At 39.8% G+C, this 144,179-nt stretch overlaps 1 protein-coding gene across 3 annotated transcripts; it reads left to right on the top strand.

Moving 5' to 3' along the window:
* Window positions 1-30,221: 30,221 nt before the first annotated feature.
* Window positions 30,222-94,590, top strand: ADTRP (androgen dependent TFPI regulating protein). 3 transcript variants are annotated; one of them, XM_032462500.1, is made up of 6 exons: window positions 30,226-30,507; window positions 46,921-47,055; window positions 48,603-48,704; window positions 71,135-71,250; window positions 82,189-82,340; window positions 93,829-94,590. In XM_032462500.1, the coding sequence occupies exons 1-6, from the start codon at window positions 30,355-30,357 to the stop codon at window positions 93,861-93,863; spliced, it is 693 nt and encodes a 230-aa protein (XP_032318391.1). In that variant the 5' UTR covers window positions 30,226-30,354; the 3' UTR covers window positions 93,864-94,590. The 3 variants fall into 3 exon arrangements, with proteins under 3 accessions (XP_032318392.1, XP_032318393.1, XP_032318391.1); XM_032462501.1 differs by lacking the exons at window positions 82,189-82,340; window positions 93,829-94,590 and adding an exon at window positions 74,215-74,600 and having other exon boundaries at window positions 30,222-30,507; XM_032462502.1 differs by lacking the exon at window positions 46,921-47,055 and having other exon boundaries at window positions 30,223-30,507.
* Window positions 94,591-144,179: the final 49,589 nt, after the last annotated feature.

The following is a 144,179-nucleotide window of genomic DNA, read 5'->3' as shown; positions in this document are numbered from 1 at the left end:
ATTGATATATTCCCAAACATAAGATATAAAAAGGATTATGTGAGAGAAGATTAATCATACTATGTCAACTTATTTTTAGGCAACTTCATAAGACGCTATCACCAATTCCTAACTCAACAGTATTTCTTTTTGTAACCTAGATAACAAGCAATGTTCTGTGATCAATGACAGTTTCCTGTCAGTCTGAAGCTGGTTCCCTCACTTGTGCTAACGAGACTGTTTTTTAATAATAAGATTAACATAGCACCACATTCTTGACCCTAACCGAGATACAGCTAGCTACCTGAGGAATTCTGCATGTCATTCTGCTGTCACACTTTAAAAATAGTTACTGAGAGCCAGAGGGACCTGCAGGAAAGCATTTGAAAGAGTAAAGTGATTGGATGCATTGTTTTAGGAAAACCAATACTACAATTCTTTACTCAGACTACAAAAAGGATAATAACAGATACAAAGTTTATATAATCACAAAGATGAAAACAGAGTGACCACAGAATTAGCTACTAAAAGCTGTAATTTTACCACCTAAAGACATCTGACAAACAGCAGGCTTGGAGAACCCCTCATGTAGTGATCATATGATTAAAAATATAAATAGATCTTAGAAGACTGGAATCAACTAATGGTACATAGAACAACAATATATTATTTAAGGAAATCAGGAACACTTGAGGTTCTTGTGCAAAAGACTAAATAAATTACCATGTCTTCTTGCAAAAATCTTACTTAACAGCCTTCTTAGACACATAATATTGAAGGGATGAGCGGATTATGTTTCCCTATTATATGTTTTAAATTCTTATCCCCAGTTCAAAACTTTTTTCTTTCCTTGGATTCCTACAGAAGTTTATCTGTACCAAGAATATAGTAAATAATCTGTATATTTTCTGCCTTCTAGTATAATATGGATGTTATTTATCTTACTAGGTTTAGAGGTCCTTAATGACAGAAATAATGATAACAATAATGATATAACAAAAGCTAACATTTATTATACTTTTACTTTCTGCTGCGCTTTGGTGGGCTTCATCAATTCAGATTCGTTTAATTGCAATGCACTCATTTTTGTATGTCCATTAGGCCTAACAGCATTGGAATAAGAGTACCTGTGAAATCAACAAATGATAAGTAAGTTCAATGGTTTATTTTCCCTTTGAGTAACCTGGGAACGTGGGCAGATCTTACTGAGATCCAAATACATGACTGGCTTCTCTCTTCCTTTAAAATTTTCAGAAGCCTCTTCTATCAGGCAGGAAAGGTCACATCTTCTGATGTCACATTTTCCTTCCAGTCCCTAGTGCAGTGGTAGCTACCTAATAGGTTCTAGGAAAATGCCCGTTGATTTAAATATTCCACAGCACCAATTATGAAAAGTGACTTAGCATAAGAAATGATGATAGCCTAAGAACATTGCCGTGGGTATATAAAACTATACATAATATAATTCACATGTTTCAAATAAGCCCTGTAATGAGTTTGAGAGGTCCTGTGTGTTTCTAACTAATTTGACTAAATCTTTGAAAGTGGGTGGGCTCTAAAATGCCTGGTTCTGAAACATTTTAATACCATGAAAATAGTAAAAGAGAAACTGTTACTATTAACACTCTAAAAGGCTTAAAAATAAGTCACAAACATCCTAAAGAAACTCCCAGTCTTAGGGAAATTATTAACTTGTGAGTAATGTGAAGACATTCTCAATAGATTCCCAGCTACATATCCCATTGTCTCCACTGTTTACTCTTTAATTTAAGTGAATCCATCCCATATTTCTCATGGACTCCCAAATACATAGAATGGCCCCATTAAAAACAATTCTTCTTCCTACTCTCCTCTCTGTCCTGCCCCTCACCCCTTCTAGCACCAGTGTGGCACTTTCCTGGGGTTACAGTCTCCTAAGGGAACTTGCCCTGGGGAATGGAGGTTGTGAGCAAGGGGGCTGGGTAGTACGAAGCAAGGAAACCATGGCAAGTTTGAGCTCCCTCACTACCCTGAAAAGTTCTGAAATGGCCTATCTTCATAACAATTTATGGAAGTTGCCCCAAAGAGGAAGGTGAAGAGTTTTCTCCTTTTCTGATGAGGGGAATCTTAAATACTGGTCTCAGAGTTTGCCTGGTTTTTTTTTTTTTTTTTTTTTTTTGGTGGTGGGCGTTAAGTCAAGATGGCTGAATTCCCAAACTTTCTGGATTTATGTGAAAGTTCTCAGCCTCTACCCAAGCTTTTTCTCTGCCAAGTGGTGTGATAAAACTTGTGAGAACAGGTTTTCCTTGTGAGGTAGCTGATGCATCTGCACCCATTTCTGGCAGGAAACCAAAGTAAAAAAGGATTTGTAGAAACCTTACAAATATCGTAAGGATCTTGATACGAATTTGCTTTAGGAGTTGAATGATCAAGGGAACGTGATTTTTGTTTGACCTTTATCCAAGCAGTTTCTCCCTATCACAGCACTCACACTTAGCTGTAATTCAGCTTATCCAGCCAGGACCCAGGCAAACCACTTTTATTTAGATGAATTATAAGACTTTTACCAATTCAACATGATCAGCATGTGGCCTAGGAGGTGTTTTTCAACAATGAAATTCCACAATAACAAAGCCTTAGAACTGTGTAAGCATCAGAGATTTCAAAGGCCTTTGATATAAGTTACCACTTTTAATACTAGGAGAGAACTGCTCCAACTGTTTAATAAATTCATTGATCCTAATGTCTCAGTAGAAGAAACATTTTCTATTTTCCATCCTTTCTCTTTAATAAGAAAAAGAATCAAAGGGAAAATACATATTCTTGTCTTTCCTTCACAAATGAATAGAGGACACAGCTAGGTGTTGTACCCTCCAAAGGGCTAAGGTCTCAACTGGCCCTTGGTAGTGTCACCATGATCAGTTTTAACTCTTGCTTAACCCTCCAATCAGACCCATGGGAGCAGCCAGGAGGGCTGTCCGTCACTGAGAAGCTGGGTTCCCCACACCTTCCTCTTCTCGGTTCTGCTGTGAAAAGCCCACAGCTATCCAATATACCCTTGGTGGAGAATCCAAGCAAGCCTCAAGATCACCAACCAATGTAAACTTGTAAAGTGCTTTACTGGTTATCTCACTGAACTCTTAAAACAGTAGTTTTGGGGGAAAATATTATTACTTGCCAGTTTATAGATAAAAAGTCAGAATTTTAGTGAGATTAAAATAATTCACACAAAGTCAGGTAGAACTTGGATTGAACCCATGTCTTTTGGCTCATTGACAATGGAATAAATTCACCTTGCTATTCAAAGCATGGTCTGCGGACCAGGAGCATCCGCATCACCTGAGCGTTTGGTAGAAGCGCAGAGCCTTAGGCACTCCCCAGATCTACTGAATCAGCATTTTATCTAGATCCAAGGTGGTTTGTATGCACACTAATGTGTGACAAGTACTGCTCTACAATATAACTATCTCCAGCCAAGGGTAAGTTCAGCTGTGGCCCCAAATGCAGAGGGACCTAATGAGACGGATGTGTCCCTAGGAGGAATCTTACAGCAAGCTCACTCTAATTTTGTATTCTTCATTTACACTTAACCCCAAAATTGTAATCCCTCCAACTCATCCAAGTCTAGTGAAACAGAATCTCAACCTGTATGGAGCAGATGGACCTCTGTTCAATGCCTCTGCTTTGGGGAGGAGAGCGCTACTTTCATATGAATCTTTTTGCAGGCTCCTAATGAAAAACGGCTCATCATTCCTGTTAATGTTGGGGTCCTAGCTGATGTTGCTTTTGAGAAAACTCATTTAGCTTGAATACTATTGGAGATATTCATAGATAAGCAACATTGATTTTTGCCTGAACAAAAGATAACTGGTAGTTGTTAAGGGATGGGAAAGAGTTGGGGAGGAGAGGGCTGTAAAGACACCCAAGGCTACCTCTGACTTCATTCCCCTGATCACTGAGCATCTCCTACAAGAGAGGGCTGAAAAGGCCACTCAGGGCCTATTTAAGGTGTCATAACCCAAATTAAAGTGTTTCTGGATTCTTTTCACCTTCTACTCTTCCCACGTTCCCATAGAAGCAGTCAGTAAACCAAATGGCATGATTTCAGAGATTGGGAAAGTTCAGTTATCCAAAATGTACCTCATACCCTTACCAACATCTGTCCTCCAATTACAGGAATTTCCATTAGTTAGTGTTTCTGCTCAAGGTTTTTTATTTTTTACAATTGGGACAGTACTCCTTTGCATGATGTAGCCTGGGGTGTTGGGACAGCTAGAAAATTCAAAATGCTAACTGGTGCTGGTGGCTGTCTGGGAGCTCAACTGGGCTACTAGCTGGGAGCTTCAGTTATCCTTCATCTGGGCCTGTCCATGTATCTGCCCTGGCTTCCTAACAGTATGGTGGCTGGATTCCAAGAAGGAGCCTTGCAAAAAGTAAAGGCAAGTAAAAGTTAAGACCTTGCGTTGAAAACACACAGTGTAATTACATAACATTTTATTAGTCAAGAGAGGTCACTGGGCCAGCCTAGATCCAAAGGGGTTAAGAAGGAAATAAGCTCCAACTTCTTATGAGAGATTGGCAAGATCATAGCACAAGAGGGCTGCAGAATGAGAAATACTGTTGTAGACACCTTGAAAACATAACCTACCATAGGGCATAGCCCTCTTGCATGGTATTTGAACTATTTTAAAAAGCAGGAAAAAGATTATGATATCTCCTTAATAAAACAGAGGGTGAGATGCCTGAAATTTTGATAGCTCTCCTATTATAGAGGTACATTTCTACTCAATGGATCCAACACATTCCTCATCAGGGTATAGGGTGGAGAAAGGTCAGGATTTGTTTTCACTACTAGATTGAAATTATCAATTGGTACTGCCAACTAACAGAGCATCCCAGTGATTACCCTATGGCAATACATTTTGTGCATTCCCCATTGCTAGCACTAGACTAGATATGGTGGGTTACACAGGAAGAAAAGAGCTAGTCCTTACCCTCCAGCACTTGCATACTTAGATGTATGTTTGAAATGAGAATCCCATTAGAATTGAGTTTCCAAAAGTCTACCTAGTCACATACATCTGAGAGTTATGGGAAATTTGCTTGAACCTATCAAGAGCTTAACAAACTCTTGAATCACTTAGGGAACAAACTAGGAATCACTTCTGGTCTTGCTACAATGCTTTAAAAGGGAGCAGTTAGTAGAACCTGATCTAGGGTGAGGTACAGACCACTCTTGTAGGAGAATGAGTCATAGGAGCAAAATCAAATTAAAATTGGAGGCTACATGGGGAGTGGGAAAGGTTCAGAGAGAGAAGGTAGAATCCTGAGGATGTTGTCCAGGCATGTGACTTTCAGTTGCCTGGCCTCTTGCTACAATCAAGTGTAGTGTCAGAAGCTTTGTTGGATAATCTGAACCTGGACAAAAAGAATATTTTCAAGTACTTTATTATGATAAACTCTGGCAAGAGAAGAGCTGGCACTCTGTAAAATAATCTGGACATTTTTATCAAAGTGAGAGACAATAATATGATTTGTCTGTTGGCATAATATAAAATCTAGTCATTTTTTAAAATAAAAAAGTACTTAATTATGTAAGTGTCTTTATGGTAAGCATTCTTCCAAGATAGGGAAATGCTCAATGTCTCCAGATTTCTGGATAATCTTATACAGATTTATGACAATGATGAGATTTGACCTTCCCCTTCCCAACATGAAGTGTCTAGTACAAGCTTTCTATGTGGATTGACTGGTCACCCTTGGGTGTCCTAACTTGTGCAGGAGCAGCAAACATATAGTAGGCATTCAGCAATAGCTACTGAATGGATAATTGCATGATTGGAACAGACATGACAGATTAATTGGGTTTTCCAAGCCTCCCCATCTGCTCCCAGCTCCCAACTTACACACACACACACCTACCATTTGAGTTGCCTTCAACGACCCAAGAGATTATAACTGGTTTCAGATCCTGAGGTATTTCAAACCAAAAGCATAGTAAATATCCCTAAATCAAAACCACACAGGCTGCATTCATTCAGTCTACTACTTTGGAAAAGTTGCTTTCCATAGCAAGACACCCAGCAGTTGTAAGGGCTCAAGTGGAAAATATTTGTAAAGGGAACAAAAAGCAAATGGTGTTGTGTTCGCCAATGACATCTTGGAGAACCAGTGGGTATTTAAAAGAGGGAAAACAAAGAGGCCTGATATTATAATATGCCTTTCTTTCAAGCACACACATACACACAACCAAAATGAGGCAAGCCCCTTTCAAGCGGACCACTTCTGGCAGAAATAATTGCTCTATACTTACTGCTGCTGGAGTTGTGGCCCAACAGGGGAATAGAAGGTACAAGGCAATGAAGTAAAGCTGCAAGGGGGACCAATGGGCACTGAACAATTTACAAAAGGCTCAGTTTGTTCTACCTGGAGAGACGGGTGTATATTTTAATATATCACATTTAATTAACACTTGAAGAGAGGAACCTAATGGTGTGAACCTAATCACACCAGTGATTCCAGGCAGCTTTTGTATGAAACAGATGAAGGGGAAAAAACCTGATTAGGCACTGGCCTTAAGCACAGTTTCCTTGGATTTCCTTTTTCTTCTTTACCATATAATAACATGGCTGAAAATTAGTTCTGACAGCTAATCAGAGTGAGTGGCTCTTTCTTTTCCTGGAGTGGTTAACAAGCACTGTGCATTGTGCCAACACACCATACTGCTGAATGAATGTAGGAAGGAAAGAAATGATTAGTTATTTCACTGCAGGCAGTGCTGTACCTCCTTTCGGTTGAATCAGAGGGATTCTGTTATGTGTCTGAGGGCAATCTGAGAATGTCAGAATCCAGCTCTGCTAATATGGTGGCTCCCCCTCCTACCTCCTGGCCCTTATGTACCGCCCCTGCCTCCCTGCACCCATCCCTCTCCAAAGCCTCCCACTCGTAGTCACTTTTGCTTCTGATGGCACATTGGAAATCTGTACTATAAGGATGGAGTGTTGAACTAAATTTAGGTTGTTAAATGATAAAGGAGGAATCAGCTAAAGACAAAAGAACAAAATCAAACCCAACTCTCTAAGAGAAGAGCTTGAGACCCACAAGGTTGGCTAAAAACAGGACAAGTATCTGTGTGTAATGAGCCGATGTGAGTTAAGGCCATCCTAGGTGAGTGGGCAGGAGCTTCCTTCTCCAAAGAGTTTCCTTTACTTGGCTGAAGGGAGTTTGTGTGCCTTACCAAGAATTCTGTTTTTATAGTTTGGAATGCAAAAGAATGATTATTGCTAAAAGGACTGTGAAGGAATGGAATGGAGGTAAAGAGCTTTCAGATTCTCCACATAAAAGCTGTGAAAAGGGGTACAATGATTGCCCCAGCAATTAAAAATAACAGCAACAGCAAAAATGACCAAAAGGGAGGTATCTGGGCCAAACACAGCCCCCGGGATTTCAAAACCTGCCTTGAGCTGGGTCTCATTTGAAATCCCAAGGAATATCCCTGAGACTACAGTTCCTGGCATGCCCCCTTCCTAGGGAAGGACCCAGGGGAAAAGGCTCTGAGCTTATTAGGGCAACATACAAACCAAGACCTGAACTGTGGCAGCTCCCATTAAGCCGAGAGTAGCCATGTCCCAGAGAACAAGCTGGGGTGTTTGCTCATGTCCCAATTAGGCTCTTGGTTAGGCTCCTGGAAAGTTTCCCTTTTAAACTGTCCTTTGAGGGAGGAATGGGCACTCATATTCTCCAGTCCAGTTCTCGTTGGCCTTCTGGAGGGGGTTAAGCCCCTGAAACAAGAATGAACCTTTTTGAGCACAGATGTCCTGGCATTTTAGGGCTGTGCTTTACTATATCTATGCAAGAAGTTCAAAGAAAAAAAGAAAACCAAGTCTTCAAAATCAGTTTTAAAATGCACAGGCTGTATTTTGGCTGGATAACATTTGTTCTATCCTTTTTAAAAAAATTATTGTTATTTTGTGGTAAAATACACATAATAGAAAACTTGTATTTTAATCATTTAGAAGGGTCCAATCCAGTGGCATCAAGTAGATTCATAATGCTGCTCAACCGTCACCACTATCTAGTTCTAGAACTTTTTCACCACCGCAATAGGAATCTTGTACCCACTGGTAGTCACTCCGTCATTTCCACCTCCCCCAGCACCTGGCATTCACTAATTTGATTTCTGTCTCTATAGACTTGCCTCTTCCTATATTTCATATAAATAGAATCATACAACATTTAGCCTTTTGTATCTGATTTCTTTCACTTTGTACAACGTTTTCAAGGTTCATCCTTGTTTCGGAATGGATCAGTACTTCATTCCTTCTATGGATGAATAATATTCCATTCTATGGATATATCCCATTTGGTTTATCCACCCATCGGCTGATGGACATTTGGGTAGTTTCCACCTTCTGCATATTGTGAATAGTGCTGCTATGAACATTTGTGTACAAGTTTTTGTTTGAACACTTGTTTTCATTTCCTTTAAGTATATACCTTTGAGTGGAATTGATAGGTCCATAGGACAATTCCATATTTAACTTTTTAAGGGATTACTAATAACTATTTTCCATCAGGGCTATAGTATTTTACATTCCCACCAACAATGTATGAAATTTCCAATTTCTCAACATTCTCATCAACACTCGTTATTTTTCTGTGAATATGAAGTGGTATCTAATTGTGGTTTTGATTTCCGTTTCCTTAATGACTAAGGAGGTTGAGCATGTTTTCAAGTGCTTCTTGGCCATTGGTATCTCTTCTTTGGAGAAACAATCATTCAAATAACTCTTGCTTATTTCAAAATTGGGTTCTTTTGCCTTTTTGTTGTTGATCTGTTTGTTGAAAATATTTAAATATTTTCTCCCACTTAGTAGGCTGTCTACTTACTCTTCATTGTCCTGTTTTTAAAGAGAAGATACCAAACAAAGCATCCACATGCTTTTAAGAGAGGAGTGCCAAATAGGACAGTAATAGCCGTAAGAGTTCTGAGCTAAGGGAAGTCTCCTTGCTGTCACTTTTTTCTTTCCTGGCCTCTAGCAGGTAGTCCACATCCCAGTGTCTCCCTGAAATAGTACAGCAACAGTAAATTGTGTAAAGACTCCACGTGCCAGACGGGGTGCCAAGTGCTTTAACTGCATTTTCTCCTCCCTGCAGCTACCCTGCAACCTAAGTGTTATTACTCCTATTTTATGGATAAGGAAGCTGAGGTGCAGAGGTATTAATGAATAACCAAATGTCTCAATGCTCCAAAGTAGCAGAGTCAGAATCCAAATTCAGGTCTGCCAGACCTCTTCCTACTCACAGGTTTGTTAACTTTTGTTCTGGGGAGCTTTAGGGCCTTCATGTAGGTGTCTCTCGGGCCTTCCTGGACATAGGAGGATCAGTGGAGAGTTTAGGTCTCTAGGACCAGCACCCACTCCAACCAGAGCAGCTCTGCTTTGATCTCTTTTGTAATCTGGGGCTCAGGTGTAGGAATCTGAAAAAAAAAAAAGCAGCTTCCGGTGCTTTAAAAAAAAGTTTGAAAACCACTGCTAAATCATGCTGCTTCATGGGAGGTAAATCTAAAGCTCTTGTAACTTCTTGTGAAATAGAAGTTTAGTTAAAGGAAAATCAGTTCTAAATGGGAGTTGTTGTTTAATGGATATAAAGTTTCAGTCACGCTAAATTAATGAGTTCTATGCTATACAACATATGCCTACTGTTAACAGTACAGTGTTGTGTACTTAACATTTTGTTAAGACAGTAGATCTCATGTTAAGTGTTCTTACCACAAAAAAGCAATTTTTTTGTGTGTGTCTATTCATGGCTTGATAGCTCATTTCTTTTTTTCCCCCAACATTTTTTATTGAGTTATAGTCATTTTACAATGTTGTGTCCAATTCCAGTGTAGAGCACAATTTTTCAGTTATACATGAACATATGTATATTCACTGTCACATTGTTTTTTGCTGTGAGCTACCACAAGATCTTGTATATATTTCCCTGGGCTATACAGTATAATCTTGTTTATCTATTCTACATATGCCTGTCAGTATCTACAAATTTTGAACTCCCAGTCTATCCCTTCCCACCCTCCGCCCCCTTGGCAACCACAAGTTTGTATTCTATGTCTATGAGTCTGTTTCTGTTTTGTATTTATGTTCTTTTTTTTTTTTTTAAGATTCCACATATGAGCGATCTCATATGGTATTTTTCTTTCTCTTTCTGGCTTACTTCACTTAGAATGACATTCTCCTGGGACATCCATGTTGCTGCAAATGGCGTTATGTTGTCATTTTTATGGCTGAATAGTATTCCATTGTATAAATAGACCACATCTTCCTTATCCAGTCATCTGTTGATGGACATTCAGACTGTTTCCATGTCTTGTCTATTATAAATAGTGTTGCTATGAATATTGGGGTGCAGGTGTCTTTTTGAAGTAGGACTTCTTCGGGATATAAGCCCAGGAGCGGGATTCCTGGGTCATATGGTAAGTCTATTCCTAGTCTTTTGAGGAATCTCCATACTGTTTTCCACGGTGGCTGTACCAAACTGCAATCCCACCAGCAGTGTAGGAGGGTTCCCTTTTCTCCACAGCCTCTCCAGCATTTCTGACTGATGTAAGGTGATACCTCATTGTAATTTTGATTTGCATTTGTAAAAAAAACAATTTTTAGAAAGCCTAACGGACACAAGGAAAAGTTGGAAGGTGTTGGAAATGTCTATCATCTTGATTGTAGTGATGGTACCACAGGTGTTTGCATGTGTCTGAATTCATCAAATTGCACACATTAGTTATGTCGCAGTTGTATATTGATTATAATGCAATAAAGCTTTTTTTTTTTAAAAAAGGAAAACCAGTTCTTAGCTTCATTGATAGCTGTTGTGTTGTGTTCACACCCCCCCCCAAAGACGTACACATTCTCCCTCCATTCCCTATTCCTATACATTTCTACTTCAAGTGGATGATGCCAGCTCTAGAAGGAGTTGTCTCTGAACTCCCACACACACACACACACAAAAGTGGCTCTTGCCAGAGACTGCCCATACTTCCTGGCAGCCATGACTGTCACCATTCATCCATCAGGTATGCTGCCTGCTCACTTTGACAGCATTCTCTCAGCCAACCGGCCTCAGAGACCCTCCAAACCAGACCCTTTTTTCTTTTTTTCTTTTGCAGCCAGCAAAATGAGTTACCACCAACCTGCAAGGGAGACTTAGCACAATGACCGATGACGGTACTTAGGAAGAGAGCCATTCTGTAAAAATCACACAAGGTGAGGCCAAATCTTAAGAAAAACAGCTTGCAGGTGAGCATCCTCCTTGGAGAGGGCTGCATGGCCAGGTGAGGGCCGAAGGGCCTGCCCATTCCCAAGCAGCATTTCTGCTCTTTGGGGCAGAGCGGTCCCAGCAGGGTGGAGCTCTGGGCCGGAAATCCCCTGTACACAGGAAGTTGGGCTTGGTCTTGAGCTCCCTCCCTTTCCCCTTTAGGAAACCCCAGCAGCCTGAGGTGAGTTCCACAGACAGTTAAGAGTTGGCATCTGAGCTTCACTGCTGTGTGAAAATGAACAGTTGCTGAGAGGGTGAGGGGCCTTGCAGTGAGTAGGCAGGGACGTGGATTTGTGCTGCTTGCTTCTCAGAACTGCAACTTGGGTTTCTGAACATTTATTCTCTGTGCCAAGGAAGTGCTGCCAGATGTCTGCTCAATTACAGTTTCAGTGTGAAATCACACAGAGAGGTTTAATGTCATTTACTGCTTTGGTCAGAGATGACAAAGAGCTGATGGAGACCCTTCCTGGCCTCTAGATAAATTGAGATCTAAGAGCAGAATACCTTTTCATTCTCCACTTTTAGTTTCCTCAAACTTAAAACACTATGTAGGGCATCTTGTTTCCTTATGTTCTCAAAAGTTACCTAACTGATGGTGGGTATTTAATATCAAACTCCTATAAGGTAAATGAAGCCTCCTGCCCCCTTAGGTCCTGACCATGACAGTTTGGGCCCAAACAAGCTGCAGACAGAAACTGCAGAGCAGTTGTCAGTAGGATGTCAGCATGATGTGTTTTCCAAAGCACTGAAAGACTTTCCTCACCTCTAAACCTTCCCCAGTGGCTTGCTCAAGCACCACTCCCCCTTCTGTAATCTAGCAAAATCTTTCTTAAAGTTCAAACCACTGAAGTCACTAGTAGGTTAGCCCACCAATATGGGACTGTTGCTGCCAGAGGGCCCCTGGTAAAGCACACACAGCACTGCAGACTCAGCTGCCGAGCGACCCCTCCCCAGAAGACCTAGGCCACATGAACTCCGTGGATTTGATTTAGAATGATCCCCAGTGTACTGTTCTCTCAGGACTGACAAGATTTCAATGAGCAGCAAATGAAAGATTATGCTTAAGAACATGCCTTATGTGAAGTCAGGAAACAAGAAACCCTCCTTTCTCACACCATAAGGGTCTCCCTAAAGCCCTCCTGCAACTCTGAACCTTCAAAACATAAACTGCAGGCAGCAGTTCAAAGCGATCACAGGGCACAATTGTATACAGTGGGTTAGATACACAAAATATGGGTAGTGCAAACATACTTGCTGAATTAACCATGGCTTGCCAAATTAATTTCTATAAGCAAAGAAAAGAAAGAAATTTTCTGACTAATTATGCTTATTGATTCTTCAAGGTCATGCCTCAAAACAAAGAAAAAAATGGTAGTTTGAAAACTGTAATAAGACTTTATGAAGAGCCTGTATTTGAAATGATGTTTTATTTCTATTCCAAAAATCACTACCATTCTCTTTATCAGTTAGCATATTTAGGATCCTACCTTCAGAACAACACCCTGTGTTCATGCTGGATACAGACAGGTTTGGATATGCTTAGGGTACGGAGAGCAGGTTCACCTAATTAGGGTCTATTTGCTGGGGCTGAAAAGGCTTCTAGGAAATAAAGCATTCATCTTCCTCTGCCTTCCCAATTTCATAACTCATGTGCAGCAAATAGCAAAATGTATAGTTGGATGTCATATGCTGTTTGCGTTCTTTTGGTTTCCCAGTAATAAGCTTATCTCAGGACCAAGATTCACACCTGACCTAAATCTCATTATTAACTATGAATCAAGATGTCCAATTTAAACAATTGTCTTTTTGAGGGGGAGAAATGGCACAGTTGTTAATGAGATATGAATTTACAAATAATTCTTTGGAGGTATAAGATTAAAAAGGTATGATTTCTAAAGGATTTAATTTATCAAAGATGGATACATTCAAAACAAGTTTCCTCTTTGAGAGAAAGAAAACCAGTTCTAAGTGTTTAGCCTCATAGACAGAAACCTGGTGCTGCATCTGCTCACATCTACACACACATTCACACACTCCCTCCCTCCATTTCTCCATTCCTAGCAACTCTGTGACAAAGATCATGCTTCTGAGCAGTTGTCACCATGTAATAAAGTCGAGATTTTTTTACTCACTACTGAGGGTGCATTGGTGATCACCCATTCCCACTGTCTCCTCCAATATTTCTGGAGATATGAATACAGTCCGATTGTAGACTGCCTGCATGGGGTATGAGTCTTATTACAAATGCTGATTCTTCCCAAACCTATTGAAACAGAATCTCCTGGGGTGGAATCAGGAATTTGGTAACAAGATTCCCAACTAATTCTTATGCACAATGAAGTTTGGTAACCACTGACAGCAAGACTGCAAATAAACTGGTTCATAAAGGAACCAGACCTAAGGCCTTGATTTCATTCTAATATTTATCTCAGCAACTGTAGCTTTAGTCTTCACCATCATCCTCCAATGACCCAATGACAAGAAAAAGAAATGCCCAAGAGTGGATTAAATAAAAATCTAAGTAATAAATGCTGAGACAGGGTAATTTTTAACTCTCCTTAATGACACAAAGACACCCAAGATATCATTACTTTTAAGGCCACTGTGATTCAGGTAACCAGTATGACTGACATTAAAAATACATTTTAATACGGATGCCAATTTAGGTCAAATGAACTAGAGATATGAGAAAAGCAAAGCAAAATAAAACAAAATAAAAAGTGGACTTCTTCAAAACATAAAAACATGTTTTATCAAAATGTATGGAAACAGTAATTACCAATAAATATACATATGCTGGGGACACAGCTCAACATTTTTGCTGATACAGATACACAATCAAAAGTGTCTGGAGACCACTGCTTTATTTCATTCCTTCAGCATCTTGATAGTTGAGATCAATCAGGAAAACTTAAAAATTATAATATGATGCTAATATATGGTCCTATGTGACCTCTCTTAGAATTATCTGTATTTTAATAAAGGATAGTGTTTACCCTAGAGGAATTCAATTCACTGGTGAGTTTCAGGCACTCTGGTTGGCAGGTAGATAAGATGTTGGGGTAGAGAAGCCTTTCCCAGGAGAAGCAGATCCAAGAAAAAACTTCTAAGGGTTCTTAACTGCACTCTTACCTGGAAGAGGAAGTCAAGGCAGTTGTGATTTTTCGTGAACTCACCAGTTATCTTCCACTTTCCCACGTGAGTGGGATTCAAAATATTGTCATCAGGTTACTGGTATTTTCCTACAGTAGTTTGAGGATGAGTGTCTTGTTGGTGTGTTCTATATTTATATTTTTATTGCAGTTTTAAATTGACTACTTCAGTTTTAAGAATTAACTCTGTTATCTCATCAATTCATTCATTTGAAACAATATTTTACTTGAATTTTGCTTGGGAAGGAAAAAATCTCAGTTCTTTATATTGCCTCTCCATTTCTCTCCCTTTGACTCTACACTATGACTAGCACATGTATAATTCTCACTTCCAAAAATGCCAAACATATTTTACATACAAAAGGATCTATTTTAGGGTGACTAGCTGTCCTAGTTTGCCTGGGATTGTCTTGTTTTAACAATGAAAGTCCTGCATCCCAGGAAGCCCCTCAGTCCTGAGCAAACCAGGACAGTTGTTCACCCAGAGCTGCACTACCCAATATGGTGGCCACTAGCCACGTGAGGCTAGTCAAATCTCAATTAAGTTAAAATAAATAAAACAATTCCTCAGTTGCACTACCCATATTTCAAGGGCTTAATAACTACATGTGGCTTGTGGCTATCTTACTGGACAGCAGAGATATAAAAACCTCCATCACTGCAGAAGTTTTGTTGGATAGTGCTGAGCTAGAGGGTATTTCCAGCAATTACCTAGAACTAACATCTTTTAAAACAGTACCCTAGTCAATCACCAGTTGGTTGAGCAAACTCACGTGATGGGGCCTGCCATCTCAGTGAATACACAGAGTATGCTGGCTCAGCAAAGCCTCAGTGAAAACTTGTTTTTCAGAGTTCGCATTTCCTGATGCATCAGGCTTCTGGAACTATGCCCGCAATCTTCCTAACTCCCAGGAATTTAAAAACAGTTGTTGGCATTTAGTGAAAATGGGGACATGGCATAAGAAACATTTAACATGCCAGCAAGAAAAGACAATTTGACCCCTTTTAAATTGTGTCCATAAAGCATGCAGGTCACACTAATTTTGTTCTCATTTGTAGATTTTCCCTTGATGTGCAGCACAGCAGAGAGGATAGCTGAGTTAGAGCTGAAGGATGATATATGCATGAGGAAAACTATGTTTGGAATGGGTCGCATCCGTACCCCCAGCACCAGTTGGATGGAGCAACAGGACTTCTCTTACAAAGTGGGCAAGAGTCATGGAGAGCACAGCACTTTGGCAACATTTCTTTCCCCCCAAGGCAAAGGCGAATTCGAAACAGAAACAGAAACAAATTCCCTGTCAGTTTGAAGATTCACTGCGGAAAGATCTAATTGTGAGCACAGGGATTTGTTTTATAAAATGTTACTGAGCACCTAATGTGGTCGCTACCCTTGAGCCATTCATGGTCTAGTAGGGGAGATGAATATGCTCACTGATGTTTAAAAAGTAATGTAACAATGATCATTTGTGAAGATAGTGATAGTGATGATGATGATGATGATGATGATGATGACGATGACGACTAATATTTACTGGGAGCTTTCCAGGTGGCAAGCTCTGAGTGCTTTACATGAAGAAGTACAAGAAAAATACTTTGGGAATATAGATGATGGAATGATCCCCAGGTGAAAATATAACACATTATTTTTCAAAATTTCTGGGAAATTTAGCATACAAACAAAGCAAAACTCTCATACATTATTTGAAATAGTAGCACAGTAGAGCAATTTTGATAATGGGTTTTTTTTAAATAATCTTTTTATTTTAGAATGATTTTAGATTCAAGGAATAGTTGCAAGGCAAGTACACAGAGTCCCCATATGATAATGGGTTTCTGAGTTAGACAGAAATGGCTTCAAGTCCCCAGTTTGTTATTTATTATTGTGTCCTTGGATAATTATTTAACCACTCATACCCTCAGGTGTGGCTTCCTGAATTGTAAAATGGCACAACAGTACTTGCTTTAGAGGGTTGTAGGGAAGAAAAAATTGAGAGAATATGTGCAAAGTGCTTTGGTCATGCATGGGCCATTTATGTGCTTAATACACATTGGCACATCATTGTTTATGTGCATGATATATCTGTTTTAACAAATTAATGAAAATCATGTTATAGTAATTTTAAATGGCCAATGTCTAATAATTACAGTTTTAGTTCTTCAGAGGGTAAGTTCCATTTCCTTCCTTATCTTGTTCCTTTTCTTAGGCAGCTGAAGGTGCTCTCAGTTCTAATCCTCACCCAGGCTCAGTGCATACCAGGCCAAATGGATCTACCATCATTTGGTCTCACATGGTCAACATGTCTCTTCCCACTTAAAGAAGTGGAGGGAAGATGGAGTGTGTATACCCACTGTCTTAGACAGCTTAGGCTTTTATAACAGAAATACCATAGACTGGGTGGAGAAATTTGTTTTGGAGGCTGGAAGTCCAAGATTGAGGTGTCAACAGATCCAGTGTCCAGTAAGAACCCACTTCCTGGCTTGCAGATAGCTGTCTTCTCATTGTATCCTTACAAGGCAGAGAGAGAGAGAGAGAGGAAGCCAACTCTCTCCTGTCTCTTCTTATAAGAGCAGTAATTCCATCGTGAGGGCTCTATCCTCATGACCTATTTACACCCCAAAAGCCCCCATCTCCAAATACCATCAAACTGGGGACGTGAATTTTGTGAGGACACAAACATTCAGTCCATAGCATCCATCCAGGATGGGGAGCTGAAACGTTCTGCTCTGACTATTTAATGCAAGCTCACTGAGGGCTCCCAGAGCACCTCCTCAGAAGCTATAGGCCTGAGTACAGGGACTCCCTCTTCTGTAGAGTTTGTGAATGAGCTGTAACTCAGCGTCCCTTTGTCTCCCTGCTGAGATGGGGATGGGAGTGGAAGGGCAGAGAAAATGGGAGACGAAAGGACTTCTTCCCCTTTCTTTCTGTTTTATGATCTCAGAGGTACTGAGGGTTGTTCCCCTACTTCCCAAACACAGAGAACTCCTAGGATATTTGGGCCTCTGTGTGGTCCATTAGAGTCATGCACACTTACCTCCATCACTGATTAACAATCACTCTGGTATCTGATTTCTTAAGAAGAAAATATTTCTAATTAGACAGTATTTGCTTTATGCATTCAAATTAGTTTTCTGAGGCTTCAAAATTTGGTAACCAGTTGAACACACTTTAATTTTTCCATATTTCTCTCTGTTACCAGAAGACACTTTTAATGATCACTCAGCATCCCCCTGGATCAAAACAAAGATACCAGCCAACTCCACAATGAGTGTTTGCTCTTCTTCCTACCCACCCTTGCTTACATAAACCTGCCCCCATACATACACACACACGCACACAAAGACACACAGACACAGACACACACACACAAAGAGGTGATGATAATCCACAAACCTTGGACTTTAGGTCTATTTCAGTTGGTCTTTTCAATTCCTAAGAAACTTAGCAGGGGGCAGTGGGGAATTCTGAGTTGTTACAGTCTTAGTGGAAATCCCCAGGTCAAGAGAAATAACTTTTCTTTTCAGTTTAAAGCTAACTTTGGCCTTAAGAGAACTCTGAAATATGTTTCAAAATTGTTCCCATCAAATGTTTTCTGGAAAGAATTCAAGCTGCTTACAATGAAGAGTCTACTGATATATTTAGCACCCAAACCATGCCATTCTCCAGGGACACTGCAAAAGTTGTTCCTATAACCATACTTCCCAGTTGATTAGGTACTTGTTGAGAGTCAGGCAAGCATTCTGATCAGGTGGTGGCTGTGAGGAGTGACAGGCTGTGAGTACTCCCTATCATAAAACCTAAGGCTTATTGAGAACGTATGACCTTAAAGATCTATCCTCAGCACTTCACATGTCCTGTCTCATTCTATCTGCATCACCATGCTATGAGTTCGGCACTATTATTATCACCATTTTACAGTTGAAGAAACCAAGCACAGAGTTTCATTAACTTGCCCATGGTCACACAGGTGTGGAGAAGTGAAACTAGGATTTGAAGCAGGGTACACGACTTTGGAGCCCACACTCTTGGCCACTTTGCCTCTTTTCACTTTGGAGTCCATGCTTCTTTAGAAGCCAACATTTAATTGCAAACCAGATACCTCACCAAACAGGAAGCAATCTGAGGGCCACTCAAATCATCCACAATCCAAACATTTCCTCAGTCATCTTCTCTCTCATAGTATCCCCATAAAGATGCCACTGATGGTAGAAAAATGGCATAGCCAGGACTGAGGGCTGGGTTTTCCTACTTGGCACTTTGCCCAGTGGCTTCTAGGCCAAGTGTGTTCTGTCTTAGCTCCTGAGCCAGTGCTCACTTTGAAAGCTACAGCCAGATTGATGGAAACAGGGATGCTCACACTGACTCCACTAAAAAGCCAAAAACGATGTGAAAACTGTTTTATGTTATTACCACAATAGGGAGGGAATCATTAGGCTTACAGTGAAACATTCACTGTTTCCAAGAACACAAAAAAAGTCAGTTCCCCAGAATTTCAAGTAAGTTCACTGGCAAGGAAGTCTCACGATTTGAGGATAATCTTGAGGACAAGTGGCCAGGCTTCAGTTACTCCCTATGTAGGCCTTTTCCAAATCATTTTAACATTATTTCCTCTGAATCTTGGAAGGTGGGCAGAGAAGGGGAAAAGGCAGAATAACATGGGAAAAAAATTTGACGTCTTTAAAAACAAATATATAAAGGGTTGGTACTGGATCAGATGGTCAGGAAGAGACATTCCCTCTAACCAGCTGAGAAGCAGCTGTACTTCTGTCTCCAGGAGCTCACAATCTATAAAACATTCTTATCCTGAGCAGGCCAGGTTTCAAAGAAATCTACTGTTGTTGAAGGTAAGAGAGAGATGCTGAAGTTACTCTGTATTGGCATGTGATTTATTAGGTACCAATAAAAACTGGAGTCACATTGAGTAGCCCAAAATGCTATGAATGGTCTAGAGGAGAACAGTGGAAAATGCACCTCAACCAACCAGATAATGTGAAGCAATTCTAGATGAATAATTAATATGTAATGATTCAGACTTGCTTGGCAGGCAGAAAATGCCAAGGAGGCCAACATATTTGACCTTAAACTTTAGTCATTTTGCAAACAAATGTTCTGTGAAGTTTCATTTCATTTTCATGCAGGTTGAGGATGGCATTTCTATTCAGAGGGCAGTCAAGTAAATGATTAACCAAAACAACTCCTTTTGGCCAAATAAGTCAACTCTGCAATAAACAATCTGGCAGTTCATATAGTTTTTTTTTGTTTGTTTGTTTTGTTTTTTGGGTTTTTTTTAGGAGTTTTTTTTTTGTTGTTGTTTTGTTTTGTTTTTGTTTGTTTGCTTGTTTTTTTTTTTTTTCAGAGCACAGCAATCTTCTTGCTTTTATGAAACACTGTCCTATGTTTCCAGGCAGAAAAGCAAAAACTTTCAAAAGGTCATGTGATGTCATTTCAGCAATGCAGAAATAAGAAGAAAACCAACTAACAGGAAAAAAGATGTATCTGATAACAATCTTTGGCAGATGTCTTAAAGCAGAATATATAAACATGCATACTATATATGCAATGCTAAGAGGATTTCACATTGAAACTTGATAGCTGCAATTCTTTAATAAAGACCACTTGTTTGTCAAGGGCTAGATTAACCTCTGAGCTGAGTTATACTGGAAATCAAATTCTGTTTCACTGTTAGAGCCATTATCAATATCCTCCCTGAATACAGGTTTGGGATGTAGTAAGAGGTAAATAAGGCTTTTCTTCATCTCAACCCAAATGAATTAGTGCATGTATACACAGACTGGGATCCTAAAGTGCTTCCATAAGGCTTTAGGGAAGAATATATTCCCCAATCCCCACAGGTCTATGGCCTATTCTACACGGAAGACATCAAATTCTGGTTTCTATAGATTAATGGTCCTTACCTGGGGGTGATCTTATTCCTAGGGATTTTGGGTAGTGTCTGGAGATATTTTTGGTCATCATATTGAAAGTCTCAGTGGCACTGAATAAACAAAGCAATCAAGGTAGATCACAAGGTTTAGGAAATTAAATTGTCATTGGAACCATAGCATACAAAAGTCATGCCAGGACCTGTAGGCTAACCTTAAACAGGGTAACTGATTGCTAAAATAAAAAGTCTCTGAGTCCTATTTATCTCTTTAAGAGAATAATCAAAATGTCTAGGATACAACTGTAGATCCTGGCCATACCAAGAACAATAAAAAGCACAGCTTGAATAAAAAAAGATAACTGCCACCAACACAAAAATGAATCAGATATTGGAATTATCTGACATAGATTTTAAGGAAGTTATTATAAAAATGCTTTAATGAACAATTGCAAATTCTCTTGAAACAAATGAAAAATAGAAAATATCAACAAAGAAACAGAAGCTATAAAAAGAACCAAATTGAAATTATAGAACTGAAAGATACAGTAACAGAAATAAAACCTTACTGGATGAGCTCAATAGTAGAGTGGAGATAACAGAAGATAGAATCAACAAATTTCATGAGCAATTTGCTCAAGTTGAAAACCAGAGAGAAAACAGACTGAAAAAAACATTAACAGAGCCTCAGGGAACTGTGGGACAACAACTAAAGGTCCAAAATTCGTATCATTAGAATCCCAGAAGGAGAGCAGAAAAAGAGTTAGATTGGAAGAGTACTCAAAAAACTGGCTGAAAATTTCTCAAATTTCGTGAAAGATGTAAATCTACAGATTTAAGAAACTGCACAATCTTCAAATATGATAAACCAAAGAAATTCAAGCCAGAACACAGCATAAATAAACTTCTGAAAACTAAAAACAGCCTTTAAAGCAACAAGAGAGAAATGACACATTAACCATAAGGGAACACAAATTCAAATAAAAGCACATTTCTTATCTGAAACCATGGAGGCCAGAAGGAAATTACACAGTATTTTTCAAGTGCTGAGAGAAAAGAACTGTCAACAGTGAATTCTCTATCTCACAAAACTATTCTTCAGGAATGAAAGGGAAATAAAGACATTCTCAGATGAAGGAAAACTTAAAGAATTTTGTTACTAGCAGACTTGCCCTTAAAAAATGGCTAAAGGAGATACAGTCAGCCCTCTATATCTATGGGCTCCACATCTGCAGATTCAACTGCAAATCGAAAGTATTTGAAAAAAAATTCCAGAAAGTTCCAAAAACCAAAACTTGAATTTGCCACACAGCAATTATTTACATAACATTTACATTGTATTTACAACTATTTACAGGCATATCTCATTTTATTGCACTTTGCTTCATTGCACTTTGCACATTTTTTACAAATTGAAGATTTATGGCAACCCTGCATCAAGCAAGTCTGTCAGTGCCGTTTTCCCAAGAGCACTTGCTCACTTGGTGTATCTGTGTCACATCTTGATAATTCTCACAATATTTCTCATTATTGTTATATTTGTTTGGTGATCTGTGATCAGTAATTTTTGAGTTTCTACTGCAATTCACTGAAGGCTCTAATGATGGTTAGTATTTTTAGCAATAAAGTATTTTTTATTTATGGTATGTACATTCTTTCAGAAATAATGCTATTGCACACTAAATAAACTATAGTATAGTACAAACATAACTTTTACATGCACTGGGAAAACAAAAAAAAACAGCATGTGATTCACTGTATTATGATATTTCCGTTATTGTGGTGGTCTGAAACTGAACACACAATATGTCCAAGGTGTGCCTGTACATAGCATTTATATTGTTTTAGGTGTTATGAGTAATCCAGAGAAGATTTAAAGTCTACAAAATGATGTACATAGGTTATATGCAAATACTACACCATTTTATATAAGAAACTTGAGTATCCTTGGATTTTGGTATCTGTAGGAGTCTTGGAACCAATGCCCCAAAGATCCTGAGGGATGATTGTAATTCAGACTGAAAGACAATGATAACAGATTGAAACTTGAAGCATTGGAAGGGATAAAAGGATAATGTAAAGAGCAGAAGTATGGTACATACAATAGACTAACTCTTCTCATGAGTTTTATAAATCATATTTAATGAGTAGAACAAAAATTATAACACCATCTGATTCTCAAGATTATGATATTTAAAAGTAGGAAAAGTAAAAGACTAAAATGGAAGTAAGGAGTCCACACTTCAATTGAAGTGGTAAATTGTTAATGCCAGTAGGCTTAATAAGTCACATGTATATTGTCATACCCAGAGCAATCACTAAGAAAACTATACAAAGAGGTACACTCAAAAATACTATAACTAAACCAAAGTGGAATCCTAAGAAGTGTTAATTACTTTTACAATTAATTAATTAGTTAATTAATTACAATTAATATACAGTAGACAAGAAAAGAGAACAGAAGTACAAAAAAACAAAACAAAACCAGAAGAAACAAAGAGAAAACAAATAATGAAATGAAATATTTAAGTCCTAATATATTAAACAACTACCGTAAGTGTAAATATCTAAATACAACAATTAAAAGGCAGAGACTGGGACAGTGGCTTAATAAAACCTCACAAGTCATCCAAGCTCTTTGTAAGAAACTCACCTTAATTTCAACAAAATATGTAGACTGACAGTAAAATGATTAAAAAAAATGTACCATGTAAACATTAATTTAAAAAATAAGGAAAAATAATATTAATATTAGATAAGGTAGACTCTATCTGAGCAAATAAACTTACTAGAGACAAAGAGAAGTGTTGCATAATGTGTTAAGAGGATTAATCACCAGGAAGACACAATAATCCTAAATACATAAAGTACCAAATAACAGTCTCAAATATGTAAATTAAAAACTGATAGAGCTGAAAGGAGAGACAGTCTAATCCATAATTATTGTTAGGGACTTCAATGCTGCCCTTTCAGCAAATTATAATTATTAGAAAGTCAGAAAATCAGAGTATAGTTTACGAATATAGATGACTCATAAATGGTACTATACAGGCTGCTAAAACAAGGTAACCCCCTGGTCTTCTTGCAGTGAATTTCCCAGGGAAACAGGCATTTATATGAGAGTTTCAGAAGACTGAAAATGGAATGTGCTGATTGAATCTGTACTGAAGACATTTTTTAACCTTGCTGATCAATTCAACATATAAAATCTATCTGAAATATCTGAGTTATGACAAAACTTATGCATTTCTGATTAACACAGCATTTTCAAAATGTGAAATCTGATGTAGAATCTAAAAAAGGCTTTCTTAGGTAGACAGTTTCTCTCTAATAACTTCATCAGATCTTACACAATCAAATATGCACAAACTAATTCAAGCAAGATATATTCATCTGAAAATTCTGGAACTTGGTATAAAACAAAGCAATTCAAGAAACAGTGAAAGCTCACTGGCTTGCCTGTTAAGAGACTTGTTTTCTGGTCATTGCTCTCCTGCAAACATCTGTGTGATTTGGGGCAAGTCCCTTAACCTCTATGAGCTTTAATTTTTCTCATTTGAAAGATGAAGAGGTTGAATTAACTGGCCTGAAAGGGTTCTTTCCTGCTTTAAACTTTTAAAACAATGTGAGTCAGTTTCATGCTTGTAAACAGGAAAAGTTCTTTGGCCTCCCAACTGAAAATGCACCATCAAAACTACCAACGGAGAACTCTGCTCCTCTGAGTGAGTACGAGAAGATCAACACAGAACATCGCATTCCACTGTGAAAGCAGAGCTAAAGATCCAAGAAAAGGCAGATCTGAATCAGGTTTCTCAATGCAACAAGCAAAGTGATGGGCCAGGAAAGTTCTCATTGATTAAATTAAAAAAAAAAAAAAAAAAAAAAAAAAAAAGGTTTGAATGCCTTTCCGAGTTGGCTTGGTTTGGTGGCTGTTCTCACCAAACAGACTTCAGATCAGAACCTTTAATAAATGTTCTAGTTTTTCAAAAGCAGGGCAGCCACAGTGACCTCTGAGAAAAACAAGTGCTCTTAGATGTTGTATAAACAATCCAATGAGTGAAACACTTCATTCTGTATGTACAACAATGGACAAGGGCTCCTAGGGATGCAAAGTCCACTGGAATGCAGTCTCCCTGATTCTTGGCTTCAACTGGGAATCACACACATTTAATTATTTCCAGAATCACCTACCTTTTATTGGGGAGAGAGCCTTTAGAAGACAGTGGGGATGATATTGACTTAGAAGCAGCAGGGCTTCTACGGAAATATGTACAGCACTGGGCAATGAGAGTGGTAACCCGGTGTCAGGAAACCCAAGGGTTAGAGAACCCCCACCCCAGGTAGATATTCGGAATACAATACCAGAACTGATCTATGCAAACAAATCTTTATTAGCATCTGGAATTTACCTGCTACCATAAATAGTGCTGAGGGTCCAGAGGTGTATCAGATAGATCCTGGAGGAGCTCACAGTCTGACTGGCTCCATCAGTTAGAGTTCCAGCAGGAAAAGGTAGCCCCACTCAGCTGGGAATTTAATAATGGGACAATTTACCAAAGGGAGGGTAAATCTAAGGGAGTCTACAAGGGCTGTAAATGGTACATATCAGCTCTAAAGGGAATGAGCCATCTCAAAATAGTTCTATTTAGATTAAGAGGGTAAGTGGAGTACTGATAAGTCCCATCAACATGTCTTGTATTGAAGTTTAAAATGAATAGGCCTTACTGGCTAGTTTGTTTAGCACCATTAGCTGGAGGAGGCCTCTACTTTGTTCCAGAATGAAACAATCCTCCCTCAACCTTTTCACTATACCCTCAAGAATTCTGAGCTCCACCATCCTCAATTCTTTCTCACCACTGTGCTACCTGCAGCCATCACTGTGGAGAGGGTCTTCCAACACCTTCCACTACGGTTGGCTTCAGGATATGTGTGGGAGTGGCTGTTTATCTCTGTGGGCTTGGGACTTCCTTCTAGGCTCTACAGAGGCCAGTCCTCATCAATTACTCCTTTAGTCCAGAAGATGTCCTGGCTTTAGGATGTGAGACAAATGCCACTCCAGATTTCCCAAGCCCTATTTCACACTTAAGGGAACTAACACTCCAGTGAGGCTGGTATCTGACCAGCTCAAGGTCATGGAATAGACTCAAGCCCAGGTTTGAGCCCCTGCTCTTTGTACCTCATCATTCTGTGACTGGCCTAGGAATGGGTTACAGTCTCTATCAGGTAAAACTGTTACCTGTGCTGGTGGCCATGACAACTTTACTCAGTGAGATTACATTAATTCTTATATTCTCCTACATGACATCTAGAGTCTCCCATGATTTACTCATTGCATTCATTTTTAACCCCATCTTCTGCATATTTAGAATGACAGAGTAATTTGCAGGATAATTTAGGCTCCATTAGTACGTTATGCATACCTCTATTATAGTACTTATCATGTCGTGCCATAATTTTTTGTTTACATATCTGTCTCTGTCACTTGACTATGAATTCCTACAGGAATTAACCTATGTCTTACTCATCTTAGAATTCTTTCTCCTCCCCAGAACCCAGCAGCTGAACATTTTGAACATAGTAGGTTTTTAATGAATGAGCTGGCTTTATAGCAAGGCTCAGTAGTCAAGTACACCCAATTTGCACATACTCATTTATGCAACAGATATTTATTAAGTTCTCACTGTGTGCCTAGCACTATGCTAACCTCTAGGAATTCAAACACACCACCTGTGAACCCAGGGAGATAATGGCACACAAAAAAATTAATTCCTAGTTGTTGTAGACTGTTTCTCCAAAATTCATGAATTGAAACCTTAACCCCCAAAGTGATAGTATTAAGAGGTGGGAACTTATGAAGATGATTAGGTCATGAGACTGGAGCACTCATGATGGGATTAGGGCCTTTACAGAAGAGGCCCCAGAGAGATCTTTGGCCCTTTCTCACATGTGAGGACAACACAAGAAGATGACTGCCTACGAAGGAGGCTCTCTCCAGAAAGAATCTACTGGCAGGATAATCTGCAGGATAATTTAGGCTCCATTAGTGCGTTTGTTGTTTATGAGCTACTCAGTATATAGTATTTTTGTTACAGAACCCTTAATGGACCAAGGCACTTATCATCATGTAATTTGCAGAGATGCATGGGGTGTTAACGAAGACTAGAAGTGACTGTTTAATATAGCCTTGTTGAGGAGAGAGTCAGGGAAGGGTTCCTAGAGAAGGAAACTGCTGAGGTGCATTTCAGAGTATGGTTATGAGATAACCAGTCAAAGACATGTTGAGAGGAGGCCACCAGGGAGAAGAAACAGTAGGAGTAAAGGCACTAGGACGTGACATAGCCAGGTATGGTTAGAAAACTACCAATCTGATGTTATAGGAGGAACATCAAGTAGGAGACAAGAGTGAGACTGGAAAGAGTACCAAAGCTAGATGGGAGTGGGCTCTTTCTCAAAAGTTATGGAACTTGGATGTTACTCTGTGACATTGATGCAGTAAAGGGACTTAAACTGGGGAGAGATGTGGTAAGACTGGTATTTTGGGTAGAATCACTCCCCGACCTGGTGAAGAACAGAGTTACAGAGTTGGAGGATAAGACTAGAATTAGGAAAACCAATCAGAAGACAGTTACTATAGTACTGGAAAGATATGGAGAAGATGTGACCTAGGGAAGTTGTGGAAGGGATGGAAAGAAGAGGACTGACTTGAGCTTGATTTGGGAGATGAACTTGGCAGGATTTGGTGGTTAGTTGGATTTGGAGAGTAAAGGAGAGAGAGGAAACAAGGAAGATTCCCAGGTGGAAGATGGGGCCATCCTCACAGACAGAGAACAGAGATGAATAGTCAGGTTTGGGGCAAGTTAGTGAGTTCATTTTAGACATCCCGAGTTTGAGGTGCATCTAACTAATTCAGGAAATGTCAAACAAGTAGTCAAAAATATGTCTGAAGCTTGATGAGGACAGGGAGAGGGCTGGGACAAGAGATATGAAAATTGTGATCATAAACTAGAAAGCAGTGGTAGAAACCATGTCACCAAAATCACTACAGTGAGTATGTCGTGTGCGATGGACAAAAGGTTGGACCAGTTCCCTGGGAAATACCAGCACATGAGGATCTGGCCAAGGAAAAGAACCTCACAAAAGAGACTGAGAAGGACAGTCAGAGCATGCTGGGAGTGTGGGGATTACCAGCCTTGCTCACACGTGGCTTCCTCAGGGCCAGCTTCCCTGACCTCCTGACCACCCCAGGTCTGGTACTGGTACCCAGTAAGTCCCTCGTGTTTGTCCTTCACAGAAGCTATGGTACATGTAAATTAATACCTGATAGTGTTATTATTTAATGTCTGCCCACCCGCACCCCTCGCTAGAATAATAAACTCTATGAGAGCAGGAATTAGATCTCTCTTAATACCTAGGAAATCCTAGAGACTAGCAAGTGCTTGGCAATTAGTAGTTGACTGATAGATACTTGTGAAATTAAAGAATGGTATTTCATACTCGAGAAGGTAGAGATTTTCAAAGAATGTCACTTTTAATAATCAAGTTATCTAGATACTGTTCAATGCCAAATGTAAAATGTGCTTGTTTTATATTTGTACTATTTCCCATGTAGCAAAATTAAATTTTTGTCAGTTTTTTCTTTAAGGTAATGAACATTTTTCTCCCATTTCTCCTGGAGATAATAGGAGGTCTCCAAATACTTGGGAGAATGGAGAAAGGTGGGATAATGGTAGAGTTGTATTAGTTTGTAATATTGTGACACTGTCATTGTTCCCCAAAGCTACACCTGGTCTCAGAGTAGAAGACAGATGGCCAAAATGCTTCATAGAAATTTATCTGGTTATTCACCAGGGACAGAAATTATGATGTGAATATGGTCACAATTCAGAATTTCCTTTATGCAGTACTTTTGTGGAAAATTTTATAAGAAAATATATTGAATTAAGATATAACCTATTTTCTATTACAAATCCATATATATATAATATATACACATAAATGTATGTATATAACATACGTTATTACTTATTAAAGTGCTAACAGTTGGATTCCAGTGTCAAACAACTCTCTTACAAACACATTTAAATAATTGTATCAATATTTATGAGAGGCTTCATCTATAGGTATTAAGACCAATGCTCCCCCCCAAAAAATCCAAGTGTCAAAAGGCCAATATCTAGTTTTAGACACATAGATTTCAGAGATATAGGTCTTTGTCTCTTTCTTTTCCCATTTTTCCTCAAATCCTTACCCATCTGAAGAACTATGCTTGAGATTTTGTATAAAGGGATTAAAACCCCCTAAATTCTTAATGATGTTTACCATGAAAACACCCTGAAAGACATAGCACAATAACTCATATGTGCACCAAGTTTCAAAACATATCTGATCCTTTCCTGAGAGTTTTCTGATGGGAGAGATAAAGGAATAAAAGGGGCTCAGCAGAGAGTGGAGAAATACTGCAAAAGGAGTCTGAGGGTTATGCAGGGCAAATGTTGTTTCATTGTGGTCAGGCACACTGGTTAGAGTGCAGACTGCAGCTCTGCCTGCCTCTTACTAGTTTTTGAATGCATCTATTTAGCAGCTTGGGCTTCAATCTCCTCATTTGAAAATGAGGGTCATAATAGCACTTACTTCATAGTGATGTTTAGAGTATTAAATGAGTCAATATGTGCAAAGCACTCAGAACAATGCTTGCCGTATAGTAAGTACTGTAACAGTATTAGCTCCTATTGTTATTTACCATTTTAACTTAGGCCATGGAGTTGTGTACAGGGTTTTATGCTTCCCATTTCCCAGATCACCCTCTCATTTGGGAATGGTTACAATTCAGACTCCACATTACTGGCTCAGGCTTGATCTACCCCCATTTATAATTCCTGATGTTTGGGATCCAATGACTCTGAGGAAATAGGTTTGTTTTTGTTTTATACCCCATGTATAGCCTGCAGTTCTTTCTTCCAGTACTTATAAGCCCTGGTTAAAAATCACTGAACAGCACCAACTGCCGACTTATGTAACTGCATCAGGAGCATTTTCCTTAGGGGTTTGCTCAGAACCCTCTGAGTCAGTTACCCAGGGAAACGAGCTGGTGACGTCACAAGGTATCACATTTCCAGCTCTCTCAGGTCCCTTCTGTAGAGTGTGAGGCAGAGCCTCAGTTCTGAAAGCTTTGCCCAGCCTAAGCAAATTCTTGCCTTCTCCAAGGCAATGTAGAGACCCTCATTCTCTCCCAGCAATGTCTAAACCCAGGTATGTTGGGGAAGTGACCACACATCTTTTTCTGATTCTCTGACCACAGATCTCTTGCTTTGCTTCTTTCCTTCCAGGGAATAGAGATGCCTATGCAAGTGGAGTGTCCAGGACAGCTCTCCATAACTCTTGGTTCTCTAGGATATAGATAAAAAAATTGAAAAAAGAAAAAAAAAAACCCCAAAAACCTAAACCCTGGGGCTGCTCCTTGGAGAATCAAGGGTTGTTTCAGGTTTTACAAGGCCTTGGAGGCCAAAGGAATAAGTTACAACACGCTTTTTCCTTCTATTTACTTCCCTCCATGAGCTAAACATGCCCACAAACTCTCCCTTCTGGTTTGTCAACCTGCTTTTCACTCTCTCAAGATACATTATGGCAACTTCTTTGTTCCGCCCAAATGAAAAGAAAATATGGCCATGATGGTATTTCATTAGAGTTTACTGGTGTTTAATGATAAGGTCATTTAGTCTTGTCTCCAACCCAGTCAAACAGTGCAAAGTACATTTCTTGCATTGCTCCCTGCCCTTTTCAAAGCCTATCATACTGATACTTATGCAAATCTGTGGATTACCTACTATTATCTAAATGAAGGCATCTGATAATCAGCAACAATCCTGTCTCCCAAGTTTATGAGGAAAGGAGCCTATGAGAGAAGCAAAATTCAGTCATGTTGAAACTCTCAGTCCCAGAAGGGTGTGTTTTACAGCTCTCTTCTGCTTTAGGACTTCAGCTGTGACCTGCAGAGGTATGCCAGAGAGAAGCTACTTGAGACATTTACAGTTCCCTGGTCAGAGCTAGCCATGACGCGGACTTCTACGTGCATATACCACTTTCTTGTTTTTAGCTGGTATGTCTTCCTCAATTTTCATATCTCACAACAAGTAGGGGATCCACGGAAATCCAAACTCTTTATAAATGGTGGACAATGGAAGTACCTGACATTCCTGAATCTGGTAAGTTCATATGGCTGTATTGGGAAGCAATCTATTTGTCTATAATATCAGTGCCTCTACACATAGCAGCTTTTGATTTTATTAAATACAAAATTCCTTGTCTTTCTTCTTTGTCTGTGAGCTTTGGCTTTCTCTTTTATTTCACAACTTGCTCTGAAGAACCCAATTCAGGAGTTACTCATACCTACCTTTTGTACTGGCTAACTATTAAATGCTCTTTTGGAAAGAATCTTATCTTGAAGTTCTTCTCAAATGAGCCCAAATTGGGGACTAAATTAATGGTTTCACCATGGGATTGACTACAAAGGCAGAAAGGATTTTGAACTTTGCTTGGGGAAGTCTGGGGGGGGTGGGGAGCAGAGTGGTGTATGTTGCGTAGGAAGTGCAATTTCCAATGGAGGAATAATGCCATTTTACAGCACACACACAGTGACAGATTTACCTAAGAAATGCAAATACATTTTTCCATGTTCAGATCCCGCATCAAGTTTTTGTAGGCTCAGGTTTCATCTTAAGGACAAATCACCCGACCAAATGGCAAGTACACATTTTCAACTATTTACAAACCAATCACATCACTTGATCCCTTCTTGTTTTCCTAGCCCAGCTGACCACAATCTGATGAATGAAGTGATAAAGTGTGAATGAATGGGAGAAAAACAGATTTTTTAAAAATGTTTTGAGAATATTTTAAATTATTTTTAGAGTTAAAAGTTAAAAATGGTGCATCTTTGGGGATGCTAATTAATGTTTGAGACTTTTTTAACTTAAATGTAAGGTATCATATAAACATCTGATTTCAGAAACTGGACAAAATATTCCAATCCTATAGAATCATAATGCTAGGCAGAGGTAATGCCTAGGATTATGATTGATTGATTGATTGATTGATTGATTGATTTTTTAACATTTTTTATTGATTTATAATCATTTTACAATGTTGTGTCAAATTCCAGTGTTCAGCACAATTTTTCAGTTATTCATGGACATATACACACTCATTGTCACATTTTTTTCTCTGTGAGTTATCATAACATTTTGTGTATATTTCCCTGTACTATACAGTGTAATCTTGTTTATCTATTCTACAATTTTGAAATCCCAGGCTATCCCTTCCCACCCTCCACCCCCCTGGTAACCACAAGTCTGTATTCTCTGTCTGTGAGTCTATTTCTGTCCTGTATTTACGCTTTGTTTTTGTTTTTGTTTTTTAGATTCCACATATGAGCGATCTCATATGGTATTTTTCTTTCTCTTTCTGGCTTACTTCACTTAGAATGACATTCTCCAGGAGCATCCATGTTGCTGCAAATGGCATTATGTTGTCGGTTTTTATGGCTGAGTAGTATTCCATTGTATAAATATACCACCTCTTCTTTATCCAGTCACCTGTTGATGGACATTTAGGCTGTTTCCATGTTTTGGCTATTGTAAATAGTGCTGCTATGAACATTGGGGTGCAGGTGTCATCCTGAAGTAGATTTCCTTCTGGATACAAGCCCAGGAGTGGGATTCCTGGGTCATATGGTAAGTCTATTCCTAGTCTTTTGAGGAATCTCCACACTGTTTTCCATAGTGGCTGCACCAAACTGCATTCCCACCAGCAGTGTAGGAGGGTTCCCCTTTCTCCACAGCCTCTCCAGCATTTGTCATTTGTGGATTTTTGAATGATGGCCATTCTGACTGGTGTGAGTTGATACCTCATTGTAGTTTTGATTTGCATTTCTCTGATAATTAGTGATATGGAGCATTTTTTCATGTGCTTTTTGATCATTTGTATGTCTTCCTTGGAGAATTGCTTGTTTAGGTCTTCTGCCCATTTTTGGATTGGGTTGTTTATTTTTTTCTTATTGAGTCGTATGAGCTGCTTATATATTCTGGAGATCAAGCCTTTGTCGGTTTCACTTGCAAAAATTTTCTCCCATTCCGTAGGTTTTCTTCTTGTTTTATTTCTGGTTTCCTTTGCTGTGCAGAAGCTTGTAAGTTTCATTAGGTCCCATTTGTTTATTCTTGCTTTTATTTCTTCTAGGAGAAAATTTTTAAAATCTGTGTCAGGTAATGTTTTGCCTATGTTTCCCTCTAGGAGGTTTATTGTATCTTGTCTTATGTTTAAGTCTTTAATCCATTTTGAGTTGATTTTTGTATATGGTGTAAGGGAGTGTTCTAGCTTCATTGTTTTACATGCTGCTGTCCAGTTTTCCCAACACCATTTGCTGAAGAGACTGTCTTTATTCCAATGTATATTCTTGCCTCCTTTGTCAAAGATGAGTTGACCAAAAGTTTGTGGGTTCATTTCTGGGCTCTCTATTCTGTTCCATTGGTCTATATGTCTGTTTTTGTACCAATACCATGCTGTCTTGATGACTGTAGCTCTATAGTATTGTCTGAAGTCTGGGAGAGTTATTCCTCCAGCCTCTTTCTTTCTCTTCAGTAATGCTTTGGCAATTCTAGGTCTTTGATGGTTCCATATGAATTTTATTATGATTTTTTCTAGTTCTGTGAAATATGTCCTGGGTAATTGGATAGGGATTGCATTAAATCTGTAGATTGCCTTGGGCAGTGTGACCATTTTAACAATATTGATTCTTCCAATCCAAGAGCATGGAATATCTTTCCATTTTTTAAAGTCTTCTTTAATTTCCTTCATCAATGGTTTATAGTTTTCTGTGTATAATTCTTTCACCTCCTTGGTTAGATTTATTCCCAGATATTTTATTACTTTGGGTGCTATTTTAAAGGGGATTGTTTCCTTACTTTCTTCTTCTGTTGATTTATCGTTAGTGTAAAGAAATGCAACTGATTTTTGAACGTTAATTTTGTAACCTGCTACCTTGCTGAATTCTTCAATCAGCTCTAGTAGCTTTTGTGTGGACCTTTTAGGGTTTTCTATATATAGTAACATGTCATCAGCATATAATGACACTTTTACCTTCTTCTTTTCCAGTTTGGATCCCTTTTATTTCTTTCTCTTGCCTGACTGCTGTGGCTAGGACTTCCAGGACTATGTTGAATAGGAGTGGTGATAGTGGGCATCCTTGTCTTGTCCCAGATTTTAGTGGGAAGCTTTTGAGTTTTTCACCGTTGAGTACTATGCTGGCTGTAGGTTTGTCATATATAGCTTTTATTATGTTGAGATATGTTCCCTCTATACCCACTTTGGCGAGAGTTTTTATCATAAATGGGTGTTGAATTTTATCAAATGCTTTTTCTGCATCGATGGAGATGATCATGTGGTTTTTGTCCTTTCTCTTGTTGATGTGATGTATTACACTGATTGATTTGCGTATGTTGAACCAGCCTTGTGTCCCTGGGATGAACCCCACTTGGTCATGATGTATAATCTTTTTTATGTGTTGTTGGGTTCTATTTGCTAAAATTTTGGTGAGGATTTTGGCGTCTATGTTCATCAGTGATATTGGCCTATAATTCTCTTTTTTTGTAGTGTCTTTGCCTGGTTTTGGTATCAGGGTGATGGTGGCTTCATAGAATGAGTTTGGGAGTATTCCCTCCTTTTCAATCGTCTGGAAGAGTTTGAGAAGGACTGGTATGAGTTCTTCTTTGTATGTTTGGTAGAATTCCCCGGTGAAGCCGTCCGGTCCTGGACTTTTATTTGTAGGGAGGTTTTTAATTGCTACTTCTATTTCCTTTCTAGTGATCGGATTGTTCAAGTGTTCAGATTCTTCTTGATTCAGTTTTGGTGGACAGTATGTCTCCAGAAACTTGTCCATCTCCTCTAGGTTATCCAGTTTGGTTCCATATAGTTTTTCATAATGTTCTCATATGATATTCTGTATTTCTATTTTGTTTGTTGTAATTTCTCCATTTTCCTTTCTTATTTTGCTAATTTGTGCTCTCTCTCTTTTCTTCTTTGTGAGTTTGGCCAGAGGTTTGTTGATTTTATTTACTTTTTCAAAAAACCAGCTTTTGGTTTGGTTGATTTTTTCTATGGTCTTGTTAATCTCTATTGTATTTAATTCCTCTCTGATCTTTATTATTTCCTTCCTTCTGCTGCTTTTTGGGGCTTTTTGTTCTTCTTTTTCTAATTCATTCAGGTGGTGGGTTAAACTGTTTATTTGAGATTGTTCTTCTTTTTTGAAGAAGGCCTGTAACGCTATAAACTTCCCTCTTAGCACTGCCTTTGCTGTGTCCCACAGGTTTTGAGTGGTTGTGCTTTCATTATCATTTGTCTCAAGGTATTTTTTAATTTCAGCTTTGATTTCCTCATTGATCCATTGTTTTTTCAATAACATATTGTTTAATCTCCATGCTTTCCTTTTTTTCTCCTTTGTTTCTCTGTTGTTGATTTCCAGTTTCATGGCATTGTGGTCAGTAAAGATGCTTGAGATAATTTCTATCTTCTTAAAATTGTTGAGGTTTCTTTTGTGCCAAAGTACATGATCAATCCTGGAAAATGTTCCATGTGCACTTGAAAAGAATGTATATCCTATTTTTGGGGGGTGTAATGCTCTGAAAATATCCACCAAATCTAGTTTTTCTATTGTAGTATTTAATTTCTCTGTTGCCTTGTTTATTTTCTGTCTGGAAGATCTGTCTAGTGATGTTAATGCAGTGTGAAAATCTCCAACTATGGTTGTATTCCCATCAATATCCCCCTTTATCTCTGTTAGTAATTCTTGTATGTACTTAGGTGCTCCTATATTGGGTGCATATATATTAACGAGTGTGATATCCTCATCTTGTATCACTCCTTTAAATCATTATAAAATGTCCTTCTTTATCTTTCTTTACGGCCTTTGTTTTAAAGTCTATTTTGTCTGAAATCAGTACTGCAACACCTGCTTTTTTGGCTTTTCCATTTGCATGGAATATCCTTTTCCATCCTTTCACTCTCAATCTATATGTGTCCTTCTCCCTAAAGTGGGTCTCTTGTATGCAGCATATTGAAGGTTCTTGCTTTATTATCCAGTCTGCCACTCTGTGTCTTTTGACTGGAGCATATAGTCCATTAACATTTACAGTAATTAATGATAGATGTGTGTTTATTGCCATTTTGAACTTATCTTTGCAGTTGAATTGGTATATCCTCTTTGTTCCTTTCTTCTTCCTTTTGTGGTTTGGTAATTTTCCTTTGTATTATCATGGACTTTATTTAATTTTTGTGACTCCTTTGTAAATTTTTGGCTTGTGGTTACCCTTTTTTGTAAATCTATCAACCCATTACTATAACTGTTTTTATTAAACTGATAGTAACATGATCTCAAACCCATCCTACCGTTAAAAAAAAATTAAAAAAAAAATATTCTATATTTCCCTGCCTCCCTCTCCCACTCTCAGTGATTTGTATGTCTTCTTTTATAATTTCATGTTTACTTTATTTGTAATTCATGAGTTATCACCTTTCCAGTTGTGTGTTTCTCATTTCTGTAGCATCCTGCTGCTTTTCTATTTAGAATAGCCCTTTCAATATTTCTTTTAGCATGGGTTTAGTATTGCTAAACTCCTGCAGCTTTTTTTTGTCTGTGAAACTCTTTATTTCTCCTTCTATCCTCAAGGATAGCCTTGCTGGATAAAGGATCCTAGGCTGCATCTTTTTTTCATTCAGGGCTTTGAATATATCTTGCCACTCCCTTCTGGCCTGTAGTGTTTGTGTAGAGAAATCAGCTGAGAGCCTTATGGGGGTTCCCTTGTAACTTACTCTTTGCTTTTCTCTTGCTGCCTTTAGAATCATTTCTTTATCCTTGACTCTGGCCATCTTGATTATGATATGTCTTGGTGTGGGTCTATTTGGGTTCTTCCTGTTTGGGACCCTCTGAGCTTCCTGTACTTGGATATCTGATTCCTTCTTTAAGTTTGGGAAGTTTTCAGTCATGATTTCTTCAAAAACCTTTTCAATCCCCTTTGATCTTTCTTCTCCTTCTGGGACCCCTATTATGCGAAGATTGGGACGCTTTATATTATCCCATAGGTCCCTTATGCTATTTTCATTATTTTTTATTTGCTTCTCTTGTAGTTCTTCTGAATGGGTGCTTTCTATTGCCCTGTCTTCTAGATCACTAATTCGTTCTTCTGCATTATCTAGTCGGCTTTGCACAGCTATTAGATCATTCCTCATCTCTGTCAATGAGTTTACCCATTCTACTTGGCTCTTCTTTATAGCTTCAATTTCATTTTTGACATATTTTATATCTCTAAACACTATCTCTTTTAATTCCTTCAGCAATTCGATCACTCCTTTTTTGAAATCTTGATCTAGTAGGCTATCGATGTCTATTTCGTTGATCTTTCTTTCAGGGGATTTCTCTTGTTCTTTTAATTGGGAAAGGTTTTTCTGCTTCTTCATCTTGCTCATACCTCTTTGGCACTGTGGTTTATGGAGTATCAGTTGTTTATTTTGGTCCTTAAGGATTTTATCTACCTGATGCCTATTTAGGAATAGAACTTAGGAAAAAAAGAAAAATAAATAAGAGAGAGAGAAAGAATTTTAAAAGAAGGGAGAAAGAGGGTTTGAAAACAGTGTATAATGAATAATAGAAGAGTGAGTTGAAGCAGAGTATTAATCGGGTTGAGACGTCCTTTTAAAACCTTTACAAAAAAAGGGGGGGGGAGATGAATAGATGTATTTGAAACCTGTGTCTAATCAATAGCAGGACATCAAAACTCAAGAGAAATGGAAATGAATTAAGAAGTAAAGATTAAGAGAGTAATAGAAAATAGAACAGGTAAAAACAGATTTAAAAAAAAAAGGGGGGGGGGGTTTGTCGGTGTTCTCCTGGAGTCTGTGTGCTTTTAATGTGAAGTCTTTCTGTCTTCGTCCTGTTTTAGAAGCTCAGCTTGCTGTTTTCAGAGGCCCTCCATTGGCGCCCTCTTCTGTGCTGCTCCCAGCACCTGTCGGCAAGCAGATCGCGCCTCCTCCTAACACTGGGTCAGGTGCAGCTCTCTGCTGTGGGCGGGCGGGTCGCTGCCCCTCCGGATGCCGCAGTCAGATGTTGCAGACTGGCCAGGTAGGAGGGCGGGTCGTGCCCCCTCCCAGCACCTCAGTCAGGGGCTGTGTTCCTGCCCCAAAGGCGGGGGGGCCGCTCTCCCTCTACCTGCACCGCCGGTAGTTCCGCTCTCTGTGCGGCTGCGCGCTCTGCCCTGGTCGGCACTCCGCGGGTGGGCTCGGGGAAGACCGAGGGACAGCCCTGTCCCTGCTCCGAGCCAAAACCCAGCTCCTTGTTTGTCTTTGTGGAGCAAGTTCTCTGAGGGACCAGGATGGAAGGATCCTATCTGCCCCGGGCTGCAGGCCCGTCTCAGTCTGGCCTTTGAGGCTGCTAAGCCCTTCAGTGCGGATGCAGGTTTCGCCCCCACCCCCGCCTGAGTGCTCAGCGCGGAGGATATGGCGGCTGTGCCTGAGCCCCGCCTCTCTTCCCCCGAAAACTTTCCGCGGGTTTTCAGAGATGGGGGTGTGCACCCTTCCCCCGAGAGCACATCAACCTTGCTGTTTTATGGAGGGCCCAGGTTGTTCTGCCCTGTGCACCCACAGCCACGGCGCGCAGCCCCTTGCGTTCCCCCCGGGGCTGCCTCCGTGCAGCCACTTCCGTCCTCCGGCCGGCTTGTGCAGCCTGGCCCTGCCCGCCGCTGCCGGCCCGCGTCTCAGGCTGGGTGTCGGGGGGACGCTCTGTGCCCGTTTAACTTAGTTCTGTTAGTCAAGGGCTGCTCTGTACAGATCCGAGCCTTGGAGGCTCCCCCTCCGTCCCTCTGGCCTCTCAGTTGGAGAGGGGAGACCCAGCGAGCGAGCGCCAGTCCTCCTTTGCCGCTCCCTCCCCGCGGGACCCGTCCCGCGCTGCTTTGCCTTTTGTTCTTTCTTTTTTCCTTTTCTCCTACCAGATTTTTGGCGTCTTTATCTTTTGAAGAGGGCGATGTTCTGTCGGAGATCCACAGGTGTTCTGGTTGGCTGAGTGGGTCTGTAGATGTGGGTCTTGGTGTATTTGTGGGAGAGGGTGACCTGCGAGCGTCCTTCTACTCCGCCATCTTCTCCGTCTCCTGATTTATTTATTATAAGAAAAAAATGACGCTCTGAAATGCTAAGGAGAGGAAATTCAGAAAGTTCAAATCAAAGAGGCCTGGAGGTTCTGCTTGCTCCTCTCTGGTACTTTGCTGGTCTTTGATTTTGGCCTGAAAGATCTGAGCCCTGAACCTAGCTCTACTGTGCTTGAAAAATATCAAGATGACTGCTTGTTTAAATCATAGAATTTAATGAAAACACACACTAAAAATAGAAATAGTAACAAAAATTTTTTGTAGAATTAGAATAATACTGTAAAAATCTCAGCTTTATGTACCTATTAGCTTCATGTTCAGAAGAGTCAACTTAAAGTCATCAGTGTCTGTAGCCAGGATTGATGGTCTAATCAAACCCAGATTCTAGTATGGATGTCCCACCTCACTCACACTAAGCATGGGTAAGACAGATTCATCACCTACCCCAACAAACCAGCGCTCTTGACTTCTTAATTCTAGCTCAGTTACAGTCTCAGAGACACTCATCTGTCAAAGACATTGTTATTTCCTAGTGATAATCCCCTTTTTGTTCCCTGATTAATCAGCCACCAAATCCTATGTTTTTCCTTTTGCTAGGTTCATCCCTTTTCCCCCAATCCTACTTCCCCCTCGTTGCAGGCTCTTATTAACTTGTACCTAGATGATCAGATCATCTCTTCATTTTCCTCTCATTATCAATCCATCCAACTACCACTCAGATTTCAGATTAATCTTCCCAAAGCACTGTTTTTGGTTTTTTGTTTTAAACATCATGAGCCTGCTTGAGAAGTGTGATCTGCTACTCAAGAAACTGCAGTGGCTCCCTTCTACCTTATGAGACCAATTCCAGACTTTTGATTTAAGAGCTTACCTGCCTACCTAGCCTTCTGGCACTCCTCTCCCCAGGAAGGCTTCTCTGTTCTCCAGGAAGGCTTGTGTCTTCTCCAGTGTTGGTCCCTAGGCTTTTTCTGTCACTGCTCTATGCATATTACACTTTCCTTGAACGAAGGGCCTACCTGCTTCTCCAGTTTTCTGCTTTCATAGACCACTTGAAATCACATATTCTTAAACATCTCTGATTACCAACTCTAGCCCAAATTGGTTTTTCCTTTCTCTGAGGTTTTATAGCATCTCTCAGTCACTGTTTATGTGTAGTATTGTCTTCTTATTTCTACTCACACATGAATCTTAACATTGTAACCAAATTGTAAATGACTCCAAAACAGGAGTTTTCATCTCCTGGGTCCTTGCCAACCCTAGCATTCTACAATTTTTACATTGTATTTGATACAGTGGCTGGCAAAGATTACCCTCATAATAAAAACTGAGTGACCTGGTATGTTGACTGGACTTGACCTCAGATTCTTCTGCATTCCTGAGCAGTATAGTCTCTTCTGCCATCTTCTGGCCCCTGAAATGGGCAGAGAGGGCTTACCTGGGGCTGTTTCCTTTCTGCTCTCTGTTAGGTGCCATTTTGAAAGTGTGACTTAATGCAACATTTTCCAATTAGTGAATTTGGGATGAATGTGTTTTAGAGAATCAATTTAAGGACAGACTTCAAATAAGTTACTTTATGTGAAATATTGGGCCTTAAAATTTCTAACTCTTGAGGTCTTCTGGGCTGACTAATAGTTGTGTTTCTTAATGATTAATTAGTGTAATTAATTATTAACTAGTTAATGGTTGCATTTATAAAATCATAGAGATTTCAAAACTTGCTGTAACACTCAACTTTATATAAGCTTATTGAAATCAGAATCCCATCCTGATTTCCAGGAAATTTACACCCCTCTTCTTTTAACAGCTTTAATTTCTAGTTGGCTGAATATCAGTTACAGCCCCTAAAAACAAAATCCACCTCAATGCAAGTCAGCATTCTAAATGTGCCCATTTCCTCCTGAAGCTACTCCAGGAGATTCAAAGGATTGATGCTTGGGGGTGGGATGAGCTGGTGTGATGGGGTGCCACTGAAAACTGGTCATGGTGACCAAGTCCTGCATAGTGCCTAAGGAGAATAAAGGAAGGAGAGGGGAGATGTGAGTCTCTGCCTAATGAGGGAGTAAACTGACCCCAGGGAAGAGGCAGCTAGTTCTCTGTTGGAAGGGGAAGACAATGTAACCTAGCAGTTATAAGCATGAGCTCTAGGATCATCAGCTCTCTGGGATGGTACCTCAGCTCCACCTGTACTGACACTGAGACAGGTATTTCTTTGTATCTTCTATTTCCAAATCTGTCAAATGGAAAAAAAAACAGTGAATAGCCACAGAGTGACCATAAGGGATTAATGACCTGACATGAGGGAAGCATTCAGAATGGTGTAAGCAGTGGACGATGGAAAGAGAAGATGGGAGAGTGCTGGTGAGCTTCTAATCATCTCATCTTTGAGTAGAGCAGAGGCAGTGCAGAAGGGAAGGTGATTTTTGGGGACATCAGCTTCTCACTGAGCTCCATGGTTACTGGGTCATGGATCCAGGCAAGGATCACCCACCTGCTTCATTGCTTAAGTATCTCCCTCTGCAGGCTTCATGCTCCAACTTCCCAGCTAGAGGAGGATTGCTATGCAGCCATTGTTTTCCCTGTATAATAGCTGCCCAGGTGGATGCCCTCAGGCACTGGAGAAGTCCCAGAGGCAGACTGCAGGCTCAGGCAGAGGGCAGTGAATCCTCTGAATGAGGCAGCTCCCAGAAGCTGGTATGGAGACAAGGCAGTGCTGTGGACACCCTCAGGGTGCTCGTGCTGGCTCAGACTCCCAGTGCCTGTGTCTTCCACAAATGTTGTGGTCCCTCTTTTCTAACCACTCCACTTCTGTCCAGGGACAGTCCCTGACTCTGGGGAATGCAAGCTACTGGGGAGGAGATGGAGGGAATTTTCAGCTGCAATTTAAACTGGCCTGCAGAATTCATACAGTTTGCAGGGTTTTTCTCTTTTTAAAAATAAATTTCCCTCTGAGACATGGTTAGAGGTGGTGCTTCATAACTGGGATCTCCAGGGGAGATGCTGGGTGGGCCCCTCCCTGTTTCCCTCACCCCACTTCACCAACATAGGCACAACCTTTCCTTTCCCTCTTTACAAAGGTGCCCAAGCCTCAGGCAGCTCTGACCTCATTTTCTTCAAGTTCTCAGGATGACAACAGCAACCTCATTACATAGGTCCTCAGGGATGGCAAGCAGGGCCAGGGGTAGAGAGATCCTTGAGGATGTTCCATTGTCCAAACTCCAAGGTAGCCCATGAACGTGAGAAGGCAGGGATCCATTTACAGTATTCAACACCCACTTCAGTATTTGGGGCTAACCTTTCATTTCCATCATTGGGTTAATATATTACTTTGTGGAACTCTTCAGCTCAGCAGAGTCAGAAATACACTTAACTGTCTATTCCACAAAAATGCTTCAGACCACTGTTTTTAGCTCTCAGATAGCTGAAAGAATGAGGGCTGACAGAAAAGAAGAGTCACTACCAGCACCCAAAATAAAATAGCTGTAATTTATTGAGCAACCATGATATAGCATTTTGGTAGGTTCTTTGCACACAGTATAGAGATAAGTGATTGAAGACCTAGCTTCTGAAGCCAGACTGCCTGGGTGCCACTTACCTACCGCGTGATCTTGAGTGAGTTACCTAACTTCTCTGTGCCTCAGTTTCCCCATATGTAGTGGGTACCGTCGTGTGGCACACAGATGCCCTCATCTCCCCAGTATGGAGTTACTCATTCCTTAGTTCCTGGAGAAGGAGTGTTGGCCACTGATGACCCACAGTTGAGCTCTTGTCCCAGAATTGTCCTCAGCAAAAGGTAGCTACCCAGACCAAGGCTTAGAGCCCTCCCTGGGGTTGCTACAACCAATGACTGGCTGATCTGGGGTACAAAGGCCAGGCTCCAGGACAATTCTGAAGGGGCAGCTCAGCTCCAGAGCTCCTTTGGGGATTAGCTAATCTCATGCAACTACACTGCCTTTCTGGATTTCCTGCTGCTCAGTCCTTCTCTCTGCCTCCCTCCTTTCTTCCCACAGATGTTCTGAGAGCATTTCTCAATGAACACTCTGCAGGCAGATCTCAGAATCTCAGATTCTGTTTGCCAAGGAACTTGACCTACATAATGTAAAATAGTAAATGTACAGAAAATGTTCCTCCTCCGCCTCTTTCTTCTTCCTAATAAAAACATATTAACATAGAGCCTGCTCTGGCCTGTACTGTGTCTAATTTCTCGCACCTAATAGGCATTCTGTGAATGCTGGCTGCATAAATAAACGATCAGAACATGATTCTAACTGGTAAGAGCCAATTTCTAGAAAACCCCACCCCACATGTCATGTAGACATGTAAGACAGTCTACCCCATGGCCATTCTACTGCTACCTTGAAGCCTGCTGTCATCAGCTACACAACACTGGCCAAGCATTCTTACAAATCTTCCTCCCAGCCCATCCCTCAATGTTCTTACTTTCTTCTCTTTTTTTCTTCATCATTCCAGCTTGTTCTTCATATCATTTCTTCACCTATGTTCTTTATTTCATTCTTTTATCTCTTTCATAAGCTAAGTGCAATGAATGATGGCTGAAATAGTATATGACATATAATACAGAATTATTTGGCAAGTCTTCCTCTACCTGCACCAAATACCACCACCCTTACCACCACAGTCCCCTTGTACAGAATACTCATCACAATTAGTCCCCATGTGCTGTTTTATTCTGGATTAGTCTCCATGGCAAGTATTGCATCATTTCAAAGACAAGACCTGAGAAAGTCCCAGCCTGTCTGAGTCAGGCATGGAGAGCTGAGCTAGGCGCTGGATGACTTGACTCATCCAGTAAGAGTTGTAATATCTTGCTCAGGAAACTTGTGGAATCTCCCTCTCTGGAATTATTTTTTAAATGAAGAAATTCTCATTTCCTGGGATAGTTTAAGAGGGTTGTAGCTTAAAGCAAGGAAAATAAACTTGACAACTTAGAAAGGTTAAGCTTCTGTGATTTCAAGATTTTTGTGAGGACAGAAATGTAAAAACTAAATATTCTTTAGCTGTGGTTTCTTAAATTGCACTAATTTTAAAAAAATTTAAATTCAGCTCTCCCAGGTGGTGAGTTTGTCAGCTAGTAACAAAAATGGAAGACAGCTAACAAACTTAGTTCAGCAGTATTTCAGAACAAGGCATAAAAGAACAAACAGAATGAGGGAAGAACTGGTAGAAAAGACAAATCGGAGAACAACAACTCTGAAGTAACCCTTGCCCAGAAGATACCATTAGCTCTTCTTTTTTGAGCAGCCAAATTAGTTGAGAAATGTGAACACCTGTAATTTTATTGTAAGAGTCATAAAAGATGACCAGTTGTTACTGTCTTATTTTAATGTTGCTGCGTCAGTTTGCTGGGGCTGCCATGCCACAGACTGGGCGGCTTAAACAACAGAATTAATTTCCTCACAGTTCTGGAGGCCAGAAGTCCAAGATCAAGATGCTAGCAGGACTGATTTCTACGAGCCTCTCTCCTTGGCTTGTAGACACTACCTTCTCCTTGTGTCTGTGTGGGTCTGTGTCCCAATCTCCTCTTATAAGGACACCAGTCCTATAGGATTAGGGCCCATCCTACTGTCCTCATTTTAACTTAATCACCTCTCTAAAGATCCTATCACCTATACAACCACTTTCTGAAGTACTGAGGGTCATAACTTCAACATATGAATTTTGGGGGGGATATAATTCAGTCCCTAACAGCTGCCATTTTCCCCCTTGGCTGTTCTTTCTGTGCATGTCTTATAAACACTCCAGTGTATTGTCCTTAGAGAATGAGCAGACCACTGTACAGTTTGATGAGCTGATCCAAATCTGTAGTTGAGACCCTCCAGGAAGCCTCCCCATTGAGTGAGTCAACGCTGGCTCCCTCTCCTTGCTCCCCAGATCTGCTGTGGTTTCAATGGGCCCCAGTTCTTGCCTATTTATTTTCTTCGCAACACCCTAGCCCCTCCTTCCTGAGCTCCAATGGGGGCGGGGGCTCCATAAATATTCCTTGTTGATACAGATGATGGCATGTCAGTATGGATTAAGATCAATGGAGACAAGGCTGCTTCATTCACACAGCTGGCATCTTTCCAATGTGGCATATGCCTGTGAAATAGTGTGTGAGCTGAGGGTGGAGGGGGAGATGTGATTGGCAAGTCTGTGGTGTGGAGCAAATTTCTATCGGTGAAGGAGAAGCCACGGAGGCTCTGAGTAATGTGTTCTTTTCCCCAGTCCAATTTCCACATTCTGCGACTGGGAAAGGCAAGAGAAAGTCAGGACAAGCTTGACTCATGTTGATGCTAGGAAGCTCTCATGAAGGAAAGTGGTCACACAGACTTCACATGCTGGGTGGAGGCAGCCTCTCCTCAAGGATGGAAAACCCAGCAGATGCTCAGTGCTCAGTGCGTGATTAATTGCTGTGTTGATACGACAGTGCAGGCCTCTTCATCCTAGGCCCAGGCCCCTTGCCTGTCCTTCCTAACTACAGCTGCTGCCTGTGGTGGCCTCAGGGGTGAGGTGAGAGCTTCTGGGGGAGAAGGGAGGAGGCAACTTCTTCTACCATCCATGTGCAAAGATTGCACTCCAAATTCTACAGCCCTTAGGGGCTGAGTGGCAAAAGTAAATGACAAGTATTGGGGTGGCAGCCTCTTTATGCATTGAAAGCTGTTGCCCCCTCCCTGGGACACCCCTTTCTGGCTTAAAGCCTCCTCCTCCCTCAGGGGCCATGGGGTTCTTGAACACTTCTAGTTTTCCACCATCTGATCATTCTTTGCTATATTGCTTATTGCTGCCCGCTTAGCCCCTCTATCCCCTAGATGAGGGTATTTTCCCAGCATTTGCTTCTCATTTCTCTCCTCTCTGTCCTCTCTTCATTAATCTCATCCCACCACGGGGTTCACTCCCTGGATCTGCACGCCCCACCTCCTAGGTCTGCATTTCCAAATGGAAGTTCCTCTAGGCAAGTGGTTCTCAACCTTGGCTGCCCTGATTAGAATCACCTGAGAGAATTTTTAAAACTCCTGATGTCTAGGCTACACCTCCAGACCCATTAAATTAGAATCAAGGAGTCTGAGAATCAGGCATCAGTATTTTTTAAAATAATATTAAATTCTCCCACTTGGAGATAATGGTCTCTCTTCTGACCTGTGCTTTGTCTTTATTCTTAGAAACCTTGTTTTGTTTTGTTCTGTTTTGAAGTCTGGCTCAAGAAGCAGCCTCTGGGTTTCAAATCCTGGCTTTGACATTTATCAAACATGAGACTGTAGGCAAGTCTGTTCATCTCTCTGTGCCCTAGTTTACTCACCTGTAAAATGGGAAATGGAGAGGCAATAATAGGATTTAATCTCATAAAATTATTATAAGAAATTAAAAGCTTAGATCTTGTTAATGCCTGGCACATAACAAATAGAATTGAGTAGTCATTAAGATTTTTAAGTAATAAATTTATGTCTAATCCGGTGGCTCTAGAATTTTAGCATATATCAGGCTCACCTGGAGACTTTGGTACAAAATAAGTTCCTGGGCCCAATTCCTGGAGATTCTGATTCCATAGTCTGGGGCGGGGCACTTCGAACGCGCTTTGGGGTGCTGCTGGTGCTGCTGGTCTGAGGACCCAGCTGGGAGTACTGCTGGCCTAATCCATCTCTGAGTTCTCTTCTACCCACCCTTTCAGCCCTAGGAGATGCAGGAGGCTGGCTCTGCTAGAGCTTTGCTAGGGTTCAGAGCTCAGAGTTGGTTCCCCAGCAGCCAACTTTGCTAGTCATTAGTCCAGCCCCCCAGGTTCCAGAACTTGCCTGACTCATACTCTCAGAGCAGAGTCCAGGCTGTTACTTTTGTAGCAATCCAGAGCTTTCAAGAAACAGGACAGATTCTGATGCAGTAACTCAAAACCAACCTTAACTCTGTATTGTTATGACCCTTGGCACAGAATGACAAGATGCCATTTTGTGCATCTCCCTCAGGAGAGCACAGAGCTCCTTCATGGTGCTCTTGATCCTGATTCTGGCTTCTCTAATGAGATTGCAGCACTAAGCATTAAAAAAATTTTTCTTCCTAGGAAGAGGCCAGAATATATCCACCATTGTGTCTGGATCTTTGCTCTTGGGCTGTTTATTTGGTTTTTCCCACCTCTGGGCTGCCAAGGTATCTATCTCATTACATTCTCTTTTTAAGCTATTTTGTTTCCATTTTAGCTCTACTCCATTACACTAAATACTGTACACATTATTATCCCCTAAACAACTTTACTCAATCAGTTTTAGCAAGCAAGGTCAGGGCCCAGTGAGCTGCAAGACCAGCCTTTGAATTGGCTCCCAACCAAAACAGCCAGCAGCCCCCTCCTTCTCAAATCAATATTGCTCCTGAGGGATAGTGCTTTACGTCAGTGAAGAATGTATTAATTAAAACAAATGAAAATGCCCTCATTTGTTGTAATGAATTTAGCTCTTGCAGGCCATTTTCTATGGGGTCGCCTGCCTGGAAGATGTGCTGAAAATAACTACAGGAAAAAAAGACATTAAGTTCGTAACTGCCTTCAGAGACCTGCTTTTCACCACACTGGTTCTTCCAATATCCACAGTAAGTGATAGAGATGTGCAAGTAATATACTACACAGAGCACATGGATGGACCCTTCTTCTGGGCTGTTTGGGACCCCTTTATTGTAATTAGGGCAACTGCATTTGCAAAACTGGACTGTCTGAGGACTGTTTCACATTGCCCAGTGTCTTCTGGAAATAAGGCACATTACTGACAAGATTTATCATTATCTTTTGTATTTTTGTGAATATTTGATATAAGATCTTTATTGATGTCTAACAGGGAAGACTGAAGACCCTTCTTAATCAAAATACAACTGCGATAACCTTGGTTCCATCAGGGTGATGGGAATGGAGGGTGCCGAGGAGGGAGATGACTCATTTCCCCTTATATACAGCTTGTTTTACTTGCTGCAATAAACATTTGTTACTTCTGCAAGTGGAAATAATAGAAAAAAAAAAGGCATGAGAATCTTTAAAGTTGGCACATGGAAAAGACACCTGAGGAGAGGCAGATAGTCTACTGAAATACCTGGTGTGGCACTCACAGTAGGTTCCCGATTCATTTCGTTAAATGAATGGACATTGGAAAGAAGCAAGACATATGCAAGGGACAGTAGGCTTGTTGCTGATACTGTCCACATTTCTATGGCATTGTTCAGTTCATGCTTTCATTCGTTAGTTAGAATGGCAACAAACAGATCAGGCACGCCAGCTGCCCAGCGGGGCTTATAATGAGAAATGACTACCTCTTTACACCTGCCATTGTTCTGTTTCCTACAGTATTGAGACATCAAACTTAAACCCAAGACGAAACTCTCCAAACGCTGATGAGTACTCAGAGAACAGAGTAAAGACTGGCATTCCAGCCTTACTTTTCAGGATGCCTCCTCCTCCGTGCCCATAAATCTTCTAAAGGCCAAGTTTTTATAACAATGGAGTTTACTCATTTTTTTAAAGCTTAGAAATTGTGCCTTTGGAATTTAAGAAGATAGGAAGATCAAAAGATTAATAGTTATTTCTATCTTGACTTTGACTTTGTAGCATAGAAGACAGACATTTTGAAAAGACAGCCAAGGGGTACAAGAGGATGGGAATCAATCCAAAATTCTGAGCAATAAAGAGATACAACTCTCAGTTAAGTAGGTTGTGAATTATCCTGGACACCTTTCACTTCTCTCCCCCAGCCTTCCTGCTTCCCCTTGCCACGCCTATTTAGAGAGTGGGTATGGAAAGTGTAAGACTCAAGCCACTCCATTTGGCTGCTCACAGCACTCCTGGTGAAAGCTTAGGGAGGAGAGAAGTCATTGGTTAAAATGAAATGACCTAATGGTCTACGAATCCTGTTTATCTATATTTTCTCTGCCTGCCCCGATGACAAATAAGTGATCCCTCTTTGGAATCCCCAGAGAGACTGGATGTTGTGCTTTTACAATAGTTTTTTTCCTTCATTTTACATTTCTATAATGTATATATAAGGTGTTCTTAAGGCTGTTATCTTTTTATTTTGCTATGTTTCCTTGATTATCTTAAAAACCACTGATTGAAAATAAACCTAATGATGCTATTTTTGTGTTCTATTTTCCAGTTTGTATTTCTGTCATTCTGGAGCCTCTTTCTCTATGATCGAGAACTCGTGTACCCTAAGGCCCTGGATGATATCTTTCCAGTATGGTTGAATCATGCACTGGTGAGTGAGAGAAAAATTTAGTGACTATAGAAAGGTAATAGCCTCTATACTGAGAACTCCAAAGTGCCTTATTTATGTTTCCAAACTTCTCCTTAACCCCTCACATCCCATTCACTACCCTGTCTCCATCCTGTCGCTATTTATTTAAAGAGCACACTGAGAATACAAAATGAAGAAAAAGTGGTGCTGTAATTGGAATCACTGAGAACAGACCAGATGTCCAGGCAAGACTATCTGGCTGGTTGCTTATGAAGTCATTCAAAAGACATGAAACCATAAGGGCAGGCAACTTCTTGGAGGCTGCAGTCCTGAAAGAGAAGCAACTTCACCAAACAGCGTGGAATGAAATTTTGATCTAGGAATGGAATCAAGCAAGCTTTAAAAATAATCCACCCTGGATATTAACTAGACTTTTTGTGGTAATCATTTCACAATATATACAAATACCAAATCATTACGTTGTACACCTGAAACTCATACTCTATATGTCAATTAGATTAAAAAAAAAAACAAAACCCACCTAAATGTCCAAAGCATATCTCATAGCTGAGAAGTAGCCTCTTAGCTAATGCTTGATCAGGACTATTTATCACAAATGGTTTACATATTCCTATGAATATGTTCCCATTTGGTTCCTTTATTCATGCATTTACTTTTGAGGGGCCAAAGAGTAAACAGAACCCGTTCTGAGATACTTGGATCGCTATACCTGAATACCACTAACAGTGACTTGAACAAGCAGAGTTGGAGCAAGGTTGTCTAGGTCTTGGATAAAGGAGGGGGTCTGAGTTACTGGCACTACATTCAAAGTACTTGCTCAGCTTCTCAATATTTACCAATGTATTTCCACATTAGTCAGGACTTCAGAAGTAGGTCTGAGAGTCTGTGAAGCAAATGACATTTAAAAACCAGGGGGAAATCACAAGGGAGCGGCAAATCAAGGCTCCTCAGGTTTACAGACTTTCTTCTACTCCCAACTTTTCCATTGTCTTAAAACACACAATTACCAATTTGGAAAAGCAGCTCAGTCCACTAATTTTGCTCCACCACATGCCCTCCCCCCAGAAAAACATACTTTCATTTTAAATATGTGTTCAGTGAGGTACTGATTATTAACTAAGGTATATAAGTTCTGATCTAGAGTTCAGAACAAAAACTATGTATTAAATAAGTCCCTTTCTCAGAGAACCCTCCTACTACCCTCTTTTTACCAGATCACCTCATCACTTTCCCAATTTCCAATTAACATTAATCTGAGACCCATACATAGGGAATTTTCTGACCTTTTTATGGCACTTCACACTGTATTAAGCATGTTCCTCAAATATGAGCCAATTTAACTCACACAACCTAACTTAGACAACAACTACAACCCTGATTTTTCCAAATTAAAAAGATAAAAGCTCAGAAAGGTTAAGTGGTTTGCCTGGAGCCACTGAACTCATAAGTGGGACAGTTAGGATTTACATTCAAAGCTCTTCCTTGCCTTATATAAAGTACAGAATTTGTTGTTCGATCTGGTTTCATAATTAATCAGGCAATCAAAAGGATGTCATTTCACTTGATTAACACAGCGAAGTGAGAATTCTCACTTAAAAAAAAATCCAGACTCCCCATCTGTATGCTAATAAGCCAAAACTATACTTCAGAAAATGAAGTAATTTGGGACAACTGATCAAGCTAGATGTTGCTAAAATAAAAAGGCAGAGTACTGAAAGTGTCTTTTATTTGGAGCCAAACACATACAACAAACACCTTTTCAAGGCTTTGTGAGTTCATCTAGTAGTCTTCCTACAGCTATTACAAACTTCCTATCTCTTTGGGGTTCCATTTTCCATCTGGAAGTAGTTTTCTTCCAAATAGTTATAATGGTGATGCCTAGCGTTTGTGACCTTGCTGAACAGTCACATATGAATTTTTGGTAATTTTGGAAGCAGACAGCTAGATAATGTACATCATAGCCAAGAGCTAATAAGCAAGGCAGAAACTATACAACAGAGAACATAAAATATTTGTGTGCCTTTACAATCTAGGGGTTTCTTTTGACCCTATTCTTGTCTTTTGGTCAATCAAATAACCTGAATCTCTTAGAGACAAGGGGCCAGGGTCAAAGGAGGTGGGACAATGGTGAAAAAGAGATAAGAAGAGGAAGCAACCTGCCTTGGGTCAGACCCAGATTCTTCCATGATTCTGTTAATTTCATTGGAGAAACTCCCAACAGAACCATTTCTGGGGAAAATGTTGGCATCAGCAAAACCATCATTGGGTGTTCCCAGTATGGTTATTCCCCAAACTTCCACGTTTGCTTTTGGTGTCTGCTGCAAATCCAGTGTCCTCATGACTGCATCACATCCCTCTCTCCCAAATTGTGTCCCTTAATCTGGACATTTTCTTTTCTCGCTATTAAATACTCCTGGTCTATTACCTCAAGGAATGCTCTCTGTTAACATCTTAAATACTAGTATAAAAGTATATGGAAATGGTTGTTATTGGGTTAATTTACTAACACTTTCTACATTTTAACTGTGTCTTTCCATGACAACTCAAATGAGTAAATACTCGCAAACCAAAGTGGCAGCCAAAGTGATGATGGGCGGTCAGACAGGACACTTGGTACTAGATGCCCCCAAGGGGACCTGCTTTTAAAAGGAAACATTTCCTGTAATGTTCCTTTTTCTCTTTCACAATATAAGAATTCTTGCTGTACAAAGCCACAGTCATGCTTTCCTGAAAGGTTCTTTCATGTCACAACAGTCCTTATGTTTTCCTATTCTAGTCTTAGCTTTGGACTACTCTCCCTATTCCCATTTGTAATGCTGCCCTGGGTTTTATGAGTAGTATGTCAAATTAAGAAACACCTCTCTCCCCTTTGGCACAGTGTAGTTCTAAAACCTTCATGAGTCATCAAGTCTTTCAACTCCTCCCTGCCCAACCCTTCTAACCCATTAAAGACTTGCCACTGCAGTTTACACCATTCAAAGATCACTATCATCTCTAATGGACATTTTTCTATCCTTGCTTTGTATTCAAACCAAATAGTAACATCGGTGAAATATTTGCATCGACCATAGACAGACTGACTTATTCAAAGTAGATTAACCTGACTGTTTCATTGCTAAGCAGTTCTCCAGTCTTCATGAACAAAGAAAAAGAACAGCAAAGTATTCCTCCAGGTTTTGCCAGGAAAACATTAACTCCTCAGGTATTATCTAAATGACTACTAAAGATAGAACCAGAGCAGACAGATTTAAATAGCAGGAAAAGGACTCAGTAACCGAGGAAGATATCAGATCCTAACCTGAAGAGAGCTGGAAATCTTATTTCTCCAGAAATCAACCTGAATTGTTCAGAATGCCCCAAAGGAGGGGTGCAATAGACATGAGAACCCCCTCTACATTTGAAAATAGTACATGATTATTGAGCATATGTATACAAGCACCTTATAAACTATAAAGGACTGCACAGATAGTTATTATCATGTAAGACACTCAATCCATGATCACAGAGTTTTAGAACTGAAAAGGCTTTGTTTATATTCATGGAAATTTTAAAACCATCTGCTCTTAAGAGACAAGTCTTACCCTGAATCTTTAAATTGGAGCAAATACTAAATACAGCTACTTAGTTATTTAATGTGTTGTCATTTATTCACTTGAAAAAATAATTATTAAGTACCTACTATGTGGGTAACACCAGGATCAATATTTGACAAGGGTTTTGACTTCTGGCACCCTTAAATCTGGTTGAACCTAGTATACATGCGCAAAGTTGAAATAATCAAAACATTGGTTAATACTAATACAAGACATTGGCATAGGTGGTCATGCAGCAGTATGTGATTACTGCCCAATGAACGACATAGAAGGAGGGCTGTATGTCCCTCGTGTCCTCGCCTGACTGTGACTGACATGTGGGTCATGACTGAACAATCTGGAAGGCCTTTGAGCCCTCTATAAGAGCATGCTGGGGAGTCAGAGTATCGAGGGAGTGAAACTCTAAACCTTCCAATTTCTTCTTCATGCATAGCATGCAAGATGTTGTCCACCACTAAATTCAGGCCCAGTCTCAGATTTTTCTCTCATACCTGTAAGCTTGCTGGGAAATTGTCAGGCTACTAGGTAGAAGGTAGGTGAGTCCTGATGACTAAAGGAGGTCACCTGTGTGCACATCAGCACCAGATGGCTGCCCTTTGCCCTCAAACATTACAAATCTCTCACTCATGCTTTCCTGGTTCCTCATCCCAGTACTTCTGGGCAGAGGAGACCCACAATCTACACATCTCTCAATAGCACAGTGGTTTTCAGCTTTTAGGAAATAGACCTCCTTGTGAATCTGAAGAAATCTATGAACCATTTCCTACAGAAAAAAACAAGTGCCCATAAAGTTTGCGTACAATTTTAGAAGGTTTATGGACCCTCAAAATTCCATTTATGGGCCTCAGGTTAAAACCTCATGACATACTGAGCATATACTTGAAAAGTGGGCCTCCGGATGAGTTCTAATGTTGAGTTCAAATAAGAGACAAAAATCAAGAATTATTCATGGGGGTGACAAGAGAAATATGAGGTATGGTTTCTAATCTCAAGAAATTTATAGTTACACCTATTCACAGACCTATTCCCACCCAGCCTTTTAACTTGCTAAAAGTAGAGGCTGTGTTCTGTAGCATCACTGGAAGAACATTTATGACAGCTAAAAAACAAAAACAACCCCCTCCTCTCGTAAAGTCCATGTCTGAAAAGAAAGAAGGACCTAGTCAGGGTTCCTGTGGGGGACTCTGCCTCCCATGTACTTCTATTTCTATATGATGTAAGACATTAGCCAGAGTATGTTCTGCTGATACAGCAGCACTCTGGCCCATGTCACGCAGAGGCTGGTAAGTGAGATCCTTTGGAGGCTTGGACTAAGGGCATGGCAGTGGACTTGACGTGCTTGTGTTCAGTTCAGATCTTGAATATAGAGCCATCAGGATTCACTAAATTGTGGCAAAAAAGAAAAAAAAAGAGAGAGAGAGAGAGATAAGATCATTAGCCTAAAACACAGGGAGGGGTATAGAGGTGCTAGGGGAGGTCCAAGGATTGTGGAGGGGAAAACTGTTTCATTTGGACATATTTGAGATGCCTATTAGACACAAAGTTTCCATGCAGAATAGGCAGTTGGACATATAAGTTTAGGGGAAATTTTTGGGTTGTTGACATAAATTTGGTTATCTTCACTGTAAATACTGTTTTTAAAGTTAAATAAGAACACCTAGGGAGTAAGGATGGTTAGAGGAGATAGCCCAGGACTAAGCCTTAGAACATTCCAACTTTCAGGGCTGGGGAGAAAAAGCAGCAGAATTCAACAAAAGGGGTTAAGAAGGAGGTGCCAATGAATTAGGAGGAAATCCAATGCAGTTTAAGTCTCCTGCAAGTCAAGTATAAAAATGTTTCAAGAAAGGGGAAGTATTTCATGTCAAAAGCTGCTGAGAGGTCAAGTAAGAACAACATTGTAAGATGAGTTGAGTTAAAAATTTCCATTGAATTCGGCAATATTAAACTCTCTAGTACAAAAACACTTTGATGAAGTGGTGGGGGAAGGTAGAGCCTTGGGAATAGTATTAGTTTCCTGATGCTGTTGTAACACAAACTTACTGGCTTAAAACAACACAAATTTATTATCTTATAGGTCTAGAGGTCAGAAGTTCAAAATAGGTCTTGTGGGATAAAAATCAATGTATCAGCAGAGCATTACTCCCTCTGGAAGATCTATAAGAAAAGTTTCATTATCTTTTCCACCTACAGTCTGTCTACATTCCTTGATTCGTGGCCTCTTCCTCCTTTCTCAACTCTGTTGTAAATTCTAAAATCTTCTCTGGCAATTTTCTACTCTAGACCAAGTCCACATTAGAAAGAGAAAATATGACTGCCAACAATGACCAGAAAATGGTGTTAGCAAATAACCTGTCATGTGAGGGAGGGAAGAGCTGCCCTAGTTAAGCCAATGACTGGATGCATCAATGGTGTAGCACACCAACGATCCCTTTTCAGGGCATTGTTCTAAAGTTCCTGAGAAAGAATGAAAATAGAATCATTCACCAAACCCTGATATTTACTTGGATTTTTTTTTTTCAAGGTTAATCACTACAGTGTTATTTATGAGTTGTCCTCTTGTTTTAAAACACTTTATTCATTCCATTCACTTCCTAATCTAAGGCAGGTTAGACTCTCTAAGGCATTTACTTGGGAAACACTGAGAAGTTAAAACTCAGCAGTGAAATCAGAAGCTAAACTGGGATTAGGAAGCAGAGTTAGCTGAGTAAGGACAATAAAGCCATCCTGCCCCTCAGGAAGTCTTAAGGTAAATAGAGGAGATTCTGATAATGAACTGCCAAAGGATTACCAGTCCACTTAAGGTTTTATATAACTTAGAACCAAGCAATCATAGCACCTGCTTTCTTCATCTCCTGAGAACAGGAACCAAAATGGTGAAATTGTTTCTTTTTTTTTTTAATCCCAATTCAGAGAACTTCCAATGTGTGCTGAAGAGTAGCTTGCTTTTACAGTTTCATTATCCAGTGATGCTCTACCAATGGATTCTTTTTTAAATAGAAGAAAACAGCAGAAAATATATCCCTATTTCAAAATCAAAGTCAAAGGTTTTCAATAATCAATCAAAAAAATTTTACATGTCTCCTAAGAAGTTACTGGGAATTTGAATAACTGAAATCATTCGGTGCCCTTGAGGGTTTGCTAGCAGGTCTCCCCTCTGATGTAATTAATCCCCACTTGCATGGCAACCATGTGTAACATGACCAAGGGAAAGAATAACTTTGCACTGGAGAATAACCAGAATGTAGAAACTCACAACAGAGATCCTAAAACTCTCGAAATACCAAAAGAAGTAAATAAAATCTAAGCGGATAAGGAAGAGCTAAAGTCCCATGATCTCAGAACAGAAGTGAAAATGCCCAAGAGCAACCTAGAGGTGGGCGAGATAGCCTTCTCTGTCAGATTCGAGTGGACATCCCCTTCCTGATTAGAGAGCCATCACAGAAAAGCCACTTTCACACTTCTAGTTGCTTCATAACCCCACAGACAGACACCAACAGCTGCAGAGTCCTGACCTGGAACAGGGAGCTGCTGACAGGCTCTCAACCAGCCCCCACAACTCTTTCCCTGGTCTCTTTATCTTCTCTGCCTATAAAGCAATCACTTGTGCCTAACTGGGAATTTCAGTTTGTCCAAGTCCTTATCTCACTCTCACCTCCAGGTCCTTGGATTACCAGCCAGCAGATGATTTCTGCAGGACATTATCTAGTCTACTTGATGGTCATTCCACTAGCCCACATATTACCCACCATCACATGGATTCCTAGCTCTCACTTCCTATCTTAAGTTTTGAATCCTCAGCCCTGCCCTTCATTCCCATCTCCCAATCCACTGGGCACATTCATTTATATACTGGTACTTGCTTTGCCAACTGCTTCCTAAATCTCACCAACTCTTCCAACCTCCTACCAGTCTTACTTACATACCAGCTTCGTCCTGTTCCCATCACCTTCATGTATTCACTAGATCATCTATTTTCTCTAAAAGTTTATACTTAGAGCAAAGCTGAAGAGCGAGAACATGGGAACAAGAAAGAGCTCTTTCTCTATGGAGCTCACAACACTGAGCTGTGGGAGACTGGGGTGACTGCCAGAGTCTGTGAGAATGTGAGTAAAAAGTGAAGATCTTGCTCCTGTGCTCAGTGATTCTACACTAATCGCTTAGTATATACTTGCAGTCTTTTAACAACAGAGTGACATGTAAAAGGGCCCAGATGCCATTAAAGATTACCTCCACTAACACAAAGATCTATAGACATGTTGGCGCACACTACACTGATTCACTCAAAGAACCAGCTATCTAATTATGAATGTTCAAAAACAGAATAAAAAGCTGATGTTAGAAACAAGCCTGCTGATCAAGGGCAAGAGGGCAAAGCCATTGCTTGGAAGTGCTGTTTTTGCTATTGTCTTAGCACTTATGACTAACAGACAACAATACAGTGATATTTCCCTTCTTACCCAATTCATACTTGACAATAAATATTCTTTTGTAGCAATGATTGGCAGAGATACTAAACTTATCAAATAGTATTTAATAAAAGTCTTTTGTCACCAATCAACCCAGGGAGTTTAGTTTAAGGCTTATATGTGGGAACATTTTAATTAATATGCATACTTTTTTCTGAGATATTTTAAAATACTTTGCTAACCTAATAATGTCAGAGTTAGTGGCATTAAAATATCATAATGATCACAGAAATTGTAAGCCTAGCAAAAAAAAGTGCTTAATATTTGTTGAATGATATTTGACAACTGGAATATTAAGTTGCATATCCAATGATAATGACACTTGATCTTAGTGGGGTTTTTTTTGAGGTGGTGACTTTTACAGCATGGTTCAGACAGTCCAAGACATCTCCAGGTACAGGTCACCAGGAAATGGACTATCTGGTGAACCATATTCTATCTTCACAAATGTCCTTTCACATCTGTTAAGGTTTTTCTTGGGCTAAAAAGTTGGAAGGGATAAATTATTATGAAGAAAGGTATTGGAACTGGATCCCTCAAAATTAGACTGGGATGAGGGGAAGCAAAATTTCTTATCTCTGTGTCTCAGTTGTAAAAATGATTGATCTCAGCTGTTTTCTAAGAGCTCATTTTTGATTCCATGAAAATAACTGACTTAAGAACCAGGAAACGTCAATTCTGGCCCCATTTCTGCTATTGTCTTGCTTCGTGGTTTTAGAAAAGCTAATAGACCTACTCTGGGTATTGGTTCCTTAAAATAGGTGTGTTTACTGTTCTTAATTCTCAATGATGTTATTAAGAGCAAATAAAATAACATGTGTGCAACATAAAGTGCCGTCAGTGATATGTAACAACCTCTGCCACGTGTTGTCAGCTTGGAATCACCAACACCCCTTCTCTATTCTCTGTGTAACAGGGGATATGCCGAACCAACATACAGCTCCTAGAATTCCTTTCTCCATATGGTTCCAGGTGAGAGTCAGCCGATGAGAGGCACTCTCTTGAGACATGAAAGTGAGGAAGCAGTTTTTCCTAGTGGCAGCTGAGAACAGATGTGTGGGAAGATTGCAAACATGAGGTTAGCATTAGTTGCTGGACAAGCACCCAGGAATCACAGGCTTTACTACGAGCAGCAGAGTTCAAGGGAGGCAGCCCCTGGAGACTTGAGATTTGCCACTGCTTCTTGGCCAGCTCCCCCGAATCACCCCCTTCTAGCAGAAGTTTCCCTGACTTTTATTGCCCTACCCTCTCTAACAGCTGCCAAAGCTTCTAAAACCTTCATCCTTGGAATCCTTCAATGGGTTTCTGTGTTCCTGATGGGATCCTGGCTGATAACATAAATTCCTGCATCCTTCCAAATCATGCCCACAACTCTTAACATGAGGAGAAAGTTATCCATCTAAAGGAAACAAGGTCCTGAGTGACTTTCGTTTCTGGCTACAGAAAGCAACAGTAGCCTAAAACAAACAAACATACAAACATTACAAGACATGCAAAATGTTGAATAAAATATTTTTAAATGTTTAACTTACTGACAAAAAAAAAAAAAAAAGGAAATTCCCCAAAGGTAAAATAAAACAGAAGAGCTGAGAAACAGAGTGAGGTTTAGGCAATATTTGAAGAAAGGAGCAGTGATTCTTTCTTGGAATATATGAAAAATTAATCTTCAAATTCAAGAAGTGCCAAAAGCGGGGAGGGTATAGCTCAGTGGTAGAACACATGCTTGGCATGCATGAGGTCATGGGTTTGATCCTCAGTGCCTCCATTAAATGAAAAATAATAATAATAAATAAGTAAACCTAATTACCTTCCCCCGAAACAAATAAAAAACAAAAATAAAAAAAAGTGCCCCCAAAATGACACACAGGACACAGGGGAGACATATAGCCATTTGTATGACATCACAGACACCTTAAACAAAAAGATCCTAGAAGCAGCCAGGTTAATAAAATTGATTTCCCAAAAAGAAACTACTGTTAGACTGATAGCTGATTTCTCTATAGCAACATAGAAGCCAAGAGAAGTGGTATAACAACTTCAAAGTACTGAAGAAAAAGACTGCCACCCTATTTACTCTCTGAAAGTATTTTCTGAAACAGGGACAAAATAAAGTCATTTTCAGACACACTAAAACAGACATTATCACCCACAGACCCTCAGTAATGGGAAATGCTAAAGGCTGTACTTTAGGAAGAAGGAAAATGATCTCAAAAGGGAGGGATGAGGTACCAAAAGCAATGGCAAGCAATTTGTTCAGTTTATGGTGATTTTTAACAAGAATGAATTAAAATCCTGGATGAAAACAGAATGTAAGTTGGGAGAGGGCTGACTGGAATTAAGGCATTCTAAAGCCCCCTGGATTGCTGGTGGGGAGGGGTTAGAAATAATGACTTACGTTAGCTGTAACCAAGTTAAATAAGCATGTTACGATGTCTAGAATAAGCACACAGAAATGGACTTTATGACTTCTGCAACAGTAGACGAGGAAATAATGAATAGGAAAAAAAAAAAACTGACAAAAATTCGAATCCACGGTCAGAAGCTGCTCTAGTGGAGAAAAGCATGGGACAGGACCTGGTAGGACATAGATTCAAATACATGAATACAGAAGTGGTTTATGGTGGAAGGATTAAGTTTGTGCAGGATTAAGTTACCTCCCTTCACCCCCTGGAAGCATTTCCAGTGTTCTTGAAGGCACACATCTCTAAATTACTGCAACCAACCCCTAATTGAGCAATTCCAGTTACCATTCCATGTAGTCAGATATGGTGGGGGTGGGGAGGCAGTATGGGAAGGTCAGGATACACTTGAGAGGAAAATGCAGTTTCTAAAATACTCATTATAAAGGGGTAGGCATAAGCAAAAGTGGAGAACTAATGATTAAATCATCCTTTTTGTTCATCCCTTTATTAGGGACAAGAGCCCTGTTCCCTAAGGCTTATTCCACAGTTTGCTATTTAATAATACTAAATTGTGATTATAGATCAGTTTGGTGGCGTGTTCTCCTTTCTAATCCTGGCAGCTGTCCCTGGAGAGGAGGCCCTTACTGTTTTCCAGCAATTAAGAAAAGGCTCTTGATCATAAAGTGATCTCTGGAGGTGACCACACTGCCTACCTTCCATACCAGGCAATGCAACAATTAAGCACAAATTTGTATTATCTTATATTGTGCTGCATGCTGTGTACTATTCTCTGGTGAGAGGGAATTTTGTGACCTTTTGAGAAATTTTGTTTTATTTTTCCTAAGACCACGTTAAGGAAGTAAGCCACATTTCTGGGCAACAGGAAGACTTCTCAATGCCCCAGGTTTGCATTCCCAGGAGTGTAAAGGGTTCACTGAGCAAGCAGACTTGTCATCAATTTGTCTCACATGTAGGTTCCCAAATTTTACACTTACAAACTTGTCCAGATTTCCACCCACTCTTAGAGATTGTGGGACAGATGGCAATGGCAGTCATGGAGATATCTCAGTGTTAACTTTCTCCCAGAGCCCAGGGACTCCAAGGTGCAAGTCTAAAAATACTATGAACAGGAGGTTGAAACCCAAAGATACAGGAGACTGGACAAGGAACATGGGAGTCAGCCTAGAAGGAAGAAGGAGTAATTTGAGACACGAGAGCAAGCTCTGTGCTCACCACATGTTCTTGACTCAAAACCAGGGGCACTGGTGTTCACATCTTAATACCTTTCCTTGACCTCTGACACATGTGATTACATATTTTTCTCAAAATATCCTCTTTCCTCTTTTACCTTACCTCCAGACTTTGTGACCACATCTCGTCAACTACCTTTGAAAGATGCTCTTCTTTTGCGCATCACTTAAATCAAGGATTCGCAAATGGGATTCATTTTGTTCTCCAGAGGACACATGGAAATATCTGGAGATAGTTTTGACTGTCACAACTGGGGGCAGGTAGGGGCTGCTGGCATCTAGTGAGTAGAAGCCAAGGATGCTGCCACCCATCCTACACTGCAGAGGCAGCCCTCCACAACAAAGAATTATCTATTCTTCAACATTAGTAGTTCAGAGATTGAGAAACCCTGGCTTAGCTATTGCTGTTCCACAGTGTTTACTTCTAGATCCTTTATCATTCTTCTCACTCAAACACTCTCTTTGGGTCCTCTCACCTACTGACACTAAAAAAACGTTCTGCACTCCGATGGCTCCTAAATCTCCATCTCCAGCTAGATTTCTCTTCTGAGCACCAAACTTGTGCATCTACCATCCTATAGGACTTCTTCAGTTTGATATCCTACAGGCAGCCCTTTTGTTTTCATTCTGTTTCACTTTTTGATTCTCAGAAAGAAAAATAATTGTTCATAATTTCAAAAGTAGTCTGTGATTATAGTTACCTGCTGTTAATAAAAGAAAATTATAATTTACTTTTATTTTGAAATAACCAAGCACAGCTTAAGTAGCATTCAATGAGATGAGACGACAAAGTTTGGGATGCCACAAAAGCTGCTGAAGAGAGCTCTTGAGTCTCTTCGGTGGGAAGGATTTTCACCTAGTGCACAAAGGAGAAGCAGGTCTTTGTGGTAAACAAGAACTTGTTCTCTTCCACTGTGGACTCCAAGGGCTCAACCCAGTGCTGCCTACTGCTGCCTAACACTTTCAGAGCCCCCACTACATAATGCTTTAGAACTAGCCTAGCATGTAACCTGTAGAGTTACAATATATATAAGTTGAAATTCATTAATTTTTTCTTTGCGTTCCAAGACCATATCTTAAAGACCTTTTAATTGCTTGGAGTGCTGAAACATAACTGCTTCTCATGAGATATTTGATGGACATCAAATGAGGGCATTTTCCGAGAAAACTTTTCCGTTTCTTTTACTTCTAGGCCCCACTCCCAGCCATCTTCTCCCCTACTGGGAAGACCCCTACAGGGAGCTCATATGCCCCTCATACAAACTAACATACAGGCTAAATGCATTTGGGAAAATCTCCAGTGAGCAACCGCCATTCTTGCAGAACAGCTGGTGAATCCCTTTAGGAATAATATCCTGATGGGTCAGCAAGGGAAGGCCAGAGGCAGGAAGAAGAAAGTGTGGAAACTGGCCCACCACGGGATCAGTCACATGAAGAGTCTAGAACGTATGCCCTGGTGCGTATGCTTATAGGGTGCTTTCCTGAATCACTGTTCTCTCCTAGGGAAACCAGCTGCCTACACGTTCTGAATCCTTTATTGAAATCAAGATGAGGTATCTGAGAGGAACGGATGGTGCCCTGAGAGATGGTGGCTCTAAAGTAAAAGCAAATCCCTATGCTTCCAAAACTTTCTCTTTCTTGAAAAGAACAGTCTCTTTCCTCCAACTTGGAGCAGCTTTCCAGAGAGCTGCCCATCTGTCTATGTCTTAAAAACAAGTCTTCATGTGTGTGCTCTGTGGAGCCAGGCGCAGAAGCATGGAAGGATGGATTACAGATTGATATAAAGGAGGATATACAAAGAAGATATTGAGCAAAACTTGAGGAGTTTCAATCTGGCCCAATCTCAGAATGGAGGGCCATAGGCCAATGGGTCCCAAACAAAGAAAAGCCTTCACTGGCCAACTGTTTCCTAACTTCCTGCTTACTCCTGCAGGGCTGCAGGGTGGTGACATCCCTTTAGCAAGTCTACAGTTTAGTTGCCGGGATGTTGCCATGAGGCTGTTCTCAAGAGTCTCATTTTCTCACAGGTTTCCCTGTGACTCACAACACCCATTTTCAGGATTTGCGGTGCCATCTACAGCTATGGCTAAGGGTAAAGGTGACTAGCCTGAAGTGGGATTGACACTGCGGCCCTGCTAACCACTGGCACAGCCTGATAATGCCAGTTGAGTCTGGCCTGCAGCTGTTATCCTGTCACTCCAGGATGCTGACTGTCTCCCAAGGCTATGTGAAAGAACTCTTCTTCCTCTTCTGCTCCACTCCACTGTTGCACTGATTCATTCATTAATGCCACAGAAATTAATTGGCCAGAGAGTTAAGCGCTGTGTTAGGAACTAGAGATGAAATGGTGGCAGCCCGGGCACCTGCCAGGAGGCAGTGATGTCTACGCTGAGTCCTGTAAAGTAAGAAGAAGGTGGAGGGGGCTCAAGGAAGGGAGGCGTAAGTGTGCACTGTATCAGTGATGTGAGAGAGGGAACTGTGGGTGGAGAGCAAAGTAATCTGGGAGTAAGGACAGGGTGAAGGTTGTAGGAGCAGGCAGCATGGTGTGGAAGTAAGATAGGACAGGTAACCAGACTACAAGGGACTTTGCAGGCCATATTAAAGGCTTAATTCTATTTTGTAACACATAGGTTCAAATGAAGAAAATCAGTCAAAAAGTATTCATTAATCAGAGGGTGGAGAGGAGTCCTGGAAAAATAGGAAATGAGAGCTTTGATCTCAAATTGTTTACAATCTAATTGAGAATAGAAAAGAAAAATACATGAAATTGAGACTAGAAAAATTAAAACTAAATGTAATTAAGCACTGAAGCATCTAGTGCAAATCAAAAGAGCCTGGAAGGACAGGAGAGAGTGAGCATCTCATGCAAAGGCAGGATGTGACATGGGTGTGTCATGCATGTGACACAGGCCCCAGAGATTGCAGAGAGGGCTGTGCATTCAGCTCCGAGAGACAGGGTGGTTCCCTTGGTCAGGCTTCTTATTTACAATAAAAGAATGTCAACATCACCGACTCTGAATTCCTCCAAGCATTTAGATCTCTGTATCATCAACAGTGTATAACACCTACACTCTCGGCTCTGAACAGAATAAAACGCTGGCTATTGTCTGACTCACAATTGGAACAAAAACAAACAATACCACCCATGGGGGAAATGGTATTTTTGGAGTCTCCCTACTGCTCTGATCATCAGAAGCTTACATGATTATAAAATATTATCTCCATACAGGCAGAATCCCCTTCAATAGATTGTGTTTTACTATTTTGCCTTCAAATTTTATCAGACTTTATCATTTTATGGAACTTAGATCTCTGAAATGTCTTGTTATAAGGACACTGTTGAGAGCACTGTCTACTGTTATTTAGTGTTCTCTAAATTAAATGCAATGGCAGGAATTTCTTTGAGGTCTAATTACTAGTGGAAAAACTTAATTTTCCCTAAAAAAAGGAACTGTACACATTCAATCTCTCTTTTCACTCTGGTTGTCTGGAAAAGAATTGCTAAACTGGAATTTAAGCAGCAGCCCTGCAAACCTCTGGCTGGCACGTTCCTGTTTCAGAGTTCTCCTGGGTCCTGATTTCTTTCACATCTTCTCATGTCAATGTGTGTGCTTTTGGCTGGAAGGCATCTCAAAAGTGTGCAGATCTGGCTGGGAGAGAAGAATTAAAGGAAAGTTAGGTAAATGAAAAGAGGGAGGAATTATAGGCAGGCAAACAGAATGAAACACAATGAAGAGAACGGATTGAGCTGAAGGGAGGAAGCATGTTGAGATACTGTGGGAAATGGGAGAAAGGTGAGATCACATGAGTAGATAGTAGACTGAGTCAAAAGGGAGCCACAGAAGGTTTTGGGGGGGAATAGTAACTTGAAATTTGTTTTGTGAAGGTTGATCTGATTGCAATGTTGAGTAAATACCAAAATAGGAAAAAGCTATGGAGGTAATGCTGGGGAAGATAAAAGAACAGGCAGCTATGGGAAGTACCTGAGGGGGAAAGTGAATCAAGTTCGGATACGAGAAGGAAAGGAATGAGCCACTGATTATAACTGGTGTCTAGGGTGTTATTAGTGCTGGAGAGAGTTATACTAGAGGAAGGGATTCGAGTGCTTTAGAGAAGCAGGGAGAGAGGGGAGGAGAACAGGACGGGAAGAGGCAGATTTATTCCTCACTGTAGGGTCTTAAGATCCCAGATCTTTCTTTTGACTTAGTCTCAACTGGCTAGAATGTAAATGGCTACTTCTTCACCAAGCTGGACACCACCAAAGCTGACTAGCTTCCTAGAAGAATGATGCTTTGAAATGCTGGCTAAACTACATATTAACCAAAAGGACAACAGTGTAGTAAGTAAAAATCACTTAGAAACTCCCCTTAGAAGGTTAAGGAAGTTATCATTTAACCACCTGTTCAATTCACATACAAGTTCATAAATAATGCCATGGGTTTTCTTTATCGGCTCAATGGAGCATTCATTTCTCTTTTCAGGTCAGTAAAGATTATTCACATTTCTCTCAATATTTTTTTAGGCAAATTTTCAGACATAAAGCACAATTGAAAGAATTTTACAGTGGCCACCTGTATTACCTGCCACTCAGGTTCTGCTATTAATAGTTCACTGTATTTGCTTTATCACAAGTCTGTGCATCTATCCGTCCAACAATTCATCTTACTTCTGGTGCATATCAGAGTAAATTGCAATCATTACTACTTTCCCACAGTAAATAAGACTATTGGTTTTTAACTTCTGTTCTCTGAATTTGTACCTAACCGGGCTGTGTCAGCCCACCTAAGTAGACTACGGAGATCAAAGAGAAGACTTTGGCTCTTTCCTGTGGTGGTTTATCTTCCCAATCCCTCATCCCCAGGCATTTGAACATTGACTCTTTAATTATAGTAGTGTCTTCTCTGTGCACTTGAGTTCCTAGAAAGTAGAAAAGGGAATTTTTACAAATCCAATTATCTTCCAAACTCTAGTATTTGAGATGAAAAAAGATTCCTGCAGGTGGTGCAGGTGGAAGAGTGAAAAAAAATCAGTCCCCTAGAAATGTAAGCAATATAGTGTATGTCTACATAGCCAGATTACCATATATTAGATTGACTTAAAGCAGAATTGCACCTTGAATAACACAGAGGCCACAGAGAATACAGATGGTGCCTGCTTTTGGATATAAAATATTCCCAGAAAGACGATCACCACTGAACCAAACTGCAGGAGTTAGAGGCAGAAAGTGCAGTGAGGGAAGTTGGTGAGGAGTGAGGTAAAATTTTTTAGCTGGCAAATGAGTATTATCAAAACCAGAGATCGCCCTACTAGGATTTACAAAACAATGATTACTGCGTGGTTTTACTGTGTGTAGTTTTCAAGCTCAAGGAATATGATCCAGCAGTGTAATAACAAGCCTGAGTGTAGTGGCATTCTGTTAAGGTTTGTTTTGCCTCCATTTAATGTCTGTTGTTGTATTTATGTTTAAGTTTTAATTGATGTTTTGACCATGTGTTTGCCCTAAGGAGATTTTGTGAAGGCTTTCATTTTTTAAATAAAAATTTTAAATGATATATTTAATATATAGTAAGCAAAAGTATACTCCTTAATGTACCCAGACATTAAGACAGCAAGAAAACTTGCTGGTATACTAAAACTTCATTTTAAAATATCTATCGATTAGCACCATAAACAAACCAAAGACATTATCTTAGAGACTTGGGGAAAAGAACCTGTTTGGGAAGAACCAATGTTAAGGAATTAATTCTCGGATCCAAGTGTTGCTTGAACAGAGGAAGGGAGGAGAAGACAAGCAACTTTGAAGTGGACAGTGTTCTATAAGCTCATTAGTAGAAACAGTATATGAAGGAGAAAGCCTCTTAATGACCAGTCAAAAGGTAGAAGCTGGCCTATTTATCTTGGGCAACTCAACACAAGAGGTAGTGCAATAAGGAAATGAAACAGAGGAAAGAGGCAGGGAGATTATTTTTAAATGTTATCATCTGATTTTTAAAAAGTAGCCTCTAAATTTCTTTCACTGGAGAAAATTAGCTGCTCTTGGACCCCCAAGAATCTTAGAGAGAGAAGTGTGACCATCCTTGCCTTCTGGAGTCAGTCTTTGGAGCCTGTATGACAAGGATGAAGAACTACTGGCTCCTTGGGTTATCTCAGTGATTGAAGCTTGCCTCTTTCTCAAGTCGGGCAAATGCATCCCATCATAAGTTTAGCTTCAGACACAGGGAAGCTGTTTATAGAAACTACTTATCTACTGGTATGAGACAAGTAAAAATAAGTGCTCATTACTTTCCATGTCGCCACTCATGTAACCTTGTAGGAATTCTCTATGGGCTGGTAAATTTTAACACTTATTTACAAGGCTATTTTGCAACCAAGGAATCTAAAGTGCAATGATTATACTAATACTTAAATCAATCTTTCATGTTTATAGTTCTGTCTCCTAGACATTCAGATGAAAGTAGGCATCACACTGAGGACAAGAGGAAAAGGAGTAATTTGTAAAAAGGATGGGAAAAGAACAACACTGTCCTTTTAACCAGTGCTTTGGAATGAGGTATTTAAAGAAAAATCAAACAAAGTGATGGCTTAATTGACAAGGAAAGATAGTTTCCTTCCATCCCCTCTATTTACACATACTATTGTTTCAGCCTATGATGTTTTGTTTACTTTGGAAAGAAATATTTTACCCTCTTTGAGATAATTAATTTTTGTCAGCTTCACTGTTTATAAGGGAAACTGAGAAACTGTTAATTGAAATACAGAGTGAGTCACTGTTTTCAGTAATTTTTGGCAGCATTCTAATTTGTGTCAATCCCAGCCTAATTATTAGAGTTTTTTGGAAGCAGAAAGCATATTTGATTTTTCTTACTAAATTTTTTTTCTTTTTAAAAAAATACGTGCTGCCTGACAAAGGTTATACAATTTATATCAACATAAGGTGAAATACCAGGAGGTTTACTGAGTCCCACCTGACTCTTCACAGTAGCTCCATGTTTAGAAAGCTCACAGAATGTAGCCTTCCTCCTTTTCTCATTCCCACCCCAAGCCCTGATCAAAAAAAAAAAAAAAAGAAGAAGTGATTCTTTTAAAGGTCTTTTAGCTGGTATTAAGCCACAGTATATGGCCCATCACTAATGACATCACTGAAGTAAACTTCTCAGAAGCCATCAGGGAGAATTCATTTGGAAATCCAATTGAATGTCACTTGCAAAGGGCAGGCTCCTAGAAGAGGTAACCAGTCATGCATTCCTGAGTTATTTGTTGTAAAAGCATTAATCACTGTGAACTCATCCGCTCCTAATGCAAACACACTACACTATTCCACAAGAATTCTGTTCCAAATGGTCATTAATGTAAAGAACAGAAGTTGCTGACTGTGAGCAGGGATAATAAAATTTGTTAGATCAATGGCCAGTATAATGGGACTGCTAATGGTTCCTAGTACAAGTTGGATCCTCCTGGCTGTGGCCGAGTGAAGGCGGACTGAGAGGCAGGCAGCTATACTGGGCAGACAGCTGTGGCCTCTTGAAGTGACCTCTGGGTGAAAAGAACAATATTAATCCCAGAATATTGCTAGGGCTCCGAGGTGGCAATGGTTAGGAGCGTAGGCACTAGCTGTGGGCTGGGGAGGGAGCCGTGGGGCAGCCATGGGAATGGCCTTGCTATCACACTCCATCTGCCTGCAGGCCACAGGCCAGAGTGCATCTGGGCACCTGACGCTGTGGACATCCCACAACCTTGCCTCACCCCACTTCACTCCAGGCCACCAATGAGACAAGGGATGACAATCACAAGGCTAATGGTGACAGTCATAGCTAATGCTCACTGGAAGCTCTCCTGAGCTAAGGACTAAGCCCTTTACACACACTTATCTTAGTCCTCAGAGCGGTACTTCTATGACATGTGTACTATCTGTTGTCCCATTTTACAACTGAGGGAGCTGAAGTTCAAGACAGATTCAGTAACTAGTTTAAGGTCAGATTCGAAAATGTGTGTCCCTAAACACCATGCTTTTTTCCTGGAAGGAGACACATAGAAACTGTAGCCTAAAATTAGACCAAAGAAATATGCAGGGTGTCACAGTGGGCCTGGAAGTCTTTACATATGTATGGCCAACCAGTAAGTATGTTTAGAGCCAACCTTGGACAAAGTCTATAAAAGCTGTGGTTTGTCTGCAATGCTGTTTCTCTAGGCTTTTCTATCAAAATGTGGGTGCCCAGGGCCTTTAAGAGGCCTAATTGCTCTGTGCCACCCAACTGCAGGTGTGACAGGGCCCTAGGAGGCTCCCCCTACCCAGTAATGTCCTATATTTAAGGCTTGTTCCTTCTCATCCCATCCCTGCTCCATCAAAACTTGTCACATTTCGATTTGCATTTCTCTGATAATTAGTGATATTGAACATATTTTTATGTGCCTATTGATCATTTGTATTTCTTCCTTGGAGAATTGCTTGTTTAGGTCTTTGGCCCATTTTTGGATTGGGTTGTTTGTTTTTTACTTATTAAGTCATATGAGCTGCTTATATATTCTGGAGATCAAGCCTTCGTCAGTTTCATTTACCTCACACCAGTCAGAATGGCCATCATTCAAAAATCCACAAATGACAAACGCTGGAGAGGCTGTGGAGAAAAGGGAACCCTCCTACACTGCTGGTGGGAATGCAGTTTGGTGCAGCCACCATGGAAAACAGTATGGAGATTCCTCAAAAGACTAGGAATAGACTTACCATATGACCCAGGAATCCCATTCCTGGGCCTATATCCAGAAGGAACCCTACTTCAAAATGATACCTGCACTCCAATGTTCATGGCAGCACTATTTACAATAGCCAAGACTTGGAAACAGCCTAAATGTCCATCAGCAGATGACTGGATAAAGAAGATGTGGTCTATTTATACAATGGAATACTATTCAGCCATAAAAACAGACAACATAACGCCATTTGCAGCAACATGGGTGCTCCTGGAGAATGTCATTCTAAGTGAAGTAAGCCAGAAAGAGAAAGAAAAATACCATATGAGATCACTCATATGTGGAGTCTAAAAAAAAATAAGCCATAAATACAAAACAGAAACAGACTCATAGACATAGAATACAAACTTGTAGTTGTCAAGGGGGCAGGGGGTGGGAGGGACAGATGGGATTTCAAAATGTAGAATAGATAAACAAGATTATACTGTATAGCACAGAGAAATATATACAAGATCTTATGGTAGCTCACAGAGAAAAAAAATGTGACAATAAATATATACATATTCATGTATAACTGAAAAATTGTGCTCTACACTGGAATTTGACACAACATTGTAAAATAATTATAAATCAACAAAAAATGTTTAAAAAAAAAACTTGTCACATTTCTTGTCATTGAAAGGTGCTGATCTCCTGACTGCACCTTCGCTAGCTCATGTAGGAAGCTACTGGCTCCTGGGGATGCCTCTGAGTATAAAACTGGTATGAATGGCAGCAAAGGATGCCCAGAGCCAGTGCCCAGGGTTCCAGCAGCACAGCTTGGCATCGGAGCATGTCGACACGAACACTGTGACATTCCGAAGTCCCAGCCTATTGTAACTTAAGTGCTGACACAGCTGCCTCGGGGCTCAGGAAAAAGGATGGGAAGGAGCTTGCAGGTGGAGGCTATGGATGCAAGAGCCTGCCAAGAGCTGAGCAAACTGGGGAGCAGGAATGAAAGAGGAATGATAGCTATAAATGTAGAGAGGGTAAAATATTAACACTATGAGTTGTTACCAGTAAGTCAGAGTATGGCAGAGGGGACTTAAAAAATGTGTTTAATAAGTGAAAGGACATTGCACATAGATTCAAGTCACCTTTCTCAGACCAGTTCCCATCACCAGGAGAAGAATGGAACTCAGCAGCCTTTGCATCCAAAAACACCGCTATTCCTAAAGACTTAGTTTCTTGATTATGTCATTTTTAAAACTCCAGTGTCAAGGGTTTGAAAGATGTGAGAAAAGAAATGGTTATGAAGCAGGGGATGAGGCAGGGAAGGAGTGGGGAGGACACAGAGGTTTCAGAGGGAGGTTCTCCCACAGCACCCACCACCTGTCAACAGGACAGTTAGGCAGTGTCACATGCAATGAAGGATGCAGAGATAGGCTATGTATGTTCTCAGCCCCTCCCTTGCAGAGTTTACGAATACACACCACAAGTGTTAGACTACACAGCACAAGGTATAAATGCAGCAGAACTGAGTGAGAGAAAGCAGCAAGAGGAGAAAATTCAGAGACAGCATCATGGAAGACTGCACTGGCTGCGAAGAACATGAACGATATAAATACGGGGGAGAAGACACATTCCACACAGAGAGTTAAGGCGTGAGCAAAAGTGTGAGGATGAGAGCAAGCATGCTGAGTGCAAAGAATGAAGGAAACAGCCATGTTCTACGAAGGAGAGTGTGCATGTGCGTGAGTGCGTGTGAGTGTGGCCGTGTCAGAGTGGTGCATGTGTGTTAGGAGAGGGGAGCAGCGGGCAATAAGTAGGACCAGAGAGGGTGACAGCACATTACAAAGAACCTGGGTAGTCAGACAGAGGAGTTGGGGCCAGTATTGTAGGTGGTAGGTCCTTGGGCATCTAAGGAGTATGATCCGAGCCAAGTTTTGGAAAGTTGCTCTGGTATCTGCTTAAGAAGGTGGACTGGAGGGGGAAGAGTCAGCGGCACTGTATCATAACCGATACTATGACTTGTCATCTTTTTCCTTGCAGCACACATTCATATTGCCCTTCTCACTGGTCGAGGTCATCCTCAGGCCCCACTGCTATCCACTGAAGAAGAAAGGACTCACCTTGTTGACTGCTGCTATCGTTGCTTATGTCAGCAGGTAAGAAGTGCAGAGAGAATATCAACTTAGACTTGTCATTCTAGACTCTGAGGACTATTCCAGAAGAAGCATACTATTCTGTAGGAGTGCCTTTGTCTTGAGTTAACAGGGATTTTACCATCTTTAAATTTTCAGGAAAGAAGGTGTCTTATTGTTTGCTTTTGATACTCATGGAAACATCACATGTACAAGAATACGCAGGTGTGCGTGCATATACACACACAGAAAGTCACGAGTTCCCCTCTCCCTCTCATGAAAAATTAATCATTGTAAAGCTACACGTGTTACTTTCCCCAGGAAAACATTAATCTTTGGTTCCATTTGTAATTAAAACATCTTAATGGCTGAATGATCTAGGCATCTAAATATATTCCATCTAAAAAGACATTTGACAGGTTGAGCATGTGAGGTTTGGTCCATTCCTGTTGCCTGTATCATTATGGGCCTATTTGAATCAACATCTGGCACTAGAGCACCCAGAGGGCATTTGAGCAATTGTCCAGGGGCCTGCAGAACAGCCTAGCTGGAGGCGTGAGAGATAATTTAAGTAGCTGGCCTAGATTTCATCATTCAGCCACCTGGCGACACTAATTCTCAGAAATGCTGCCCAATGTCTGTAATCAAGGGAGAGTGTGTGGCCTTCCACCCAGTGACTGGAAAACCCCTTTTCCATTCTATGGCCTTCTCACCCACGGCCATGCTCTTGCTCTACTGAGAGGAGCATGCCAAGCATAACACCTGCCGACTGGAAACTAGTCATGATGTTCCTTCTCTAGCCTAGACTCACATAAGCTTTTCAGGTCTGACAATCCGGGTAAGCCCCCAATCCCTATGTGGGGGGAAGTTTAACTCAGGGCAGTGCTCTGCCAGAGACAGAAGCCAGATAGCACATTGCAAAGGACCTAGGTTCTAGCAGGGCCTGCTTCATGGGCTTCACTAGCCTTTGTCATAGAGCCAGTAACCTCTGTGATCAGAACTCAAGTGACGGTTCCTCCCCTAGCCTTTCCTTCCCTTCTGTGAGGTATGTTCCTCCTACCCTTCTGCACCTCTCTTTCCCTGAGTACCCAAAGTCTGTCTTGTTTCTCCTGTCTCGAAAAAAGCACTTGCTCAGTAAATCTACCCCAAGGCTCCAGTGATCTACACTGTTCTCTAGCCTGGGGCTTCTGCATCTTAACAAAGGACACTTTTAGAGAATAAAGTATAAGCTGGGGACCTACTGGTAGTTAAGGACTGGAGCACTGTGTTGAGAAGGATTCTGAGGCCCTACCAAAAGAGCTGTGCTATCGTTTAGCAATATCTGCCAATAGCATGTGAATGGAGATTGGTGGGATATGTGCCATGTATATTCCAAGTCTGACTTAACCCGAAGGAATAAATCCCTAAAGACAGAATATCTAGGACCTGGGGTGGGGTAAGAGTGTATACATAAAGATACTTCTTTCCATTGTATTTGTTGAGGAGAAGCAGTGTGGTAGTTGGTTGATTACGCACACGAATTTCCATACTCTGTTCTTAGGTGGACTTTGATTTACTCTTTCTAAGTATAAATTTTGGAGTTCATATATAAGATAGCACTTTTGGCCTATTAATTTTTTTCTACCTAAGGACTTGGAGGTTGATCATCAATCCTCATTGCTAACCTTTTTTGCTCTTTTTCTCCTCAGAAACCAAGAAGGTAAATAAAAGAGTATCTAACACTGCTGGTATTTGGCTGAAATTGTGGTGGCCATAAAGATGAGAAGCAGTGGTCAAGATGACTTGGCTCGCTGGCACATAGGCATCTGTTCTGACAGTGCAGGGAACCAGAGGGGTTAGAGAGAGGAGGGCCAACACGAAGCTCAGGAGGGACACATCATATGTCCATTCAGTTATTCACAGTGCCAGGCACTTGTACTGAGGATACAAGCCACTGGGCTGCTGTTAGGGTCTGTCTGGGAGGGAGGAAAGTACAGTAACAGAGGGAAGATGGGGTGATGAGACTGTAATAGGGATAAGCACAGGGTACTGTGGGATGTTGGAGGATTGCCTTCTTAAAGGAAGTGGTGTCTAAGCTGACACCCAAAGAACAAGTAAGAATAAGCTGAAAGAAACATGGAAAAGACCTTTATGCAGAGGGAACAGCATCTGCTAAAGGCTAGAGGAGCTAAGGGCATGCCTGAACTGAAGGACAGGGAAAATCTAGATCAAGAATTCACATCAGTGAGTTTGGACTTTTAAACTGAGGGCTAAGTTTTAGGCAGAGAAGTGAAATGATTTGGCTTCTGTAAGAAAGATTATTAAAAAGATGATTCTGGATGAAGTGTGGAAATTAGAGATGAACAAGACAGGAAGGCCAGTTGGTGGCATATATAGTAACTCAGAAAAGTTGACATTAGCCCAAAGATGACAATGTCCATCAATCTGCAAACACAATCAGAGAGGGTGGACGGTGGAAGGAAACTTAGAGATCAACCAGCATTGAGAACCCGAAGCCTCAACGGGTTAAATGACATGTCCAAGGGCATGTGGCTGGGGAAAATAAAAACAGAGACCTAAACCAAGGACTTCTATCACCAAATTCAGTTCTGTTTCCAGTGCATTCAGATGGCCAGATATTTGTTCAGCTCCCTGCTTGTGTAGAGGGGTGAGTGTGAAGAAAGCTACCAATATCTCTACAGTCTAAAAGCTTTCATGATGTTATTGCTCCCAGCTCTGTGCTTAGGGTGGATGTTAAAAAGTGATGTAATGGAGCAAATGAAGGGAAGGGATGGAGACCTAGCACCAGTAGGAATGTGACTGGGTGGACCCTGGCAGGGAGCTAAAGTGGTTCACGATTTGGACCTTCTTATCATTAATGAAATAGTATACCAGCATTTTGACTATTAGGCCCCATTTTTGTTAGAATGAAACAAATAAACCTGTATGTGGGCATTTTATGCCGCCCATTGACTGAAACTTCCCTGTCTCTGTCTGTTTCATCATCAGGAGAGCTCAGACTCCTTCTGCTGACTGTCTCCACCCTTATGCAACACTCTGGGGCCCATGGGCCTTCACGGACACAGATGGCCAACAGCAAGTTCCACAAACTGTGGATATCCATGGAGATATTTTAGGGAAGTGGCTATGGGTCAGCTGTTAGGCGTGCCAGTTTGGACACTCAAATAGGGAAACAGCATAGCAGGAATGAGGTAAAGAATACGGTCCCAGACCAGAGAGAGCGTGAGAAACAAACATGAGTCAGAAAAATGGCAATAACCCTTTGCTGGAGAAGCTTTTCACTGCCAAAACCACGTTATAATGACCTAAAAATAGCCACGGAGAACATGGGGACTGCCTCATATATGGCACTTGCTTTTTGTTATTTTTCAGATTGCAAAATTGTAGGGCTGGCCCCTAAGTGGGAAAATAAAGCTTTGCAAAGTAGTAATAACTGTAGATCTTTCATTTCCTTTGGAAAGCATTAGTCATCTATAAATATGGTAGTTCACTCACTCCTCCCTTCTCTCTCAGCCCAGAACACATCACCTAGCTCTCTCTGAAGCAGTACTGAGGAGCAGAAAAATAGAAATGTTCCTAGTGCTGGTTCTTATTCATTCTTTTATTGAACAAATATTTCCCCTAACACAGGGCTGGTCCTGCTGGGAAAAGCAGTTATATAAGGCCAAGTCTCAGCCTGTAGGGGGCTTGTACTTAACAAGTGGAGATGAGCCACACATACAAATTACAAGAATACAAGACAGGAAGTGATAAAATGTCGTAACAAATACAAGAAGCCAACAGGAAGATGAGGAGGAAGCAGTTATGTTTGGCCACACAGTGCAGGAAGTACTTCATGAAAGGTGTCTTTGGATCTGGGCCCTGAAGATCCTGGGCTGGATGTGAGCAGCAAAAAAATGAGAGAAAGTGAACAACATAGCACAGTCTCAAAGCCAAGAGGGCACAGGTCACGTCAGAGCAATAGCCAGCAATCTGCTTTAGACAGACCTACTAGTGAAAGAGACTAACGGGAAATAACCCTGGAATTGCCGGCTCACAGAGGCTTGTGGATGGCAGGCTGGAGGAGGCCAAACACAGTATCAACAATGAGATTCAGTTGTTGCTGTTGTTTGTTTGGCATGGAGGTAGGAGTGAGAATTATTAGTAACACAGCCAGAGAGTTATGATTTTAAAAGGCTATCTTGTATCTTAACAATACTGCTTAAAATGGACTGAAGTGGCAAGATTTGGGAAGCAAAAGAGAATAAAGCAATATACAAATAAAGGTTAGCCAGAATATTCTTAAGCCATCTAATTCAGTCACAATGTTTTATTCTTCATCCATAGTTGTTTCACTGTTTCAGTGTCAGCCCATGTCTGGGTGCTTGGAACACCCTTCTGCCTGGCCCAGTTCTCCAAGACCTCCATCTCTAAAGAGTTTTAATAATCCAGTGAGTGTTCACACACACCCATGTTGTACACTGTCCTGAGCATTGCTCTGCCACACAGACTGTAAAGCCACCATACCCCTCCTCCTGGACCAACACCTCGACCTGGCTCTGCTTTAAAGTTAGCATGCTGTCCTCAGCGCTGCCACTGCCCATTAGTCCCCAGTGTTGGTCGAAGCAGAACAGTGCTACTGGCCACTACAACAGCCCCAGCTGGCTTGTAGTGTACCACCCCCTTGCTCTTGGTAGACAAGAAATCTGCTGATGCTGTTCGTGTCACTGATAGTGTATAAGGTGTTGCATGCCAAGTGCAAGTGTCCCATAGATATGCAGCTATAACCCAGCCTGGAGGGAGTTATTTGTAAAATCACTTCTCAACGGCAGTTCCTATGGGGTGAGAGAGGTGATTCCTTTCTTCTATACTATACTCACTCAGGTGAGGTCCCACAGCAAAGTTGTCTGGACTCCCCCAGGTATAATTACCCTCTAAATTCATGCACCCATTTACACATACACACTTACACAAAGAGACATCTTACCCCTAGAAGACATTAAAAACTGCCAGGGGGTTAGACTAAGCTAAGTTCCAGGATTAGCCGCCTATTAAACCCAGCATCAACGATCCTCTCCTACTCCCCACTAGTGCACTATGTGAATTCCCTTCCAGAGCCACTGTTACCCTTTCCTGAAATATGACCTTCATCTGGAACCATCTAGAAGCACCATGGTTTTATAACCTAGAATCTTAGTGGGGATCAGAATCCCAGCCCGATTTTCCTGCTCAGCCCTCGTACAAATAATACATGAAAATAAATATGAAGACACCATGCAACTCCCCTTCTTATCGACATGTAGGGTCCAGGCCAGCCAGCATGCAAACTGAAGAGGGGTGGATGTGGAGAGTTAGGAGTATAAATGGTTACCTTCTTGTCCAAACCTCAGCCCCTGCTCACCCAAAATGCCTGTTACAGAAACGAGAAATAAGAACAACCTGAAGAAAGATTCAGCTGTACAATTAGGAATGAGGGACATACCTGAGACACTGAGACACACTGTTGATACAACAGGATAGGTTTTGTGGATTAACTGGCATGCAGTGAGCAAACAAAAAGGAAAAATCAAGGATAATTCTAAGAATTTTCAGCTGGTGGACTGGGAAGATGGTGATTCCATTAACAGATCTAGAGAAGTTAGGAAAGAAATGGTTTGGGGTATAACTAAAAAAGTCAGTTTAAAATCCCATACCTGGTCCCATTCCAAATGATCCTGAATAATGGGTTCAAGATACATCCTGAGCATCAGAATTTTTAAAGCCTCCAGGGCTATTTAATTTTTAGCCAAGGTTGAGAACCACTTGCCTAGAGAAACTTCCATTTGTAAATGCAGACCTGGCAGTCTCAAGGGAGGTGGAGCTGTGGAGATCCAGGGGATGAACCTAGTGATAAGATGACATTGTTGAAGAGAGGACAGAGGGAAGAGAAACAGGAAGCAAATGCTGGGGAAATGCCCTCATCTAAGGGATGGAGGGAGTAAGGAGGCAGCAAACTAGCAAAGAATAATCAGATGGTAGAAAACCAGGAATGTGCAAGAACCCTATGGTTCCTGAGAGAGGAGGAAGCTACCAGCCAGAATGGAGCATTCCAGGGAGAGTGGGCAACAGTTTTAAACACATGAAGAGGCTGCCATTCCAACAACTCTCAATATTGCTAATATTTCCAACATCCAGGTAAACTAACACTCTAGCTTCACAGTTTCTTTTCACTCCTTTTAAAAATTAATTTATTAATTTATACTTATTTTTTGTTTCACATAAAATTAATTTGAAAGTAAATCATGCTAGGAATTCATTTTTTAAGACAATGGTAGAAATTCACAACTTAATATCAAAAAGTCAGATTTAATTTTTGTAGCTTCTAAAGCTAGATGTTTTTAAATCTATTATTTGCACTTGATTAGGAGCAGTTTGCAGGGAGAAAGAGAAAATCCTGGAAGGCAGGTGAACTGGAGTGGGAGTTTCAAAAGCAGCACCAGGCTCAAGACCCACACTAAGGATTCACTCGGTTACTTTCAGTGTCAGAAGTCTTCTGCTAACTTGTTGAATTCATTTGCAAAATGTAAACGCAGGTAGTGCTTGCCCTCTGGCATCAAACGTAACTCACAGGGTTATTCATGAAGTCAGCATGAAAACATGGAACCAGAGGGTCCTTTTATTCTGCTTATTTTGCTGGACTAGAGAGATATGACAAGGATTAGCACTAAGAATTACATGCCTAAAGCTGACAAAACCCCTAGTTACCTACTAATCTTTAACCCACAGACTTCCACTATTTCCCTACTGATGAGACATAGCAAATACAAATTTCATGATAATCATTCGATGCTACAAAATTTAGGATGAGGAGATTAGAAAAGATTAATTTTTGGCTACCAATTGGTGCCTGCCCAGCCTGACTCACATAGATGCATACTTGCAGACAGCTCCACATGTAATATTAACTGCTGAACTGAAGGTCAGAATCACTGGCCTCTTCAAAGTATTAATAAAGCGAGCATCCGGTTAACTAAAACTTGGAAGGCTACTGGTGACACTTGCCAGTTTTCAGAGGCTGTGGAGTTCTTGGTGGGTCAGGCAGCTGAGACCTATTTATATTGTAGCCACAGTGAACAGCAGTTAAAAGGAAACTTAGGTGCTGCTAGAGCCACCAAACAGCCATTCATTTAAAAATATAAAGAACTTGCCATGTTTCCAGCATTTGGGAAATGGATGCACATGATACGTAAAATCCTTGACCTAGCAGAGCTTCCAGGTTATGGAGAAAGACAGTCAAATATGCAACAAGGGTAAATTCATGGTAAGGGAAGCACATGGCATAAGAACCTAACTGAATGGGGGTGGGGGAAGGTACCTTTTCTAGAGAAATTAACTTTCAAGCTGAAATTCAAAGCATAAGTAAAATTCAGCCAGGGACAGAACAAGCAGTATGTCCCAGGAAGCAAAAAGGTCAGAGGTGTTCCAAGTAGACATGATAGCATGGGTGACAGCCCAGAAGCTGCAGAGCTTGGCCCATTCAAGAAATAGAAAGGGGTCCAAAATGGCTGGACTACAGATCTGAGGGTGGACAGGTGTTCAGGTGGGCAGGGCAGGTGGCCTGATAGGCCAGGTAAAGGAGTTTGAGTATCTTTCTAAAACAGTGGGGATCCACCGGGAGCAGGGGAGCACCATGAACAGATTTTGTTTTTTAGAAAGAACACTGGAGGACTGGTGACCTACTGGCCTGCTGTGTAGAAACACGGTTGACAGGAGCAAGAAAGCCCAGTGAGTAGACTATTACAGAAACCTAGGCGAGTTGGAGAAGCCTGGATTGAGATCATGAAATGAGTGCACAGCCAGAAATATTTAAATATGATTTCATGGGTTCCTATATGGGAGCTAGGGAAGAGCTGACATTGACTGAGACGAAGGACAGTGATAATTCAGTTGCAGAAGTGCTGAGTGCCTTTCCCTCCCTCACTCCCTTTCTTCCTTCCTCCCAATCCTTCTTCCTTCTCTCCTTCCCTCCTTACCACCTGCTTCCCCTTTTCCTCCTCTCCATCTCTCCCCTTTTAGCATATATTCAGGCAAGCTATCCAGAGGTGACAGAACCTGAGCATGACTATCTCCTCACTCAGGCCTCTCTACTGACTGCCCTTCATTAAATGACTGCAATCTTGCCTGACACTCTGTGCTTACATTACTTTTCCCACTGTCAGTTAACATATCTATAACTTTCCTTGCACTTTATCTGTGAAAGTATAGACTTCAGACCTACCTCAGGAACTTCCCTTTACAAACCTTATGGAGGAAACAAAATGAAGTAAATAAACAGAAACTTTCCAGGCCTCCAGGGGAATGTCCTTATTTGTAGACTATCTTACATAAATGTGCATGGAAACTAGGAAGCCCTAATTTCAAGTCTATAAAGTAAACAAAGTGAACTAATTAATGCAACCAATTTGGAGTGTATTTAGATCTTCTCACTGACCCCAAACTCCTGGCCCTAGTTACTTGATATTCACGTTCTGTCCCTTATACTTTCCCCATCCTGTCATGAGAAGCAGCAATGCAGGAAACAAGTCTTGTGGATAGCCTTCTAAAATGCGTCCACGGGATACACAACTTTTAGAATTCCAGTATTAGTAACAATGATAATAATTATTACTTGTTTTCAATCTAGTATAATTTCGAATATATGAGTAGCATCTAGACAAATTTGGGGCAGCAGAGTGATACCAGCAGGGCCAGGATACCAAGGGCCAATCCTACATATGCACAACCCTAAGACTGATGCCTCCTTAAATTTTTTTACTATGGGAAAATACACATAACATAAAATTTACTATTTTTAAGTATACAGTTTAGTGGCTTTAAGGACATTCATGTTGTTGTGCAGCCATCACCACTATGCACCTCCAGAATGTTTTTCTTCCCAAATTGAAATTCTGTACCCCTTAAATATAAAAACTCCCTATTTCCCCCTTTTCCCTAGCCCCTGGCAACCATCATGCTACTTTCCATCTCTATGAATTTGATGATTCTAAGTATTTCATATAAGTGGAATCAAACAATATTTGTTCTTCTGTGACGCTTATTTCATCCAACATGTCCTCAAGGTTCATTCATGTTGTAGCATGTGTCAGGATTTCCTTCCTTTCAAGTGCATAATATTCCACTGTGTGTATATACCTGTATCACATTTTATTTATCTGTTCATCCTTAGATGCTTCCATGTTTTAACTATTGTGAATGATGCTACTATGAACATTGGTATACAAATATCTCTTTGAGTCTTTGCTTTCAATTCTTTTGAGTATGTACCCAGAAATGGAATTGCAGTTACACCACTTTACATTTCCACCAACAGTGCACAAGGGTTCCAATTTCTCCACATCCTCTTCAACACTTGATATTTTCTGGATCTTTTTTTTATAGAAGATATTCTAATGGTTGTGAAGTGGTATCTCGTTGTTTTGATTTGCATTTCCCTAATGATTAGTGACATTGAGTATCTTTTCATGTGTTTATTGGCCATTTGTATATCTTCTTTAGAGAACTGTCTATTCAAGTCCTTTGTCCATTTTTAAGTGGATTGTTTATTTTTTTGTTGTTGAGTTCCAGGATTTGTTTATATATTCTGGATAATAATCCCTTATCAGATGTATGATTTGCAAATATTTTTCCCATTCTGTAAACTGCCTTTTTATTCTGTTGATTGTGTCATTTGATGTACAGAAATGGTCTCTTAAATTTTATGCTGTAGGTGCCTTCGTTGCTTCCCCCTAGTCCTAGCCTTGATATTAGCCCTTCTATCTTCCAATAAAGCATTTGACAGACTTAAAGTATTTGAAACAACCAAGATCTCACTTGGGTTCTGAAAGTTTAATTAAGCACAGAATTTCGTTCTTCCATCTGAACTCCTTTGACAACATAGGGTATTCAAATATGAATGTTGTTTCTAGGCTATCCTAATTGTTACAAGAGATGAACAGCCTCTGCTGACACAACTCCCATTGTATCATTCCTCAGAGAAGTTTTTAAAACGCTTATTAAGTGATTACAATGTGCCAGGCACTGTTCTATGTAATTTACGTGTGTTAAATTAAGTCCCTTAATGTTTACAATAGACTTGTAAGGTGTATGCTCTTTGCATTCCACAGTATACACCACAGTAGGGGGATAGAAAAGTTGAACACATTGGTGAAGGTAACATAGCTAGTAGGTAGCAGAACTAGAATTTGAATCACAGAAGACAAGTTCCACATTCTGTACTCTTTAGCAATAATAAACTGTAGCTGATACATCATCTTCCCCATATTTAATTTTAAAAGTTATTTCAGACTCTGGCATCTTCTGGTGCAGTTTGTTTCCAGAAAACTACATTTTAAGGCTTCATTTAGACATCATGGCTCCTCTCCTAGCATTGCTTTTCCTTCTCTTGGCTTACAGAAATGACTTACAATCTATCCTCACATGAGCAAGATGTGAGCCTTCTGTAGATCTATCCATTTCTAATTAACACTCTATCCATGGCTATATGCGTGAGCTAAAATCTGGGCCAATAATTAAACACCAGGCCTATTATATCAGAGTAATAATATTCACTCTCTGCCCCTCCTACCCCAACAGGCATGGAGAGCTAATGGAAAGCTACACTTAACTCTTAGGTACAGAAAAGCAAACCCCACTTGTCTGGCTGACAGTGAGCAAATGGCACCATCTTAGCAGGTTCAATGTCTCAGCAGGTCATAACTCTCAGGGAAAGAATAATTCATGTTCTTACATTCTGTTTGGCTAATGATATGTTCAATGTTCTCCCATATTCTTTCACCACCATTGAATTTTAATGGATTAGGTAAAAATAGTCAAGCCCAGTGCATGAAACAAATGTATGCTGTGTCTGTTTTTCATCTGCCTGGGCTTCAGAACTCCGCTGATCTTGAGGAGACTATGGCTTTTTCCCCTACTGTCCTAATCACTGTGACTTGTCATTTTCTGCAGGGTTCTATGGATCTACTCTGAGACGGGCACGTGGGTATATCCTGTGTTTGCCAAACTCAGTCTGATGGGTCTAGCAGCCTTCTTCTCTCTCAGCTACATCTTTATTGTCGGCATCTACCTATTTGGAGAGAAGCTCAACCACTGGAAATGGGGTCAGTTCACTTCTCTTTTACCTACAGAAACGCTTCTTAGTTATGCTCTCTCTACTCCTCCTGGACACAGGAGAATCTAGTCCAAAGCAGAAAACAGTGATGTTTGATGCCTTTGTCCAAAGTAGGTAAAGGAAAAGTCTAGGGGAAGTTCGTACTTTCTCAAAGGACCCCATCAAATTATCTTCTCCATTTCACCAACAACACTTTGTTTAACTTTAAGGCTAAAAATCATCTTGTTTAGAGAGCTTAGGACCCTGAGAGCAAGGTGTCACCATTCCCAGCATGAAAAAATGGACTCAGGGTCTCCCTCCCTTAAGTGAGGGACACAAGCTGTTAAATGTCAAAATTTCCTCTGAAAGAAATGTGTTCAGATGACCCTCTCAGCTCTTCCAACCCCAGCAGTGCCTTCCCTGATGAGTTCCCACTCGTCTCCCATTAGGCTGCTTCTCAACTTTCAGTAAACTGTTTACTAGGTAAAAGCACACCCTTACTTGAGATTGGAATTCTCACTTGGGGTTTCAGGCAATAGGAATATGTCAGTAAGCTAAGCTTTCTAATTATAGGTGGGCAGAACCACGTTGCTTCTTCATAAGAAAAATCTTAACTTAGTTGACTTTAAAATGCAAGATTTTACTCTCCTCTCTGCTTCCCCCACTAATCCTACTCCCAGAATATTTTTTGTTGGAAAAGTAACCACCAGAAAGTCAGGTTTCAAAATATCCATGATTTTTTTTACCTACCTAGGAGACATGCAGGAACCCCTCTCTGTTTTTGTACCTAAGGAAGGCAAGAGTCACATACAGTCCCCCACATCACACGCCCACATGCCATTCTGTTCTATCAAAATAGAAGTGGTATCTTCCGCCCAATCTATGAACTGGTGTGAAAACATAAGCCTGTGTATGAAAAAAAAGAAAAAGAGAGACAGTTTCAGAAGGTTCAGTTCAAGAGTGTATATTTCTGAGAGGAGACTGAGATCCTGGAGAAATAAGCATGCAACTTGGCTTTTTCACATATTTTCTACTCTTAGAGAATTTAACTGGTTAAGAAAGTCTCAAAGGCAATATCCTCCTTGAAAGCAAACACTTCAAAAATGGAATACTAAAAATTACTCAAAAAAAAATCAAGATTCCAAATCACAGGAAATTATCCAGAAAAAAAATGTGTTGACATTTCAGATGTGTTGACATCTAATTCCAACTAGTTTTGGCTCTGTGAAGTTCTGGGTAGATTTTTGATGCTTTCCCCAAATCTATATTTTTTAAAAAGGAAGCAAGAAACTAATCCATTTGAAACTTGGCAGAAAATGTGCTGAGAAAAATGGGATTACTCAGAGCTTAGAGAACAATAACTTTTTAAATCAATTGTATTGAGTTTGATAATTATTAATGTTTAAATTGATATTCTACAATGACTTTCAAACATCTACTGAATTAAAAAACAAAATTTTCACTATATTAATATATTGAGATCACTATTTTTAATACTTTTTATTGATTTATAATCATTTTACAATGTTGTGTCAAATTCCAGTGTAGAGTACAATTTTTCAGTTATACATGAACATATATATATATATATATATATATATATATTTATTGTCACATTTTTTTCTCTGTGAGCTACCATAAGATCTTGTATACATTTCCCTGTGCTATACAGTATAATCTTGTTTATCTATTCTACATTTTGAAATCCCAGTCTATCCCTTCCCACCCTCTGCCCCCTTGGCAACCACAAGTTTGTATCCTATGTCTGTGAGTCTGTTTCTGTTATGTATTTATGGTTTTTTTTTTTAGACTTCGCATATGAGCGATCTCATACGGTATTTTTCTTTCTCTTTCTGGCTTACTTCACTTAGAAAGACATTCTCCAGGAGCACCCATGTTGCTGCAAATGGCGTTATGTTGTCTGTTTTTATGGCTGAATAGTATTCCATTGTATAAATAGACCACATCTTCTTTATCCAGTCATCTGCTGATGGACATTTAGGCTGTTTCCAAGTCTTGGCTATTGTAAATAGTGCTGCCATGAACATTGGAGTGCAGGTGTCATTTTGAAGTAGGGTTCCTTCTGGATATAGGCCCAGGAATGGGATTCCTGGGTCATATGGTAAGTCTATTCCTAGTCTTTTGAGGAATCTCCATACTGTTTTCCACAGTGGCTGCACCAAACTGCATTCTCACCAGCAGTGTAGGAGGGTTCCCTTTTCTCAACAGCCTCTCCAGCATTTGTCATTTGTAAATCAAAACTACAATGAAGTATCACCTCTCACCAGTCAGAATGGCTATCATTCAAAAATCCACAAATGAGATCACTATTTTCAACATGAAGCTCTGTTTAATATGCCTCATTGTTTAAGTACTATATCCAATTTTCCACTCCAATTAAGTCCCAAAGAGCAAACAGGCTGGCATCAACATGTGGACCTTCCTTTGCATCATGCGCATGTGAATGTTCATGTGAGTGACAGATACTACTATAAGTGGCTATGTGTCTCTCTCCTGTCTCTTGATTTTTAACTCCTTAAGATAGAATAGGTAAAAAGTCCTACACAGCATCAGAATAGGATCATAAATGTGTTAAATTTTGAAGATCTTAATTATAAATAGTTGAATACAAAATTAAAAGAGAAATTAGATCACTTAAAATTCCAATGGTAGTAAACACTTCAATTGCCTAAAACTAAACAGAACTATACATGTGCACACATTTTCTCATGTCCTTTTCTGGGAAAATACTGTAAGGCTTTCCTCAAATTACAGATGAAAATCTAAGCCTTTGAAATGGCACATAAGGGTCTCTGTGACTCAGTCCCTGTCTTGACTCTTGCTCTCCTTCTTCTAAACGAGTGCCCCAGCAACACCTAACTGCTTGTTTTCCCTACACATTGATGCTGTGGCTCCCCTCTATGGGCTCTGTCTCACTTTCCCCAGTCTCTGGCTGTCTCACACCATACACTCATTTCAACTCACCTCTTCCAGGAAGACTTCCCTAGTCTGCCTAGAAATTTGGTTTTACACTAAACCCTGAGTTTCTTAAGGGGTAGATCTTTAAATTCCCATTTCCATTGTCTTACCCAATGGATTAATCAATGCAAACAGAAGACAATCAAGGCCTCTTCTCTCTAGGTATTAAATGGAATTTTGTGCAAAAGTGTTCTGGAGACTGGTCAAGGAGTGACTCTAATAGCTGGAGATTAAAGGACTGGACAGGGAGTTTAAGGAGCATAGGAGGGTGATACCATGGTATAATGGTTTGAAAGTTGTTGAAAAAGAGATGAGAGAGATGAAACAGGGGGAAGAGCATTGGAATCAGAATTTTAAAAAACTAGGGTATGTCCCTCACCTGGCCATGAACCAACTATGTATCCTGTGTCAGTACACTTCAACTCCTCAGTGAAAGGATGATCTCTAAGAAGGGCAAACACATATCTTAGCTTGCCTAGGACAGTCCCTGTCAATGCCTGCTGTGCCAGTGTACATAGAGTGTAACACTATCCAGGCTTAGACAAGAAACTGTGTGCTCCCTCTATCTCTGATCCCTCTCCAAATCGTCTGTTCTGGATCTACAAATCTTTGGAAACACGTAAGTTGCCACCTACTCTGTCCAAATGCAGGGCTAACTCTATCTTCTCACCTTTTCCCACAGCCTGAGCTTCCTTGGATGAGTGCAGAAATTCAAAGGAGTGCTTTGGTGATGCAGTGGGAGGCAGTGGTTAAAGAGAAAAGTTCTGTGCCTGATTTGCCTGGATTCCACCCTTGGGCTTACTATTTATATACCTGTGACCCTGGGCAAGGCACTCGATGTCTTTGTGTTCCAGTTTTCTCTTACACATCATGGAGACAATATTGGTTCTCTCCCCCTAGGATTCTGGAGGACCATAAATGATGGGATTTGTCAAATGTGAAGAACAGGGCCTAGCACATAGGGTTAGTCAATACTAATTTCATTCTCCTCTAGCAAAAATCAGTAGTTTCCTTTTCTATGTGGATATTCCAATCCTCCCCTTCAACTTTATGGATAAATTACCAGCTTTCCCAGCTGAAGGTGATTAAAAGTAACAACTACCTAACTGAATGCAAATTGACAGAGATGATGCAGTTCCTGAAGAACTAACAGAGTAAAATAGGAGGTCAGGGTATTTGAAGCTAGAATTAATTGGAATCTCTGCTTCTGAAATCCTGGTACACAGTGTGGCCCAGCTGGGAGTCACCAGCCAAATACCAAATGGTCAAGAAGTGTTAGTCAAGACCCATCTAATATATGGGTACCTCTCTAGTAGTAATACTGGACCCTGACTGCACATCACAGAATCACTGGGGGAGTTCTAAGAATACTTATTCCCAGGTCCACACAAGACCAGTTAAATCTGTCTATGGAGATGGGCACTCAGCATGGGTATTTTTTAAAGGCTTCCCAGTTATTTTAATTCGCAGTCAGGGTCAAGAACCACTCACTGTAGAAGAATAGTGCTTCTCAAACTTGTATGTGTCTGCAAATCTTGTTAAAATGAGGATCACATTAAAATGTAGATTCTCATTCAGTAGATATGGAGGGCAGCTTAGGATTTTGCTCTTCCCACATGTGCCCTAGAGAGGCTGATGCTTCCAGACTCCTCCCAGTTTAGATAATTATGTCTAAGCATCCTTGTCCAACGTGGTGTTCTCCCAAGCCACCTGCTGGGCTGAGAAGGGTGTTGGTTATGATGGTGACAGTTGCTGAATGTCTGCCTTCTACCTCCTCGTATGTCACAGCAGTGGGTGAAAATGAAGAGGACAGTGAGAAGGGAATAGGGAGTGATACGAAGAATCAAATATAAACTTGGAAAAGTGTGTGACATTCTCCAGGAGTACATAGATGCAGAGAGCTGGCCCTCTACACTGGGGAGACAAATGTTGTCAGGCCTGCAGGAAGGTCCTGCTGCCCTACAAGAAAGTGTTTGGCTCAAAAAGCTCTCAAGAAGTTCCAGACGGCCATCCTGCTTGACTTCTCATCATCTTATTCTCTGACCTTTGCTACCTTTTATGTGTCATGGGATGGAGGGCTGGACAAGCACTCAGTTATTGGGACCAGATACCCACTAGGAAAGAGTTAATTTCTACTTTTCATGTAGAGTTAGGTGGGACATTGATTTCAAACAATGATGGAAGCCAACAGGGAGAAGCAGTCTCTGGCAGATCACTGCAAACTTGACCCACCATGTCTAAGCATACAGGGATACTCCAGACAGATTATTTCCACCCTAATAGGGAGAAAGGGGCTGTCAAGGGATCTCAACATAGGCCCCCTTCTCTGCCACTTAAGTACTTAACTTTCTTTTTTGTTCATGATAAGACACAAGGATGCTGACACCAGGACACAAGGCCATCAGCAAGAAAAACCCAACCCACAAGATATAAACCCAAAAGATACATCAGGCACTGAAAGCGGCTAAGCCTCCATGCCAAACTGGAGAGCCTCTTATATGCAGGTGTAGCCAGAGAGGCAGTCAGCTTACCTGTAGTCCTTGAATCCTCTCCTTACATTCACACGAGGGATACATGCCAGGGGTCAAGCTATCCTTTGTCAGGGCCCAAGACAATAGATACTTTTCCTCCTAAGGATAGTTTATAAGCTGAAAAATCCCAATCTGGCCAAGTGACCTTGTGATGGTGCCTTGGGCAGAATTACATCAAAACCTTCCTTTAATACTATTTCAAGACCAAATTTTTTAAAGGAGATTTTATTGTTGAAAGCTGCTTAGAGGCCATCTAGTCTACCACCTTGGTTTTATCCATGAAAAAATTTGTTATAAGGTCTGTTTATTGCATGTTGTCCCTGATCAGTTCGTAACAAAAGAATATTACCATGAATTGATTCCACATGTATTTACAAAGCATGGTCCCACTGGGCAGCATTTAGTCAAGAACAAAAAAATATCTCCCTTTTGCCTTTCCTGTCCTAACTTCATCTTCCTAAACTCAACGAGAGTCCACTCAGGATTATTACCTCTCCCTCTTCCTCAGCCTCTTGTCCCACCAGGGTTTCTCCAGCCAGCCATCAACTACTCCTACTTCTGCACTGTGACTTGTGCTCATCAATGCTTAAATCTCATTCTTCTAACACCTTATATCCCCCCAAAATCTGCCTTCTTACCCTTTTCCAAGCCAAGACTCTAAAATTAGGCAGATGGTCTTCAAATTTTCAGTTCAAAGCTGAGCAGTAGCTTTTGTGACTGTAGAAACATAGGTGTAAATCTTTTTGAATAATATTTTTTCACTTATCCTGTGTTCCAACTATTGAAATAATAAGGTATATAATTACATATGCTGATGTTGATTAAAAGAATAGTTTCCCTTACTATGCCAGCAGAAAATGTTTGGATCCTGCACAAGAGGAACATTAAACGTTTGGCTTAAAATATCTTTGGTACTAACAGAGGATAAAGAAAGGACTACGATAAATCAGTGTAGGAGGAAGTCAAGATGGGATGACACTGGGTTCATCTCTCTTCATGAACACATCAATACTACAACTAATTACAGAGTGACTCTTGCTGAAATCGACCTGGGGACCAGCAAAATAGCTATTCTACAACCAAGACTGTAAGAAAGATCCACATGGAGTTGGATAGGAGGGGAGGAGAAGGGATCTAGTCAGGACCCACACCCCTAGTGGGAGAAACAAAAAAGGAGGGGGATTATCAGGGATCCTCCCTAGGGAGCAAGGGGTTCGAGCCATGTATTAGGCACCTCAGCCCTGAGGTCAGACACTGGGAAGATAAGCCCCCTTAGCTTGTCTGGAAACCAGTGGGGCTTACTGAGGGCTATAAGAAACTGAGACTCTGCTCTTGAAGAGCACATGCACAGATTTGCTTACTTCCAATCACAACATAGACTGAAAACTGCCTAGGGACCGCCCCAGTGTGCCATGCCCCTCAGCCTATACCAGGCTCCTGCTCCAGCCCCTCTTGCTCCAGCGCTGCTCTCCTTTAAGGCAGAGGCTGCTGTTGCCAACAAGGGTGTGCACACTAGGAGAGAATGGAGGGGGCTTGGACTCCAGCCCTGCCTCTGACTAGGAAGGAGGCAACCATTACCAGCTCACGAATCTCTGCCCACAGTCTGGAGGGAGAGTACCGCCGCTGGAGTGTACATCCCTGTGCACACTATGGAGGGCATGAGGCCAGATCAGAGGCATGGTCCCAACCCAACCTCTAACCAAAGGTGCACACTGGGGAAAAAGTAAAACCAGCACAGAAGTGCAGCCTGAAGCCCTCAAGCCCCAGCCATGTCCTAAACCAAGATGGAGACTGCCATCATATCTAGGAGAAACCCAGCTCTCTCGGAGCTCCTGCTCCAGCCCTCTGCCCTGACTCCATTCCCAATAGAGCCACTGAGTATAGGAGAAGCCCCAGGCCATGCTCACTTCAAATCCAGCTGTCCCACCAAAGCCACTGGACTCACATAGACTGCACAGGGATGCTCCCACACAAGGACATGACATCAAGACCAGGATAGGCAACTGTTTCATCTGATTTCATACAGACAGAGAAAGTTAAACAAAATGGGAAGACAGAAGCATAAGTTTCTGATGAAAGAGACAAATAATTTACCTGATAAAGAGTTCAAAGCAATAGTAATGAATGCTATGTGAACTGGGGAAAAGAATAGATAAACATAGAATTTCAACAAAGAACTTGAAAATACAGAAAAGAACCAGTCAGAGCTGAAGAATACAATAAATGAAATGAAAAATACACTAAAGGGAATTACCAGCAGATTAGGTGATACAGAACAATGCATAAGCAATCTGGAAAATAGAATAATGGAAATCACCCAATCCAAACAACAAAAAGGAAAACAAATTTTAAAAAATTAGAACAGTCTAAGGAACCTCTGGGACAATACTGATAGTACTAACATTCACATTATAGGGATCCCAAAGCTACATCATACTGACACAAAAACAGACACATAGTTCAATGGAGCAGAATAGAGCCTAGAAAAAAACCCATGCACATAGAGTCAATTCATCTATGACAAAGGAGGAAAAAATATGCAATGGGGAAAAGACAGTCTATTCAATAAGTAGTCCTGGGGAAACTGGACAGCTAGATGTAAAAGAATGAAATTAGAGTATTTTCTCACACCATACAGAAAAATAAACTCAAGAGGGATTAAAGACTTAAATATAAGACCAGAAACCATAAAACTCCTAGAAGAAAACATATGCAGTACATTCTTTGACATAAATCTTAGCAATATTTTTCTGGATCTGTCTCCTCAGGCAAGGGAAACAAAAGTAAAAATAAACAAATGAGACTACATCAAATTAAACTTAAAAGCTTTGGCACAGTGAAGGAAACCATTAACAACATGAAAAGACAAACACAACATTATAAATCAATTATGCTTCAATTTAAAAAAATTGAAAAGACAACCTACTGAATAGAATATATTTGCAAATATTATATCTGATAAGGGGTTAATATCCAAAACATATTAAGAGTTCATAGAAATCAGTATCAAGAAAACAAACAACTCAATTTAAAAATGGACAGAAGACCTGAAAAGACATTTTGTCAAAGAAGAATTACAGGTGGCCAACAAGCACATGAAAAAATGCTCAATATCACTCACTAATCATCAGGGAAATTCAAATCAAAACTATACTGAGATATCACCTCACACCTATTAGAACAGCTATCATCAAAAAAGACAACAAATAATAAATGTTGATGAGGATGTGGAGAGAAGGAAACCCTAGTTCACATTGGTGGGAATGTAAATTGATTCCCCCCAAAATTAAAAATTGAACTACCAGCAATTTCACTCCTGGGTATATATCTGAAGAAAATTAAAACACTAATTTGAAAAGATATATGAATCCCAATATTTATAGTAGCATTATTTAAAACAGCGAAGATATGGAAGCAACCTAAGTTTCCACCAGCAGATGAATGGATAAAAAAGATGTGATACACACACACACTGCAATATTACTTAGTTATAAAAGAGAATTAAAATTTCCCATTTACAACAACAAGGGACAGACCTGGAGGGTATTATGCCTAGTAAAGTAAGCCAAAGAAAGAAAGACAAATACTGTATCTTTTCACTTATATGTGAACTCTAAAAAACAAACAAACAAACAAACAAAAAATAACAAAACAGGAAAAGACTCATAGATACAGAAAACAAATTAGTAGTTACCAGTGGGGAAAGGGGTGGAAGGAGGGGCTAAGATAGGGAAGGGGATTAAGGGGTACAGACTATTAGGTATAAAATAAGACACAAAGATACATAGCACAGAGAATATAACCAATATTTCATAATTTTAAGTGGAGTATAATCTATAGAAATACTGAATCACTATTTTGTATACTTGAAGCTAACATAACACTGTAAATCAAGTAGACTTCAATAAAACAAAAACTAAAATATACAGAAGGAATCAGGGTGGACCTAACTCCCTAACCACCAACTAGAAGGGATTTCACCTGGAAAGACTCCCTTCAATGAGGAAAAGAGTGATGATAACAAGCAACACTATTTCCCAATCAGAGTTTGAAATCCATTTTGTGGATTTTGTTCAGGTAAGATAATATATCCAATTATTAAGTCAACACTTCCCTTATCTCCAACCATACACTATGGAAACATGGTCTGAGATAAATTCTGAAGACTCAAAGAAGCCTAGAGACTGTTCAGCCCCATGAGAATTCAGGACTAAGGACCTATCCCCACCTGCTAGAAACAAAAGAAAAATATGATTTCTGTAGTATTCACACCATATACATCTTAACAGAATTAAATGACTGTTGGAGCTCCACACACAACCCATTTGGGGACGGTGTTCTCCAGCAAATTGGTGGGCATGTGGGAATGTCTTAGTGCTCCATCTAGCTGCGCGGTGCTGGACATGGGAGACTACAATCCAGTGGAAGGAGCTACCTGCTCTCCTCTCCCAGAGGAACTTCCCACCACCACTTCTGCTCCTGCTTCTGCTGTTCTCTCTAAGCCATTGTGTTCTGTTATTTCTTAACTGGAAAAAGGAATCTCCAATCCTTGGCACCTGGGGTTGGATAATTGAGGTCTGGATTACAGTTAGACCTGAAGTGCTGGTGGGGCTGATAACAACATGGATAAACAAAGTTTTAGGTGGCCTCAGAATGACTACAAGGGGAGCAAATATGAGAAGTTTGTACTGACCAAGCTTCTTGAACAGAAGGAAATGACTGTGTTATCTGAAAACTGATTCATTAAAGGCCCTAAGTGTATACTTCAGAAAAGAGAAGATACTGCACTTGTACTCAGAGACCTAATGTAGAGAAGACCTAACTGGGGAAAAGAGAATTCACATCAAAAATTTAAAAAAATAAGTAGAAGCATACATGAAAAGAACATGAAGCACGTAAAGCTGGATGAATCAGCAAGGCTTCAGTGAAGTGACTGGACGTAGTATGGATTGATGAGGAGTAGAAGAAGAAAGGAAAGGACTGTGCTTAGAAATTTTGAGAGACATGAATACAAGGGTGGCCATGAGGGCTGTGTAGTTAGGAGCTGACTGTCGAAGTTCATGTGATGAAGGGGTCACAGTAGGATTTGAGATCATCAGCACCATCTGAGAAGGGGAGCCCAGCAAAATAAAATTAGAAGATATTTAAAGTTTACTATCAAGGATATAACTGATGGAGCAGGCAGGGTCCGAAGGGTAAAGCATGGAACTGGGAGCATGAGACTGCTGTGGTAATACCAAGCCAAGACTACAGGGCTCTAGCGTCCAGAATGGATGAGATGAGGCAGAGCTGAAATAGTTTCAAAGTAGGATTGACTATGCTTCGGCAATAGACAGGAAGGATAGAGTTTTAATGAAGTTTTAGAAGTTTTAAAGCTTATGCAAAGATTTATGATCATTAAATATGGAGATACCAATTGTTGGCTAAATGGAAGTCATTCTAGAAATTTAATGCTATGATTTCAGTAGAATAAACCCCTCTAATAAGCTTATTAAAAACTAATCAATATGCCAGTATATAACTTTTCTAGCCAGGCTGATGAGCTGGTTTGGTGAGAGGTCACAGAATGGTTCCTAATTAGGTGAATACGCACTCTTCCACTCTCCTACTTTCTAATTTGATCTGCTTTCCTTAATTCCATCTGCAGAGTCTCAGAGTTTGTTGATGGACTGTGTTCAGCTTGCAAACAAACACACTGGCCAAAAGCAACAGCCATCAGTGGCTCACATAAGATACTCAGATGCAAACAGCACTGTTGGTCAGCTGGTCAGCTGGCCAGCTGTGAGCCAAGCACCAAGTGGGGCAGCAGAGGTGTTCCTTCTTGCCCTTGTGGCAGTGCTGGTGGTTTTTCAGAACTCTTTAAAGTACATTTTCTTGCCTTGGGAAAAGTGTCCTCATCTTTCCACTGTTCTAAGTCAGGGTGAATGTCTGCCCACACAAGAATACCCATTAGGGAAGGCTGAGGTCTCTCTGTTCTTGTTTGTGCAGGTGACATGATGCAGCTGAGGAATAAGAGGAAGTGATTAGAAGCCATTTTCCAAGAACTGAGGACGAAGAAAACACAACAGTTTTTTTCATCTTTTCTTTTTTTTCTGGTGGGAGGGGGTAGAAGCAACATAGGAAGGTATAAAGGACAGGGAATGATATTTTAAATTTAATAAGAAGGTTATAAAGGTAGCTTAATTTGAGGACTCTTGGTTCTTTGAAGCTTTTACTGGACGTGCCCAAAACAACTCCTGCTGTCTCAGAATTTGTTACGTTTGTCTGACCTCTGTGGAGGATGGTCTGAGGTCAAATTCTGGCCAAAGAAACTCACAAAATGTGGTGTTAGAGAAAGTTTAGAGAGAAAAAGGAACTTAGGATCATCTAAATTCTTCACTTTACAGAGGAGAGTGCTGAGGACCTTGATGAGAAGTTACCTGCATGAGGCCAAAGAGTTAGTGTCAGAACCAAGACAACAGCTTTTGTCTCCCAGATCTTCTAACTCCCAGTCCTGTACCATTTTTGAAAAAATCCCAATTTTCCTAAAATCAAACACTTTCATAAGTTAGTTATTTTTCATGGATTTCTCATATATATTTTTTCCTCAGTCTAGACGGAAATGTAGGAAGATGGATGCTACTAAAGTTGTCTGTCTACCTAGTATAACAGCAAATTAGCTGGGGCAGTGAAAAAATAAATCCCAGAAAATATTGGGAAATCTGTTCTTCTTGTGAGCAAGCATTTGCGGAAAGTAAACAATGAACATAGTGACGCTGTCAAAGTCTCTTCCACTTTAATATAGATTACTTCATCAAATAAATGTTGCACATTTTACTTGGGGAGTGATCTGGATGGGAACTAATATGATTATGAGGACTGCTGAGACTGCTTTGGCACAAAGCACTGTGCTGAGTTAGTCTATGGTTTAACAAAGCTGATTGTCAGGTGATAATAACAAGTACATTCATAAACCCTGCTTTGATTTTCCTAGAAGATTCTTCTAGATTTTCATTTACAGACACATTGTGTAAAAAGCACAAATGACTAGTGGTAGGTAAAAATGTTCAGGTCCACTGATACGTCAACAGTCCCATGTGGGCTGGGGTGTGGGCACTGGAGTAAAATGTACTTGGGCTTCCCAACCTAACATTACACAGGAGAAATCTGGTTAAAACGGACACAAAGGTCAGTCCTTGGAAAGAAAGCAGAATATCCCAAAAGGGAAGGCAGTCTCAGGGAAGACTAAGACAGTCACCAAGAAACCTGCTCAATCCTCTACTCCTTTTCTATGATTATATAAATATGAACCTCAGGTCTTTTTGGATTGAGTTGGAATGCCACCTCTATTCCCACACCTGCTGCTTCTTGACTGCTCCAAGCACCTGGTCTCAGCAGGAGCCCAGAAGCAGCTGTCACAGTGGAAATTCCCCAAATGTGAAGCCCGCAGGGGATCACCCAAATTTTCCACACCCCAAAGATGACTCGGTTGCACACTTCTCAGAGATATAGTAAGCTCTTGGCTGGGATGAGCCTGCAGATTTCTATTTGTGGCTTCACTGTCCCTAGGACCAAATTAAACCTTGATTGCTGCATGACTGGCCACCGTGCAATATCTATTCCAACACCAGAAATACCTCAGAACCATTTCCCGCTGAATACACACACACATAAGCACACACTGCTTCCTTGGTGTTGCTGTAGCTTAAGAAAGGAGAAGCAACAAAACACTTGTAATGAACACTGACTAAACATTCATTAAAAAGGAGATGGTAATAGCTGCCTATCTAAGACTATGTGGTTAGAAAACAACAATACAAACCAAATGATGAAAAAACCAACAATAATATTTGTACTGTGTCATGTAATTTACAGTCATTCTGACCTCCATGACTTTATTTTATCCTCACAGAAGTGTTGTAAGTAAAAAATGTATATGTCCTAATTTTTCACATGGGCAAACAGTTTCTGATACTGGTGTGCTATTAACGTTTAAAATCCAACTCTCTGGAAAAAAGAAAAATTTAAGGCCCTGATTTATAGTGTTTGCCCATTGCCATGGTATAAACACTCCAACATGGTCTTTTTCACAATACCAACATATCACTGTCTGCAGAGTTAGGAAGAGAGACATACAACCACTGGATCCTCAAGAGTCTGTACAAGCTCACTCCAGCACACCACTGGGTTCAGAGGAAGGGAAATGACTGATTCAAGGTCACACAGATGGTTGATTCCCGAGACCATCTTCATTCCTCTTTATTAAAGACCTGGAAGGAACTGAGCATCCGAAAGCCTTTATTTAAAAAAGCAAAAATGTATGTATATCTTCAAGGCTAGACAAAAAAAGGGAGTAGGGGACCTTAACTTTGTGGAAACTCTCAGCCATACAGACAGGGGCAGGAACACCACCACTGCCTCATGGACTGGTCTATACCTGTGCTTATGTTCCAGACTTGCTATCTCACATGTGACGCCAATTTTGAATTTGAAGAGAAGACTTACCTTTTTTCCCTAAATAATACACAGCCCCATACTCCCTGCAAATGGGGCATACATTCTTAAGCTATTTTCAGCTCCTCTGCACCTACTCACTTGCAATACTTGTCATAACAGGAAGTCAGTTTCATATACTGTAATCCCCAAACATGTTGCGCCGGCATGTGGGGGGCACAAGGGGGATGAGGAAAGTATGGGGAGGCTGGGCCTCCCAGAAGGCCATCTGGGTAAGCACTGAACCTATCCTTAATCTGGGCATCCCCCCTCTGAGGGCACAAAGTGTCAGAAACCAGAATCCAAATATAGACACTGTTATCCTTTCTCATGCAGTCGGTGATTCCTTTTATTTTTTTTTAAATAAAACATTTGAGTAGGCAGCAGAGCCAGTAAGAACTGTTTATTTATAGCTGTGGATTTTCAATGCTGTATAAATTAGAAATCATTGCTGAATGAGGACTGCGCCCACTCACACACTCAGGGCCGCTATCTGAGTCCTTTCACGCAGTTTGACTGTACACAGTCTAAAATGGGAGAAAATGACATGCTCCGAGTCAAATGATGGAGTCACAGCTAAACTGCAAAGCAGAAAACCAGCAATTATTTTTCCTCAGCACAATATGGGGAGTACGACAGGTGCAATTATCCAATATTATTTAACGGCACCGGTTTGTGGTGTAGAAAGAAAATAAAGGTTTCTGTGTCTTGAAGAGAAAAAAAAAAGAGAAAGAACCTGCCTCCCGGCTCCTGTTTCTGTGGATTAAACTGTGTTATGTAAATTGAAACTGGCCTGGATTCCAAAAACAGAAGGAAGAACCACCTGGCTTCCTTGCCCTTGCTCCCCGGAAGCTTGCCACTTGCATCACCAGGGACTTCTGAGAAAGACCCCTCACCTTGGGGACCCTGAATATGCTCCTCAGAGGCAGTGGCTCCAGGTAAGACTGAGGGAAAGGCCGTGTTTCCTGAGCTCCTGTTCCTTAGAGGGAAACCTCTCCTGCATTGGCTCCCTCTCTCTCAGCTGAATTAAAATGAGGTGAAAGAGAGGGTGGCCCACAAGGAATAACTTCATTCCCTTGATCAGGTCTCCCCTCTTTTGGCCTCTATAACATTTTTATTCCTACTCCCAAGCCCTTCCTTTACTGGTCATCCTACCTGGAAAGACCTCTCTTCTTCCAGCTACTATCAAATAAGTTGTCTTCCATGGCTTCAGACCCAACTTGAGTGCCACTTCCCAGTTCTCCTAAAAAGTTTTCTCTTACTTCCAGGTCATTGGGCTCTTCCCTTCTGTAAACTCCCATAGCAGGCCACATCAGCCCCAAACAGCATTCTATCACTTTCTTCTTCACCTCTCCTCCTTGGCTTTTATTTCCACAACAGAATGGAATGCTGAAAAGAACATAAGCTTCTGAACTAGACCAGATCTGAATTTAAATCCTGACTCCACCACTCACTATATTTATATAGAACGTGGGGAGAACAGTTTATTTTCCTGAGTCTTGGTTCCTTAAAGTCATAAGATAATACCTACTATGATTAAATAAGGTTACTTAAAGTGATAAACGCAAGTGCTTGGCATCCAAGATTTCCCATTCCACCTTGCTTGACTGCAAACTCCTTGAGAGCAGGGTCCACGTCTAGTTGTCTGTATCCAAGTAAAGCCTAAGTACCATTGGAAAGTACTGAAAGTACATACAGATTGACTTGAGGATTACTTATAAATTCTTACTCTTATAGGCGTCATCTCCAAATAGCTTCCTCCTTTCCCAGAAGCTGAGATTCCCAACATGAGACTCATTATCATTTACGATACTATCTCCATTTTAAATCCCAGACTACTATTAACAATGACAATCAAATTATAGTTTCACGTGATCTGGCAGTAGAAAGCTTATTGGTACAATGAGACACAGGACAAATAATTTTTGATAAAGAAAAAAAGGAGATGAGGGATGGCCTGAAAAAGACTGCATGCAGGTGACACTCCAGATAGGACTATAGGAATGACCTCGATTACCCCAAGGAGAACCCATGGGGTACTGGGGTCCAAGTTAGGGAGACTGATCTTTAAAACAGAGTGGGGGCGGGGAGGGGCACCAAAACCAAATCTTGTTTAGATCTGAATTTATTTTCCTTTAGGTGCCTGCTTACCCCTTCCTTACAGATGATATCTGCTGTCACTGAGGTCTGGTCTAGTATGACTCTCATTTCATCATAACCAAGGCTTCAGCCACTTCCATGGTATATGAGTAGAAGAAAGGGCCTCTACTGCCACCCAAAATATCTTGCCAATGTACCAAAATATAAAATTCTTCACTAGGAATAAAAAAGCCTTTCATTTTACATGGAGAGACAAATTTAACATGTAAATACTTATGAAAGAGGTGACCTATGGTCTTGTACTCATTCATGTTCAATCATCAATGAAGGATATTTGATGATTTAAAAGCAAGTTTTAACATGAGAGGAGGCATGCTTGGTAGACTAAAAATAGGGATATTGTGAGAAAAAGAATGGTACAGAAAGGATCAGCTACAGACTCAGAGGACAAACTTTGCCTAGTTCACAATGTTTTACCATATGTGCTGCCAAAAAGCGAACTGGGTATGTGTGTTTGACTCTCACCCCTCCCTGAGAGAACTAATCTATGGTTAGAGTACCCCCAAATAGAGTAGACAGTGATCCTGGCCATTGATGGGTCAGCAAAATTCTGTATGCCTTTGAAGGAGTGGAAAGAGGAGGCACAGCTGTGACATACCACATTTTATGATTTCAGTCTTGACTGGCTGGCACTAGAGGAATTCAGACTTGCTTTATGGCTGGGGAGAGAAGTTAGTGTTGGGTTGTCACCACTCTTAAGAAGAGAGGAGACAGCAAAGAGAAAAATGGATTCCATTGGCTCCTGAAGAAACTTCAGGCAGGGTGGAACTTCCCCAAAATTCCTTCTTACCCAAACATCTCATCAACCAGTCCCAAAGACCCTGAAGTGTTAACTAGAGACTGAAACTTATTAAGAACACACTGTGTTCTTTCTTGAGGGCAAGGAGTCTATCTTATTCATCACTGTATCCCACACACAAAGAACAGTGCATAATATAAAGTTAATTTTAAATACACATTTGACGCCCAGACAGATTTAAGTAACAGCCTCACTCTCTCATGATAGCATCAAAATTCAAACCCAGATCTATCCAACCCAAAAGCATCAATAGTTTCTACTCATTCAGTGGCTTTTAATATTTCCTGACTGATGCTTTCAGAAATATATTTTACATCATAGCTCAGTAGAAATACACACACAACATATGCACACACACTGTTAATACGTGTGATAGACCATTTTATTTTCTATCCTGTTATTTGCTATTCTATTATTTGAAAGATATCATGATAATTAAATTGATTTCTTAATCCAACAATAAGATTCCAACCAATAAGTTGAACAACACTGCACTCCAATGTATTGTAGGATTCATTCATTCATTGAACAAGTAATTGTAAAGTGCCTACTATGGTTTGGACCTGGCCATATGCACACCATGGCCTGAGAACAGGGACACGGTTGCCATTGCCCTGGCCATTTGTATTAGAGTTTAGGGCTTGCTTCCTTTTACCCTGCAGCACCTTTGGGAATGTAGAACTAAGCCTTGTTTTTCCAGCTCACTCTGTTAGCAGCTGCTCTACTAGACTCAGCTCCTCTGAGATGCTGACAGGAAGAAGAGAAAAAAACGCTTCCACTACAAGAGCTTACAAAACCTTCCGCTGAGGCTTAAGTGTGGCCTGAGCCAATATATTTGGTTACACTTTAGGGATTTGTTTTCACTCAACACCTAATTTTATTAAGATTCAAATTATGAAGTTAGATGATGTAGAGTTAGGAAAACAAATACTATATGACTTTTACTTTGCCAGGAATCTGGTACACGATTCTGAAAACTCTCAATCTGGGTGTGTTTTATTCCATTTGAAAATTTTCTAACTAAATTCTAAAAGCACTCATGTTGACATTTTATGTAATGCATTAACTCAACTTTGCCAATTTTTCAAGTCACGGGGTTAAATAAAATTCTTGTAACTGTAAAATAGATTGCATTGGCACTGCCTATATTTTCTTCTACTAGATTTCCTGCCATCGTGAACTTTCAGTGTCCTCATATCACCAAACTAAGAGAAAGAGGCCAAGAGATGCCTGCAACCAATTCAGTCATAGCCTTCCTGCTCAGCAATGTGGATTTCTGGGTAAACCTCACATCAAGGAAAATAAAAGACCTTTTGCAAAATATCCTTCCAACTTACAGACGAACCTCTCTTGGGCCTGTCTGGGAGCCATCTTAGACCCTGGGCGTGGAACACAGGGATTACTTGTGTGACTGTATCAACAATGATAAAGGGAGACGCTGCTGTACATTCTAGTGGGTTTAATGAAAACGTCACGTGCACATGAATCTTGGTTCATAGATGCTTATGAGAGAGATTGAAAGCACAAATTCAGGGGAGGGTGTCCAAGGATGATAGCCAGGAAAGCTCTAAGCTATTTGTGTGTGCTTGTGTTTATGTGCATGTTACAAGGGGTCGTGCTTGTGTGGTTGAGATCAAAGGACAAGCAGTCCTTTCTTCCTGGTTGGTAGGTTGAGGTACCAAGAGCAGGCAACACTTTGATTTTGACCTGCTGCCTTACTACCTCTCACCTTGCCCACTTCTGCACTCAGCACCTGCCATTTCACTTCATCTTTCACACAGTCACCTTTGAAAGGCCCTCAAAGTGCCAGGAACCCTGGGTCCTAGCACACAATATTATCAGACTAGGCTTTTTATCTAGGAAATAGAGCTGACCCCTGAACAATGCAGGGGTAGGGATGTCAACCCTCCACACAGTGCAAAATCTGTATCAATCAACCCTCCATATACAAGGTTCCTCTGTATTCATGGTTCTACATGCACAGATTCAAACCACAGCAGAACATGTGGTACTGTAGCAGTTACTATTGAAAAAAAAATCTGTGTAAAAGTCGACCCATGCAGTTCCAACTAGTATTATTCAAGGGCTAACTGTAGTCCAAAGAGCAGCTAGAGTGTATACAGCAGAGCTATTCAGTACTGCCTGCATACCTGGAGTCACCTGGGGAGCTTAGATCCCTCCTCCAGAGATTCTGAATTGTTCTAGGCTATGGATTAGGTACTGGGAATTTCAAAAACACTTCTAGGTCATTCAAATGTGTAGCTAAAGTTGGAAACACTGATATATGGGAATTCGGCTTGAAAATCACTTGGAAATGACAGCAGCTGAGGTCTGATTGAATGTATAAGTTTAGGTTGTTTTAAACATCACCTGGGAGAGCCACCTCCCTCTATCTTAGCTGCCTTCTGGAGCCCTGCCATCCGAGCACTTGGCAGCTGGTGGCATGATTGATGGTCTACTCCCTTCAGATGCAGTATCGGAGGTGACTTTGAGGCAGCGCATGGAGCTGGGCTCTGAGAATGGTTTGCAGTCCTCTCCAGAGCTTTCTGGTTGGGCTTTCTCACATCTACCTTCAGATCTCAGTGCAGCTCCCCAGCGGTGAAAGAGCCTGGACTACCAGAGCTCAGCGGAGGCTCCTGTGGGAATTCTGCCAGCAGACATCCTTTGGATTTGAAATGCAGCACTGTCTCTCCTGGATCTCCAGCCTCTAGCCCACTCTGCAGATTGAGGCTTGCCAACCTCCACAACAGTGTAAGCCAATTCCTTAAAACCTCTCTCTCTCCCCTTCCCTCCTCCTTTCTCTACACACACGCGCACACACACACACACACCACACCCTACTGGTTTTGTTTCTCTGAAGAATCCTGGCTAATACACTCCTCTACCTCTCCTTTTCCCTGGCCTCGCTTTCCCCCTCCCTGGCCTTGCCTTCCCCCTGTCTGCACTGTACCCCAACCCAGGCCCTTGCTCCATGCCCACCCCTCACTCACTCACCCTTCTCCAGATCACTTGCCTGCAATCCCTGTGACTCACAGGTCTATAATAAGCCCTCAGCTTCTGTTTTGCCAAACTCTCTCTCTCCTCTTCATTCAAGAGTCTCCCAAAATCCCACATCATCCAGTCAAGGAAACAACCGTCTGTCCTCCCTCATGAGTCCATTCAGTGGAACAGATTTCAGAAAAAAAGTCTAATGTATGAGTGTTGCTTTGAAAATTAACATCTGAGTCTGTTCCACATGTGACTGTAAGGGGACTTGGTGTTTCACAATTCTCTGCTTTAGAGGCTGGGCTGCAAGGGGGTGGGCCTGTACTGCACAGATTAGTATTTGGTACATGTGCTTATGATGCTCACAAGGCCATGATCTTGGGGTGTGGCTTCCTGATTGAGGTACTAAAGGCCACCGCCCTCCACGGCTACAGATTTTACAACCAACCTCACCCTACCATCCTGTTCATATGACACTGCTTACCAGGTAAACTGGGTAAGAATGTATGAAGGGGTCAGGGCAAATCCATAAGCTTATGTCCTCTTGCCTTCCTCCTGGGGGCAAAGCCCATTCTCATACAAGTTCAATGCAAATGATCAATATATCCAATCACTGCTCTGGGGGCTCCTCAACCCTGCCTATGTTTAGCTGCAGACCATCCCACAGTCAGAGGCCAGTAGTATCTGGAATAAGGAGAGTAGCCATGGCCAAACCATGGCAGTTACTACAGAAGACCGGCAAGGGTCTCATCACTGCCCTCTACACTGTGGTTGACTGAGGGCTGGGGGGCACTCTGCCTTCTCCCACTGCACATGGGGAGGGGCCTTGTGATGTTGCTGCAGCCACCATTACACGACACTCTAAGTAGACATTTCAGGGGCTATAAAACATATTGTCTTATAGCTCCACCAATGAGCTACAGTTCCAAAGACCCCTGAATGGCTTGGGGAAAGGAATCTTTAGGTAGTCAAAGGATAAAGATAACCCAAAATATAAGCTCATATTATGGGTGCTACTGCAATGTCAGAAAGAAGATGACCTTCAATAGGCAGGCTAAATTCAGTTAGTCCACAGCATTTATTATCTTGGGTGACTCATTCAACCTTTCAGATCTGGGTTTCCTCCTATACAAATTAGGGGAGCAATACTTGTGCTAGAGTTCCTGTAGGGATGGACTACAATAATGGACCTAGAACACAGGCCAGTGGGTGGTACTCAATAAACCTTCATTTTCATCTCTGCTCTCTTAACTCAAAGACTCTGTTAATCCAATGAGGGATATATTTACAGGTTAACACTTGTGATCTTGGTGGATTTAGTGTTAAATCACAGAGCACAAAGCAGCCAGTCGAGCTAACAGGGGTAAAAAGATTTTAATGGGAGGGACACTAGCCTATTGTCTGCATAATTTCACAAAATGAACAAAAGGATCCAAATCATTCCCTGATTTCAGGTACAAATAGGAGAGCATTACATATAACCTAACAGAATAAAAATGGGAAAAGGCAATGAAAAATTGTAAATGCCACAGACTTCAGCAATCCCAGTTTTTAGAATCCTCTAAGTCTTCATTAAGCACTAAAATTTCAGCAAACATCACCACTTCAGGTAGTAACTCCCTCCTTCTTTCCACCGAACCAACATATGGGAATGCAGCCTAAGCAGTGCCTGCATTATTTATAGGGATTAGAGATAAATTCACTTTTTAACTAACGAAAGACAAAGAGGCCCTCCCTGACATTTGGAAATCGAGTATTTAAAGTACATTTTAAAATTCCAATTCTCTTATCTTGCAATATGATGATTTGGCAGGATATCCTTACAATGATAGTATAAAGTTAACGGAGTAGGAAAGGATATATATATTCTCTTTTGCTCTTCAACTGTGCCTTTTTCTATCTCATGAACAGTTCTAGGTATACAATTAAATGGAATGATGAGAGCCCCCTGGTGGCTGAATAAACCCTTCCCTTTTCTTAGAGATATTAAAACAAATTATCTTAGGTTCTGAAAGTCCTATGCATTGTTCTGATTAACAACTTGCTGCACGAACTTCATCTTTTCTCCATCTGTGCTCCCTCACCCTCAGGTAAAAAGATGATGAGATATTTTATTTTCAGTATGTTTGATGCTCACACTCTGCAAATATCTGGGCAAATATTTAATACCCCTTCTGAAAAGATAAAAATAAATTTTCAGAAATTACTTTCAGACATTTATCTAACAAATATCTACTGGGCATCTATAACAAGTCAGACACCATACTATGTACTGTAAGAGACACAGGGAAATTTAAAATATAATCTCTAATTGCAAGAACCTTATGAAACAATACAGAAAGAATAGCCTTGAGATTTTTAAAATGTGGTATCTCTATAAGACTTAATTATCTTATCAAATACATACATTTTCTTCTAAGAGATATACTCTTAGGTTCTCTATCTTTTATCTACTTGTGTGCCTATAGCAGGAATCTGAGCATCATTCTGGACACTTCTTCTCCCATTCACCACTCCAATTACTTACCGTGTCCTGCCAATTTTACTTCTCTTAGCTTAGGGCACCATCATTTCAGGTTGTTATAATACGCTTTTTAAAAATATTTTCATTATTTTTGAGTGGTTAATGCATGCACATATTATAAAATTCAAAAAGTATAAGAAGAATGCATAAAAAGTAAGTCTCTCTCATACCATTAATTCCCTAACCACCCAGTTCCCCTCAACAAAAGCAACTATAATTCCTATCTCTTGCATATGCTTCTAGAGATACTATACTCATGCACAAGCACATACATGTATCTTTTTCTCACAAATGATGACATGCTGTTCTGCACCTTGGTTTCACATCTTTCAGCTCACATTGGAGAAAATCCTAAATGTATGTATGTATGTATGTAAAGAGGGCTACCTCATTATTTTTTAAGTGATTCATAGAATTCTATTATATGTATATTACCATAATTTACGTAATCAGTTCCCTATTGATGGAGATTCAGATGGTTTCCAATCTTTTGTTATTGTAAGCTAATGCTGCAATAAAGATCTCCATACAGACATCATCTTGCATGTGTGCATGTATTTAGGATAAACTCCTAGAAGTGGAATTGTTGGATTAAAGGAAATGTGTGGGTTTTTTTTTTTTTTTAACTATTAATAGTTATTGTCAAATGACTCTTCATAGAGGTTTTACCAATGTCTATACTCACTGATAAGATATGAAGCCCTGTTTCTCCAAATCCTCAACAACACAGTGGGTTATACAATATTATGGATAGAAATCCTATCTCAATGTAGTTTTAATTTACATTATTCTTATTCTGAGTGAAGTTGAGCATCTTTTTATGTCTAAGATGTATTTTAGTATGTATAATTTATATGTACTTCTATGAACAGACTTTTATATCTTCTTTCTATTTTTCTGTTTTGAGGGCCTCTTTTTCCTTGTTAAACTGTAGGCACTTGTAGCAGGTAGCCTCCAAGACAGGCCCAGGTGACCCCCACCTCTGGTATTCACACCTTTGTGTAGTCCCCTCCCATGTTGTTCCAGGGTTGGTCTGAGTGAAATAATATTATATGGCAGAAGTGATGGTGTGTCATGTTCAAGATTAGCTTGTAAAAGTCACTGTACGTCTCTCTTGGTGGCTCTCTATTTTGGGTTCCTTACTCTGAAGGAAACCAGCTGCCATCTCAGCCAGCAGCTGAAGAAGAAGGCCAGTATTGAGGAATCGAGGCATCCAGCAAGTGGCCAGTGATGAACTGAGGTTTCCCGCCAAGAGTCACAAGAATGACCTTAGAAGTGGGTCCTGTAGCCCTAGTTGAGCTTTTAGATGAGACTGTAGCCCCAGCCAACAGCTCTACTGCAGTCTCATGAGAGACTCTGAGCCAGAGCCACCCAGTTAACCTGCTCCCGGATTCCTGACCCTCAAGAACTGAGAGATAATAACTGTTTGATGTTCTAAGCTATTAAGTTCTGAAGTGATTTATTGCACATCAATCAATAATAATGTAGAGCTCTAAGTATATTTTAAAAATCAGTCCTTTCTTTCTTTTGAGCTTTTTATATGAGTTTCAAATATTTCTCCCCATTTGTTGAATGTCTACTGGCTTTCTTTGTGATTTCTTTTTTATTTTTCTTTCTTGCCATGCAGAATTTTAAAAATTCACTATGTAAACATATGTAAATGTAGTGAAACTTACCAATTTAGGGGAATACTTTTATTTTTATACTTAGAAATGGTGAAATAGAGACTATTTAAAAATGTTCCAAATTTCATTTTCCTCCTTTTCCAGTAATAAAGGGCTGGGCCATTTGCACCAACCCTCCTGCCAAAATCAACTAAAAATTGATAAAATAATTTTCAAATCTCCTTTAAACCATCAAAGGAATGACAAGATAATGAGGAATTACCAGATGAATTTCTAAGAAACTCCAAGAACCCAGAAAGGCAAGAAAAGCAACCAAAGACTTTTGCTTTGAGGACATATGCTGGGGGACTTATGCTACTATTTTGAAGACCTCATAGAGGAAGAGAGACAGAAGGCAAAGCCTAGGGTCCACCCAGGTTGACACGTTACTATTAGACACCACCACTTATGTTAACCTAGACTCCCAAAGGAAGAACCCACAGGATAAAGGTAAGCCAGAAGTAAAATTACCTACCCTTCACTCCCTACCTTCAAAAAAAAAAAAGGAAAAAAGAAACAAAAAACCAGTCCAAAGATAGAGATGTCTTAATAGAGCAAAGAAGGGAAACACACACACACACACACACACACACACACAATCTGTCCTTAAGTAGTTCCATCCAGAGATAAGCACCCCCCTGAGACTTTATAGCACAAATTGAAAACCCAGAAGTCATTCAGAAAACTTCAAGCCATGACTTTAATTTGAACTGGTTACAGAGAGGTAGGGCCCCTAAATGTCTGGAGAGGCAAATGCAAAACTTAGAAAGGCTCCTTCACCCAAGTCACAGGAATCACTAAAACTACGTCCCAGGAAACGTAAGAAGTGAGAAGTCAATGGCAACCAAGCCACAAGGAAAAAAGTTATGATGAGAAAGAAACAGCAGCCAAAGAAAAATACAGAACTATATAAACAGACCCTGAAAGACTTCAGGCAGGTCCTGGAATAACTGGAAGCAAATTATAAATTATCTATGTTCAAAAAAATAAAGACTTAAAATCTGCAGTTAATAGGAATTTGAAAAAAATGACCTAGTGTGTTTGAAAAGGAACCAAGTAGAACATATAGAAATGAGAAATACAAAAACATAAATTAAAAACTCCACTGATGGGTTTGAGAGCATAATCGACAAAGCTTGAGAGAAACAGACTACAGATCAAAAAAATTATCCTAACTTTAAAACAGAAAGACAAAAACAGAAAACATAAGGCGTTAGTTAAGGGAAATGGAAGATTAAAGGAGGTCCACCATATATAGAATCCAGAGAAAATTATATAAAAAACCCACTACCAGAACTAATTAATGAATTTATCAATATTAGAAGACATAAGGTCAACGTGCAAAAATCAATTATCTTGCTATTTAATAATAGCAAAATATGGAAAATAAAACGTTCAAAAATATTTACAGTGGTATAAAAACATAAAACATTTACTTTTTAAAAATTAAGGTAGAATTTATATACAGTGAAGCGCACTCATCTTAAATGTTCAGTCTGATGAGTTCTAACGAATGAGTACACCTGAATATGCACATCTCCCGCCCCCAATCAGGATACGAAACATTTTTATCACTGCAGACAGCTCTCTCCTGCCCCTTTCAGGTCAATCCGTGTTCCACCTCCAACCCCAGGCAATCACTTTTCCAACTCCTTTCATCATAGATTAGTGTTGTCTATTACAGAATTTCATATTATATTAGATAGGATGTGTTCTTTTGTGTCTGGCTTCTTTCCCTCAGCATGCACATGATGTTTTTGAGGTTATCCATGTTTTTGCATCCATCCATGCATACATGTTTGCATCCATGTATCCTTTTTATTGCTTTTGCTATGTATGGATATACCATAATCTGTTTTCCCATTCTCCTACTATACACATTTGGTCAACATCAGTTTGAGTTATAAATAAAGTTGCTATGAACTGTCTTATACAAGTACTTTTGTAAATATATGTTCCGTTTTCTCTTAGGAAAATATTTAGAAGTGGAACTATAAGGTTAAAATGTACTCACCACACCACATTGGCATTATCCACATAAATGGCTGCCTTCTTGAACTGCAAGCTCTTTGAAAATAGGACCAGGTTTGGTTCATTGGCTTATCTCTAATGTCTTGCATTGTAAAGGGCACACAGAAGGCATTAATCATATAGTTGCTGAGTCAATATATTGAGGAAAAAATATTTAAAAATGCAAAATATATAAGCAGACAATATATTTTCAATCCAGCTTGTCTTGGTTATACCATGGTACTGTTTGAAGGATAGGACACCTTATTAAAAAGTTCTTTTGACAATTTTGTGAAATAGATCCCATGAAGAAGGCCCAAGGAATTTTCAACTTGCAGTGATAACTGTTTTGAAATAGCTAATATTTACTGAACTCTAATAACACTAAACAATTTACAATAATCATCACATTCATTCCTTGTACTCCAAAAAGTAGGTTTAAAGGACTAAGGCTTACAGAAATTAAGTAACTTTCTTAATGTCACACAGCTAAAAACTGGTGAATCTGCAATTAATATGAAGGAGGAATTTTGACTTATTATTTTAATAAATATTACTTTTGAAAACAGTTTTAGTCCAAATTTTTCTACACAAAAAATGGAATGATGATAATAAAACTGCATCACCTATGTACTACAGGGATCCAATGAGACTATTTATTTAATAGGAATTCATTCTCTAAACAGAAAAGCATGATAAACAGTAAGATCTTATCTTCATTGTCATCATCATTATCATCATCATTAGTCCATTTACTAACTGTGTGTCCTTAGGTATATTACTGTTAAGTTGTAAAAAGGGGATAATAATCCCTACCATCTTACTGCGACAATTAGAAGACATAACTGGCATAATCGCTCAATACAGAGCTGCTGCTGCTGCTGCTGCCCTTCTTGGCTTGTTCACATCATGGTTATTGTTCATATTTTCATTCCTGGCCAACTCATCACTCCCTAGTAGGTAGAAGGGCTCCTAATCAGGCTCCATTATTCTCCCTCTCTCAGCCATACCAAAGCCTTGATCGAAAGTAACCAATCAGAATATCCATCAGAGAAGTGCCTGTTATCAATCACATCAGGTTCCAGTAATAACCCAAGTATTTGTAAACATCAGTGTCCTTGTTCTCTCATGACCTTTTGTTAAACTAATATGAATAAAATGAACCCTGAGTGTAAATCAGTGATCAATTTTTCTAAACATAAAGCACCCCACTTACAGACCCATCCGTTTTTATATAAACCAAGGAATAAAATTTAAACTTTGTTTACCTATTTGTTATCTTTTGAACCTTGAAATACTGACATTATATTATCCTTAATTGGAAGCATCACTTTCATAGAAAATGTAAATGCTACAAGATCTCCCTAAATCACAGGCCATGTTCATAAATGTAAACTAAAGGGACAGAGGCATAGCTCTTCTGACCTCATATTAACCAAAGGGTTTGATTGCCAGGTTGATTCTGCTGCATCAGCTGGTACACAACCATTATTCCCAGCCAAGCCTATGCCTGTGAAATAAAACAGCCACATAGATGCCATGGGACTCCAAACACTGCCAAGTCCCTTGGCCACCCTCTGCCTTCTCCCATGCCTTCTCCCATTAGTGTCGAGTCAGTATAAGGAATCTCAGAGTAACAGGTTCCTCCAGGATAGATATGGCCAGCCGATAGCCAGGCCTGGGGCAGCCTCCAGACTGATCCTCTCTAGCTGCTGCCCACCCAGTCTGGGTCTGATGCCAGTGAGGTCAGAGGGCAGGCTTTCTGTCCCTGCTCTGCTTCTCCACAGCTGCTACTTTTACCACCAGTGCACTCTGTGCCCCACCACCAACACCAACTGTCACTTGGCTGCTGGCTTTCTGGTGCGCTCACCATTTCTGTCCCAGGAGTTACAGGTAAACTGCTACCTGAGGTACCTATATTTATTCACTTTTACAGCTTTCTCTATTGAGGTCATGTTGGCAGCTTTTTCTCTATTAAGAAACTTAAATAAAGTCATCTGGTTGTTATATGGGGGAAGATATTCAGCAAAGCACCACACAGCAGCATAACTCCTCTTCTCCCTACCAAGTTCTCTGTGCTCTAAAGAGAACTCTTGTTCTCCGACTGCCTCCAGCCCCAAGTAGGCCTTCTACTTCACAGAGTTCTCTTGCCATGGGTTGGTGGCAAAAACCTCACTTCCCCTTGCTGGAGACTAGATGCAAATGCTATGAGTGGAGAAGGTCATGATTATAGTCTTTTCCCTTAAAATGCAGGGGCTTTTCTGTATAAAGGGTTTCCAGAGCCCCAGTGGCCATATGCAAACTAACTCAATGGTCCTGGGTTTAGACAGTCAAAACAAATAGATGAGGCATAAAGTGCCCTTAAACTTTTTATAGCCTCAAAACCACAACATGTAAATCTAAGAGCAAGCACTGAGTGTGTTTAGCTGCCCAAACTCCTAACGCCCTGAGGTGGCTCTGATAAACGCAGTGGTTTCTTTAAACCGTGTTTTTCAATCATATATTTTCAAAGATGATGCTTGCCACTGCATTTATCCCTATTCTGCACCTTGTAGTAGCAGGGATATAAGAAGTCTGTGAAGATACGTACAGACTTGTGGTTCACTGCAAATGAAGATGTGAATCCTAGATATGAATCTCAACAAACTGGAATACATGTTCCTAAGACTCAAGCCCATTCAGAAGAACAGTCAAGAAAGTATCTTCCTTGGAGATCCTCCAAGTAGCAGGCACATGTATTCTAAATGGGTTAAGGCAGGCAGAGATTGCTCTGTTTGACCTCTGAGTTTGACTAAAGGCATGTCCTTAAACCTAAATAATCTTCAAACTCCCAGGAAATGGTCCCTCTTATGAGTCCCTAAATGTGATGACTCAATTTTTCTGCTAATAGTCTCATTTTCACACACTTACATATTACTTCTATTTAATTTTTTTTTAGAGTAAAGGTACATTGATTTATTGGAATAGCAGCATACAGAATGACACCAAGAAATCGTAACAGCTCAGAGAGAGCCTAAAGTCATATATGTATGTCTGAAGGAAAATGAAAGCAGAGAAACAATGTAAATGGTAGCTATGTTTATACTATTTGTCACAGTTTACAAAGTAATTTTACATATATGGTCTATAATAATCCAAATTCTTGGTGGCAAATAACAGAAGCTATTTCTGGCTAATTGCAGTGAAAATAAAGCTCCACACAGAAACTACTAGAGCTGATAAAAGAATATGGCAAAGTAGCAGGATACAAGATTAACATACAGAAATCAGTTCCATTTCTTTACACTAACAATGAAATAGCAGGAAAAGAAAGTAAAGAAATAATTCCTTTTAAAATTGCATCCAAAACAATAAAATACTTAGGAATAAATTTGACCTAGGAGGTGAAAGACATATACATGGAGAACTACAAAACACTGATTAAGGAAAGTAAAGATGATTTAAAGAAATGGAAAGATATCTCATGCTCTTGGATTGGAAGAATCTATAATGTTAAAATGGCCATACTGCCCAAGGCATTCTAGAGATTTAATGTGATCCCTATCAAATTACCCATGACATTTTTCACAGAACTAGAACAAATACATAGGATCACAAAAGACCCAGAATTGCCAAAGCAATATTGAAGAAAAAGAACAAAGCTCGAAGAATAACCCTCCCAGACCTCAGACAATACTACAGAGCTATAGTAATCAGAACAGCATGGTATTGGCCTAAAAACAGACATATAGGTCAATGGAACAAAACAGAGAGCCCAGAAATAAACCCAGAGACCTATGGTCAATTAATCTTTCACCAAGGAGGCAAGAATAATATACAATGGGGAAAAGACAGTCTTTTCAGCAAGTGATGCTGGGAAAACTGGATAGCAGCAGTAAATCAATGAATTTAGAACACTCCCTCACATGATACATAAAAATAAACTCAAAATGGCTTAAAGACTTAAATATAAGACAAGACATGATAAACCTCTTAGATGAAAACAGGCAAAACTTCTCTGACATAAATGTTCACAATGTTCTCCTAGGGCAGTCTACCCAAGCAATAGAAATAAAAGCAAAAGTAAACAAATGGGACCTAATTAAACTTATAAGCTTTTGCACAGCAAAAGAAATCATAAGCAAAACAAAAAGACAGCCTATAGAATGGGAGAAAACATTTGCAAATGATGTGACTGACAAAGGTTTAATTTCCAGAATATATAAAGAGCTCATACAACTTAATAACAAAAACACAAACAACCCAATCAAAAAATGGGCAGAAGAATTGAATAAGCAATTCTCCAATGAAGATATATAAATGGCCAACAGGCACATAGAAAATGCTCAATATCACTAATTATCAGAGAAATGCAAATCAAAACTACTTAGCCACTCTATATAGAAATAGATATCAAAAATTTCTTCTGTATAGCACAGGGAACTATATTCAATATCTTGTAATAACCTTTAATGAAAAAGAATATGAAAACAAATATATGTATGTATATGCATGACTAGGATATTGTGTTGTACACCAGAAACTGACACATTGTAACTGCCTGTACTTCAATTAAAAAAAAAAGTATTGGAAGAATAATGGATAGTTCACAGATAGTTTACATAAACACCAAAGTATGGAGAACAGTCAGGAACTTAAGGGACTTTGTGGCACTACCAAATTCATGCCATAGTCATTGCTGGTCTGAAAGCTGCCCCAGACTCTGGCACCATGGCTGCCATCCTCTGGGGTTGATCTCTAATGGCGCCTGAGTATTTGTGTCCTTCCCTCCAGATGCAGAGGTGCAGGTGGACACATCTAATTGGCCAAGCCTGTGGCCTAGCTGTTACGGGGGTAATAAAAGAAAATATCCATTTCCTTTACCCCTCACCTCTTGATGTTCAGTACTGAGTAACTGTATTAGTTCTTTTGCTGCATAATAAATTACCACAGATTTAGCAGTGTTAAATTACACAAATTGACTATCTCACAGTTTCTGTGGGCCAGGAATTCTGGCATAGCTTCAGCTGTGCTTTCTGTTCACAGTCTCATCGGGCTGTAATCAAGATGTCAGCTAAGCTGCATTCTTATCTGGAGGCTCAACTGGGGTGGAACTGTTTCCAAGCTCCCTCAGGTGGTAGCAAAATTCATTCATTTGTGGCTGTATGTCTAAGGTCCCTGATTTCTTTTCAGCGTCAGCTGGGGACCATTCTCAGCTCTTACAGGCCACACTTAAATCTTTGCCACATCCACAGGTCCATCCCTCATGGGCAGTTCACAGCAAGGCTGTTTGCTTCTTTAGGGCCATCAGGGTGTCTCTGGCTTCATATCTCCCAGTAAGGCCCCAGTTTCTCTTTTAAGGGTTCACTTGATTAGGTCAAGCCCACCTAGGATAACCTCTCTTTCGATTAACTCACAGTCAACTGATTATTAACCCATCCACAGAAGTAAAATCCCATCGAATTCACAGGTGTCACTTACCCTGAAGCGGAGGAGGTTACACAGGGTATGTATACCAGGAGTGGGAATCTCGGGCTCCATCTGCTTACCACTGAAAAAAAACACTTACCAGTAAATGACAAGAACCACCCCTACTTCATCTTATTGGAGCAGCAGATCAGGTATAAATTTCCCAATTTTATAGAGGAAAAAAATAAGACTCAGAGAAGTCAGGTGATTTGGTTGTAGCCACAGAATTTAAAAGTAGCTGAACTGGAATCTGACATTAGAACTTCTGACAATACTCTATCTAAAGACAAATGAGAATAATAGTAGTAAATTTAAGCATTCATGAAAATAGGTAATTTGACAACTGATGTTACAAATTCTGATGGAAGTAAGAAAGGAAGAGTAAAGATGGAAAATTGTGACTAATGAGCCCAAGGCATGCTAGGGTAAGCCGTTCTTGAGCTATAGGAAACAATGCCAACAAAGAACATGAGCTGTCTGTTTGATGTTAGAGAGAATGACATGCATCTGTGACATGACTGCTATTTTTATAAGCAGCAATTCAGAGCAAGTTTCAAAGGTGAATATTCAAGGTGACAAAGGTCTCCAGAAAAGACCAAGCAGGAGCTTGAGACATCACTGCCAGGGCCCTGCAGTTTTCACTAGCTCTCCGCCTCTTTGTGCTCTATGCTTCCTGTTCTCCCCTTCACGGTTCAGAGACCACTCTGTGTTCTAACGAACCACCTTTGGCAGGATTATCAAAGAGAACTTAAGCTTATGTCAAGCTAACCATATTATTTCCTTCATCATCATCGTGAAAGGTTCCCAAAGAAGCTTTTGAAAGACAGGATTTAGAAAGATAAAAGAGGTAAGGTTCTCAAAGATTTAGTTTGTATTCTACAAATGACAAATTGTTGTTGTCTAAGGATATATAAGTAAAAGTTTAATAAGTCTTCGAACCCATGTCTGTGTATGAAAAACCTAAGTGTATAGTAGAGACAGCAGAGTTTTAAAAAATATATTCAAACAAGTCTGAACACATAATAACATATTTAACCTCTTCTATTTCTATGTATAACACATGCAATGAGTAACAATAAAGTTACTGGAAAATCTGTGTTAAGTTGGGCCTTGCCACTGTCCAGCTATGTGACCTTGGAGATATAAGTTAGTTTTACCTAGGCCTCAATTTTCTACTGTAAAAATAAGTCACTAGAAAATTTCGTTTCTAAAAGCCCTTCCAACTTTAAAATTCAGTAATTCTTCAATTGGCTAGATAATGTGCAATAATCAATATTCAGTAAGACCATCCTCCTCCCTCATCTTTAGCTGGGCGAGTGTCTGTTCACTTTAATCACAGGTGACTATGAACTTGGTTACATTTTGGATTACATTCAGCTAAGAATATTATGCAGCCCCGATGGTTATTTTCAGATATTTGCCTACTGTAGAACAACTTACCACAGCCAAATATCTAGCTATCTAGAATCTTTCTCTCTCTCTCTCACACACACACGCACATACACGCAAGAAATACAAAGACAGTATAGTGACTAGATTAACAGAGCGTAAGAGAGGAGGAGCTGAGTCAGCAGAGGCCTGCAGGAAGAGAGAAGAATAGAAGAAATAGTACTCACACAGCTTTCACAAATTAACATTATCCATATGCATCACCAATAATCATAATAGTCATCTCCATCTACAACAAGCACACAGTTGACTCTATGTCTATGCTTTACTTATATTTTTTAGCATTTCTTTTCTCCTTTATTTCCTCCCTTAGGCTGTTAATTAACAGTGAAAGATAAGAGGTCTTCATCATGTGGTCTTTTTGGCCTATTTTTGCTCCCTAATATCTTGGACTCCCAACACTTTTACACACAAGAGTACATTTTAGCATGATCATCAAGATAGCCAGCCCTCTTCTCTTCTCTTAACCCCTCACATTTTTTTTTTTTTTTTTTTTTTTACTGCTGAAAAGCAATTTTTATTGCTGAAGAGCAAGGCACAGGAAGACTAGACCAGAATCTAGAACCCAGGTAAAACACAAGTGGAATATCTGGGACTCATGCCCATTTAATTTCTCTAATCTATGCAAGACAAATGCTTAGTCTTGATATGACCTTCTTAAAAGCCAACTGCATTCTCTTCCAGAGAGATATGGAAACACACTTTTTGAGGAAAGAAAAGAAGAATTTCCATTTTGTTGCCATGTCTGCTTCACATATCCCTCTAACCAATATAAACTGAATATCCTATAAAATAGCCTTTTTCACAGAGGTAACTTCTTAACAAATGGTATTTCAACTTTATTTATAATTCAAATTCCAATGACCCGCCCCCCCCCCCCAATTTGTCTACTATCTTTACAGCCAGAAATTACCTACAAATCGTCTTACTCAGTGGGCACGGTGCTTTCATTACTTAACCTGAGGTCAAGCTACTGTTAAGCACCCCCTCCTTTGTGAAATTCTCTCCTCCTTTATATTCTGTGCCTTCTCCTTCTTTTCCTTCCTCCCACTCTGACCACTCCTTTTCTGTCTTTTGAGGGGCTTTCTTCCTCTGCCTGCTTGAAAAATGTAGGCATTCTTCACAGCTCCATCCCTCAGCCCTCTGTTCCCTTCATTCTTTACACTTTTCAGGATTTCATCCAAATTCATGGTTTTCCTTACTACCCATGCAACAACTACATCTAAATCTATTTCTCCAACAAAGGCCTCCCTTCTGGAGTCTAGAAATACGTACTGCAATACCTACTAGAAATCACTATTAAGGTGCTCCCCAGATCCTTCACACTCAACTGGGCTGTCTTAGAGTTCTCAGGCTGTCGTAACAAAACACCATAGAATAGGTGACTTAAAACAACAGAAATTTATTTCTCACAGTTCTGGAGGATGGGAAGTCTAAGATCCAGGTGCCGCCTGATTCAGTTCCTAGTGAGTCCCCTTCTTGGCTGGCAGATGGCACCTCCTGCTGTAAGCTCACACGGCCTTGGTGCCTGCGTGATGTGTGTGTGTGTGTGTGTGTGCGCGTGCGCTTGCATGTGCGCACGTGTGTGTGGAGAGAGAGAGAAAAAGAAAGGAGACTTCTTCGTCTTCTGTTAAAACCACTAATCTCTTCACACCCTCACGACCTCATGTAACCCTAATCACATCCCATTGGCCCCAACTCTAAATACCATCACATTGGGGATGAGAGCTTCAACATATGAATTTAGGGGGGACATAAACATTCAGTCTATAACATGGGCCAAAACCAAATGCCTTATCCTCCCCTCTTTAATCTGTTCCACTTTGGCCATGCCTCAGCTCAGTGGAGGACAGCACCACTCATCCAGTTGCCTAATTGGTGACTAGAAGGCCACCTTCTAAGTTTTCCACATCTGTTTTTCTCATCTATAAAATAAGAATACTAACAGTATCTGCTTCACAGAGAACAAGATTAAATGAGTCAATTTACGTAAAATGCTAATAAAACGCAAGACACAAAATAAGTTATCAGTAATACAGCCTATCACATTTTTTCTTCAATGTCTTCTTTTCTCTAACCCCAGAAAAAATGCTTTAGATCTTACCTTACATAGTATTCTTGGACTTGCAAACTTTCCTCTACCTGTCCCTACTACTTTGGTTTTGGGCATCTCACTGCACACATGGTATACTGTAATTGTCTCCTAACTAGTTTTTCTGCTTTCTCTCAGCTGTCTAATCCTTTCTACACACAGGTATGTAAGTAATCTTTTCAAATTATAGTTTCATCACAGTCCTCTGGTCAGAAGTCTTCAGCGGCTCTTCATGCTTTCAGACAAAGTTCACACGCTTTAGCACTGCCTAAAATGCCCTACTTGGTATAGCTCCTGCTTAACTCTCTAGCCTGTGTTGGAAGAGACAGTCCACCACGGGTGCTAAGTGTCTCTGCCCTCCTGCTGAGTGTGCGAGACTGCAAGATTCGTCCATCTCCTGAGACTGAGCAGTTTGTGTAGCCAGGCACCTAAGTAGATCAAGGTAACCACAGCATGACTACTATGTAACTGCTCACTCCATTGGAAGGGGAGACAGGAGAACTGGCTCTTGCACAAAAAGTGCTGTGCCGTTGGCTCAGTTCCTCAGCTGCAACGCAAACCCACTGAATGTGTAGCATCCAACTGGGTCCATCACATCACCCTTGTGGGACTTGGGGGAAAGGGAAACTGATGCAAATCTGATGCTCATGTTGCCTGCTATACCATTAATAATGAAGTCCTTTGTTTTCAACCTAGGAGTCTCATGTCATCTGGCAGCATCCATGAAACAGTGCCAAGTTAACTAGTTAGTTTGCAAATAGGAGGAAATTCCATACCCTTCAGTTTTTGACAGCCCCACCTCCTCCTGTCCCTTGCTTTCTCTCTCATCCTATGCTATAGTTGTACTGAACTGTTTTCTGTTCCTGTGCCTTAAAAGATGGTCATCTCTCTTCCCCAAATTATATTTCCTTTATTTGCAACCAGCTAAAAGCACTATTTCCTCCAGGAAGCCTTCTAGACTTTTAGGGTGATTTTGAATCCTTGGTCTCTTCTCCCACAGCACCCTGTGCACATCTCTATAGAGCTCTTGACACACTGTACTGTGACTTATTTCACTCATGCAGCATCTCCACTGAACAGAAAGCTCCTTGAGCTGGTAAGGATCATGTCTATTTGTCTTTTTATGTCTGGTGTCTAGAGACTTTGTATCCTGTAACACTTGGCATGTAAATGTTCAATAAAAAGTATACATGCCTGAATGAATGACTGGCCCTTAATAGGTTTGACTCTTTCTGAAGGATGAGCTTAGAAATAAATTACCCTCTATCTCTCTCTTTGCCTGCCACACTTTTTTCTCTTTTTACCTTCCTATCTCTTCTTTTTCTGTTCTAAGCCACACCCTACTCTGTGTGCTTAGCTAGATGCAAATAGACTTAAGTGAGGCAGAAGTATGACTGCAAAGCAGTGAGGTGGATTCCATGCACCATATGGGAGAATTAATTTCACCTTATATAATCAGTGCCTAAAGAGAGCGGGCTCAAAATTCTTTCCCTCTCCCAAACTTCCTGAGAGATTGCAAAAACGTATTAAATAGCAAGGATGAGGTAGTGTTTCTATTTTTTTTAATATTTAAAAATTTCTCTCTTCCTTTCTCTCTCTCTCCCTGTCCCTTATACACACTCCTTCTAGTGATAAAGAATAGACCATAGTAAAAAAAAAAAATTGCCTAGGACCTCAGCTGGCTTCAGACAAATTTGCTACTGCCACAGTGGAAAACTCATCTTAACTTTAAATGAGCCTTTTTTTTCTGTCTACAGAATCCCCGGGCAGCAACACCATAAACCTACAAGGTACATCTTGACATATGTTAAATGCATGAGCTAATAATGTTCATAGTATAAATGAGTATCCCTATGGAAGTTACTTAAAAAATAACATTTTCATAGGGCAACTAATAATATTTTCTTTCCTAGGGTAAGTATAAGTCCTCTCCTATATGCCTAATTACCATTCTGACTTCTGACCATGTCTTACAAGCATACTAAATGATAAATGGTTCAGACTTCATCTTAGAGCATTTTATCAGTGACCCAGATATTAAGCTATTCTCTCTCCACTTCAAATCCATTCTTCCATACTTGGCTTTGGGATCCTGGCACTGACTCTGCAAATTCCATTTCTGCTCTGCCATTCCCTCCGTGTTTGCCTCTTCCATTAGAAGTTGATAGAAAAAGAAAGAACTGACTTGTTTGTTTACCATTGTTGTCAGTGTCACCAGCCTTACTTTGTCATAATTCTGAAGAACCTCACTTTTTTCCCATAAATGGCAAAGAGCCACCCCCAGCATCTTCATTGAGTTTATTTCTGCCTGCCTTCCTGCTCACTTCTGCTTGCTAACAGCACTCACGTAGACTCTGCTCTCCCTCCAGTCACGTCACCATGCTGCCTCTTCCCTTTCTTCTCTCCCATTTACAGCACCCTGTGAGATCACAGCACTGTATTTATAGGACAACTGCTAAAACAGCAACTGAGGTGAGACTGAAAACTAGCAGCCAAGAAATAAATATTTGTGCTTATGTGCTTAAAAATAACCAATCTGGAATGACATAATAGGAAAAATCCAGAGAAAATCACCTTTGCCTTGCTCTGAAGTCACAAATGGCTTTACTGCTGGATGCACTTTTTCCCATTTGTACCACAAATATTTAAAAGTAAAAATAGTCTCCTGCATTCCTTAATCTTTCTTCTCTCCAAAACATACTAAGGAATTGAAATTTTTCTTTTAGTGTCCAGCATTACTTTTTCCATTTGAAAGAGGAATAAACTGAGGTGCCAGCAATTTTAGTGAGATCTCATAATTTTTAGCTCAACTAAAAACTTAAAGCTTCATTAATTTCTTGAAGAGATTATGCAGCTTGGGTGGGGTGTGTAAAGAAAAAAGAAAAAGCAGCAGCGACTACCACTGCTGCCACCCCAAACTCTGTGGTCAGTCGCTTATCAGGTAGATAAGCTCTGTGCTCTCCTCCCCCACCACCCTTCTGTGCTCTAGAAGTAGATGGAAAACTGATGAACAACTTACAGAATGCTGATCAGCAGCCTCATTGTTGCCCCCAGAGTTGTCTGAGAAATCTACCCTAGGGTGCTTATCAATTTTTCAGGAGTAAATGACTTGAATAAAGGTGTCAACAATGTGCCAAGCAATTGTAAATGGCAGTTGATAAAAATGCTAGCTAAAACTTTCCACGGGCAAATCAGGGTCCAAAAACGTCTCAACAAGCAGACCAACAAGATTAATTAGGACATTTAGGTCCAAACTTATATTAGATAAGGGAAGGCTGGCATGCGGTGGAGGTGAAGCAGTTTTACTGACTGAAGATTCAATATGAATCATTCATGTGACATGGTTATTTATATGACCACACACAGCTGCATTAGGGACCCCTGCCGCATGTTCTCTTAGCTGTCCTCCCTATGTTCTACTACAATGCCTGTAACATAGTACTGCAATTGTCTATCTTCTCTACTACACTATAAGCTCTCAGAGGGCAGGGACTGTGTCTTTTTCTTTCTTTCTTTTATTATCCACATGTCTAGCATAATATATAACCCACTGTGGAAACTTCATGTCCATTCTCAAAATGAAGTAGACTATAGCTTTTAACTATAAAACTCAATACCATTTATACTATACCAAAATGAAGTTATTTGAAGATTGCAATACTACCTGTATTGTATTGAGATGAAGTTATATGAGACAGTATAGTGATTAAGGCTAGTGTTCTGGAATTAGATGGCCTTGGTGCTAGTCCTGTCTCTGCAACTTAATGGCTGAACAACCTCGGTCAATTTCCTTAGGCCTTTCTATACTGTAGTTTTTGTATCTATAAAATGGGGATGTATAATAAGCACCAATTTCACAGGGATGTTATGAGAATTAAATGAGATAGTACACATACAGTACTTAAGCAGGCCTGACACAAAGTAAGCACTCAATATATTTTGACTATATTGTTATCAGTAGTAATATTAAAATGATGATGATGATAATGACAATAACTCAGTAATTGAAGTTACAAGACAGTGACAGACTGGGAAATAATGTCTGCAACATATAAAACAAAGGAGCAGCATACAGAATATATATAAAGCACTTAAAACTCAATTAAAAAATAATATCAAAAAATTAGGAAAAGAAATAAAAGGCAAGTCACTGCAGTAGAAACTCAAATGGCCAACAAATATTTAAGCCCAAGCTTATTAATAATTTGGAAACTATAAAGTAAAATCCACGAAATAACATTTCTCACCTATAACATTGGCAAAAATTTCAAAGTCTGATGATACCAAATGTTGACAAGTATCTACGGTGATGGGAATGCCCATGCACAGGTGGTGCAAGTGTAAATTTGCCAAACACCTTGGAGGGCAATTTGGCAATATTTACTAAAATTGAACATATGCATATCCAAGAATCTGGTGGTCTTCACACCAGGCTTTCAAGGGGTTCATGAAGATGGAGAGTTTTACTGATTTGACCTAAAAGCCTACTTGTGTTCACAAAAGCCCTTTCTACACCCATCCCAAACCCTACAATTCAGTGTACTGTTCCTGAGTTGAAAAACCTTTAGGTAACTAAACAAAAGAGACGCCTCCTTCAATGATTACTCAGGGCACCATAAAGTCATTGGTCTTCTAGTCTTCCCTATATTACACACATTTAGGTTAAGAGAGAAGTTCTGGGTTAAAATGAAATGTTCAGTCATGTGGTAGAGAGAGGTGGAAGAGATAACCTCTAATGCCTTTTACTCTGTTATTTTGCCTCTATTATTCCTAGACTAATGTCAAAAATTGCAACTCTACTGGTAGTAGAGTGGGGGCAGTTCATGAGTACAAATCATGGGTAAAGTATTTTTAATACTCTATGACTTTTTTCATGTATTTACATGTAGGCAATTCCTTTAGGCTACCCTCAATATTTATGTCTAAAATGTACCACTCGTTGGAAAGAAAAGCAGCTTTGACTAGCCAAAGGAGTATATGTCAGTGACTCTGATTTTTTTATTCAAATGTACCTAAAATGTTTTTCTATAACTATCAAACTGCCCAAAGTAAACTGGATAAAATCCACAAGTAAAACATAGGCTTATAATTTCTTTCTGATTTGGTGTGTGCTTTTCAATAAAGCAGTTAAAATGCACATGATAAAAGCATATCATTAAACATCTATTCCAGCTGAAGTTAATTCTCACCTAATTTCATTTATAAAACACTTAATGCTTTCTATTCTTGTTAACAAAAAATAATAAAGTTATATGTTTGCTTCTAGGAGTTTTAGCAGTAGGTAGCTTTTTCTTCCTTTAAATACTAGGAAAAGTTTTACCTGAGGTCTAGAAATAAATAATGTTATTTATGATATGTATACTTGGTTCCAATTTAATTATTCCTCATAGCAGAATATTAATAATCAATATGTGTACACAAACACATCTGCTAAAGAAACACCATCACTTAAAAAAAATTCACAATTTCTGTTAAATAGTATGTTACATTATTATAAATTAAATAATGAGAAACATCTCTATTCATTTTCTTGTTTGTATAACAAATTAATTATACTACTCGTGCATCACTTAAACCTCTAGAATATATATTCTGAAATATTTCTTAGTAGTTTTAGTAGGATTTAATGTTTACTCAATATTAAATACAAATTAAATTCAAGGAATAATTAATGAGATTTTTGAATCCAGTATTAACACTTGAATTAAAAACAAAGTTAAACTATGTCTGTCAGAAAATAAGTCTTATTTTGCTGATAGCTTTAACATGAGTATTGTTTTGTTTATACAGGGAGGGTTTTTTTTAATAAATTAAATGAGATAAATCTGCAGCTTCAGACTTTGATAAAAATATTTTAAAACATGGTAAGATAAATATTTTTATCAGTAACAAAATCAACAATTTTTTTTTTAGTTTTTCAGCTATTACAGATAGTGATATGCCACTGTATATCCTAATGCCCCAGCCCTGAGTTTACTGCATCTTCTAGTGCTAAGGGCCCAAGTCTTTCTGCTTCCCAGCAGTTACTGCTATAAAAATGGAGTGGGGACAGGAATAAAATCAATGAGGAAATCTGTATTGTTCTAGCATTAAGCCATTCATTAACAGGTACATGAACTAATTGGAGAGAGCAGCACCATTTCAAGAGAAGTATTTTTAATTGTATTTTATTTTTTCTATTTAACAAATTACAATGTAATAATTATTTTGTAATAAAATGTTGTCTTGATCAATTGTGTAACAATAACAATTGTAACAACTCAATCTACAAGAAAGTTTAAATGCACCCTTATGATCTAGGAAATAAAACAAATTTTAAAATTTCAAATTCCTCCAGAATTTTTGATAGGGTGGTTCACAAAGAGACTTTCTGGCATGAAAATATATTACATGAAGATAAAATTCTTTGGAAGAATTGGAATGGAATGGAGAAAATGGAAAGAAAGAAACTTTCCACAGGAAATTGTGCATGGATTTTTTCATAATGGATTGTGGTTATTGAGTCAAATTGTTGTGGTATTTAGATTCCTTTGGATACACTTAAAAGGGTAACCATTTTAAAGTGTTAATATTTACAAAATGACAGAAATTTTATTCCTTGCAACGGTTTAAACCTATGATTTAAATCCTTAAATGTCAATGCTAAACTATGTGAGGGCACATAATTATTTCAAATTCTTTTAAGGGTTATACAAAATATAAATCTGAATTATGAATTATAGGTGGAATTATGTCCCCCCCAAATTCATGCATTGAAGTCCTAACCCCAGTACCTCAGAATTTAACCTTATTTGAAGATATGGCCTTTACCGAGGTAATCAAGTTAAAATTAGGTCATTAGGGTGAGCTCTAATCCAATATGATTGGTGTCCTTATAAAAAGGGAAATCTGGATACAGAAACAGACAGGAAAGACAATGTGAAGAGACACAGGGAGAAGACAGCCAACCACAGGCCAGGGGGAAAGGCCTAGAACAGATTTTCCCTCCCAAACCTCAGAGGGAACCAACCCTGCTAACACCTCGAAGGCAATGAATTAAAAGACTCAAGATGTCAATTCTCCCCAAATTGACATGCATATTTAACACAATTTCTATCAAAATCTCAGCAAGAGTTTTTTGTAGATGTAGACAAGATTATTCTAAGATGTTCATGGAAAGGCAAAGGAACTTTGAAGACATGCTTCCTGTATCCAAAACTGGCAAATGCTCTTCTATTCTTTTCAGATGTCCTAAAGACATGCATGCCTTGACCATAGTTTCCTTCAGATTCTTTCCATGCAATTGTGTGGCAATCTTTGAGGCTGCAGTGATATTTTTGACACAATAATGTCAAAGGACTTCCACCAGTTCCAAAATCGGAGGCTAATTTTTATCCTTCTCATTTTCTTATTGTGCCCTTTCCCCTACATCTATAAAACTTGGATTTTAAAATCCAGCATGATTCTTTTCCTTTGTTTCTTTGCAGAAAATCTGGTTCTATTTCCTCTTATGTTATGGGACAAAACTGGCAGAATCTAAAGTAAATAAAAGAATCCCTCCCTCCCAAAAAAGTGTACTGATGAGACAGATGGAAAAATGGATAGACAGACAAGTATGTGACAGTGACTGTAGTAAAAGACCAACTGACCAAGTGCAGAATCGGTGCTGGGGGTATATATTAAAAACTATTATGAAAACTCAAAACTTCAACTTTGCTGTATGTTTGCAAATTCCCATAATAAAATATTGGAAAACAATGAAAAAAACAAATGGGAGACAGAATGGCTACAGCACAGAGTAAACAGCACACATTACAGAACCAAGGTTGACATCAACTGTGATACCACGTTGATAATATGTGTCCTTGATACGATGTGATGAGAATAGCACTTTACCTCTGGGATTTTCTTACCACAAACAGAAAACCCCAGTGTGATTATGAGAAAATATGAGACAAATTCCAACTGAGGGACCATCTACAAAATATCTGACCAGTGAAACTTAAAACTGTTAAGGTCACTGAAAATAAGGGAAGTCTGAGAAACTGCCCCAGCTTAGAGGAATCTAAGGAGGTATGAGGACAAAATACTGAGATTAGCTAATCATACTGAGATTAGTTAACAACAGGAGATGCTGGGTGTAGAGTAAACAGGAACTCTCTGTTCTATCTTCACAATTTTTCTGTAGTCCTAAAGCTGTTCTAAAATAAAAAGTTTATTTAAAAAAAACACATAGCAAATAACTACCTAAAGTAATTAATGTTGCTTTGTTATTATTATATTATAGGTGCTGTTAGATATATAACCCTCTAAGTGCAGTTTCAAGGTCTTTATCTGTGTGTCCCTATAGAATAAACGCATTTATTTCCAATGTTGACCATTGTAGTAGAAGGTAAAAGCAAGGCTAACACGGGAGTTGTGTGTGGAATTAAAGTATCCAGTCAGATCAGTTGGTATCATCAACTTTGTATTTCTGTGTTTTTGGTTTTGCTTTTTTTTTGAGGATGGGAATGCAAGATGATGCCAAAAGATAATATAGAACAAACAACTAAATTAAAATAGAAGTGATGGCATTTTCCCAGATTTGAGTTGGTAATATGTGTTATACATGTATAAACACATTAAAATAAAAATACTTTATGAGAATGCCAAGAGTATTCTTATTCAATTTATTTACAGTAGGCATGTATAAGATTTCAAAGTGTATGAATGTATTAACTGTAATGCTTTTGCTAAGACACCCATCTTTATTCTATTTTAAAGCAAGAGAAATAGCTTTAGAAGGATGTCCTTCAGGGAGTCAGCTTTCCCTGTCCCTTCCTCTCTTTTGGGCCCTCTGCTAGTTGCTTCACAACCTGCTATCTAGGCCTTTCTCTTCTAGAGTCTCCTACTGTTTGTTCACTGGGCCTTCTCCTTCAGCCATTTAATGCTCACTTATTCCTTTAAAAAGCATTTTGTTGGCCCCCAAAAAAGTTTCAGTTCCAAAGGTTTTAAAAAGTAACATTTACATTACACTGAAAATTATAAAGTGTTTCCACATATCTGATTTCATTTCATTGTCACAGAAATCTTAAGAAATACCCCTTTCTTAGCTAAGGGCACTGGGACATCGAGGGTAAGTTTAAGGGCATCCCTGACTCTGGATGTTGACTGTTCTTCCTCTTACCTATCCAGTATCCAATTATCCTTGCAGCATGTGTAGAATCCTTCATCTTACAAGGTAAACGTGCACATTCGCAGCCTCTGTTTCAGAGTGCACCCGTTTTGTCTGACTTTTGTCACCCAGCATAATTATTTTGAGATTTAGCTTGCTGCAAGTATAACTAGTTAATTCCTTTTTATTGCTAAATAATACTCCATTGTATAGACAGGCAACAATTCATCTATTCATCTGCTGATGGGCATTTGGGTTGTTTCCAGATTTTGGCTATTACAAATAAAGCTGCTATGAAGAATCTGTTATAAGTCTCTATATGGACATATATTTCATTTTCTCTGAGTACATACCTAGGGTGGAATGGCTGGATAATATGGTAGGTAAAGTTTAGCTTAAGAAACTTCTAAGAATTTTCCAAAGTGATTGTACCATTTTACATTCCTGCCAGCAATATTCTCTGCAATACTTGGTATGATAAGTCTTGTTAGCCTTTCTAATAGGTATTCAATGATATCTCATTGTGGTTTAATTTGTATTTCCCTAATGACTAACGATGTTGAATATCTTTTCACGTGCATATTTACAATCCGTATATATTCTTTGCTAAAATATCTGTTCAAATCTTTTGCTCATTTTTATTCAGTTGTTTGCTTTATTATTGAGTTTTGAGAGCTCTTTACCTATTCAGGATATAAATATTTTCACTTTTTTTCCAGCTTGTGGCTTGCCTTTTTAATCTCTTAAGAATTTTTTTAAAATCAGAATTTATTAATTTTGATGAAGTTCACCTTATCATTTTTTTCCATTATGAACTGCTTTTAGTATCACACCTAAGAAATCTCTGCCCTAACTCAAGGTCACAAAGATTTTCTCCTATGTTAACTTCTAAAAGTTTTACAATTTCAGGTTTTGCATTTAGCTCTATAATCCATTTGGAATTAATTTCTGAATTATGGTTTGGATATGTATTGAAGTTCTTGTGTGTGTGTTCAAGTATTTGGGCATCTGATTGTTCTAGTACCATTTGTTGAAAACACTATTCTTTCTCCTTTCGTCTTTACTGAAAATCAGGTGTCTAAATATGTGTGGGTCCAATTCTGGACTCTATTCTGTTCCACTGACATTTTAAATCTACCTCCATGCAAATTTTTATTACTCTAGATTTAAAGTAAGTAAAGATCTTTCTTTTTACTTCTATAGGCATTTAGTACTATAACTTTCCCTTCAAGTAGTACCTACAGTGGCACCCTACTAATTTTGATATGTTGCATTTTCATTTTAATCCAGTTTAACACACTAATTTTGATTTTGATTTTTTTTTTCTTTGGCTCATGGGTTACTTAGAAGTACTATTTTATTTCTGAAAATTTGGGCACTTTTCTTGTTGATTTCTAATTTAATTCTGTTGAGCAAAATAACATACTTTGCATTACTTGAATCCTCTGAAATGTGCTGGCACTTGTTTTATGGCCCAGAATATTGCCTATCTTGGTAGATTCCATCTGCAGTTAAAAAGGATGTCTATTCTACTGTTGTTGTATATTTGGTTTTCTATCAATGTCAAATAAATTAAGTGGTTTGATAGTGGTTTTCTTACCTTCTGTATTCTTAATGATTATTTCTCTTCTTGTTCCATCAAATACTGAGAGATGGGTCTTGAAATCTGCAACTAAAAAATGTGAATTTATCTACTTCTCCTTGTTTATATATTTTCAAATTTTGTTATTATGGGCATAAAAATTTAGGATAACTATCTACTCTTGATAAATTGACATTTTTTCCATTGTAAAATGACTTTTTATCCCTTGTAATATTCTTTGCTTTCAAATCTACTTTATCTGACATTAATATTGTCACTCCAGCTTTCTTTTAATTAATATTAGCATGGTATATCTTTTTCCATGCTTTTATTTTTAATCTATTTATATCATTATATTTAATGTGGTTTCTTGTAAGCAGTATAAAGTTGGACAATTTCTGTTTTTAAACTGAGGTATTAAGACAATTAATGTGATCATTGATATGATTAGGTTTAAAGCTATCATCTTGTTCTTTGTTTTCTATCTGTTCTTTGTTACATGGTCCCTCTTTTTCTGTGCTCCTTTGCATTAATTGAACATTTTTATGAGTCTACATTATTTCTTGTATTTGTTTAACTAGATCTGTTTTGTTAGTTTAGCATTTACAGTATATAGTACAATCTTTAACTTACCACAGTCTACTTTTTTAGTCATTTAGTCTAGGGCTAATTATTTTCCTCATTACTGAGTTAAGACACTTTTAAGTAATCTAAGTAATTCAATGACCCATTTTCCAGTCAGTGCACAGGCACTATGTGTGGCCTTGTGTGAGCTATAGATACTGTTCCCTCTAACCACCCTTAACCTTTCAGGAGTTTATTCTCTGGTCTCAGGTAGTTTTGTATCCATGAGTGTTGCTCAGTACTCATCTGAATACTCAAGGGGGCCCTCATGTATATCTCCAGAGTTATCTTTTGCTGCAGCTCTCTCCTCTCTGGTACTGCAACCTAAAAACTCTAGCTGCCTTGAATTAACTCCCTGGGGGCTCCACCTCCTCAATTCAAGGTGTCCAGCTGGCTCCTCCTGGGTTTACCCTCCCTGCACTGTGACCTAGAAACTCTCTCAAGGCAGCAAGCTGGAGTATCTTTAAGGCTTATTTCATATTTTCTTTTTATCATCCCTTAAGGAAAACTGTCCTTCACTGCTTAACGTCTAGTGTCTTAAAATCCATTGCTTAATATATTTTCTCTAATTTCTTAGTTGTTTCAGGCAGAAGGGAAAATCTGGTCCCTATTACTCCATTTGTCTCTAAGTAGAACTTCTGTCTGCCAATACCCTTCTTACCAATTCCCTTCAACTTAAATAAGACAGAGTTAATATCAACTGTTTGCAAATAAGAGTTCTAACACATACATGCGTACCTCTCCCTTATCTCATATATTCAATTTATCTCCCAGTCCTGTCAGTTTATCACTTAAAGATCTTTTGAATAGTAACAGTACAAGTTTATATATATGTACATTTATATATACATGCATGTGTGTATGTGTGTATCTATGTACATATACATACATATATGTGTAGTGTGTGACTATTATATACCAGGCACTTTTCTAAGTATTTTATTTCTGGTAACTTAACTTAATCCTCTCAATAACCCTATGATGTAGAAACCATTATTATAATTCACTTTACACATGAGGAAACTGAGGCACAGAGAGATAAATTAAGTTTTCAATGTCACAGGACTAAGTGGCTGAAAACTGATAGTCTGTACCGGATTCCACAGAAGCACCATGGTCTCTTCACCACTTCCTATGTCTCCACACTTTCACCATAGTTCAAGCCATTATCATTTTTTGTCTTACCTACTATCTACTTTCAAACTATTCTTTTCATTGTAGTTAGAATGATCTTTCAAAACCTAAAGCTGATTATATCACTGCAGTGCTTAACACCTATCAGTGGCTTTCCCCTGCTATTAGGATGAGACAAACACCTTAAAATGCCTGCAGTGCTCCCCAAGGCCTTGCCCTTCCTCACCCAGCTTCAGTCCTGCCTGTCCCTTCCTTTGCCACCCAGCTAAAAGTGGCCTTTTTTCAGAACTCTTGCTCTCTTCTGCCAAAGGCCCTTCTTCATACTGTCCCTGCCAGCTAAAGCACTACTCCTTACCCACTGTGGTCAATTATTTATTTTAACTCAACATAAGATACCCAGCACCTGGTATAGAGTTGAACACAAGAAGACACTCCGTATTTTTTCAAAAATGAATGAATGAGTGAATGAGTGAGGTTAAGTTCCTTGACTAAAGCGGCACAGCAGTAAGGTGGGAAACTGAAACTGGGCTTCTGATTCTCAGCCTAATCATAGGTTTCGTGTGGCATTGAATTAAAAGCTTAAAAGAACTTTTCACCTGCCGTCTGCCTCCCATATCCATTTTGGAAATGTTAGTAATGGACCCAGTCTGTAAATCTCTTGAAGAGTCAGTCCCTCCATGCCCCATGATTGGTTGCTGGTGCATTTAATCTAAAGAAATTTTACACTCTGAAGTTATTTATGGATGCCTATAGTCTTTTGGAATTTCAGTTAATCCAGTAATTGGTCTAAGCATTAGTTTTTGATGATTTAGCTGTGTTCCTTGTAAATTAATGATGACTAATGACAGGGATTTAGAACTGACACCCCCAGGTACTCAGCTGTTTTGAACAGCACATTAAGCAATATAACACTTAAAGTTTATATGCCTTAAAAAATATTTTATGAAAAGCCATGAGACGAACTATAAGTGTTGTATTAGTTGCATTAAGAACTAATTTTATAGATCCAGAGGTGGAACCAGAAGCAGATTCTTTTTCCTCTAAATCAATGTTCCCTTCTCTAAGAACACAGGCTCATGATGACGGAATAGTATACACATTCCAGCTCCCAAGCTTCTAAGGCCCAGTGCCTAAAAGGGAGAAAAGCATACAAAACTGAATTTAACCATGAGGAAATAATCAGAAAAACTCAAATTGAAAGACAAGTCTCAAAAGTATCAAGGTCATGAAAGACAAAAAGACACTGAGAAACTGTCCCAGACTGAAGTCATGACAACTAAATGCAATTCTTGATGCTGGCTTGGACCCTAGATCATAGAAAGAACTTTAGTGTGACTGACAACTGGCAAAATTTGAATAAGGTCTGTCAACTAATTAAAGGTATTGTGTGTACTGTTTTTACTTTCCTGGTTTTGGTCATTATACTGTGGTCACATATGTGGCAGCTAGAGGAAAACTTTTGGGGCTATTTTTACAACTTGGTTATTAGACTGAAATTATTTTATGGTAAAATGTTTAAAACATCCCTAAAATAAATTAATAAACAAACAAACAAAAAAACACAAACAGATGAGTATACCCAAAGAGAGAGAGACAATTTCTATGCAAAGAACACTGTAAAGATTTAAAATTTCAGGCAGGGTTCAAAGCACAAAAACAAGATAAAGGGGAAAACGGAATTGATCCTCTTGAGCCTATAGCTCCTAAAAAAACTGAGTTCTTCTTTATATAACAGAAGAAAAACCGTGCTACCACCACTGATCTCAGCAGATGCAATGGCAGTAGCACAGAACAGGCACCTGACCTACTGCCTCAGGCTGCCCTGAAGAGAGGAGCCTAGAAGCCTTAATTCTTATGGGGCCTGATGGGTATAGGCTAATTTTTTTTCTCTTTAGAATTGTTAGATATTCTAGTTCCTTTGTTTTTCCACAAACATTTTAGAATAATCTTGTCTATACCTACAAAAAAATCTTGCTTGGATTTTGATAGAAATTGTATTAAATATGTATATCAATTAGAGGAGAACTGACATCTTGAGTCTTTCAATTCATCATCATGGAATATCTCTCCATTTATTTAGATTTCCTTTGATTTCTTTCATCATTGTCTGGTAGTTTTCAGCATACAAATCCTATACATGTCTTGTTAGATTTACATCTAAGTATTTCTTTTTTTTAGTAACTGTAAATAGTATTATATTTTTAATTTCAATTTCTACATGTTAATTGCTAGTGTACAGAAATAGTTGTTCTTTTATATTTATCTTGTATCCATACCGAACTCACTAAATAGTTGCAGGAGTTCTGTATATTCCTTGGGATCACTATGTGGAACAACATGTAGTCTGAAAGTAGGGACAGCTTTTTTTCCTTCTTTTCAATCCATTTGCCTTTTAGTTCCTTAACTTCCTTACTGCACTCGGTAGAACTTCTAGTTCTGTGGAACAGCAGTAGTGAGAGTAGATATCCTCTCTTGTTCCCTGTACTAGGGGGAAAGCATTCAGCTTTTCACCATTAAGTCTGATGTTAGCTATAGGGACTGTGGCTTTCTTAGTTTCCATTGTAACCCCCTTATCTGGTAAACAGAAAGCATCTAAATATTTGTTAGATGAATGCATCAAAATCTAAGCAGAAGGGTAACCAAAGGCACATATGTGGAAAAAGTGGATTCAGTGTGGTTGTCCTGGGAGACAAAGCTCAAAGGGCAGGGCTTTGATTTTCAGATGCAAAGAGTGCTTTGGCTTCTAGACAAAGGGGAGCCACTGGCTTCTGGACAGAGAAGGCACCTGAACTCGTTATCAATTGTTATGAACTTATATATGCCTTAATATTTAACCTCTTTTCTCCCATGTTTATCTCTGTAAGATGATCTTTAAGTAACAAATACACTTAATACTCATGTATATGTGAGTGTATAAATTGATTTGATCTTCAGGATCAGCCTCCAGAAACAAAAAGGCAACTAACAAAACACTTTGGTGATTTGTCAAAGTTAAGATCACAAACTACATTTCAAAATTTTGCTAATGACTTTGAAAAGCCAAATAAAAGATCTTTTTAAACCTTCTATGTCCTTTCACTTAGCTGTACTTTATTCTGACGGTATCTCTTTTCCTTATCTTCTATGATTCAACCCTTTCCTAAGACTGCTGTCATCTTTTGTTCCACTCCATCCTTTCTGTCTTTCCCATCTCCTAATCACAGGCCTCCCCCAGTGTTCTGGCCCTCGCCTTTGCCTCTCCCCACTTTTTCCCTCCTGAATGAAAACCTCTTCACCCAGCATCCCTGTGGGGATAACTCCCCCACTGACCGCTTTTAATGATCATGACCTCCAAGATCACTGGAGAGGGGTCAAGTTCAGCAGCTGGTTTAAGGGCTCCAGGATCTCCCAATTCTTTATATTCAGAATCTTCCCTCAGTCTGCTCTAGTAACATAGGATTGGATAAAGAAATCCCTGGGCCATGTCATATGTGGATGTAAGATTTTATTGCTATTAATTCCCCATAAAATCTTTTCCTGAAGAAATGGAGATGCGTCCCAAACAAAATGAGTATAATTCAGCTCAACCTCTGAGAATGAGCTATATTCTTCTCCCCCAATAATGAGGATCCTGAGAAAACAATTCACATTTCCCTAAGAAAATAAATCTCGGTTCAAGCTCAGAAGCATTTAACCACAGGTTTATCGTAAGCATTAAAAAGATATTGATTACTCAACTCTCCAGTGAAGACATACAAATGGCCAAGAGGCACAAGAAAAAAAGTTCAATATCAAAAAGATATTGATTACCCAAATAATAACAATATCCATTTCTCTACAGTTACCCAGTACTCCACTGATGCAAGGGAATGTACATATTATAATAACTACTCTGTGACCTCCAAGCGACATTTCTCATTACCTCCTTATTGCAAGATTAGCTAAAATAGGGGTGTGTGTGTGTGTGTGTGTATGACTCAGAAACTTTTTTAAAGGTTCCAACTGCTCTTGGTTGCTCTCTTAAATCTCACCTTTGTTTTTCTCTCCAGAAAATACATAAGTTTCCTGTACATGTGTCAGAAACTCCAAAAATTTGCATTTTTAGCCTTGACTTCACTCCAGAACTCTACCCCCAAATTTCTATCTGCTTGAGAGACCTCTATACTTGAAAATTAATTGTGACTTCCTTGAAAGCAGGAGCAATGTCAGATTTAATTTTACATCCTCCATGCCCAGTACAGAATAGACACTCATAGATATTAAAGAAACAAATGGATTTTACGTAAGATTATAAGATTATGGAATAACGTCTATGGAAAGAACTTAATAGTCAAATATATTGGTATGGGTTACTATTAATTTTTTTTAAATAACAAGAATAACAACCAACATTTGCCTTACACTTGAAGATATGTTAAGACTGAAGTAATGGCTTAATACCTTAAAGTTGATTTATCACCATCCTACTCAATGTGGCTGCAAATTTAGCTCCTACTCTCACTCCTACAAACTAGTAAAATTACTGTAATCACTGTCTCTGGAACATATTATCTTTATTTCTTTGCTTCTGTAATCCCTTTCCTCTAAAATTAGATTCCTATTTACCCTTATGTAAATTTTCTTCAAGGTCCATCTCAAATTCCACCTCCAGGATAAAGCGTTCCCTCTGCCTTCAAGCCAACATATCTCTCTTTATCTTCTGAATTCATAAAACTCACGGTCTAACCTCCTAATGGAGAATCAAGATACACCTGTAAGTCTAAATTCCAGCTCTATCACATTCTATGAAAACTTTCTCAGTTACTTAACCTTCCTGAATTTTGTTTCCTGATCTATGGAGAAAAAGTACTAATATCTACCTTTCAAGATTTTTAAGGGTTGCATGAAATAATGTTTAAAAAGAACTTAGCCAGCAAGCCTTAAGTATTCAATGAAGAGAAGCCAAAGTGTTATTATGGCACATACGATTTGACATCTTATTTTGCTACCTACTTTCAATGTATATATCATAATCTCCTAGATTGGAGGTATTTCTTTGTAATTCTTAATCATCAAGAGCTGTGCCTTATTGAATTGCTTGCTGATTTATTTAATCATGATTGTTATTGTTGTTATCATGACTATTATACCTCAGGCTTGTATAATATTTTACAGTTTACAAAGCACTTTCATGTACATGACCTCACTCCATCTTCATAACCATCTAATGAAATAGGCAAGGCAAGTATTATTAGAACCTGTGATTTATTGAATAAGACACAGAGGACTTTCACTTCCATTCAAATTGAATTATCTAATACTACACTTGTTCTTAGACAAAATGCATAAAACAACTGTTTTTTAGTTACTGGAAAATAAGCAGTGCAAAACTGTAACCACTGAAAGAACAAAAGCAAGCAATGTGAGCACTACAATTGGGCCAGCTTTCTTCCTGTAGAAAGTTTCTGGACCTTGATACAGGATGAGGGAACCCAAGCAGAGCATGGCAGTCTCACTGAATTGAGAATACAGACATCTCGATCCAAGGAGACTAAAGTGGTTAGAATGTATGAAACAAAGTACTGGAGAAGAGGGAACTACACAGAGAAAATGCTTCAGAAATTTGAATAGGGCTACCCTTGAATTTTTTATGACTATTAAGGGGTATATACAGAGAGTGAAATTCCACAAAGCCAGGCATAAAACAACTACCATAGATTACAAAGCTGAACAATTCCTAGAGCTCATCCTGGGGGTAGGAACATTTGCATTCCAACCAGCCGTGCTGGAGAGAACAGGCTCAACACCAGGGCTTTAGCAGATGCCCCATAAGAGCCATACTTCAGAAGTAGAGCTACATTAACCCTAAAATAAAGGCCACCCTTGGCCTGCCTTCAAAACATAAAAGCAGCCTATAAAGGACCAACTGATCCACAAATATCTTAAATACCTGCCAAAACGAAATTCAAACTCATTAAAGGAAGACAAAAACATGCAGCCCCTCAACAACGTAATATTCACATCCTCCATCATCTCAGCAATAATCCTTAGACCTACCAAGGGAGCAGGGAAACGGAAAATCAAGGGGAAAATCAGTACATCAAAACACAGAAATGACAAAGATGAGGGAATGATCAGAAAAAAATGTTAAAACAGCTATTATAAATATGTTCAACTATTTAAAGAAAAGCGTGAGTAATGAGGAGACAAAAAAATATTAAAAAGAACCAAATGGGACTTTAGAAGTGAAAAATCTCATAGCTAAAAAAAATATTTTGGGGGCGTTGGTAAAACAAGTTACCATTTCATGCTGCTTGAAAAGTTGTTTCTTGAAAGACGGGTGCCCTTCACTGGGAAGGGCCAGCTGAGCCACCTGCGCCCCTCGCACAGCCCCCAGCCCGACAGACAGATGGTGGGAAACAAGAGACCCCGGGACCTCTTCCCAGGAGGGCAGGACGGCGAAGGGGTGCGTGCGGCCGGCGAGGCGCCCGGGCGCTGCCCCTACCTTGACAGGGCCGCGCCGTCCTTCACCCGACGGCCGCCGGGAAGGTCTCAACGAGCCGGCCGTTCCTCCTCAGGGATGAGGGGCGTCAGGCCCAGCAGCGGGAACTCGCGGCTGTACCCACAGAGTTGCCGCAGGTGGATAAGGAACTTGTGGTGGACGGCGACCCGGCCAGTGTCCTTGAGTCGCAGTGCGCAAACCGCCCGAGCTCCATGACCACAGCTCGTGCACGCCCGCCTGCATTTAGTTCGGCGGCGCGCGGATCCCGTCGCCGTCGTCGGCGTGAGGCGTGAGGCGTGAGGTGCGCGGCGCACGGCATGGGCGAGACCCGGCTGCGCGCGCACATTCGGCGCCGGCAGCGCTGGCCTCCGCTCGCTGCATCCCTGTGCCCGCTTCTGTGGAGACTCCGTCGCTTTGTGACAGGGCAGGTGGTGGGCGGTGTGGAGGCCCTGACGAATGTGTCTCTGTCCAGCACGTCGTCGATGGGATTTGCGCATCCACAAGCCCAAGACTTGGTTCTCGGCGCCCAGATCCCTAGGCAGCCGGCCTCCCCAGGCCCCGCTCAGCTCAGGGAGCCCTGGGGAGGCCCCTGGAACTTTCCATACGCAGACTCTGTCTGGAGGAAATGCCACGGTCCTGGGCTGTTTTCAGGCCCACCAGGTGCAAGGCGTCACACCGGAAGTAGGAGATGGCGGCCGTGTGGTGGATGCGGAACCCGGATGGGGACTCTCCCCCCCCCCCCCAGCTCTCCAGGCCTGCCCAATGTTGTAGGCGGACAGGCTGGTCACAGCGTCGTGATGGTGGGGCAGGTGTCAGGAGCTGGAGGACTCTCTTTGGATGTCCCTGAGGTGCAGGATTTCATTCCTCCTGGAGGCATTCAGGGATCCTGGCTGGACGTCTACTGATGTAAGTACTTCGCCTCCTCCTCCTCCATACAGTCTCTCTGTCACCTTCTCCTGGGCTTTCATCTCCACCCTTTTCACCTTTAGGGACACTCACTGAAATGGTGACACAGTTCCAGGCTCCATGCCCTTCCTACCTGCCTCTTTATGCCTCTTGCCTGTCGTTTCGTACAGCCTTGTATCTAAATTGAGTGACCTTTCGTATAAATTGTGTGGATCAAATTTTCATGGATTAACCCTGTTTTAATTTCAGGTTTTATCCTGGTCATAGAGAGGAAGACGTTGGGCTTTATTATGAGGAGAGTTATTTTTACAGCTTATATGCAAAAGACAGTAGAGTAATTTGCATGTTTGGTAGTTTATTAAGTTAAAAGCTCCACATTTTAGGAGTTCTGTACTGTTTTGCTTTTCATTTTATTTTAGTCGTCAGTTTAATCTATTTCTGGGCATAATAAAACCAACACCCTTATGCACACAAACAACATTTTTGGTAACAATTTAAGAAAGTATTCTTACATATGATGATATGGATACATTTATATAAATAAAATTTACCCTGCTGTCCAAGAGTAGAAACCTTTCCTAAGCCAACATGCTACAAAGCAAAAAGCAATTACCTTAAGCACATCTTGCTAATGGATGCACAGAATAAATCAAGATAAAGTACAGATGCTCACAGACACAGTTCAAAGCTATGGCAGCTTGATGCTGAGTGCGGTTCCTGGGGATGGAGCTTGGTAATACCACTCTCCATGCTTGGGATGTGTGCCATGTCTATAATGGCTTGCTGCAAAACAAACAAACAAAGCTATTTGCACTTTTTGTCTCTTTTTCATAAAAGTGAAAATCCTCTTGGATTTCTTTCATTTAGCCAAATCAGGTACTAATGTAGGTCTTTCATAAAAGCAAAGTGGCATACAGAAAACTTTTGAAAAGTGGGAGATTATAAATAATAACATTTATCATGGTAAATTTCAAATTTTTCCTGAACACTTTCTTCTCTGAAACAAATGATGTGTTAATATATGTTTGTCACTAAAACTGAACTACCAAATATCTCACAGTTGTTTAAGGAAATAGTATGAATCTATACATTTTGATTTTATTTAATGGGATAGCATGCATGGTTTCCTCTTCCACTGAAGTCCTCCAATAATCAAATCTAGAAAACTGAGAAAGGATGAGGTACTATTTGAATAAGTCAGGCCACTGAATACTCAACATTGTCTAAACATAATGCAAATAACTAAATGTCATGCAGTTTTTCAAATTCTGAATTCTTCATTACATTTAAAGGTGTGTGTATGGAGGAATTGATGAAAAGCCAAAATAGGATAAACATCTAGAGAATTCAGATTCTGAGGGTCAGCTATTATCCCTAATATAAGACTTGAGCCAAGTCTAGGACTATCAGGATCTCTCTTGTATACTTAAGATTGGCTTAATACTAACCTGTAATTCAGCTGTCATCTGTTAAAATGGTTCTGCATAGAAGCCATTGAAGACGTAGGTACAGAAATTATCCAAACTAAAGCACTGAGATAAAGATTGAAAAAAAAAATAAATAGAGCCTTAGTAGTATGTGAGATGACATTAAGCAATCTAACATTGTGTAAGTGGAGTCCCAGAAAATAAAAAGGGGAAGTGGAAATAATTTTTAAAGTTATAATGGATAAAAAATTTCTAAACTTGATGGAAACTGTAAACTCATGAATACAAGAAGCTCAGTGAAACCCCAAGCAGGGTGAATACAAAGACAACCATACCAACGTACATAATAATTGAACTACTCAAAAGCTAGTGCGAAAAAGAAAGCCTTAAAAGCAGCCAGAGGGAAAAATATGACACATTATACATGAAGAACGAAAATAAGTATTACCAAGGGCCTCTTGTCAGAAACAACGTGAGCTAGAAGATACTGGAAGAAAATCGTTAAAGTATTGAAAGAAAGAAAAACTGTCAGCATATAATTTTATATCCAGAAGAAATATCCTTCAAATATGAAGGTAAACTAAGATTTTTATCAGTGAAACAGAAGCTGAGACAATTTATCACCAGCAAATCTGTAAAATAAAAAATGTTAAAGAAGTTTCTTCAGGCAGAAACAAAATACTAACAAATGGAAACTCATCTCTGTACCAGGATATGAAAAATGTCACAAATGGTAAATATGTGAGTAAATGTGGCCAAAACTTGTGTATTATAAGTGAAATGACAGTATTATTTCAATATATTCTGTGATGCTTTTAAAATTCATACTGTAAATTTTCGAGCAATCACTAAAAAAGAAAGCAAAGAGTTACAACTAACAAACCAATAGAGGAATTGAAATGGGAAAGTAAAAAGTAATTGATGGATGAGAAGTCAGGAAAAGAGGAAAAGGAACAAAGAACACATGGGACATATAGAAAAATACTAAGGTGATAGACTTAAACCCAGCTGTATTGATAATTACATTAAATGTGTAGAGTCTAAGCACACAAATTGAAAGACAGAGCTTGTCACAGTGGGTCACAAAGCAAGATCCTACTATTTTCAGTTTACATAAAATCATTTTACTATAAAGATACAGACAGGTTAAAAGTAGGAAGAGAAAAAAATACATCATGAAAACACATACACACACAAAAAAAATCACTAAGTATTAGAAAACATAATCAACCCTTCTGATTTAATTAACAGTTACAGGCCACTAGACCTAACAACTACAGAATGCATATCTTTTTCTAGTGCACATTGAACATCCACCAAGTCACACAATATACTGGGCCATAATGCATATCTCAATGAATTTGAAAAGATTGAAACCATAATAAGAATGTTCTCTGACTATGACAGGGTTTAATTAGTTATTAGTAACAAAAGATATCTGGAAAATGTCCACATATTTGGTCATCAAACAATAAATTACAAAATTACCCAAAACTGAAAAGGAAAATTAGAAAATATTTTATCTGAATTAAAATGAAAACACAAATATCAAAACTTGTGGGATGCAGCTAAAGCAGTACTTAAGTACTTAAGGGGAAATACACAGGTTTGAATGCTTAAAGTAGAAAAAAATCTGGAGTCAATGATATATGCTCCAACATTAATAACTTAGAAAAAGAAGAGCAAGTTAAACTCAAAGTAAGTAGAATAAAGGAATAGTAAAGATAAAAATGGAAGTAACAAAAAAGAAAATGGATAAGCAATAGGAAAAAAAATCGATAAAAAACAAATCTTTTAAAAGAACTATTTCAGAATAAAATCGATAACCTCTAGCTAAAGAGAGAAGACACAAATTACCAATATATAGAATGCAAAAGGAGGCATCACTGAAGATCCTGCAGACATTGATAACATAATAGGAAAATATTATGAATGATTTTCTGCCAATAAATTTGATAGCAGAGGTGACATAGACAAATTAATTGAAAAGCACAAATTGTCAAACCTTACTCAAGAATAATTAAATAACCATTATAGCTTTATATATGATAAATTAGGGCTGATGGAAAAGTCATATACCTTGATTACAGTAAACATATCCATTTATCAAACTTTATCAACTGTACACTTAAAATGGGTATATTTATTGTATGTAAATTGTACTTCAATAAAATTGATTTAAAAAGAAGGAAGGGAAAAAGGAAGCTCAGAAGATTCACTCAACTCACTGAAGACGAGGGCCCAAACCAAGGTCCTCTGATTCCCAATACACAGCTTTCCCCACCAGACCACATTGCCTCTGGATTACCATGGGGGAAATTTAATCATTACACTCTTTTAGAGGAGCAAATGTAATCACATCTTTTCAGAAGTTGCCACTGGTCACCTATTTCTAATCAAATTTCCAAAATTTTAATTCATTCTGCATTTCTGATCTCTGCCTAGGGCAACACACACATCAACCTGGTGAATGACCCTAGGCTGGGGCTGACCTGATGGCTGCCTTGGGAGTGATTTGTGACTAAGTAGGGCATGTGCTCAGAACCTCTTCTTTGCCTCTCCTTATTTTTCTGCACCACGCTCCTCTCCTTCCTGCCAGAGATGGAGCTTGGACTCTGCTCTCCCAGTTCATGGTCCAGGGCTTTTGCTGCTACACTAGAAGCATTATCTATTGTGAATTAGTAGTGTTCAGCCCTGTACTCACAGTTTATATGGATGTATGTTTTAGAGATACTGGACTGAAATGGACATCTGATTCGCTCCACAGCTTCAAGGCAGAGAAGACCTGCTGCTGCTTTATCCTTCTCCCATTAACATATATATTAAGCAGATTAGCAAGCTATCAGCACTCAGTCCTGAGAGCCTGGGTAGTTCATTCAGTGCAGTTCACAGACTCCTGACTGTGCATTTCAGTGAGAGCAAAGAAAGCTGAAAATAGGGAAGGAAAGAGAGTTGATGTAGGGCACTGGCAAGGAGATGCATACCAGGCTGAGATAGCTTAGGATCTGAGCAACATGGGAGCCAGGCATCTAAGAGAGTGCACCCAAAATCAGGGGAAAGAAAAACACCTAGAGCACAGTTACTGACTCTAATATTTCCCTTAGAACTTGGGACAGTGCAGTTTGATGGAAAGTACATGACTTTCAAAATCAGACAAATCTTGGTTTGAGTGTTATTTGGTTTCTGAGTGAACTTGGGCAAGTGACTGAACCTCTCTAAACTTCAACTTCCTCATTATGCAATGAAAATAATAAAGTCTTCTCCTTGGTATTATTAGAATTAAAGGGTCATGACACACGAGAAAGCCACAATACATATTTTGTTCCTCCTTTTCTTCTTTTCCTCCACCCCCTCTTTCTACCTCCCTTGATTTGTAAAATGGCAGAAATAGAAGAGACCCTAAAATCCTTTAGTGCAACACCCTTCTCAAACAGTAAGAGAAGCAACAGACTTGCTTGTGATCCCACCCCTGGCCACTGGCAATGCTGAGATCTCCTGAGTAGTGTGATCTCTCCACCATCCCGTAGGGGTGGGGTGACATCTAGCTGAATTAGGACTTCTAAATGCCTGTTTCCAAAATGTATATGTGCATGAACTTAAAGGTCCAAATCCAAGGGGATATCAAAAAGGACATCTCTCTTACCTCACGTTTTTCTCTCAAAAAAAGCACTGAACTAGACTGTCGCCTATTTTTAAAGCTGCTCTGATGAATAGTTTATAAACCTCTGGTAGACTTTAATAACCCAAGACATATTTGATGTCTCCCACAAGCACCTCTGAGTAAATTCTACTTTCTGGAAGGAGGCAATATCAGGCGTTTCCAAGATCGAACCCTCAAACTCCTCAAGGTCCACAACTGTTCAGAACACCTAGACCTCCTTCAGATTTTGAGAGGAGGACTCTATTTTGTGAGTCTTAGGGGAAAGCTAGACTCTGACAGCTACAGCAGAAGGGGAAGGGGGCAGGTGTTCCCTATCCCCACCCCTACAACTAGAACTGGGTCATGTGATATATACTCTGTCTATCAGATACTCCCATCAGACCATGATCCTTAAGAAGGTGATGCTGTGATTAGAATTCCAGGCAGCACCATCAGGGGCAGCAGTATATCATTCATGGCACTGTGTCTAGAACTGTGTGTCTTGACCATTTTTTCATTATTGCTCTACTAAGGAGGCCTTTTAGACACTTTTTCCCTAAATTTCTTCCCACCATATAATTTTAAGACAACAGATACACAGTATATCTTCTTATGTACTGTATTTATACACAAAGAGAAGAGTTTATGTATTTTGCCCCTTCGGGGGTGATATCACTCCTGTGGAGAATGCATGGTATAGAAGATGTGGTGTCTGGCAGGGGCATCCCAACCAGACGTTCCCATGAATCAAGAATGGCAGTGTATCTTATTCCTTGGCATCTCTTGTCCCCTATTCATCTTCATCCATCTGTGAGTTACCTGGGATTTTTCCAGTAAGGTCCTTTCTTGGTTTGGATTTGCCTGGAAATAGACCCTGAGGCAAGAATTCAAGTGCAAGTAGTTTATTTGGGAGGTGATCCCAGAACACCAGCAGGACAGCTGGGGAGTGAAAGAGGGAGAAGGAAGCCAAGCAATTACCAAGCCAGTTACCACCACGAGCAACTGGAGCTCGAGCCCATGGGGTGCTCTAGGTGAGAGAGTAAGGTGTGTGCCAGAAGCATCCCACCCAAGGGACAAGGCAGCTGGAGTGCTTGTACACCAGTCCCCACCAGTCACTGGCTGAGTGCTGCTGCCAAGGGTGCTCCTTCGCTGTCCTTCCAGTCTGCCATGTGTGCACTGAAGTGAAAAGGGCCAAAGGGGCTCAGTCGGGGGTACTGACGTTGAAAGACAGATGAAAAGCATAAAGCCATGGACTTTAACCAAGAATTTCAGTGACTGTGCCAAAAAAAATGGGGCTGGGGTAGCTGGAAACCAAAGGCAAAGTTTAAGCTTACTGAGTTACATTGTCTGCTGAACTCATATCTTCATGATGTTTCTTTTGTATGTGTAAGGAAATTGATCACAAGAGAGCTGGAATGGGGATGTATGGGATGATATAGAGATGTCCAGTTTTCTCGACCCTCAGCCCCCTCTTAGCCCCTCTTGCCTCCCTTAGCATCCTCTTCTTCCTTGTCTGATTAGGCTCTTCATGTCTGGCCTGAGGACACTGCTACATTCTCCCAGAGGCCATTATTACCTTGGAAGAGGGAGCAGAGTTTCTTCATGCTCTATCCCCACCCCATACACACTGATTCTTGATACCCCAAGACCTGTAACTAAAGTCACAGCCCAACATTTTCCAGGAGAGGAGGCGTATTTACAATGTTAACCCAGCAGGAGATTTACCCACTGGGAGATTTACCCACTGGGAGATATACCCACTGATAGATTTACAGGACTTTACTCAATTATACTGGCGAAGATCTGAAAATATATGAGGAAAGGGATCCT

The sequence above is a fragment of the Camelus ferus genome, chromosome 20 (assembly GCF_009834535.1).
Source record: "Camelus ferus isolate YT-003-E chromosome 20, BCGSAC_Cfer_1.0, whole genome shotgun sequence".
In the NCBI taxonomy this organism is placed as follows: domain Eukaryota; kingdom Metazoa; phylum Chordata; class Mammalia; order Artiodactyla; family Camelidae; genus Camelus; species Camelus ferus.
Note: the sequence above shows the minus strand (reverse complement) of the source record. Positions and strands in the feature narration are given on the sequence as shown.

Excerpts from the sequence above, each read along its gene's own strand:
- ADTRP (XM_032462500.1), top strand. The coding sequence starts at position 30,355 with ATGACGCGGACTTCTACGTGCATATACCACTTTCTTGTTTTTAGCTGG. Across the intron at positions 30,508-46,920 it reads ACCTGACATTCCTGAATCTG|CTCTTGCAGGCCATTTTCTA; the intron begins GTAAGTTCATAT and ends TAATGAATTTAG. Across the intron at positions 48,705-71,134 it reads TATGGTTGAATCATGCACTG|CACACATTCATATTGCCCTT; the intron begins GTGAGTGAGAGA and ends TTTTCCTTGCAG.